Here is a 109460-nt window from a genome sequence, read left to right on the forward strand (position 1 = left end):
CTGAAACCATCTCAGCAGCAACATTTGAATAACATTCAAATTCTATCGATAGTTCTGGATTAATGGTAGAATTTGGATCATTTTGTTCTGAGATATCTGTCTGCACATCTGATTTACTAACAATATCCTGAATCTCATGGCTTTCTTTATCAGCAGATGAACTAAAGAGTTGCTGGGGTACAGGAGATCCTACAATGGCTTCTTCAACAGTTAAATTCTCCTCTGACTTTGTGGTCCCATCCTCATTTGTTGTATTTTCAGCTTCTCCATCTTTCTCTTCTTCAACCTCTTCGTCATTCACCATTCTCTTTCCTCTTTTCCGAGTTGACCCCATTTTTCTCTTCTGCATAGACCTTTTGGAGACTGGATGCATTTCAGCCATCTCTGTCGGCAGAACATCCTCAGATGACACATGAATTTGGGTTTCCTCCGCAAGGAGGGCATCAGACAAGAACAGATCAGAATGACTCCTACCGGCAAATCTGTCTATAACAAAATCTGCAGTTCTTTCTGGGACCTCTAATAAGTGTGAGCCAGTATCATCCTGTGATGGACCAGATTGTGTTTGAGATACATCTGATCTCTGCTCTAGTTTCAAATCATCACATAGTTCCTCCACTGTTTTTGTGGTCTTTCTCTCCTCATCTTTATTATCTCTTATATTCAGAAATTCTTGTGTCACATTGTGATCAACCACGTTATCCTGGTTTTGAATTTCTAAGTGTGTTTCTGTGTCTTCCTCTTCTGACAATGGTTCACTATTTCCATTCTTTTCCTCGGATTCTACTCTCACTTTTCTTTGTCCTTTGTTCCCTCTGAGAGGTCTACAAGTTGAGCCCATTTTTCGCTTCTGAACATTAAGATTCAATTTTGTGTGTACCTCCTCTCCGTGAGGAACTTCTGGAATGATGTTGGTGTCACTTTGTTTGGGAATTGTATCTGTTTTTCCTTCATTCTCAATTTCAGACATCAATGGTTCCGGTTTTGCATCAGTTGAAATGTCACTTTGAAGCAAATCTGACTTAATAGTCATATTACTCTCCATTGAAACTGTATCTCCAATAAACTCAATTTCTTTGACTACAACACTAGCTTCACAGATGATCTCTTCTGTTCCTTCTCCTTCAAATGTGGCTGAATTAAGAGTTGTCATTTCTGTTTGAACTGAGCGTGGCTCTGTGTCTCTCCCTACTAGTGCTCTTTCAACATCTTTATAATCTTCTTGGGACTCTGCATGAAATTTTGTGAGGGTTTGTGATTCTAAAATGTCACTCACTGCAGTATACATTGGTTGATCCTCCAAACTAATTGTTTCTTTCTCTACATTGAACATATGTTCACTGTCAGGTGTCTCATTTTCATCATGATGTTCTTTTTCGTTTCTTTGTCCATTTTTCCCTTTGAGAGGTCTGCGAGTTGAGCCCATTTTTCTCTTATGAATAACTGGACTTGATTTTGAGTGTGCCTCTTCTCTGTGAGAATCTTCAGGAATAATGCTGATGTTACTTTGTTTAAGAATTGTGTCTGTTTCTCCTAAAACCTCTTTCGCAGAATTTTGAGATACTTTCAATGCATCAGGAGAACTTTGAATAAAGACTGACTCAGTAGTGATATTACTCTCCACTGTAACTGTATCTCCAATAAACTCAACTTCTTTGACTAAAACACTAGCTTCACAGATGTTCTCTTCTGTTGCTTCTCCTCCAAATGCTGTTGAGTCAAATGTTTTGTTTTCTAAGTGTTGTTCTGTGTCTCCCTCTGCTGGCGCTATTTCAACATCTCCAGTATTTTTCTGGGACCCTGCATGAATTTTTGGGAAGGTTTGTGATTCTGAAATGTCACAGACATTCACTGCAGTGTGTCTGGATTCATCTGGACTGGGTTCATCCTCCAAACTGAAGATTTCTTTCTCATCATGATCTTTTCTTTTTCCTTTATTCCCTTTGAGAGGTCTACGAGTTGAGCCCATTTTTCTCTTATGAATAACTGGACTTGATTTTGAGTGTGCCTCTTCTCTGTGAGAATCTTCAGGAATGATGCTGATGTCACTTTGTTTAAGAATTGTGTCTGTTTCTCCTGAAACTTCTTTCACAGAATTTTGAGATACTTTCAATGAATCAGGAGAACTTTGAAGAAAGTCTGACTCAGTAGTGATATTACTCTCCACTGTAACTGTGTCTCCAATAAACTCAACTTCTTTGACTAAAGCACTAGCTTCACAGATGTTCTCTTCTGTTGCTTCTGCTTCACTGGTTGAGTCAGATGTTTTGACTTGTGCTTTAATTTCTACATGTAGGTCTGTTTCTCCCCCCACTGCCACTCTTTCAGCATATCCATCATTGTCCTGGGACTCTTCATTCAGTTTCATGAGGGTTTGTGATTCTGTGATGTGACAGATACTTATTACAGTGGATTCCTCAGATGTTAAATCTGAACTACACAATGACTGCAGGTCAGTGGACTTAGAACCTTCAACAGGACCAACATCATTCTTCTCGCATATTTCCATCTCCTGTTCTTTAACTCCATCTTTTAAACTTTGTAATGTAGATTCATCTAGACTGGGTTCATCCTCCAAACTAATTGTTTCTTTCTCTACATTGATGCTACCTTCACTGTCAGGTGTCTCATTTTCATCAAGATGTTCATTTTCTTTTCTTTGTGCATTTTTCCCTCTGAGAGGTCTACGAGTTGAGCCCATTTTTCTCTTGTGAATAACTGTGAATTCTGAGTGTGCCTCCTCTCTCTGAATATCTTCAGGAATGATGGTGGTGTCACTTTGCTTGGGAACTGCGTCTGTTTCTTCCTGAACTTCACGCTCAGCATTGTCAGATACTTTTAATGCTTCCAGTTTTGCATCAGAGGAAGTGTCATTTTGAATCAAATCTGACTCAGTAGTCATATTACTGTCCACTGTAACTGTATCTCCAATAAACTCAACTTCTTTGACTAAAACACTAGCTTCACAGATGTTCTCTTCTGTTGCTTCTCCTCCAAATGTTGTTGAGTCAAATGTTTTGTTTTCTAAGTGTCGTTCTGTGTCTCCGTCTGCTGGCACTATTTCAACATCTCCAGTATTTTCCTGGGACCCTGCATGAACTTTTGGGAAGGTTTGTGATTCTGAAATGTCACAGACATTCACTGCAGTATTTCTGGATTCATCTGGACTGGGTTCATCCTCCAAACTGAAGATTTCTTTCTCATCATGTTCTTGTCTTTGTCCTTTATTACCTCTGAGAGGTCTACGAGTTGAGCCCATTTTTCTCTTGTGAATAACTGTGAATTCTGAGTGTGCCTCCTCTCTCTGAGTTTCTTCAGGAATGATGGTGGTGTCACTTTGCTTGGGAACTGCGTCTGTTTCTTCCTGAACTTCACACTCAGCATTGTCAGATACTTTTAATGCTTCCAGTTTTGCATCAGAGGAAGTGTAATTTTGAATAAAATCTGACTCAGTAGTCATATTACTGTCCACTGTAACTGTATCTCCAATAATTTCAATTTTTCTCACTAAAACACTAGCATCATGTGTGTTCTATTCTGTTGCTTCTGCTTCACTGGTTGAGTCAGATGTTTGGATTTGTGCTTTAATTTCTAAATGTAGGTCTGTTTCTCCCCCCACCGCCACTCTTTCAGCATCTCCAGCATTGTCCTGGGACTCTTCATTCAGTTTCATGAGGGTTTGTGATTCTGTGATGTGACAGATACTTATTACAGTGGATTCCTCAGATGTTAAATCTGAACTACACAATGACTGCAGGTCAGTGGACTTAGAACCTTCAACAGGACCAACATCATTCTTCTCGCATATTTCTATCTCCTGTTCTTTAACTCCATCTTTTAAACTTTGTAATGTAGATTCATCTAGACTGGGTTCATCCTCCAAACTAATTGTTTCTTTCACTACATTTATGCTACCTTCACTGTCAGGTGTCTCATTTTCATCCAGATGTTCTTTTTCTTTTCTTTGTGCATTTTTCCCTCTGAGAGGTCTACGAGTTGAGCCCATTTTTCTCTTGTGAATAACTGTGAATTCTGAGTGTGCCTCCTCTCTCTGAATATCTTCAGGAATGATGGTGGTGTCACTTTGCTTGGGAACTGTGTCTGTTTCTTCCTGAACTTCACACTCAGCATTGTCAGATACTTTTAATGCTTCCAGTTTTGCATCAGAGGAAGTGTCATTTTGAATCAAATCTGACTCAGTAGTCATATTACTGTCCACTGTAACTGTATCTCCAATAAACTTAACTTCTTTGACTAAAACACTAGCTTCACAGATGTTCTCTTCTGTTGCTTCTCCTCCAAATGCTGTTGAGTCAAATGTTTTGTTTTCTAAGTGTCGTTCTGTGTCTCCGTCTGCTGACACTATTTCAACATCTCCAGTATTTTCCTGAGACCCTACATGAATTTTTGGGAGGATTTGTGATTCTGAAATGTCACAGACATTCACTGCAGAATATCTGGATTCATTTGGACTGGGTTCATCCTCCAGTCTTTGTCCTTTATTCCCTTTGAGAGGTCTACGAGTTGAGCCCATTTTTCTCTTATGAATAACTGGACTTGATTTTGAGTGTGCCTCTTCTCTGTGAGAATCTTGAGGAAAGATGCTGATGTCACTTTGTTTAAGAATTGTGTCTGTTCCTCTTGAAACTTCTTTCTCAGCATTTTCAGATATTTTCAATGCTTCGATGTGTGCATCAGGGGAAGTTTGAAGAAAATCGGACTCCGTGGTCATATTACTCTCCACTGTTCCTGTATCTCCAATAACTTCAACTTCTCTGAGTAATGTCACACTAACATCACTGATGTTCTCTTCTGTTCCTTCAGCTTCACTAGTTGTTGAGTCAAACATTTTGTTCTGTGATTCAGTTTTTAATTGTAAGTCTTTGTCTTCCTCTGCTGCCAATTTTTCAGCAACTCCAGCATTTTCCTGGGACTCTTCATTCAGATTCACGAGGGTTTGCAATTCTGTGACATGACAGATACTTACTGCAGTGGATTCCTCAGACAGTAAATCTGAACTACATGATGACTGCAGGAGAGCAGATTCAGACCCTTCAACAGGACCAACATCATTCTTCTCGCATATTTCTATCTCCTGTTCTTTAAGTCCAACTTTTAAACTTTGTAATGTAGATTCATCTAGACTGGGTTCATTCTCCAAACGAATTGTTTCTTCCTCTACATTGATGATACCTTCACTGTCAGGTTTCTCATTTTCATCAAGATGTTCTTTTTCTTTTCTTTGTGCATTTTTCCCTCTGAGAGGTCTACGAGTTGAGCCCATTTTTCTCTTGTGAATAACTGTGAATTCTGAGTGTGCCTCCTCTCTCTGAATATCTTCAGGAATGATGGTGGTGTCACTTTGCTTGGGAACTGCGTCTGTTTCTTTCTGAACTTCACACTCAGCATTGTCAGATACTTTTAATGCTTCCAGTTTTGCATCAGAGGAAGTGTCATTTTGAATCAAATCTGACTCAGTAGTCATATTACTGTCCACTGTAACTGTATCTCCAATAAACTCAACTTCTTTAACTAAAACACTAGCTTCACAGATGTTCTCTTCTGTTGCTTCTCCTCCAAATGCTGTTGAGTCAAATGTTTTGTTTTCTAAGTGTCGTTCTGTGTCTCCGTCTGCTGACACTATTTCAACATCTCCAGTATTTTCCTGGGACCCTGCATGAATTTTTGGGAAGGTTTGTGATTCTGAAATGTCACAGACATTCACTGCAGTGTGTCTGGATTCATCTGGACTGGATTCATCCTCCAAACTGAAGATTTCTTTCTCATCATGTTCTGGCCTTTGTTCTTTATTCCCTTTGAGAGGTCTACGAGTTGAGCCCATTTTTCTCTTATGAATAACTGGACTTGATTTTGAGTGTGCATCTTCTCTATGAGAATCTTCAGGAATGATGCTGATGTCATTTTGTTGAAGAATTGTGTCTGTTCCTCTTGAAACTTCTTTCTCAGCATTTTCAGATATTTTCAATGCTTCGATGTGTGCATCAGGAGAAGTTTGAAGAAAATCGGACTCCGTGGTCATATTGCTCTCCACTGTTCCTGTATCTCGATTAACTTCAACTTCTCTGAGTAATGTCACACTAACATCACTGATGTTCTTTTCTGTTCCTTCAGCTTCACTAGTTGTTGAGTCAAACATTTTGTTCTGTGATTCAGTTTTTAATTGTAAGTCTTTGTCGTCCTCTGCTGCCAATTTTTCAGCATCTCCAGCATTTTTCTGGGACTCTTCATTCAGATTCACGAGGGTTTGCAATTCTGTGATATGACAGATACTTACTGCAGTGGATTCCTCAGACAGTAAATCTGAACTAAATGATGACTGCAGGAGAGCAGATTCAGACCCTTCAACAGGACCAACATCATTCTCCTCACATAATTCCATCTCCTGTTCTTTAAATACATCTTTTGAGGTTCTTAATGTAGATGCATTTGTACTGGGTTCATTCTTCAAACTAATTGTTTCTTCCTCTACATTGATGATACCTTCACTGTCAGGTGTCTCATTTTCATCAAGATGTTCTTTTTCTTTTCTTTGTGCATTTTTCCCTCTGAGAGGTCTACGAGTTGAGCCCATTTTTCTCTTGTGAATAACTGTGAATTCTGAGTGTGCCTCCTCTCTCTGAGTATCTTCAGGAATGATGGTGGTGTCACTTTGCTTGGGAACTGCGTCTGTTTCTTCCTGAACTTCACACTCAGCATTGTCAGATACTTTTAATGCTTCCAATTTTGCATCAGAGGAAGTGTCATTTTGAATCAGATCTGACTCAGTAGTCATATTACTGTCCACTGTAACTGTATCTCCAATAAACTCAACTTCTTTGACTAAAACACTAGCTTCACAGATGTTCTCTTCTGTTGCTTCTCCTCCAAATGTTGTTGAGTCAAATGTTTTGTTTTCTAAGTGTCGTTCTGTGTCTCCGTCTGCTGACACTATTTCAACATCTCCAGTATTTTCCTGGGACCCTGCATGAATTTTTGGGAGGGTTTGTAATTCTGAAATGTCACAGACATTCACTGCAGTATTTCTGGATTCATGTGGACTGGGTTCATCCTCCAAACTGAAGATTTCTTTCTCATCATGTTCTGGCCTTTGTCCTTTATTCCCTTTGAGAGGTCTACGAGTTGAGCCCATTTTTCTCTTATGAATAACTGGACTTGATTTTGAGTGTGCCTCTTCTCTGTGAGAATCGTCAGGAATGATGCTGATGTCACTTTGTTGAAGAATTGTGTCTGTTTCTCCTGAAACTTCTTTCTCAGCATTTTCAGATATTTTCAATGCTTCGATGTGTGCATCAGGAGAAGTTTGAAGAAAATTGGACTCCGTGGTCATATTACTCTCCAGTGTTCCTGTATCTCGATTAACTTCAACTTCTCTGAGTAATGTCACACTAACATCACTGATGTTCTCTTCTGTTCCTTCAGCTTCACTAGTTGTTGAGTCAAATATTTTGTTCTGTGATTCAGTTTTTAATTTTAAGTCTTTTTCTTCCTCTGCTGCCAATTTTTCAGCATCTCCAGCATTTTCCTGGGACTCTTCATTCAGTTTCATGAGGGTTTGCGATTCTGTGACATGACAGATACTTACTGCAGTGGATTCCTCAGACAGTAAATCTGAACTACATGATGACTGCAGGAAAGCAGATTCAGACCCTTCAACAGGACCAACATCATTCTCCTCACATAATTCCATCTCCTGTTCTTTAACTCCATTTTTTGAGGTTCTTAATGGAGATGCATTTGTACTGGGTTCATTCTCCAAACTAATTGTTTCTTCCTCTACATTGATGATACCTCACTGTCAGGTGTCTCATTTTCATCAAGATGTTCTTTTTCTTTCTTTGTGCATTTTTCCCTCTGAGAGGTCTACGAGTTGAGCCCATTTTTCTCTTGTGAATAACTGTGAATTCTGAGTGTGACTCCTCTCTCTGAATATCTTCAGGAATGATGGTGGTGTCACTTTGCTTGGGAACTGCGTCTGTTTCTTCCTGAACTTCACACTCAGCATTGTCAGATACTTTTAATGCTTCCGGTTTTGCATCAGAGGAAGTGTCATTTTGAATCAAATCTGACTCAGTAGTCATATTACTGTCCACTGTAACTGTATCTCCAATAAACTCAACTTCTTTGACTAAAACACTAGCTTCACAGATGTTCTCTTCTGTTGCTTCTTCTCTAAATGCTGTTGAGTCAAATGTTTTGTTTTCTAAGTGTAGTTCTGTGTCTCCGTCTGCTGACACTATTTCAACATCTCCAGTATTTTCCTGGGACCCTGCATGAATTTTTGAGAAGGTTTGTGATTCTGAAATGTCACAGACATTCACTGCAGTGTGTCTGGATTCATCTGGACTGGGTTCATCCTCCAAACTGAAGATTTCTTTCTCGTCATGTTCTTCTCTTTGTCCTTTATTCCCTTTGAGAGGTCTACGAGTTGAGCCCATTTTTCTCTTATGAATAACTGGACTTGATTTTGAGTGTGCCTCTTCTCTGTGAGAATCTTGAGGAATGATGCTGATGTGTCACTTTGTTTAAGAATTGTGTCTGTTTCTCCTGGAACTTTCTTCAGCAATTTCAGATATTTTCAATGCTTCGATGTGTGCATCAGGAGAAGTTTGAAGAAAATCGGACTCCGTGGTCATATTACTCTCCACTGTTCCTTTATCTCGATTAACTTCAACTTCTCTGAGTAATGTCACACTAACATCACTGATGTTCTCTTCTTTTCCTTCAGCTTCACTAGTTGTTGAGTCAAACATTTTGTTCTGTGATTCATTTTTTTAATTGTAAGTCTTTGTCTTCCTCTGTTGCCAATTTTTCAGCATCTCCAGCATTTTCCTGGGACTCTTCATTCAGTTTCATGAGGGTTTGCAACTCTGTGACATGACAGATACTTACTGTAGTTGAATCCTCAGACAGTAAATCTGAACTACATGATGACTGAAGGAGAGCAGATTCAGACCCTTCAACAGGACCAACATCATTCTCCTCACATAATTCCATCTCCTGTTGTTTAACTCCATCTTTTGTGGTTCTTAATGGAGATGCATTTGTACTGGATTCATCCTCCAAACTGAATGTTTTTCTTCTCTACACTGATTATACCTTCACACTCAAGTGACTCATTTTCATCATGATGTTCTTTTTCTTTTCTTTGTCCTTTATTCCCTTTGAGAGGTCTACGAGTTGAGCCCATCTTTCTCTTATGAATAACTGGACTTGATTTTGAGTGTGCCTCTTCTCTGTGAGAATCTTCAGGAATGATGTTGATGTGACTTTGCTTGAGAATTGTGTCTGTTTCTCCTGAAACTTCTTTCACAGAATTTTGAGATACTTTCAATGAATCAGGAGAACTTTGAAGAAAGTCTGACTCAGTAGTGATATTACTCTCCACTGTAACTGTGTCTCCAATAAACTCAACTTCTTTGAATAAAACGCTAGCTTCACAGATGTTCTCTTCTGATGCTTCTGCTTCACTGGTTGAGTCAGATGTTTTGATTTGTGCTTTAATTTCTAAATGTAGGTCTGTTTCTCCCCCCACTGCCACTCTTTCAGCATCTCCAGCATTTTCCTGGGACCCTTCATTCAGTTTCATGAGGGTTTGTGGTTCTTTGATGTGACAGATACTTATTGCAGTGGATTCCTCAGATGTTAAATCTGAACTACACAATGACTGCAGGTCAGTGGACTTAGAACCTACAACAGGACCAACATCATTCTTCTCGCATATTTCCATCTCTTGTTCTTTAACTCCATCTTTTATACTTTGTAATGTAGATTCATCTAGACTGGGTTCATTCTCCAAACAAATAGTTTCTTTGTCTACATTGATGATACCTTCACTGTCAGGGGTCTCATTTTCATCAAGATGTTCTTTTTCTTTTCTTTGTGCTTTTTTCCCTCTGAGAGGTCTACGAGTTGAGCCCATTTTTCTCTTGTGAATGACTGTGAATTCTGAGTGTGCCTCCTCTCTCTGAGTATCTTCAGGAATGATGGTGGTGTCACTTTGCTTTGGAACTGCGTCTGTTTCTTCCTGAACTTCACACTTAGCATTGTCAGATGCTTTTAATGGTTTCAGTTTTGCATCAGAGGAAGTGTCATTTTGAATCAAATCTGACTCAGTAGTCATATTACTGTCCACTGTAACTGTATCTCCAATAAACTCAACTTCTTTGACTAAAACACTAGCTTCACAGATGTTCTCTTCTGTTGCTTCTCCTCCAAATGCTTTTGAGTCAAATGTTTTGTTTTCTAAGTGTCGTTCTGTGTCTCCGTCTGCTGACACTATTTCAACATCTCCCGTATTTTCCTGGGACCCTGCATGAATTTTTGGGAAGGTTTGTGATTCTGAAATGTCACAGACATTCACTGCAGTGTGTCTGGATTCATCTGGACTGGATTCATCCTCCAAACTGAAGATTTCTTTCTCGTCATGTTCTGGCTTTTGTCCTTTATTCCCTTTGAGAGGTCTACGAGTTGACCCCATTTTTCTCTTATGAATAACTGGACTTGATTTTGAGTGTGCATCTTCTCTGTGAGAATCGTCAGGAATGATGCTGATGTCACTTTGTTTAAGAATTGTGTCTGTTTCTCCTGGAACTTCTTTCTCAGCATTTTCAGATATTTTCAATGCTTCGATGTGTGCATCTGGAGAAGTTTGAAGAAAATCGGACTCCGTGGTCATATTACTCTCCACTGTTCCTGTATCTCGATTAACTTCAACTTCTCTGAGTAATGTCACACTAACATCACTGATGTTCTCTTCTGTTCCTTCAGCTTCACTAGTTGTTGAGTCAAACATTTTGTTCTGTGATTCAGTTTTTAATTGTAAGTCTTTGTCTTCCTCTGCTGCCAATTTTTCAGCAACTCCAGCATTTTCCCGGGACACTTCATTCGGTTTCATGAGGGTTTGCGATTCTGTGACATGACAGATACTTACTGCAATGGATTCCTCAGACAGTAAATCTGAACTACATGATGACTGCAGGAGAGCAGATTCAGACCCTTCAACAGGACCAACATCATTCTTCTCGCATATTTCTATCTCCTGTTCTTTAACTCCAACTTTTAAACTTTGTAATGTAGATTCATCTAGAATGGGTTCATTCTCCAAACGAATTGTTTCTTCCTCTACATTGATGATACCTTCACTGTCAGGTGTCTCATTTTCATCCAGATGTTCTTTTTCTTTTCTTTGTGCATTTTTCCCTCTGAGAGGTCTACGAGTTGAGCCCATTTTTCTCTTGTGAATAACTGTGAATTCTGAGTGTGCCTCCTCTCTCTGAGTATCTTCAGGAATGATGGTGGTGTCACTTTGCTTGGGAACTTCGTCTGTTTCTTTCTGAACTTCACGCTCAGCATTGTCAGATACTTTTAATGCTTCTAGTTTTGCATCAGAGGAAGTGTCATTTTGAATCAAATCTGACTCAGTAGTCATATTACTGTCCACTGTAACTGTATCTCCAATAAACTCAACTTCTTTAACTAAAACACTAGCTTCACAGATGTTCTCTTCTGTTGCTTCTCCTCCAAATGCTGTTGACTCAAATGTTTTGTTTTCTAAGTGTCGTTCTGTGTCTCCGTCTGCTGGCACTATTTCAACATCTCCAGTATTTTCCTGGGACCCTGCATGAATTTTTGAGAAGGTTTGTGATTCTGAAATGTCACAGACATTCACTGCAGTGTGTCTGGATTCATCTGGACTGGGTTCATCCTCCAAACTGAAGATTTCTTTCTCGTCATGTTCTTCTCTTTGTCCTTTATTCCCTTTGAGAGGTCTACGAGTTGAGCCCATTTTTCTCTTATGAATAACTGGACTTGATTTTGAGTGTGCCTCTTCTCTGTGAGAATCTTGAGGAATGATGCTGATGTCACTTTGTTTAAGAATTGTGTCTGTTTCTCCTGGAACTTTTTCAGCAATTTCAGATATTTTCAATGCTTCGATGTGTGCATCAGGAGAAGTTTGAAGAAAATCGGACTCCGTGGTCATATTACTCTCCACTGTTCCTGTATCTCGATTAACTTCAACTTCTCTGAGTAATGTCACACTAACGTCATTGATGTTCTCCTCTGTTCCTTCAGCTTCATAGGTTGTTGTGTCAGATATTTTGTTCTGTGATTCAGTTTCTAATTGTAGGTCTTTGTTTTCCTCTGCTGCCACTTTTTCAGCATCTCCAGCATTTTCCTGGGACTCTTCATTCAGTTTCATGAGGGTTTGCGATTCTGTGACATGACAGATACTTACTGCAGTGGATTCCTCAGACAGTAAATCTGAACTACATGATGACTGCAGGAGAGCAGATTCAGACCCTTCAACAGGACCAACATCATTCTCCTCACATAATTCCATCTCCTGTTCTTTAAATCCATCTTTTGAGGTTCTTAATGTAGATGCATTTGTACTGGGTTCATTCTCCAAACTAATTGTTTCTTCCTCTACATTGATGATACCTTCACTGTCAGGTGTCTCATTTTCATCAAGATGTTCTTTTTCTTTTCTTTGTGCATTTTTCCCTCTGAGAGGTCTACGAGTTGAGCCCATTTTTCTCTTGTGAATAACTGTGAATTCTGAGTGTGCCTCCTCTCTCTGAGTTTCTTCAGGAATGATGTTGGTGTATCTTTGCTTGGGAACTGCGTCTGTTTCTTCCTGAACTTCACACTCAGCATTGTCAGATACTTTTAATGCTTCCAGTTTTGCATCAGAGGAAGTGTCATTTTGAATCATATCTGACTCAGTAGTCATATTACTGTCCACTGTAACTGTATCTCCAATAAACTCAACTTCTTTGACTAAAACACTAGCTTCACAGATGTTCTCTTCTGTTGCTTCTCCTCCAAATGCTTTTGAGTCAAATGTTTTGTTTTCTAAGTGTCGTTCTGTGTCTCCGTCTGCTGACACTATTTCAACATCTCCCGTATTTTCCTGGGACCCTGCATGAATTTTTGGGAAGGTTTGTGATTCTGAAATGTCACAGACATTCACTGCAGTGTGTCTGGATTCATCTGGACTGGATTCATCCTCCAAACTGAAGATTTCTTTCTCGTCATGTTCTGGCTTTTGTCCTTTATTCCCTTTGAGAGGTCTACGAGTTGAGCCCATTTTTCTCTTATGAATAACTGGACTTGATTTTGAGTGTGCATCTTCTCTGTGAGAATCGTCAGGAATGATGCTGATGTCACTTTGTTTAAGAATTGTGTCTGTTTCTCCTGGAACTTCTTTCTCAGCATTTTCAGATATTTTCAATGCTTCGATGTGTGCATCTGGAGAAGTTTGAAGAAAATCGGACTCCGTGGTCATATTACTCTCCACTGTTCCTGTATCTCGATTAACTTCAACTTCTCTGAGTAATGTCACACTAACATCACTGATGTTCTCTTCTGTTCCTTCAGCTTCACTAGTTGTTGAGTCAAACATTTTGTTCTGTGATTCAGTTTTTAATTGTAAGTCTTTGTCTTCCTCTGCTGCCAATTTTTCAGCAACTCCAGCATTTTCCCGGGACACTTCATTCGGTTTCATGAGGGTTTGCGATTCTGTGACATGACAGATACTTACTGCAATGGATTCCTCAGACAGTAAATCTGAACTACATGATGACTGCAGGAGAGCAGATTCAGACCCTTCAACAGGACCAACATCATTCTTCTCGCATATTTCTATCTCCTGTTCTTTAACTCCAACTTTTAAACTTTGTAATGTAGATTCATCTAGACTGGGTTCATTCTCCAAACGAATTGTTTCTTCCTCTACATTGATGATACCTTCACTGTCAGGTGTCTCATTTTCATCCAGATGTTCTTTTTCTTTTCTTTGTGCATTTTTTCCCTCTGAGAGGTCTGAGTTGAGCCCCATTTTTCTCTTGTGAATAACTGTGAATTCTGAGTGTGCCTCCGCTTTTTGAGAATCTTGAGGAATGATGGTGGTGTCACTTTGCTTGGGAACTTCGTCTGTTTCTTTCTGAACTTCACGCTCAGCATTGTCAGATACTTTTAATGCTTCTAGTTTTGCATCAGAGGAAGTGTCATTTTGAATCAAATCTGACTCAGTAGTCATATTACTGTCCACTGTAACTGTATCTCCAATAAACTCAACTTCTTTAACTAAAACACTAGCTTCACAGATGTTCTCTTCTGTTGCTTTCTCCTCCAAATGCTGTTGACTCAAATGTTTTGTTTTCTAAGTGTCGTTCTGTGTCTCCGTCTGCTGGCACTATTTCAACATCTCCAGTATTTTCCTGGGACCCTGCATGAATTTTTGGGAAGGTTTGTGATTCTGAAATGTCACAGACATTCACTGCAGTGTGTCTGGATTCATCTGGACTGGGTTCATCCTCCAAACTGAAGATTTCTTTCTCGTCATGTTCTTCTCTTTGTCCTTTATTCCCTTTGAGAGGTCTACGAGTTGAGCCCATTTTTCTCTTATGAATAACTGGACTTGATTTTGAGTGTGCCTCTTCTCTGTGAGAATCTTGAGGAATGATGCTGATGTCACTTTGTTTAAGAATTGTGTCTGTTTCTCCTGGAACTTTTTCAGCAATTTCAGATATTTTCAATGCTTCGATGTGTGCATCAGGAGAAGTTTGAAGAAAATCGGACTCCGTGGTTTATTACTCTCCACTGTTCCTGTATCTCGATTAACTTCAACTTCTCTGAGTAATGTCACACTAACATCACTGATGTTCTCTTCTTTTCCTTCAGCTTCACTAGTTGTTGAGTCAAACATTTTGTTCTGTGATTCATTTTTTAATTGTAAGTCTTTGTCTTCCTCTGTTGCCAATTTTTCAGCATCTCCAGCATTTTCCTGGGACTCTTCATTCAGTTTCATGAGGGTTTGCAACTCTGTGACATGACAGATACTTACTGTAGTTGAATCCTCAGACAGTAAATCTGAACTACATGATGACTGCAGGAGAGCAGATTCAGACCCTTCAACAGGACCAACATCATTCTCCTCACATAATTCCATCTCCTGTTGTTTAACTCCATCTTTTGTGGTTCTTAATGGAGATGCATTTGTACTGGATTCATCCTCCAAACTGAATGTTTTCTTCTCTACACTGATTATACCTTCACACTCAAGTGACTCATTTTCATCATGATGTTCTTTTTCTTTTCTTTGTCCTTTATTCCCTTTGAGAGGTCTACGAGTTGAGCCCATCTTTCTCTTATGAATAACTGGACTTGATTTTGAGTGTGCCTCTTCTCTGTGAGAATCTTCAGGAATGATGTTGATGTGACTTTGCTTGAGAATTGTGTCTGTTTCTCCTGAAACTTCTTTCACAGAATTTTGAGATACTTTCAATGAATCAGGAGAACTTTGAAGAAAGTCTGACTCAGTAGTGATATTACTCTCCACTGTAACTGTGTCTCCAATAAACTCAACTTCTTTGAATAAAACGCTAGCTTCACAGATGTTCTCTTCTGATGCTTCTGCTTCACTGGTTGAGTCAGATGTTTTGATTTGTGCTTTAATTTCTAAATGTAGGTCTGTTTCTCCCCCCACTGCCACTCTTTCAGCATCTCCAGCATTTTCCTGGGACCCTTCATTCAGTTTCATGAGGGTTTGTGGTTCTTTGATGTGACAGATACTTATTGCAGTGGATTCCTCAGATGTTAAATCTGAACTACACAATGACTGCAGGTCAGTGGACTTAGAACCTACAACAGGACCAACATCATTCTTCTCGCATATTTCCATCTCTTGTTCTTTAACTCCATCTTTTATACTTTGTAATGTAGATTCATCTAGACTGGGTTCATTCTCCAAACTAATCGTTTCTTTGTCTACATTGATGATACCTTCACTGTCAGGGGTCTCATTTTCATCAAGATGTTCTTTTTCTTTTCTTTGTGCATTTTTCCCTCTGAGAGGTCTACGAGTTGAGCCCATTTTTCTCTTGTGAATGACTGTGAATTCTGAGTGTGCCTCCTCTCTCTGAGTATCTTCAGGAATGATGGTGGTGTCACTTTGCTTGGGAACTGCGTCTGTTTCTTCCTGAACTTCACACTCAGCATTGTCAGATGCTTTTAATGCTTCCAGTTTTGCATCAGAGGAAGTGTCATTTTGAATCAAATCTGACTCAGTAGTCATATTACTGTCCACTGTAACTGTATCTCCAATAAACTCAACTTCTTTGACTAAAACACTAGCTTCACAGATGTTCTCTTCTGTTGCTTCTCCTCCAAATGCTTTTGAGTCAAATGTTTTGTTTTCTAAGTGTCGTTCTGTGTCTCCGTCTGCTGACACTATTTCAACATCTCCCGTATTTTCCTGGGACCCTGCATGAATTTTGGGAAGGTTTGTGATTCTGAAATGTCACAGACATTCACTGCAGTGTGTCTGGATTCATCTGGACTGGATTCATCCTCCAAACTGAAGATTTCTTTCTCGTCATGTTCTGGCTTTTGTCCTTTATTCCCTTTGAGAGGTCTACGAGTTGAGCCCATTTTTCTCTTATGAATAACTGGACTTGATTTTGAGTGTGCATCTTCTCTGTGAGAATCGTCAGGAATGATGCTGATGTCACTTTGTTTAAGAATTGTGTCTGTTTCTCCTGGAACTTCTTTCTCAGCATTTTCAGATATTTTCAATGCTTCGATGTGTGCATCTGGAGAAGTTTGAAGAAAATCGGACTCCGTGGTCATATTACTCTCCACTGTTCCTGTATCTCGATTAACTTCAACTTCTCTGAGTAATGTCACACTAACATCACTGATGTTCTTTTCTGTTCCTTCAGCTTCACTAGTTGTTGAGTCAAACATTTTGTTCTGTGATTCAGTTTTTAATTGTAAGTCTTTGTCGTCCTCTGCTGCCAATTTTTCAGCAACTCCAGCATTTTCCCGGGACACTTCATTCGGTTTCATGAGGGTTTGCGATTCTGTGACATGACAGATACTTACTGCAATGGATTCCTCAGAAAGTAAATCTGAACTACATGATGACTGCAGGAGAGCAGATTCAGACCCTTTAACAGGACCAACATCATTCTTCTCGCATATTTCTATCTCCTGTTCTTTAACTCCAACTTTTTAAACTTTGTAATGTAGATTCATCTAGACTGGGTTCATTCTCCAAACGAATTGTTTCTTCCTCTACATTGATGATACCTTCACTGTCAGGTGTCTCATTTTCATCCAGATGTTCTTTTTCTTTTCTTTGTGCATTTTCCTCTGAGAGGTCTACGAGTTGAGCCCATTTTTCTCTTGTGAATAACTGTGAATTCTGAGTGTGCCTCCTCTCTCTGAGTATCTTCAGGAATGATGGTGGTGTCACTTTGCTTGGGAACTTCGTCTGTTTCTTTCTGAACTTCACGCTCAGCATTGTCAGATACTTTTAATGCTTCTAGTTTTGCATCAGAGGAAGTGTCATTTTGAATCAAATCTGACTCAGTAGTCATATTACTGTCCACTGTAACTGTATCTCCAATAAACTCAACTTCTTTAACTAAAACACTAGCTTCACAGATGTTCTCTTCTGTTGCTTCTCCTCCAAATGCTGTTGACTCAAATGTTTTGTTTTCTAAGTGTCGTTCTGTGTCTCCGTCTGCTGGCACTATTTCAACATCTCCAGTATTTTCCTGGGACCCTGCATGAATTTTTGAGAAGGTTTGTGATTCTGAAATGTCACAGACATTCACTGCAGTGTGTCTGGATTCATCTGGACTGGGTTCATCCTCCAAACTGAAGATTTCTTTCTCGTCATGTTCTTCTCTTTGTCCTTTATTCCCTTTGAGAGGTCTACGAGTTGAGCCCATTTTTCTCTTATGAATAACTGGACTTGATTTTGAGTGTGCCTCTTCTCTGTGAGAATCTTGAGGAATGATGCTGATGTCACTTTGTTTAAGAATTGTGTCTGTTTCTCCTGGAACTTTTTCAGCAATTTCAGATATTTTCAATGCTTCGATGTGTGCATCAGGAGAAGTTTGAAGAAAATCGGACTCCGTGGTCATATTACTCTCCACTGTTCCTGTATCTCGATTAACTTCAACTTCTCTGAGTAATGTCACACTAACATCACTGATGTTCTCTTCTGTTCCTTCAGCTTCACTAGTTGTTGAGTCAAACATTTTGTTCTGTGATTCATTTTTTAATTGTAAGTCTTTGTCTTCCTCTGTTGCCAATTTTTCAGCATCTCCAGCATTTTCCTGGGACTCTTCATTCAGTTTCATGAGGGTTTGCAACTCTGTGACATGACAGATACTTACTGTAGTTGAATCCTCAGACAGTAAATCTGAACTACATGATGACTGCAGGAGAGCAGATTCAGACCCTTCAACAGGACCAACATCATTCTCCTCACATAATTCCATCTCCTGTTGTTTAACTCCATCTTTTGTGGTTCTTAATGGAGATGCATTTGTACTGGATTCATCCTCCAAACTGAATGTTTTCTTCTCTACACTGATTATACCTTCACACTCAAGTGACTCATTTTCATCATGATGTTCTTTTTCTTTTCTTTGTCCTTTATTCCCTTTGAGAGGTCTACGAGTTGAGCCCATCTTTCTCTTATGAATAACTGGACTTGATTTTGAGTGTGCCTCTTCTCTGTGAGAATCTTCAGGAATGATGTTGATGTGACTTTGCTTGAGAATTGTGTCTGTTTCTCCTGAAACTTCTTTCACAGAATTTTGAGATACTTTCAATGAATCAGGAGAACTTTGAAGAAAGTCTGACTCAGTAGTGATATTACTCTCCACTGTAACTGTGTCTCCAATAAACTCAACTTCTTTGAATAAAACGCTAGCTTCACATATGTTCTCTTCTGATGCTTCTGCTTCACTGGTTGAGTCAGATGTTTTGATTTGTGCTTTAATTTCTAAATGTAGGTCTGTTTCTCCCCCCACTGCCACTCTTTCAGCATCTCCAGCATTTTCCTGGGACCCTTCATTCAGTTTCATGAGGGTTTGTGGTTCTTTGATGTGACAGATACTTATTGCAGTGGATTCCTCAGATGTTAAATCTGAACTACACAATGACTGCAGGTCAGTGGACTTAGAACCTACAACAGGACCAACATCATTCTTCTCGCATATTTCCATCTCTTGTTCTTTAACTCCATCTTTTATACTTTGTAATGTAGATTCATCTAGACTGGGTTCATTCTCCAAACTAATAGTTTCTTTGTCTACATTGATGATACCTTCACTGTCAGGGGTCTCATTTTCATCAAGATGTTCTTTTTCTTTTCTTTGTGCATTTTTCCCTCTGAGAGGTCTACGAGTTGAGCCCATTTTTCTCTTGTGAATGACTGTGAATTCTGAGTGTGCCTCCTCTCTCTGAGTATCTTCAGGAATGATGGTGGTGTCACTTTGCTTGGGAACTGCGTCTGTTTCTTCCTGAACTTCACACTCAGCATTGTCAGATGCTTTTAATGCTTCCAGTTTTGCATCAGAGGAAGTGTCATTTTGAATCAAATCTGACTCAGTAGTCATATTACTGTCCACTGTAACTGTATCTCCAATAAACTCAACTTCTTTGACTAAAACACTAGCTTCACAGATGTTCTCTTCTGTTGCTTCTCCTCCAAATGCTGTTGAGTCAAATGTTTTGTTTTCTAAGTGTAGTTCTGTGTCTCTACTCACTGCAGTATATCTAGATTCATCTGGATTGGGTTCATCCACCAAAATGAAAATTTCATTTTCATCATGATTTTTTCTTTGTCCTTTATTACCTTTGAAAGGTCTACGAGTTGAACCCATTTTTCTCTTATGAATAACAGGACTTGATTTTGAGTGTGCCTCTTCAGGAATGATGTTGATGTCACTTTGCAAGAGAATTGTGTCTGTTTCTCCTGAATCTTCTTTCTCAGCATTTGTAGATACTTTCAGTGCCTCCATTTGTATATCAGAAGTATGAAGAAAATCTGACCCAGTAGTCACATTACTCTCCACTGTACCTGTATCTCCAATAACTTCAACATCTCTCATTAAAACACTAGGATAATGGATGTTCTCTTTTGTTCCTTCTGTTTCACTGGTTGTTGAGTTAAATGTTTTGTTCTGGGCTTCAATTTCTAAATGTAGGTCTGTGTCTCCCCCTACTGCTGCTCTTTCAGAATCTGCAGTATTGTCTTGGGACTCTGGATAAAATGTTGTGAGGTTGTTAGAATCTTGAGAATCTTCAGGAATGAAAGAGCTGATATCACTTTCCTCAGGAACTGCCTCTCTCTCTCCTGGGCTTATGACAACATCGTGCAAAAGAAGACCAGAATCAATCAGAGAAGATACATTATCCAATACCTGTAATATTTGCAGGTTTGTATCAGAGGATGTATCAGTTTGTTCCCCTGTTAATTCTCTGTTTGACTTATTTTTTGATTCACTATCATTATACACAGTGTCCACATTTGATATCACGACAGGTTCTGCATCCATATCCTTAATTCCTTCTGTCCCTTCACTTTTCCCCTCGCCTCTATCAAAAGCTGCATTCTCAGATTCTACACTGAAAAGTATGCCTTCCTTTTCACTCTTCTCATTCACATTTTCATGTGAGTCATAGCCGTCTTTATCAGGAGATTGCATGAACAGGTGTTGATGTGCGTGAGATCCTGTATCTGTAGCTGAGACTTTAAAACTAAATATTTCCTCTGACCTTGTGGTCACATCATTACCTGCAGCATTCTCACTATCTTTTTTGCCTTTTCTAACCTCATCAGTTTCTAGCATCTTGCCAGCATCATCTTGTAGTGGACTGTGTGTTTGAGATATATTTGATGAATATTGCTCTTGTTCTCTAATTAGCCCCTCTTTTTCAGATGGAACTTCACAAGGTTTCTGGTGTGAAATCCAAATGGTCTCTGTGCTTGTTTCTCCATCTTTTTCATTATCTCTTACATCCATTATTATTTGTGTTACATTGTGATCTCTTACATCACCCTGGTCTGAAATTTCAAATGCATTGTCGGTTTCAGATCCTCTTTGATCGCTCGTATTCTCATTTTCCCTTGCAGCAAAAATTTGGGGATCCTCATTTTCTTCCATAATACATTCTAAATCAGTCAGAGTATCACATGTTATCGAAGCAACATCACAAACATTACTTTCTTGTTTAATTTCCATATGAATCTCTTGCATTTCTTCAGCAGCATCACTCATCTCATGTGGTAAATTGATTGCTGTGGGTTCTGCATGGCTAATATTAGACACAGGCACACCAAAACTTCTACTTCCTCCTACTATAAGTTGAGCCATAGAACAGTCGCAGTTATTATCTAGAGTAGCTATGTCATGTTGGCTTAAAGAATATTCTTGATCGTTTAACGCAAGTTCCTCTAATTGTGCATCTTGTTTTGGTAATAAATTACTCAAATGATCATTTATAGAAAGTTCCTCTTTCTGTTTTAGAACCTCCTCCTTGACTTCTTTGTTTACATCTCTAAAGTTGTGAGATGTGTTTGTATCTTTTCTTGTATCAGGCACCCATTGGCTGTTATCACTTAAATTACTTTCTGCTTCTTTCCAAACTTTGTTTACAAAATCCTCAGTGTGTGAACCAAAATTAAAATCCAATCCTTTGTTAAGTAAAGGAGTCCCATGGTGGCTAGATGTTTCGGGTAGGGGCTTTTCTGAATCAACAAGGGGAAAAGCAACTGATTGGATCATAGTTTCAGTTCCTGCCGAAACATCAGGCTCTTTCAGCTCAGCTCTCTCAGCCAAAAGAGACTGATTTAAAACCAAAGCTGATTCTGTGTGGGACGTTGAAACATCTCTTGCCACATCATCCCATGTTTGTGTCATCTCTACTGACATGGTGAACTTTGCTTCGTCTATAACTTCTGCTTTACTTTCATCCTCTATCATGTTTCTTGAATTTTCTTGCACACCTACATTTTCACAGTTTTTCCCTCTGAGAGGCCTGCGGGTTGAGCCCATCCTTCTTTTTTGTCCAGAGGTACTGGCTATTGGGATTTCTTGGAGACTAGGTTCATCAAACATGACTGAATCCTTCTGCAACAAATCACTTTCAGCTACTGTGACAGCAATAGAATGGACAGATGGCACCATTGCCTCAGCTATAGGCATATCACTTACAACCTCATGTGAATGAGAGGTTATTTCTTGATAGTGAATTGCATCTTTTTCTTCATTTTCTAAAACCGCAAACATAAGAGTTGTTCCAGGCTCCTTTCCCAATTCAGAACTTTTTGTCTGAAGGGACAAATCGGAAGGAAAACTCATTGACTTTGATTGTTCTTCTGTTAGAGAAGCATGTTGTGCCTCAGTGGTTGATGTGTTTGGTTGAGTTAAATATTCTTCATCTAACTCTTCAGTGGTCCTCATTTCATCAAGTTTTCGTTCTACTTTAATCCTACCAGTAGTCTTGCGAGTTGATCCCATTTTTCTTTTCCGTTCTGGCAGTTCATTCTCCATGAGTGAATCCTTGTGACCCCTTGCATGTGGAGGACATTCTAATGCAGATGTTTGCTGATCAATGCTTGAACTTGGTGGATGATCAAACTGGGTTGAATGGTAATCAGTGGAGGTGTGAAATACATTTCGCCCATCCTCAGACTCTGCAATCTGCTGAAACTCATCTTCATCTTTCTCAATATTGCTGTTAAGACCTTTAGGACCTCGTCGAGATGAACCAAGTCTCTGGTTCTTCTTGGATCTTCTGCCTGACATGACTGTTCATGTGTTCATATGATAAGACAAACAATGGAGATGAGTCATTTCTAAACATCTTTGAAAATTAAGAACATGATTAAAAAGGAAACCAGAGAGCATTAGTGATGCGACACATGTATATGACTCATACCAACCGTCACGCATGTGCTCTCAAATCATTGATTCCACTGAAGACTTTTGCTTGTGATGAATGACAGTGAAAATCAGACCACCCTAACAAGCTGTTTTATATAATAATATACTAGATATATATATGATCAAGAGTTATATTCCATACTTGGCTGTATGTCACATCACTTACAGCGCTCTCACCACCCTCAATACCATGACTTAGGTGCCCTTGAGCAAGGCACTGAACCCCCAACTGCTCCCCGGGCGCCGCAGCATAAAATGGCTGCCCACTGCTCCGGGTGTGTGTTCACAGTGTGTGTGTGTGTTCACTGCTCTGTGTGTGTGCACTTTGGATGGGTTAAATGCAGAGCACAAATTCTGAGTATGGGTCACCATACTTGGCTGTATGTCACATCACTTTCACTTTTTATATTTTCAATATATAACAAACGTGTTTATCAAAAAAATAAAAAACATGACACTTGCCATCACGCATTTCATTCGTCCCGTATGGACGAGTAATGAGTCTTCTTACATTCATTCTAACATGTGCTGATTGTTTATTCAAATGAATTAAAAAAATATATATATATATATATAAAACACGTTGGATAGATGAAGGTTGTGTCATGTCTTTACTCAGATGTACGCAATGTGAAAACAAGACATTCCGCTCAACTAAATGCTATAACTATATAATAATCCAACGTTAATATGAATAATCTGAGAATAAAACCCATATAATTTGCATGTAATATTTTGCATTTACAAATGCAAAATGACAGAGCGTAAATATTAGACATGCCCCCTACAACTTGTGACACTACGAAAGTACCATGATAAACTAATGTTACCTTCTGATGCCCCTTTCAGGGATCCATTCACTTTGCAGTCCTGGGTATTTTAGGAGCGCAGTTTTAGTTGTCTGTGTTTCTCTTTTGAAGGAGGCTCGGTTCATGCAGCTTCCTTTTTGCTGCTACCCTCAACTTCCTGTGTTATTGACACAAATTGCATTATAAGTGTGAACTTGAAGTATATATTTCATGAAGAAAGTTTCCGATCTTTATTACTGTGAACGGCGAAAACAATTTTGTTCTCTTCCTACTTTTTGATAGCACATGCTAAGTCCATGTTTGACTTTTTTTTCCCTCTCTCTCTCTTTTTGAGTTGACGATATTCTAATTTCTAAAAATTTTTGCAAGCATGCCCAAAGTAAACATCAAAGCCCTTTGCTGGCTCTTTAGTGGACAATTTAAGGCTTAGAAAAGCAACCCAATAGCCTATGATACAATTCAAAACACAAAATACATACTATATAATACAGTCAAATGAACCAAAATAGGTCATAGTTAACGATTGTTGCCGCATTATAGGTTAGTTAATTCATAAATCTATTGTTCATTATTAATACATGTTTGTTAACAATACATTGTTTATTCAACTTGAAATAATGCATTAGTACATGGAGAAAATGATCATAACCTATATCATAATTGCTAGTTGCTTGACATGATACCTAATATCAATACATGTGATAGTGAATTGAACCATATAGCAAAAGGGTTACCAAACTCTTTACTGCAAATAACATCTAAAACAGCTTATCAGTGTGAACTGTAGAGAAAACTCATTCAGTGAATTCATAAGGAACTTATTTTAATGGAAGTACAAACAAAAAAATAATACAAAACTGGTTTCAAATTACCATCTAAGTCAGACATGAGTTATTCCATTCAGAATTTTTCACTGCCCAAAGAGCATAAAATTACATTCAGGCATTTAGGCAGGATGAAACCATTGCTACCCATTAAGCACAGATATCTTAAATAAAAAAGGATAGTCAGAACACTATGGGGAAGATATATTTTATAAAAGACTGGGGGCAAAAAAAAAAAATAATAAAAAAAAAAATATCCATCACTGTTTTCATTCATCCTAGTCTGTTGAGGAGGTGCGCACAGACATGCTTTCTCTGATGAGGCTGGCCTTGGACATTTCTCACTTCCGACCATTGGAACGTGAACGACTGAAAAGAAAAACAAATTATGTCAGCATGACTGTAAATACTCTAGCTGTGCCATTACACAACTACTCACAAGTGTAAACCTACCTGCGTGATCTTGAGAAAGACCTTGACGGTTTATAGTTTCTATCGCGGGACAAAGACCTCTCTCTTCTCCTCTCTCTGGAAAGGGACCTAGTAAACACACAAGAATATGTTATAGTTACCTCATTACTAAGGAGCTGTAAGATGAGATGCAAAGTTACAGTTTATATCCATAAGATTAGCTTAATAATTAAAATGGATATGTGGTTATGGTGTTGACAGTTGCAGAAGGGTTATAAAAAAATTTAAGCAACTCACCTGCTCCGACTACGACTAAAGCTCCGCCTCCTAGGAGACCTATATGCAGATGCAAGAAATACTGACAAGTCAGGGGTCAATATGGCCAAAAAATATTCATGATGCATGAAGCATCTTGCAATAGTTTTTGGAGTTGATACCAATTGGCCTTCAATTAAGTTTTTATGAAGCCCAATAAGGGCCAAACATTTTTCAAAACAACGATCAGAAGCGCCTGTTCCAGATTCATTTGCCAAACCTTTGTGCCTTGATCAAAAAGGTTTCAGTATGAAAACTACTGAAACACAGAGGGATGGAAATGTATTGGTTTAAATTTTTTTTTTTTTCCAAGTCACTATTTGAATATCATATTATACATATTAACATCAGGAAAAAAGTTTTACCTCAAAACCACCAAATAAACAAATTTCAATGTCATTAAGCAGGAGGAAAAGGCATTAACTTACTATTTTGTTTTCAACAAGCTAGTTATGATGCAGTGAAGCTGAGTGCTGGTCAGGAGGGCGTAATTTGCGGGGAGATTTTGCCAGATGGTTGCTAGATGTTAACAGCTATACAGTAGGTGGCTGAAGATCTCAGCTAGATGAGGACTGCTGAGGATATGTTGTCATGTAGACATTTGGGGAGGGGCATAAGACCCGTTGATTGGTTGTAAGTGTGGCGTGGTTGGTTTTGCCGATCAGGTTAATGTTGGAGGAGGTGAAGGAGCCTGAGAGAGGCATGCTCAGGAACCAATGGGCTGGTGGCCATGCTTGGATCATGTGAGCTGATTGGTGTACGCTGGTCACATGATGCTGAAAGAGGGCTAGTTGACTGACTCAGAGGAAGATGAGTAGAGGCTTGGTGATGTCTCTGAAAGGGGGGGTGGGGTGGTCAGCTTCATTAATATAAATAGAAAAATGACATAAAACCCAAACAATGAGAAGATTCTTTGGAAATCTGTTACTACAATTCAATTTAATGAATATTCCTGACAAAAAAATGCACTCATTTAGAATAGAGAACATCGGTAGAGGGGAATGAAGCATTGGCTAACCAATCCAAAAGATGAAAACTGATCAGTGCAAGGACAGCTTGGGGAAGGTTTTCGAACAGCTTGCCCGAATTTATGAAAAGATGATGGTTTTGTCAGTCTCCACAACTAGGCTCATCATTCTGCCCATAACAAAGCTTGAGGTGAAAGGGATTTTAAGACATCTATCCTTGTTTGAGAGCAGAAAAAGAAACCATACCGGCGTCTAGGGGGTGGGCTGCGGCGTCTAGAATCATCACGAGGGCGACGATTCCAAGAAGGGGGTGGTCCTCGATACCTTGTCCGTTTTTCACCACTGGACATTTCAACTCTCACTCGACAACCACAAAGTGTTCTGAAGCAGACAAATAAAAATATTTTACAGAAAGAGCATGTCACATTTTTACATCATACATACACTGAGTGTACATACACTGAGTTAAAGTAACAAATAGATGCATTATACTGGTGACTCTTTTTTTTTTAATAGCATCGACAATGGCTGCGTTTACACATCAGGACTTAAGTAAGTAATAATATAAGCACTAATATAAGTAATAAATAAGGTAATATATTAATCTAATATGGTAATTTATTTTATTGGCATATATAAGTTCTCAGTATAAATTATAAAACACTATGACAAGGTAAATGTAACATTTTTTATATTATATATATTTATTACATTTTATATTATCATCTCACACATAGATCGGCATTTTCTATAATGTGTAAATTCAAAATCAAAATTCATATCTGATATGACTTGATATATAATTAGCGTCAAACAAACAATATAATTCATTTTCTCAAGGATTAAAGATTAAATGCAAAAAAAAAAAAGATTGCACAACCATCAATTATATGCAAAATATGCTCTAAGCGTGTAAACAACCATTGAACAAAATAAAAATAAACAGCATGGCAGACTTTTTCTTATCGTCTGTTTCCATAGTGACTCGTCGATTCGTTGCTCTGTTGAGAATGTCTTGAGTCTAAACTAGGAACATACTCTGAAAGAACTTACTCCTGGACGCATTTTTGGGATCACATACAACCGAAAGTTCAGGGTGTAGCTGATGGTAAGTTAACCGTTCTTTCTGGAATACACCACAGGGGTGTATCCCAAAAAGCAGGTTATGTGACATACCCAGGTATGTTTGAGGATAGGCGAGCGAATAACCTCAGCTTTCGGGTCCAAAATCAGAGGTTACTTTCAGGGTATGTATTAACCATAGTAACTTGCTCTCTGAAGATAACCTGCTCCGGAGCAGGTTATGATCCAGGGTTAGTTCACTTCAGTACACATGAGATCTACTGACGAGCCTTCAGCAGGCGTGACAGATAGCGCACAACATTACATAATATTACAATATGTAATAAATAAATAAATAAATAAATAAATAAATAAATATGTATATATGTATATGTATATATGTATATGTATATATGTATGTATTTGTATGTTATGTTAATGATGAAACGCTAAATAACTAATAAATAAGGTAACATTATTCTAATATGGTTATTATATTTATTTTATTGGCATACATAAGTTATTTGTATAAATTATAAAACACTATGACAAAGTAATGTTTAATTTATTATATTATATATAATTATTACATTTTATATTATCATCTCACACATGGATTGGCATTTTCTATAACGTCTAAATTCTAAATCAAAATACATATCTGATATTAGCATCAAACAATATAATTCATATTCTCAAGGATTAAAGATTAGAGTAATTAAAAAAAATGATTGCACAGCCATCAATTAGGTGGCGATATGCACTAAGCATAATTAATATAAATAACACTAATATTATCATTGCTCTGTATTAAATGTTTTATCTCTTCTAGGACACTAAAATGGATCAAATGTTTCCTGGCAACTAGCTAAAATAATGTTATTTTGTATTTTGATTAATTTTTAATATTTTATATTCATATTATTGTGGGGCAGTCATGGCCTAATGGTTAGAGCATCGGACTTGTGTCCCAAAGGTCGCGGGTTCAAGTCTCGGGATTGTAGGTTGGGGGAGTGAATGATGAGCGCTCTCTTCCACATTCATACGATGACTGAGGTAAGACCCCTGAGCAAGGCACTGAACCCCCAACTGCTCCCCAGGCACAGCAGCAAAAAATAGCTGCCCACTGCTCCGTGTGTGTGTGTTCACTTGGATGGGTAAAATGTAGAGCACAAATTCTGGGATATCATATTTGGCTACTTCACTTTTTTCACGTCACTGATATCTCAAGTAATGAAAATGATTTTTATGGTCTTAGCTTACAATAATAACCCCTGGAACAACTGCATTTGGTTAGTTTCCTTCAAACACACAAGATTCAATTGTGAAATCCTTTGCTTAATCAGAATAATCTAATCTGCAGGACAATGGCTGTTTGAGAGGACTAAATTTAAATAGATGTTCTTACCTTCCGTCAAGCTCCCTCACAGCATCAGTTGCATCTCTGGGGTCCTCGAACTCCACAAAAGCAAAGCCGGGAGGATTTCTTGCCACCCACACGCTCCTCAGGGGACCATAATAGCCAAATGCTCTCTCCAACTCAGTTTTGTTACCACTGTTGCCCAAATTGCCAACATAGACCTTACAATCCAGTGGGCAGTCCCGGCTTAGGGAAGGGTCTGTAGGGGGGAAAAAAAAAGTTTAGTTTAAAGTATTATCATCACTCTGTATTTTTAGGTGCCATATGTCTATCCCACCTCTTCAAGCACACTAAAACGGATCATAGCTGGAGTGCAGGTTAGAAGAACGTAATAAAGATTTACCTCCCATATCTTCACCAAACCCAGACTCAACTGCACACCTAAAATGCTGCAAGAAATTACACATATGCACAGAGACTATGAATATGAAAATAAACTTGATGATAGAAGCCTAACGTGTTACGTTTAAACGATGCAATATGTAACGATCAAAATTGTCACTAAAGAGGTTGAAAACTGACTTTGAAAACTATGAAAACACCAGCATGTAACACTGGATTACTCAAAGGATTTATAAAACGAATTACAAGCGTCTTTATAGATAAAATACAAACATACAGGCGACAGTAAAATTATTTATAGTACAACAATGTTTTATTATCAAAGTCTAATTAAACATAATACGAACAGGCTAATACTAACATAATACTAACAGGCTAAGTTAGCTTGAGCGTTCACAGGCCTGCACACTTCAACAGAGCAAGAACAGGCATATCAAAGTGATTTAAATGGGAAAATTCGACTACATTATAATTTACGTGCGCCTTATACAGTTATTAAATAATGGAGGTTTATTTTTTCTTACCGGTGTTCTGAAATATTCGGTGTCTGAGATTTTCGGTGACGCTGGGCGGAGCTTACATGAATATTCATGTGTTTCTGTTTCGCGTTAAAGCGACTCTGATAATATTAGTACGTTTTCACCGGATCACAAAAAACTGTTCAACAAGGTAGGTTAATTACGTTTCAGCTTCTAACGAAGATAAGCAAATGTTGAATATAATTGTTCGTTTGTGCACAAAATGTTATTGTTTGCTGTTTTAAATGTTTACTCAACAATAACAGCCACTGATTTGCCAGAAGCAGCCTATCGTTAGAATACGCTACAAGTAAATGGGCCAGTAGCTGTTAAATATTTTCTCATATTCCTCTGTTTTGCTATTAAAAGTATGTAATTTGAAGTTGTGTAGCATATGGTGGCACAAACTTGCTCACTGTATTGTAAGACTGTAAGGTGAGAAATGAAGAACGATATAAAGACTCTTATGTAGTAACAACTATTTAACTTTTTTTTTCTCCTTAAAAAAGGTGTCACATGGAAGTGCATGACAGCCTACAGTTCATGTGGAGAAGCTGTTTGTTTGCAATTAATATATCTGTTACAAATCAGCAGAGTTTGATACTTCTACCTGTTATTTTTTTCCTATAGCTTACAGAAGCTCTTCTAATGGGGGAGACTTATATTTTTGTCAAGTTATATATGAGGCCACTATTGCACACATACATGAAGACATGCGTAAACGTTCTCAGAATTAACTTTTGCTTTTTTATCTGATGCAGGGGATGGTGGATGTGTACTTTATCAGTGTAATAGTTAAACAAATCATATGCAAAATAAAAAAACTTGTATAGCCTACTATTTGATACAAATGATGTATTATTTAACCAGTTTTAAAGTTTTACTACATTTTGTTCCTGAAATCCACACTTTTGGAATCAAGATAATCAAAGGTAATCAAACCAAGCACAACCTAATAAAACATGTTTCATGGATAAAGGGGTTTTGTAAAAAAGATCATGTTGGTGGATATTCCACTAATATTAAAAACATGTGGGTCATTCTTGAATGGCTTATTCTGCAGTGGTATAAACAATATGATCCCATTGATTTGGAAGCATGTTTCTTCTCCCAACATTTAGACTGATTTCATTGAGTTTGTTCATGGTGCATAAATTTCTGTTTGCCATTTCTTGTTCATATAGGAATTTACTTTAATAATGTATTTAATAATTTACTTACAACAGAAATCATATAACATGTGCTTGCTTATGTTGATCAGTAGGCCTATCCCTGAACACATATACAAGTTGTTACATCCTCTGTAGCTTTCACCGGGTTTTTTTTTTTTTTTTTAAACATGACCACGTATTTTATATTTATACAGGTGTGTAGTAAATGTCATTTATGTAATGCCTTCACCACATCGGTTAATAAAACTTTTAACACCGAATCAGTTGAAGTCTTTATTCAGCAAAAGCAATCTACTTTTATCTTTGAAATGAAAATATACAAATTACTGTTTTGATATAGCCACTTTCTATTAAACTACAAAACATTTTAATTGTTATAAGTTTGTAGAAAATAAGCAAAAAATTGTTAAAGTACTGCAAGGTTGTGGATTTCAAAACTTGACCAATACACATTTGAGTCAAAATGATTTTCAAGTGCACCACAATGTGTATATGATTAAATACAATAATAAAGTGTATAAAGACATTTGTACATTTTTGTTTAACTATATAGTGCATATATAGTGCATTTTATCTACTAAATGTATATTTTTTTAGACAAATAAATAAATAAATACAGAGATTAAGAATGTTTATATTCCAGTTCATGTGTGCATTAAAAAAAAAAATTATCTTTTGCTTTGTTATTAAAAACATTTTTTTGAATGATTGAGCAAACGATTAAGAATGACACAGAATAATCATCATACATTTTATTATGGCACAACAGATACATTTTGGAACAGTTATTACACGACACATTTTAAGGACTCTTAATATTATAAAAATGCTTAATTGTTGTAGGCTCATTTGGAGCATAGCCTACCTCAGGTAAATCATTACGACAATCACAATCTTTAAATTATTTTGCATATTAACAATAGTAATAAAAACAACAATACACTAAGCATAATGTCATTCTACGCTAAAACATACCTTTTTGAAAATCGTTTATGTTTCAGTGACAACGTACTAATATTTTCAGAGACGCTTTAACGCGAAACAGGAAACTCATGAATATTCATGTAAGCTCCGCCCAGCGTCACCGAAAATCTCAGACACCGAATATTTCAGAACAACGGTAAATCTGTTTTGTGTGCTTCAGCGAAATCGAAAACGCTCCACTGCAGCTGAACACTGTGATGCTAGCGCGCTAATAGTGTCATGTAAAGCACTTCCGGTTATCGTCAAGAACGCGGACGTCGAAAGAAAAGCTCTAGGCCTAAAAAAAGTGCTACATTTCTGCTCATAAACAGCCATCACACACCTAAGACAGCGATATTTGAAGGCTGCAATGTTTTAATAGTTCAAATCACAGTGACTAAAGGATGAATTTTGACGAATAGGTCCAGCATTATAAATAACAGAAGCTTACCTTTTCGTTCCTTGTACGTTATAGTGAATGAAGCTATCGCAGAACGACTTCGGAGAACACTCAACATTGTTTTCATTGGTTGTTAACATCAACAAATTAATTATATATTTGTATTCATATGTTCAATACTTGTTTTAGCATATATAGGTATGTATACCTACTTATTTTTTATATTTCTCTGTTATATTTTATATGTAGGCTACAATGTATTTGATTAAAATCATTACATATTGTTTTGGGGAGAAAAGAAAGAATGAAATACAAATATATATATTTAAAAAAAACAACTAAATTATTATTATTATTTTTGTTACTTTTGGTGATATGAGAAGTAATATTATAACCCCTTTGATTAGCAAAATAATGTGTCATAGAGATCCGGGTGTTAGACCATCAACAACTCATTTAGCCTAAATCTTGGGGGCAAAAGTTCAGCCCTTGTTTTGGATTAAGCAAAAACCAGGGGAGTTATGTAACATAATTAAAGAGCATTTCACTGACTGGCTTTATTTTGACTGGCTTTTTTGCCTCACTGGGCAGATCACTAAGTATGCATGTTTACATCTACCTCACCCAACCTTATCATTCCTCAACTCTTCTGGTGTTTTGTCATTTATATTCATTGCTGTTTTTTTATGTAATATCTAAACAAAAAGCATCCCTTTGAGAAACCAATATATATTTTCCTCATTCTTATGTTCCATGTGTAGGCTATTTGTATGCAAGACAATTTGAATTTATGTTACCACACACGGCACAGAATGTGTTTTTCCTCCCAGATTAGTACTGCACATTCTGTTCTGTTTTGCTTCCTGATGACTGGTTAGCCTCTCATGAACCCGCCCTCTCACTCTCCATAAAAGCAAGATATACTTACGCACACACTTTTTGTGGTTTGTGTGGCTTTATCTAACTCTTGATAAGTTACTTAGACTCACACACAATAAATGACATGGAATTAATGGAAAGTATTTTTTTAATACATTTAATGTAAAGTTCATACATCTTACAATCAGTGGATATTTCTATACATTTTATTGGCACTCAACAAAGACCTAAGACATAATCATAAGAACTTTACATTCTAATAAATGTTATCTTGGACTAATTTGAAATGAAAACATGCATTGTATGTAGCAAATCAGGTTAGCTTTCATAAATGTTTGTGAGAACACTTTAACAAATATAAGATTGCATTTCAAAAATCTCACATTGACTTACATGGATTTTTCTCTTCTGATTTGCTTACACTGTGCTAACTTGTTTGGTCTTGGAAGTATTTTTCCCCCTTAAGAGATTGTTTAGCATGTTGCAAATGTCCCTACTACCGGACAGATTACTGAAAAAGGTGTCCTGAGATGTCCTTTGTAAAAAAAAAAAAAAAAAAAAAAAAGATGACCGTCTGAAGCTATTGCTTAGTTAGATGACTTTGAGGTGCTTTCTGCCAAACAGTTATTTGTTTTTGGGTTTTCTGACATCTTTGGACGATAGGTTTTTTAAATGGAGGATGCAATCTTTGGAATAGCATACAACATTTTGAAATAAATATATATATATATTTTTCCATTGTTTTTAAAATAAGTCTCTCATGCTCACCAAGGCTGTGTTTATGTAAAACACTAATATTGTAAAATGTAATGAAAATGTATTTTTTCTATTTAATTTTATTTTGATCAATTATTTTACAATGTAATTTATTCCTGTTATTCCAAAGCTGATTTTTTAAATAGTAATATTTCACAATCTTACTGTTTGTACTGTATTTATAGCAAATAAATGCAGCTTTGGTATGCATAAGAGACTTCTTTCAAAAGCTTTTTAAAAAAAATAATTATTCCAAACTTTTATCTAGTAGTAATCATTCTATTTCTGTGTATAATTTGCAGAATAGCACTTTTGCATTCATGGAATACCCAGATGACATACTACATTTACCAAAATATGAAATAAAGCACATTGTGCAGAATACTGTTTCCTTCAAAGCAATGCTTGCACTTGGCCTTCCATTTCCTATGTGATAAATGAACCAGAAGCAATATCAGCTGTAATAAGACTGAACATGGCACAATTTAAAGAAAATTTTAAAAGCACAAAAACAACTGTTTTTTATTTTAAAGGTCTGGACATCACTTACACTCATCATAACATCTGTTTTGCATTATTATAATTTTTTTTAAATAGAAGGCAGTCTGAATAGTTTGAGAGTTTGCAATGCTAAATGGAAGTTGAGCTCTTTTGTCACTAATTACATGTATATTTCAATGGTAACAACAAACTCTGATTGGTGGATTGCTTTTCTGGATTATGGGTAGTACAGTCCTTTACTGGGAATTCGGCAATTATATATATATATCTTCGTAGGCGGATGCTACGAAAGACCGTACCTTGGTCTTGCAGCAACCAAGATACGACCCCGGGCTGGATGCCGCTTCGTCCACGGTGAAAGCCGATTCAGCAATCCACAGTGCAAAGTTGATGTATTTCCTCAGCGACCAGCACGGATCATCTCCAGGCATGACGAAGCAGAAATCGTCCTCTTTCGGAAGGCCAAACAAAGTAGTTTCGCTTTCACAGTAAAACACACAGCATCTATACGACATGGCGGCGGCAACAACAATATTACAACAAGAATAAAAGGTACGTCTTCTTTCTTTGCGTGAAACTCTGGGCGGCGTTATGCAAATCTTCCCACATACTGACGTAGATATGTGGGGCCGTGTTAGAACGAGATGTTTCAGGGGGGCGTGGACGAGTCTCAACTTTTATAAAGAATATCTCTTTGGATTTGAGACTTTAGTCTTTGCAACTTCACAGATCTTCTTTATTCACCAAGAGCTTGTAACACTCCAAAGAGAAAGGAAAATTTGAAATCGCATCCTATGACCCCTTTAAATAATAATAAATCACATTTGTGCCTTCAACGGAAAGATATATAGCGCTTAACAATCTCCCAGCTTATGGTAGGTCTATTAATATGGTTTAAATAAAAGGCTGTTAATTAATGGAGAAAATTAAATGGATTTTTACTTCCTGATTCCTTCTATTAGGCTGCAAAGCCACCTATGACTAAGAAGACAAGTTGTCATGACAGTGTCAAAAGATGCATAATTTAATTAACATAGAATCAAAGAAAAAAATAAGCTTACATAAAATGTTAATCCTTTTACAGCTTGAAACTACTTCCTTTAGGACATGCAAATAGTATAGTTTTTTTCTTCTTTTTTTCAGTTCTTTGTTACCCACGATCTTAATGAAACACGTAATATTTCTAAGTTATAGCCTCCAGTTTCCTGTTATTGGCGCTATAAATGTGGTTTTATGTACCTGCTGGTACAGACCACCATTACCTCTCACTCTTTCCAATGCCAAAAAGCCGGTCCGTGCATTCAGGCGAATAAAGACACTTATTAAACATGCCATGTTAATTCCACTCTCCAGACGTTTGTATTAAATGTACTTAAGCTGCAGGCTAAAAACAGACGACGCGTGTGCGCACGATCAGGTTTGTCAAGTTCAGTACCACTTCTTACCTCCGTCGTGCCGATGAGTCAGTCAACAGAGTCTCTACCACACGTGCCACTGTGAACTAGAACATTTAGTTCTTGACGCGCGGACCTACTGATCTGAGAAACCAGTGGAAAAACAAGCAGGATTATTCTCTTGACTGTAACCCCCCCAAAAAATCGACATTATTTGGCGACAAGGTGATACTCCTATAATCACTACTTATTGCATGCTATTCTTTTCAGTCGTTTCCATTCACAATCCTCATGTCCTATCTGAAAATATGTAACCTTTGGATACCATTGGATAGGTTGTGGTACCATAAAATTTTAAATGTTTATTGTTTCTACTGCTGGACGATGAAAATATTTGTAGATTATATGACAAAATAGGAATTATGTGAAGAAAAAAAAAAACATTGCAGCAATTGAGTGTTTTGCATTACAAAACAGATTATTCATATCCTCTATATGCTTCTGTTAATGGTTGGTGAATCACTGTGTTGTGAGAAATAATCTAGTAATTAGACCTAATCTAAATAATCTACTATGACATATAAATTTAGCTTGGGGCATGATGTAAGGCGCTAGAACATACAGGATGTTTACTGAACTGAAACCAGTATCTTAAAACCTGTTATTGACATAACTGAAATATTTCTTTTAAAACTGTGGATGTTGATGTTATACGTGCATATACCTATATAGACTATGTAGAAACTGTATACATATTTTGGACATTCTACCACATTATTAAATTGTGGAGGTTTCTGATATTACAGCATACTATTTTCCATGTATTATTTCATATTTCACCTATATGCTAAAAATTTAAATCTGAATACTGCAAAGAAACTAGGAATTGAGTGATAGGTTTTGGTGATACATTAATTCATTAATTGCTCTGTAAATGCATTTTTTTTTAATTGTTTCAAAGTCAAACTTTAATAAACCACAAACCACAGATGGTGATCTTAAAAGATCTAAACCATAACTTAAAAATATTACTTTAGTACATTAATGAGGTACATTTCAAGTACTTTAGAACCCTGTTGTCAGTAAAGCTATAACTGTTAATGAATAATTTGTTAGTTTTGTTAGTAACCCTATACTGGAGTGAATTGTTCTGAAATAACAGTTTTAGGTGTGTTGAGGCAAGTTGGAGCTAAACTCTGCAGGACACCCGGCCTCCAGGACCGAGTTTGGAGACCCCTGACCTAGATTAATGGGCTGTTCATCTTTTGATAGAATAAAACCATCATATTCTGAAAGTCATCACCACAAATCCCTCAGTAAAAAATTATGTCTATGTAATAATTTGTTTAACAGCAGATGTCTGTAAATTAAAAACATAACCACAAGTGTTTTTATTTTTCTACATATCATTTTCATGTCAGAATCATAAGAATAAAACTAAATATTGCTTAAGAATAAAAATAAACAGAGTGATTTTTATGTGATAGATTAAATGATCAGACAACACAAACAAGAAAAAGGTCAAACAAGTTTACTCGGAATGTCCCCACTTGCTGGCAGTGACATTTTGGTCTGAATCCTTATCTTTGAATGCCCCCGACTTGTTTGCTTGTGCCATCCACACTGAGCAGTTTCACATGATATGCTCTGGTGCAGATTCCTGCTGCTAAGATACCAAAATGAGGCAGCATTTTGTTCTACTTTCTTCCCTGCTTGAGTACTTCATTGTCTAGGTAATCCTGGAAAAGCTGCAGGCATATTGCCACATTAGAGATCTATGATTTCAGTTCATTACATGTTGGGAACTGAACATTTGAAAATGTTTGTATCAATCAAAATGATCAAATAAATGAACTAAACAACATTTATCTATCTCTGATATTGTATCTGCACAAAATCTTTAATAACTTGAACCTCTTAAACAGAGCTTATCTTTCAATCACATCATGTTCCTGGTTTAACTATCCATCTGAAATTATTTAAAAATATGGCTTGAAAAGGGAAATCAATCCCTTTAAATTCAGACAGTCATGCATGGCACCTATTGTGTTCCTGCTGACACCTTTTGTTACTCTATGAGCCAGGAACATTTTGTAACAGTTCCAGTCTATAGAGGCCTTTGAAGCAGATAACATGTTGCCATTGCTGATGTTATTCAGTATTTGTCATGCTAGCTTGAAAGGCTGGATTTGATTTCAAGATATCATCATGACATGGAATTATTCTGTGTAGAAATTAAATATAAACAATCAAATAAGATAATAAAACACTAATTTATTGAAGATGCTGTACAGCCTTAAATTTCTAACAGAATAGACAATGCTTGATCTTAAACAGAAAACATTTCTTTACAGAATAATTTGTTTTGGTTTTAACTGAAAAAGGAAATAAAAACTGTACAGTAAAACCTGTTAACTGTAAGTTACCTTACAATAATAATAAAAAAAAACAGATTTAACAGACAATAAATGCAATGTTACTGTAAAATACTATATAAAATGTATGGAAGCAAAAACTATTCAACAAAACAATCCATGTGACTCACAAAACAATAACATTTATAGTAATTTAAAGTTTTATTAAAATTACAGTAAAATAACTTTCGGTCCCAGCATGAGACTTCACATTTGTTAATATTCTATTGATAAACTAACTAATAAAAACAAACTATTAATAAAGTTTATATATATATAATATATATATATATATATATATATATATATATATATATATATATATATATATATATATATATATTTATATATATATATATATATATATATATATATGCATGATATCATTGTAATGAACATAATTCATCATGTGGCTTTCTGTTTCATCACCTGTGCGTTATTATATTGGTCATACCATCCAGACGTCTACCGTAAGTTTCTTTCAGCTGTCAATTTAACCACAACAATATTTTTTTTTCAGTGCATTCTATCATTTTAAACTTCCACGTTTTTAAACGTAATTTAGTCGTGTTCCGCATGTCGCTGTGCTCTGACTGTGTGGTTGCACACGCTGTTCCTAACTTGAGCTGTTCAGTCAGCACACAACGGGTTACGGGTCAGGGTGTCTACTAGGACACTGTGTTCTCATCAGCGCGAGCTACAGTACAGCTGGAACATTGTGTTACTTTGTGGACGGTTTCCAAGGCCTGCCCTTAATTTTTTACATTACACTGCCCTCCCCCCGCGTTAACTCCTCCCTCTTTAGTCTCATTTCATTTTCCCCTACTAGATGTCTCGCAGAGGCGTATCGTGCTGACGATTATTAGTGTGAGGAAGTGTAACATACTGCCGGTAGAACATCTAGTACTCGCGCGCTGAGAGGGCGGGCTCATTCCCCTTTAAGCTGCTTGGCATTCGCCGGTAAGACAAACTGAAGTTGCATATGGACGGATATATGGTCAAAGACACGAGAGGAACGAGTAACAAAAGGGAAATATTGTAAGTCTTTATTTCATGCTTGTTTTTATTCTTTATCATCACATAACCTACCTTTTATATTTAAAACTGCTTTCTAAATATAGTCACTACTAGCCTACTCTAGAAGAAAGCACGTTTTCTCATGGTGCTATGCTTCATGTCTAAAATTAAGTAAAAAAGCGCACTCAAATTATAGCTAATTACACACGTAATTTAACAATAATTTTTGCTTATTCCACTTGTCTAAAACGTGGCCTTATATTTTAATTAAAATGAAAGGATGAATATTAATGTTGGAAAGAAAACTGTAGCTGTAATGTTATTTGCATATTGCTGTGTGTTTCATAGCCTGTTGTTGCGTCTGAGATGTACACTGTACGGAGGATTGTACGAAACTGAGAGGACGTGATGCACCCATTTTTAATTCTGATGCTAGAAAACTCCTTGAATTTATTTTCATTTAATTTGACTTTTTATATTAAAGTCAACTTAACACTTCTTATATTTCAAAGACTCTCTTTCTCATTAATCCATTAAGGACAGATGTTTTTGTTGTTTATGGTGTAGAAATTAGAAATATGTTTATGGACTGAAAATGTTTTTTTTTGCCTTTGGCTTTTTTATTTTTATTTTGAGACGTGCTGAGAATTCAGGTTTTCCTAGATTTGTAAATTATGTCATTTCATGTCCCCGACTAACCATTATACAGATGCGGCTCTGAACTTGGTTAAGCAGACTTGCTTCCTCAAGCATATTTTCATAAAATCTGTTTAGATTATAATTCATATTTTAATGTAAATCACAAGTGGATCATTGTGTCTTTTACAGAAAATACCTAATAGTTAGTATGCAACCACATATTCAGGTCAGGGAGGATCTAATATGATCATTTAAGAATCCACCATTGAAATTATTTTCCCTTATCTGAATATTAGGGTCAGATGCATCCTCTTCACTATTTATGTGAATCACCTTGATTTCTGTGTAAGAGATGTTTTCAAGAGTTGCAAAACCATCATTGTCTACAGATAATTTAATTTCGATGTTTAGGACAGCTTGAATGTCATTAATACAGAAAGAGACTGGGTGTCTGACAAGGTGATTAAATAGGAATCTGTGTGCGTACATGTTGTGTTTAACTGCGAACGGTACGTTCAGAAATGGAATGAGTCAACTGTCCCTGAACGCTCTTCTTTGTAACAGGAATGCCTGTTGCAATCTCACCACATTGCGGACATCTGAGACGAAGCTCCAATAATGGCTTAGAAAAGTCACACCACCTTTAAATGAGTCGATCACTGGAGAGAAAGATTTAGGGACAGTTGGCTGGAAAAGCATGAATTAGGGTAGGGCGATATGCAAGCCTTTATGGGGCCCTAAGCAGAATTTTATTTGGGGGCCCCTCGGTGATGGTAATGCTTCATTATTAGTACACTATAAATCTCACAGTTGTATTTGTTGTAGCTGTTTTGCTTACATCATACCAATGATTTACCCTTCTATGATTTTTAATTGTAACAGTAGCAAACCCACAGGAGTGGTCAGGTGTTAATTTGCACTTTAACATTCAAAGTCTTACAGGACTAAGTGGCATACTTAATGTGGTGTACTGAAAAGTAGCTAAATAAACCAGCCTGGTGGCCATGGGGGCCCTAAGCAGCCGATCTTGATTCTTATGAAATCAGCTGTATTAAAGTTCTGTATTAAAGAGCAGTGAGTGATTTTTCTCTTTGTGTTTTGTTGTTTTATTAACATTAAAGGGGTATTATTACAACTTAGTCCAGTAATCAGGTGCTGTTAGAGTGCACGTACAACAGGTGTAGCCTACGCACTCAGAAAAAGCGCACGTGAAAACACCACGCTAATGAAAATTTTAACACCGGCAAGGCTTTAAAGCACATGCAAATAGTGTACTTTTGTGATTGAGAATAAGTGCAGTGTCCCGTAAGTGTAACTCTACCGCTGAGTTAACATTTGATGTGAATGTATGTCGTGATGTACAAAACCTGAACTGCAACTTATTGAATGTGCACTTTAGCACGATACTATGATATTTCTTCAAAAGTAGATAGTGGAGACATGGAGACAAAACCAGAGGAGTTTTAGGCTACTTCTTGTACAGTAAGATGTTTAACATGAAATTTGTATGTTATTTATGCATCCATTACAGTGATAAGGCTTTCTGGTATTGCAATTGTACCTTTGACTCTTTTTGACTTACATCCACCTCCTTCATCTTGGGTTTTCAGGTCATGCTCAAAGAATGATACGCTTCCACAGCAATGAGGTTAGAGCCAGGATAGTAGCAGACTATTTTTGTAGATGCGTCTTCTGCAAGTCAAATAGTCTGGACTGTTAATTGTCACTTTACCATATTCCCATTCCAAGACATAATCCCTAAATTGATATGCAGTGAGGTTAATGTTTGTAATAATGAATATATATTATACTTTCAGTGCTAAAATGTTAGTTTTACATTGATCAGTTTGGCACAGAGCAGTTCCAGAAAAAAATAGACATAGACTTTTTTGTTGTTGTCTTTATTTAGATATCTGCTGCTAAATCTGCTCTTATGCATTCATTGAATTTTCCTTGAAATTTATTTGCTTCCTGTAACCTTCAGTGTGTGTGTGTGTGTGTGTGTGTGTGTGTAGATAAAAATGAAGGTCTTTTATTGGGAGCCTTGAGTCATTGTAGTATCTCGTCGCCTAAAGTAAAGTGGACTGGACTGAATGTTCCCTTCTCTGTTCTGTTTTGTTCCTGTGTCTTTTTACTAGGTTTACTGACATAAATCTCTCAAGACATCCTTCTCTAGAATCTGAATTTATGCCAGGAACTCTGAATAAAAGGAACATAGTGTTCCGCCACACACGTTCACAAGCTTTGGTGAACATTTAAATAAAAATACCCCCAAACTCTACATGCATTTGCTTATAAACACACACACACACGCACACAGACAGGTAAAAACTGAAACTTTTTTTATAAAAAAAACCCAAAACAAAACAATTAAGACAATCTTTTGAAAAATGACACAAACACACAAAGATACGAGCAAATGCGTACCCTCACATTATTACTTCTTATGCATATTTGAGTGCATCCTTTTCAAAAGTAGATTTCATAACTTTCAAGGTTTGAAATGAATGAAAAAACAAGCCAGCATCACAAAAGAAGGAATACAACGTATTTTTCTATTAAAAAAAATGCCATCCAAGCATATGTGAAATTTGATTGTGAACATTTGCATTTGTCTAAAGACAGCAGCGCCTTATTATAATCGGCTAAAATTATATTTGGCTCAAATTAACAAATATTGTATGTTTGTTTTTCAGGGGAACACGGGTATGTATGAGTGGCGAGATGTCATCTTTAGAGGACATCTTTTCAACTAACCAGTGCCCAACTGCTGTCTTTACCTCCCAAGGCACTGATGTCACTCCAAACGGTGACCGTGGAGTATGTAAGGTAATCCTATCATTAGTTACTCTATATCACAGCTGTAAGTTTACTATTTCTGTTTTTTTTCCTGTAGATGTGAATGATACATTGGTTCCAAAAGTTTGCAATCACTAGTGAAAGTTCTCCCATTTTATACTCTTTTCTAATTGAATATAAACTTCTCTTTAAAAAAAGAAAAATCACATTTTATATTATAAGTTTAACTGAAAAAAATTCACAATGTCTTTGGAATGTTCCAAAGAACATAGTGTCACTTAAAAAAAGGGACTTTAGACTACCACTGTAATTTGAGTCTGCTAAAGTGATACTATTTTCATATAAATTTCAGACGTTTCCATACATAACTGATGCATTTTACATCCACTCGCTTGTGCTGTTGATTCAAGGAGCATGCTTTATTGAAGTGGACTTGTGAGAGTTAGTGAAAACTTAACTTAAATTAGTGGATTTTGTTTTACATTCAGAATGATCTGGTGTTAATTTAAAATAATAATGAGGTTGTGTAAGGATGGATATTTAATTTTTTCTTCCATGTGTCTCTAAAGATTGTGAAACAGCATGGTGTGGAGGGGGAAAAGCCGATGATTGGGGACAGGGTGCATGTCCACTACACTGGCAGACTCCTAAATGGCAAGAAGTTTGACTCCAGTCTAGACCGTAAAGAGACTTTTGTTTTCAATGTGGGAAAAGGTAATTGATTTCATAGATTTATTTTTCAGATTTAATTTAATAATTTTACAAATTTAAAGTGTTGTTATTGAAATGTTAAAAGAGGGCCAGTTGTTATTTTATGAAAGAAATTCAGTATGACAAATGGATAACTAGATAGATAATTTTATGTGGTATGCTATCTATACATCTTTTTCACATTCATGAATCATAATATGGCCCACTATGCAGTGTGTAATTATTTGGCTCAACTTAAATCAGGTGTGGACAGTGGTTCCATGGATTGGATTTTTGATGGATTTGCTTAACATTAAATTAAACTGCCTACTCTACTCAAATAACTTGTGTAGTAGAAAACTGAAATGAACTGAGTAAACACTAATAAAATCAGGCATTAGTCACATGAACTCTCTTGTGGTTAACTGTAATCGCTTTTTCAGTGAAGCAACTTCATCATACTGTTCATGTACCATCCACATGCTAAGCAGAACTCCAATCTTCCCCACATAACAGAAACTCTTCTAATATCAACATAAAAGGACATTAAACATTTTTCAAAATTTCAAAAACACTTCATTTTAACAATTACCCATCCAGTCCCATGCAAGGCATGCTTGGAACTAGAATCCTCTGTGCAGTTTCAGCTACGAATCTTTAAAATAAAAATAATAAACTTTACAAATAATGTTTGAAATAAATGATTTATATAGTCCCACCACAATTAAGCTTTTATTTTGCACCTTAAATGAACTACAAATTACATTACTAGTTCATTTTGATTAAGTTGAAAAAGCGCAAATCAAATATAATTTGAAAGTTTTGTCTCATAAGATTATTTTAAAAGAATAAAAAACTTTTTTTTCCTTTGAAGATTAAATTAAATAGTTTATTTTACACTGACATGTCTATAATTTTTAGGATCTACTCTATCAAAAGTGTCTGTTAAATGGAATAATTATGCAACCTGCCAATTTCATTTCTCACTTAAGAGCAAGGCTGAAATTCCTGTTTAATGACATTTGCGTTTGACAGTTGCTTTTAAAAAGGGGTGTAATTGCTGGAATTGTATAGACATGTGGTGCTTCCCTTGTTATCTGCTGTTTCATTCTCAAAGAAACAATTTGTATTTAATCTTAAAGGGTATTAACAGAAATTATTAATATGAATTCTTTTTTGTTTAGTATGTAAACTATAAATGTTTTTATTAATAAGAATATTCATTAAATAAGTAATATATTTGTATATACATGAGCAATATAACAAGTATTTTTATATTTTGATTTACTTATAAGGTCTTTTCTTATAATGACAAAGGCATTGAATTCATGAAGTGCTATCTGGATAAATTCACACAGGTCAGGTCATCAAGGCATGGGACATTGTTGTGTGTTCCATGCAGAAAGGAGAGGTGTGTGTGATGCTCTGTAAGCCTGAATATGCATACGGTTCTGCTGGCAGCCCCCCAAAGGTTCCTCCCAATGCCACACTTGTGTTTGAGGTAGGAACATCTAGCAATTATATAAGCTACAAATTCATGGATGAAAAATGAAAATATCTTTTGTAAAGAATTTTTTAGAGAGTACATTAGTGTTTCTTCAACCACGGACAATTTCTGTGGACATTTTGTTTTAATGTGACTTTAATATGACAAATAGAAAGAAAAAAAATCATCCACTGAGTCATAAAAGTGTCAGAAACATTGTTATATTTGTCTCTCTGTGGTGTATACAATGCTAGACCATGAACACAAAAACCTCTTTTGGAATAAACATGTTCTATTTAAAAGTACAAATGGTTCTGCTTCCCACAATCAGATTGAGCTGCTGAGCTTCAGAGGGGAGGAGCTTTTAGAAGACGGTGGGATCGTGAGGAGAATAAAGGTCAAAGGCGAAGGCTATAACAATCCTAATGAAGGGTCCACAGTAAATGGTACGTCTTGAGAATTTAGAATGTTCGGAATGTGGTTGTTCCTCATAGATAATGCATTCACATGATCTCTGTCCTTTTGGATACACTATTAATGCTGTCTGGTCTCTGTTCCTCAGTACACTTGAAGGGGGGTGGGTGTGGAGGAGGTCCCCCTCTTTGTTGAATAATATTTGATTCTCGAGATGTCACCTTTGTGGTGGGTGAATCAGAGGACGTGGGTGTTCCTTTAGGAGTGGACAGGGCCATGGAGAAAATCCAAAAGGGGGAATGCTGTTTATTATACCTAAAGCCCAAGTAAGATTTGCTTTTAATAGAAACTGTATTTACTATATATTGTTTGGTAAGGATTAAAGGAGTCATATGACGTTACTAAAAAAGAACATTATTTTGTGTATTTGGTGTAATGAAATGTGTTTATGCGGTTTAAGGTTCAAAAAACAAATTACTTTCCACATAATGTACATAATTGTTTTTCCTCTATGCCCCCCCTTTCTGAATATAATATAATATTAAGCTGACAACCAAGATTCAGCCATATGTAAACTAATATAAAATATTTCCATGCCCATTATCTGAATAGGGGAGAGCGGGGCACACTTTTTGACTTACTCAGTTTGTATACATCCACATGAGGTTCAGAATATAATTTATTTTATCCGCAGTAATTTTACACTTGTCTAGTATAAATATGTTGCTTTATTTCATAATTACAGTGTATACTTTTTTCTTTATTTAACCTCTAAAAATGGAAGTGAAATGTGACAACATGCCCCATAGGTGGGGTACATTGTAAAATCCGAGGGGCACGTTGTAACATGACCATATGACAGCTTAAAATATTATCTGATGTAATGAAAAAAATATACACAACAAACTAAACTATTTTGTTAATAAAATAAAATAATTATTTTTTTCCAAATAAAATAATGGCGTTTTTTAAGAATTAAAAATAATCTGATTTTAGAGTTTGACAATGAACACATTGCAACCAATGTTTGGGACGACCCACATAAATGAGCAAAAATGCTTTACATGTCTTGAAATAATAATTTCTAAACATTAAACTGTCAGTCTTTATTCACCTGTTTCTCATTGTTTCTCATTAACATTCATTAAAGTAAATAGTGTAAATTACATCGCTAATGTCATAGAATTGCACATTGTAACGCAGTGTTACAAACTGCCCCATCTGCGCAACTGGAATTTAAAACTGGTTAGTGTCTTCTGCTAGTTATCAAAGCATTAAAAAATGATCTGAACTGATAAATAACAGATTGGAGATTAAAATAATAGCAGATTTTTTAATTTTGGTGCACTTTTTTTAATATATAATGCTGATATGGTAACTAATAAATACTGTACTATATACTAAATACTATAATTTTGTTATGCTAGCATGTGTGGAAATATTCAAACCACTTGTGTTACAACTAACCCCGCGTTACTTTGTGCCCCGCGCTCCCCATAACAAAGCCATTAACCAATCATAATGCTGCTCATATCTGACATACTCATATTATATATAGTAAGATCTCTATCTTACTCATTCTATTTTATGCTTTCAGGTATGGTTTTGGCAAAGAGGGTAAAAAAGAATACGACATTGGATCAAATGCAGAACTACTATATGAAGTTACACTGAAAAACTTTGAAAAGGTGAGATAATTACAATTTTCTACCCAAAGTATTTAGTCCAAAAGCTTTCTGTTTCAGTATGATCTTAGAACTGTGGAACCCACTGTATGTGTGTGTGTGAGATATAGATATATATATATATATAATATATATATATATATATATATATACTATATATATATATATATATATATATGCTTTGAATGATTTATTTATTGTTTTATTACATTAATAATGAATTTAATAGACAGGGTTAAAATAGCCAGATTTCCCTCCCAAACAAATATGTCCTTAAAAAGGAGTTGAAAATCCTATAATACAGTTAAAGTGCGCCACCTAATGGTCATAGACAGGATCGGCAGAAAATCTGGAAAGCCTAATCATTTCTCATATTGTTTTCCTAGGCCAAAGAATTCTGGGAAATGGACTTAAAAGAGAAACTGGAACGTGCTGATTTAGTCAAACAAAAAGGGACGCAGTATTTCAAGGTTTGTTTCCTTTTTTGTCTTAGGTATAGTGTCACTACTAAGCTTGCCTACTGAGTTGTTTTTTTATTTTATTGTAGACAAGCATTCTGCATTTTGTTTTTGTAATAGTGAATATATAAAAATAAAGTTAATTTTAATATTATATATATATATATATATATATATATATATATATATATATATATATATATATATATATATATATAGACTTAATTTTATTAATTCAATTCAATTCAAGTTTATTTGTATAGCGCTTATTACGATACAAATCATTGCAAAGCAACTTTACAGAAAATTAAGTTGTGCATACCGCAGAAATGTTCAGAAAAATCAATAAAAGACATTATTACAAATAAACTATTTATCTTAAAATGTTACTAATTTTATTATTTTGGATATTTCCAAAGCTTCTTACGATCATCTTTTGACAGTCTTGTTTTTGAAGCGGTCAGGTAATTGACAGCCTTCTTTATACTTTGCATTTAGGCTGGACGGTACAGCTATGCTGTAATTCAGTACCAGCAGATTGTAAACTGGTTAGAGATGGAGTGTGGTACCGGAAAAGAGCAGCTACAAGCCATCCAGGCCCTCCTATTAGTGGCCCATCTGAATCTTGCCCTGTGTTTTCTGCGATTGCGTGAATACTCTCAAACAGTGGAGAACTGCAACAAGGTATATTCAGATAGCAAACAAAATATAATCTGTGTATCCAAAAATTTTTTCTTACCGTGTTTTACTGGTTGTCATTACTAGGTTATCGACCTGGACCCAGAAAATGAGAAAGCTCTATATCGACGAGGTGAAGCACGTCTGTTGCGTAACGAGTTCAGCATGGCTCTGGTGGACTTCAAGCAAGTTTTGCAAGTTAACTCATTCAACCACGCTGCCCGCAGCCAGATAGCCGTCTGTCGGCGCAAGATTCGTGAGCACAATGAGCGTGACAAGAAGATCTATGCAAACATGTTCCAGAGGTTTGCTGAACACGATGCTAAGGTATACCAACTAACACACTGGCCAGATAGAAATGCTTATTTTTGACAAATTCACTCTTTGCAGTTTCAGGAAGTGAAAGTTTCAGTTTCATTAGGAAGTGCTTAATTTTTTAATTAAATAAACAATGCCCTTGGTTGTACTCAACAAATCTAAAAAAAAAAAAAAAAAAAAAAAAAAACCTGAACACAGCCAAGGCTGAGACATAATCTAGTAATAGCAAAAACTATAGAATACCCAAGATGTGTCACTCGTATAGTTTTGAATGGGGAAAAATGCAATGCTTAATATGGCCACCCTATCAAACGAAACCCCGCCTCTTGAGTTAAAAAGCCAATCGATAATCAGTAAAGCCAGTGCGTCAATGCAGCTGCTGTTAGAAGCCCCAGTTGCTATAGAAACAGTCAGCATTCAGAGACGTGCGCTCGGAACTGCGCATGCGCACTGGCTGGTCTAGCCTGATGATTTCATTGGTGATTTCAAATATGAAATTTAATCTTAAGCTTGGCGAACAGTTTAGGAGAATTTGATGTTTCCCCATTCAAAGAGATAGGAGCTGCACTTGCATGCCCGAGAGGCATTTCAAAGATGGCCGCCGAGTGACATGACTTGCCATGACTTTGGTATTAGTCAGGTTAACAAATAAAATCAAACATGGGCGGCGATAGGGAGGGGCTAGCAGGGTCTTCAGCACCCCCAAGAAAGAACAAAGCACCAAGCGGCAACCTTCCGGTCTCTGTCGTGAAACCAACATGGAAGTGACTAAAACTGCAATCATCATCGACTGGCCGCTAGAGGCTGGCACCAAAAGGGAGTCAGTCCCATAGACTCCCCATGTTAAAATGCCCAACTTTACAGCAGAAAAAATATGTTTACAGCCTGGTACAAAAAGTGCTTTTGGTTTATATGGCTAATTTTACTGTGGGGGGTGGGGTGAATTCCCCTTTTGCTTTAGGTCTTCCAATATGCAAATTTAAAATATGAATATATTAACATATATGTTACCTATAAGGTTATATATAATTATATACAAGATTATAACATATTTAAAATCTTCAGTTTAAAAGTTGAATGTGTACATGTTAATATGTTAAAATGCATATGAGTTTTTATATAGCCACCACACACACACACACACACACACACACACACAATTGATAATATATAACAATATATATTAGTCAACAATAACTATTTTAGTTATATATGCAACAAAAAAAGTTGTTTTTGTAATTTTTTTAAATACACGTTTAACTTTTAAATTGACTTATGTAATATCAACATGCATTGACAGGTTTTAGGATGGATATACATGTACATGTCAGATATGTCCATGTATGTATTACACATTCATATTTGTTTGGGCTAGATATACAGTACAGACCAAAAGTTTGGAAACATTACTATTTTTAATGTTTTTGAAAGAAGTTTCTTCTGCTCATCAAGCCTGCATTTATTTGATCAAAAATACAGAAAAAACAGTAATATTGTGAAATATTTATTACAACTTAAAATAATAGTTTTCTATTTGAATATACTTAAAAAAAATAATTTATTCCTGTGATGCAAAGCTGAATTTTCAGCATCATTACTCCAGCCTTCAGTGTCACATGTAACATCCAGTCTATCACATGATCATTTAGAAATCATTCTAATATTCTGATTTATTATGAGTGTTGGAAACAGTTTCTGCTGTCTAATATATTTGATGAATAAAAGGTTAAAAAGAACTGCATTTATTAAAAAAAAAAAAAAAAAAAATTCTAATATTATATTTATTCTAATAATATATTTTCTTTACTATCACTTTTTATCAATTTAACACAGCCTTGCTGAATAAAAGTATTGATTTTATTTTAAAAAAAGAATGAAAAAAAATTAACTGACCCCAAATTACTGACCAGTAGTGTATATTGTTATTACAAAATATTTATATTTTAAAACACTAGCTTCTTTTTTTTTTTTTTTACTTTTTATTCATCAAAGTATCCTAAAAAAGTATAACATGTTCTGAAAAAATAATAAGCAGCAGAACTGTTTCCAACTTTGATAATGAATCATCATATTAGAATGATTTCTAAAGGATCATGTGATAATGATCCTAAAAATTCAGCTTTGCATCACAGAAATAAATGATAATTTAAAGTATAATACATTTAAAAGCAATTATTTTAAATTGTAATAATATATCACAATATTAAAAAAAAATTTCTGTAGTTTTGATCAAATAAATGCAGGCTTGATGAGCAGAAGAAACTTCTTTCAAAAACATTAAAAATAGTAATGTTTCCAAACTTTTGGTCTGTACTGTATATGAAATCGTTACAGTTTCTAATGTTTTATTTACTGTGTTTTTGATTCATATGACTATATTTCAAAAATGGAAAATTAATATATGTACATATATTACATTTCCATATGGGTTTAATGCAAATGTAACATATGTATATAATATATACATAGATAAGAACAATGCTGAATACATTAAATGAACTACAGTTTATTTTGTGATTCCAGAAGTTCTGTATTCCAGAACTGTATGTTCTTCTTCTTAAAAAAAAAAAAAAAAAAAGGTTCTTGATGGAAGAAAAAAAAAAACAGATTAAAGGTTAAATCTATGTTTGATTATTTTAATATTTTCGTTTTTGGGCAAACTATCATTTAAATAATTGATATATTTATTGTTTTAGGGACTTTGAAAATACTATTAGTTATATGTTGTTTCTGTTTGTAGGTGGGACGATTAAAAAGGAAAAAAGAAGACAGTGGAATTTCAGATCAGAATAAGCAGGGACAAAAGAGACCTCGTCTCAGTCAGGATGGCTCCTAAAACTCGAGATGTATTCAGGACACCCAAAGCAAGGATGTCAGGCTGTGGAGATGGCTGGTCCATCCTCATGAGAGAGGCCATGGGTAGAGGTGTGGATGAGCCCTCTATACACCTTGACCTCAGACCTCATTATTTCTCAGACTGAATGCAAATGCTGGTAAGGATTTGCATAGAGGTTTATGGACACTGAGGAGCTTCAGACTTTAATGACATTCCTACAATGACAAAAACAAACAACAACAACAGAAACCAAAGCGCACATCTATGATCACCAGTAAACCTGTATGGTGCATGCCTTGACTATCAGAAAGGCATTCATCCGCTGCATTAATGCAAAAGCATTACAGACTTGAATATAAACTAGCACCTTACACATGTACTGTACAGTATTCAGTGTAATTGCATTGACTTTGTGCATAATCAGATTAGTTTAAGTTTGCAGTGGTGGGATGTGGACTGGGGGCTTGATGCTTTTTGTATTATATTTGTATAAGTGTGTGTGATATTTAGATTCAAGTGACCACAGTGGGTAGCTGGACCTAAAAGTGCAATCCTCCCATTGGGGAAAACCTATTTTGCGACTCTGCCAGCTGTATTCTTTGAGAAATCGCGGCAAGCCCACATTCACAAACACACTTTTGATACTTTTGAGAGACTTGTGCATGCTTCTTTACTGCATCCTGGGAACGTCCTCGATTTGGGACTGTATCTGCAGGTACGTTTCAACCTGAAACCCAGTAGATATACTTGACTGAAATTCAATAGCTATATTTTTGAGCTGCATTTCAGTTAAAAGCTCAAATGCTTTTTAGACAAATCTTTTGACAAGATAGGAATATTTCAAAGAATTTTTTCTTAAAACCCACTTGTTTATTTGATCAAATACTAACTAGTGTGGTTTGCATGCCTTTCAGTATGTTCGCCATATTTCAGACAATTTTAAAAATGTTAAAAATAATAAACGGTTTGTTAACGTTTTTCCGTTTACAGTTTGATGCATTACAGCAGGCCTGTCAATAAATATTCAAAGAAAACTGTAGTTGTTTGCAGTCAATGCCTGACTTTAGATGTTTACAAACTCTGAAATTGTTGTAGAAGTGGCAAGTCTACAGGAACATGCTTTTTTTTTTTTAAATAAATATTGTATGTCCAGAACTGTCAGTAAGATTTTAATTTCAAATACAGTAATTGCTGTTCTTTTGAACTTTATCAATCTTGAAAAAAAGCATCATGGTTTTTACAAAACTATTAAGCATCTCAACAACGATAATAATAAGAAATGCTTCTTGAGCACCAAATCAGCATATTAGAATGATTTCTGAAGGATCATGCGACACTGAAGACTGGAGTAATAACTGCTAAAAACTCAGCTTGCCATCACAGAGATAAATTTATATTGTAAAACATTTAAGTAGAAAACAGTTATCTGTAATTTTTGTAATATTACAACAGTTGTAATATTTTATATTACTTAATGTACTTTGGTCAAATAAATGCACCCTCGGTGGTCATAACAGACTTCTTTCAAAAACATTGAAGAAAGTCTTACCAAGCCCAAACTAAGAGTAGTGTAATTGTCTGTCTGTCTATCTATCTAGTGTGTATATATATATATATATATATATATATATATATATATATATATATATATATATATATATATATATATATATATATATATATATATATATATATATATATATATATATATATATATTAATACTGTAGAAAATGTCCCAAAATGCATGACGAATTATTGAAGACGAAACTATCTTTATGGCAATGGTAAGGGAAGTTTGTTTAAATTAAAAATCATATTACATAAAGCAGCTAGAGGGACCTTTTACCGCAAATCCACAATCTGGGACAAAAGGCCTATAGGGGCATATAATTTAGGGGCATTTGTCATTATATGCAAACACTTTGAAATATAAAATTATTTTGTATGATTTAAGTACTTACTTCAAAATAACCCCTTGGGCAAATAGTGTAGACATTTTCTGTTTATTTAATCACTTTGGCATTTTATTACTCATAAAATTTACTGCTTTAAGAAACCAAACTGTGAACAAAATTTGTACATGCATAATTCACAAATGAATCTACATTGTAATCGGCACTTTACAAATTAAAATCACAAGACAACCATTCCCCTCCATTCCCCAGAATACAGTGTTTAGCATTGCAAACTTTCCGCTATTTCATCCTCTGCCAGTGTTTGGGTGGCCTTTTTGGCCAGAGTGTGTATGAAGGCCTACAGCCTTTAACCCAGTTGTAGACTAAAGAAGAGCACCATCACTGGCTTTTCATTTTTGAGAATGATAAACAGTTTCAAACTTACTTTAAAAACTCTACCAGACAAAACAATCATGATTTAATCCCAGATTTAGTTTTTTTTCCCACTTAACATGGCTGCATATAACTTTAATCTCCTATGGTCATGCAAATTAGGTGGCAGTTCAAATGTAGAATTTTCATTGACTGTTAATGTATCAACTACACTGTTAATTATTTACATTAATAAATCACATTAAGATACCTCAGTTAAACAGCAGTACAGTATATAACTGACAGTCTGTCATGCCTGACCGCAATCATGTCTAACGTCATTCTCTAACAATTTTAATCCAAGAATTCAAAATTCAACCTGCTTTCATCTTTCACCTAGCTGTTTAATATTTGCCTGGATGCTTCAGAAAAATCTTTAAAGTAAAAACAAGCTGCTGTCACCAACCCATTTCAACCAGCAATCATTTTCAATAATTTGACTCTTGATTTGAATAGAGCATTTATTAAAACATTAACCACTGGCCTTTCTAGTGCATCAGTTCTAAAAATGTACATAAGCTTGAATGACCTATCGATATTACCTTAAATTAAGCATTTTACTAAAAATATAGATTGTAGAATATAGAATATAGACTGAACATCTAAGCAGATTTAAGTAGCAAAATATGAATTTTCTTGGCGAATCTATTTTCTTGAATCTATTACAAATGTTGTAATATTTGTAATACAAAACCCCCAACATAATTTACTTTCTGTAACACTTTCTCAAAAAATCAGCACTCGACTACAGGCACAAAACAGCAAAGTGTTACATGACTGACCCACAGAAACCTAAAAAAAGTGTTGCTATTATAAAATACTGTTACACCCTAACATTTGATTGAAATGAACCAAACGTCCCTTGTACTTCTTTTACAAGGCACAAAGTCTGTCATAGCGAGCTGCTCTGGTTAGTCTCTCTTACTGAAAATAACACATTATCCAACATTTTCTAATCATATACCAACTGTAATGAACATTGGTCCATCCAAAATGGGGTTGGTCCACTGCCTCATGATAATATATATATATATATATATATATATATATATATATATATATATATATATTTTTTTTTTTTTGCTATTTGTCACAGGGTTTCTTTTTGTCTCTCTGATGTCAAAGGTAGATCACTTGCTGGAGTGCAAAGGATACGCAGTCTCTAAAAAAGGTTAAAGCATATAGTTGCAAGTTCAGTGCTTTGAACATGGCTTCTTTTTACATTTACATGTAATTAAGTGTTCTTTACGGTTAAATCATGCATGGAATTACCTGTTTCAATGTACCAGGAGTGATTAGGACAACATAGATCATCCATATTGGAACCATCAATGTTGAGGAGAGGGTGAACCAGCAGCCAACCGCATAACCCCACCACGGGTATTCAGATGTGTTGTTAAACTTTAGAGGAGTGAATTTGACCAAAGAGAAGGCGAATGTGCCCTAAAGAAGCAAAGACGTGTATTCAATTATTGTTGAATGCATAATAAAGAGCTCTGATGTTCTTCCATAAAATTATTACTTTGGTGGAAACTGCAATTTTCTGCCTAATATGAAAATACCACCATGAATCAGAGTAAATCACATACTTACTATACACACAATTGGAGTGACGTATTTCCAACAGTATTTCATTAATGTCAAAGGACGATAACCGATCATGTCAACAATATTTTCATACAGACGATCAGCACCTGAAAACCCAGAGAGATTGGAATCAGAGGTCTTAAAGGAGGTTATACACAAAACAATAAGGAGGAAGTGACCAAGGAAATTACCTGCACATTAAAAGACGCCTCACCAGTTGTGTGCTCTTTTCTTATTGTTTATGACACATGACATGACCAAACTTTACTATAAACACAATGCTGAAATATGGTGGTGGCTTTGCTTGAAAATCATAGCTAACAACACAAAAACTGCAGGTTTTAAATAAAGGTGACTGTAGCACCACTAGTGTCCTTGAAGAAGGCACTTAATGCTCCAATTACCCTAGTAAAGTTGTTCCTGAATAGTATAACTGTATAGTATGGTGGCTGAATAGCATATCAGAAAAGTTATGCTATCTTTGATGATGATCAAATACTGGAGTAGAACATTATAATATTAGTTGTGCAAGGCAGACAAGTTTATACATCATGTTTTTAAGTGTCGATTCAGTATTATCACTCACCATAAAACCAGCCAATACATACTGACTGTGCAATGGCAAAAAGGAGGAGGGTCATTCCACTGCAGGAATAGTAATCAAATAACTGGAAGATATACAGGCCACCCTATTGAACCGATGCAAAAAAAGATCACACTGATCAGTGCTCAAATCTCATATTTTTACATTGGTCATTAGGTGATCTAACTTAGACCATTAAGAACAAAATAAACCCACGGTAATGACTAAATAATGAATATAATCACCTCTGTTACCATCAGGAGGCCAACGAGGAAGCAGCACACACAAATGAGGAGGAGGAAGAGTTTACGACGGTGTCCTTGAAGGAAGAAACTGGAGTTCATGTCTGTTATGGCTGTCATGAGAGACTCCAAAGCCACAAACTGAAAAAGATAAAGAGGTGTAGTTACAGTGTTTTAATGTAGTACTACCCTGAAAAAATGACATAACATATTTACTGTTAGTATACTGCATGCACAAAAGTCATGAACCAAGGGTACTTTTTAACACGATACTGTGTGTAATTAAGTTTTCTGTAGTATATGAAATATCTGCTATGTTAAACGACTTCATCTGGGCAGTAGTTAATAAAAACCTAACGGAAAATTTTCACACAGTCAAACACATTATTTACTTGATAGATGATGTGCCCTCACCTCACTGTCAAGCCCCAGCAGAATAATCATGAGGAAGAAACATATGGACCACAGCTGAGACAGAGGCATCATAGATACAGCTCGAGGATATGCAATGAAGGCCAAACCAGGACCTGGCAAAACAAGTGATTTGAGACTTAATGTGTAGGAAATGACAAAGGACATGACTCAAAGGAGCTGCTGTTGTTACCTGACTCTGCTACCGTTGAGATATCAACCCCCTGTTCAAAGGCCATGAAGCCCAAAACTGAAAAGATGGCAAAGCCACTTACAAAGCTGGTTCCACTGTTCAGCAGGCACAGGTAAACACAATCTCTATAAGCCGAAAGACAAAGCATGCTGTCAAAACCCATCATAGTAAATGCATAATGTACTTGTGATATTGAATCCTGCATATACTGTATACAGGTAAGAACATCTGTTGCCTCCACACACGTTTCTAAACATACATTTATGGATTTCAATGTAAATTTAATTGAATATGGTTTCTCGTGACATAGGTTCGCTCACTTGTAGCAGTTGTTGTTGTATTTATTGTAGCTTCCCAAAGCTGTAAGGCACCCAATGCAGAGAGCGTAAGAGTAAAATATTTGTGTTCCAGCATCCATCCACACCTAAAGGTGAGAGAAAGCAAACAACTACTGTTGTTCACAACTACTGACCAATCCATTATGTATTTAGCAATACATGACACATGAAGGATCTGGTCTGGTTCCACTCAGAAACATCCATGTTTTCGATCCAACTGGATGCATCATCATATTAAAGAAATAGACTATTCACCAGTAAACCTGTTATTAATTTATTCCTAAACTGAAAATGAAAAAGTTGCAAAATAAGCAAGTTAACTGAGTAACATTAGACTGGTCGTGTGATCTCAACATTGCCACAACTGTGAAAGGGAAAATAGTTTTTCCAGGTTACTGATTTGACTGGTCTGATGGTCATGTGAGTGTACATCACTGTAAACAAAAGTTATGACCAAAGTACTATTCATTTCTTTTCCAAGTGAAAAAATGCTTAATCATCTTCTACCATCACCACTTATACAGATGTGAGATTTGTTTACCTGTGGGTCTGCAAGGCGTGCTGGGTTTGGGTAGAGGTAGAAGTTGATGCCATCGATGGCTCCAGGCAACGTAATACCTCGAATCAGAAGCACCAGCAGCATAACATATGGAAATGTAGCAGTGAAATATACAACCTGAAAAATAAAGACAAGGACACTCCCGTTTTGAGATCCAGCATTCCTGATTTACAGTAAATCTATATAAACACTATCAACAGGACTGTGTCAATATCCATGACAAACAGCCCATGTGAGAACTGAGGTAACGTGCAGTCATATGTCATCTGTATTAGATATACAACTTCACTGAGCTTATATATATATATATATATATATATATATATATATATATATATATATATATATATATATATATATATATATATATATATATAAAAATTATATCTGATAAAATTCTTTTTAAAATTGCCTTTTCAATTGGTTCTCACCTTGCCTGTGGACTTCACTCCCTTCCACACACAGAAGTAGCAAATGATCCAGGCCAGTAGAAGACACAGAGCCAGCTCCCATCTCAAACTGCCCAGCTCATTCACACTTCCAGTTATATTCAATACTCGCCTCCTACAAAATACATTCTCTGTAATTCTCATAATTTTATTTACAAATTCATGTATCAACAATAATGACACTTGAAAGTTATGCTTGCATTATGGCATTTCAACAGATTATACTTGCACTTTAAATTATTATAAATCAGATTTTAATATGGCCCCCTCAAGAAGGACATTTTGCGCACCATAGTAAAAAATTAAAGCAGAGCATAACTGGAAAGTTTTATATTCACTACTTAAAAGGACTTCTCTATGACCTTTAAGGTTTAAATAATTTAGTTATTACTTGCTTAAAATTTGTTAAGTTAATAATTATATAAATGTTTAATTAATTAATTAATTAATTAATAATTATAAACAGCAAAATAAATAAAAATAATAACAATAATACGAAAAAGTAACTAATTATGTTATTTTGTGAGTAATTACACACACACATATATATATATGTATATATATATATATATATATATATATATATATATATATATATGTATATATATATATATATACACACACACACACACACACACACACACACACACACACACACACACACACACACACACACACACACACACACACAAACACACACACACACACACACACACACACATATATATATACATATAACCAAATCTTCAATTCTGATAATAATAATAATAAACTTTTGGGTATTTTATAAACTTACTCCCAAAATTCTTTAACAGGTGATGATGCATTCTCCATAAAGCTCAGGTTTCTTGTCCCTCGCATTTGGTCAAACTCAACACAGTTCTCTGTAAGGTTGAAAGAAAAAATAGTTTCTACAAAACATGATCTACTGAAAATGAAAAAGACTATTTTTCAAAATAACTAGTTTTATAACATACCTGAATTCCACCAGTTCCTGCAGCTAGCCCATGGTAGTTCACCACTAAAAGAAGAGAAGAGATAGAAGAAAGCCCAGGCCAAAATGATGATGTAGTAGGCACTGGAATAGAAGACGACCACTTGACTCCCATAACCCAGACCTAAAAAAAAAAAAAAAATAAGCCAAAACAATTCACCCCTTTTTGGATGTTTCTTTTGCTGATAGAAACAGATCAGCCTTTTAATACCAGTTTGTGTTTGATGTTTAGCTTAAATGTGTTGGAGAGTTTCATATTACATACTGTTATACAAGTTAAATAATTATTTATTTAATAATAATGAATTTTTATGAATTATCTTTGAATTTACACATATAAAGTGGGGAAGTCATGGCCTAATGTTTAAAGAGTTTGACTCCTAACCCTAAGGTTGTGGGTTCGAGTCTCGGGCCGGCAACACCACGACTGAGGTGCCTTGAGCAAGGCACCGAACCCCCAACTGCTCCCCGCCGCAGCATAAATGGCTGCCCACTGCTCTGGGTGTGTGTGTGTTCACTGCTGTGTGTGTGCACTTTGAATGTGTTAAATGCAGAGCACAAATTCTGAGTATGGGTCACCATACTTGGCTGTATGTCATGTCACTTTATATAATATATTTGAATATGAAACACTAACCAATTTCTAACTATTGCTCGACATTACGAATCACAAACTTATTAAACAATTATTTATGGGGGATTTATTTTAGTATTTGGGAATAAGATAGGAAGGTGAAAGGCAGGTGTGGAGGCTGAGAGCAAAGAGCTTTTCAACCTCATTTGAATAAACAGTAAAAGCATGTTTTTACATATTTTTGAAGCTTAACTTTTTCAGCCTCCTTTGAATGAACAGTAGAAACGTGCTTTTTACATATTTTTTATGGAAATATGGATCCAAGTAGTAAAATAGTATACAATAGTATTATATTTTTGATACCTAAAAACCCAAAGGCTCTGGAAAACTACTAAAAACTGGGAAATTCAATAAGAAGCAGCAACCTTAATATTTCAAATTCTGCACATAAACAGGAAGCGTCTCACATTTCTGACCACTATTGGCCACTACTTCTGTTTACTAGACCACTACAACTATCTAATTTTAACATACTATGGTTGACACAAAAGCATTTACTCCATTGTACATTAACAATGACATTAAAGGTGAATAATGAAATCTCACCTTCAAATAGTGGGCAGATCTTCCTCCAACAGGTAACAGTCCCTTGGCTGGTGTACTGACCCAAAGCAGTCTCCATAAGAAAAAGAGGAATGCCGCAGGCAAACAGAAAGACCACATATGGAATGAAAAACACTCCTAAAAAAGTGGTGAAAATGAAATTAAAATGATAAAATGAATTGGTAAAATGAAAAATGAAATGGTAAAAATGAATTTTGAATAGAGCTCACACACAGTAACACTGTACAAATATATACAAACCTCCTCCATTCTTGTAACACAGATATGGAAATCTCCACACATTTCCCAAACCAATGATTTGGCCAGCAACAGCTAAGATAAACTCCACTTTACTGGACCACTGGCCTCTTGCTGGGGTTTTAATGCCTGTGTCAATTCTTTCTGAATCTGAATAAGCCAGTTTAAACTGCAAATCTGGATCATGCTGCATTTCCATGTCACTACAAATAAAGCAAACATCTGTCAAAACATTGATGGCAGAGAAGCACAAACAAAATTTAGAACAGACGAGTGATTAAAACATGTAAAGGTCAAAAACAGCAATGAGTCTTTGTTCAGTACCAACCATCTGGTTGTTCCACAGGGTTCCCACACTTTCATGAACACCAGATGCAAGGACATTTTAAAGCACCATTTATTTTATATCAAGCACCTATCAAATTCACACCCCATCATATGTAGCATCATGAAAGACCTCTTGCCAGTTACATTTACATTAAAAAAAATTCAGAGTAATGATGTTTTGAATGTGTAGTTGAATGTGTGTTTTGAGCATTCATGTTCATAGGAATTTAATGAAAAAAATTAAACAAATAAAGTCATTACTGGTAATGTTCAAATACAATTTCTCAATTATTGATAAAAAATATATTTTCTTGCATCAAACTGGTTTTTGCTGTAGTTCTTGTACAATATTTAAATTTGAAAGAATTTCTCAATTTTTTAATTAGTAAAAAGTGGTTAAATGTTGCAATAATATGATAAAATCTGTTAACATTAAAAATATGCACATTCACTCAATAGAGATATACTCATTAATAAATCAACTGAAGTCAGTTGTTTTGCAAATTACTTTTTATTTATATTGACCTCACCTAGAGGAATGCAGCTGCTCAAAACTTCAATATTTTTTTTAATTATTTCTTGAACATTTTAAACCGTGTGTGAAAATCTGCAAAAAAAAAAAAAAATAATAATAATAAATAAATAAAAAAATAAAATAAAAAAATAGGACTTTCCATTTGCTTTTCACTAAGATGTTTTTCCCAAACTTAACCATAGCTTTCAATAACTGCCCAAAACCATCCCAAATATCAAAACTCAAAATAGGATATTTCCATACCTAAAATACATATTTTACAGCCACTGTTATATACACTGATCATAAAAACAGCTCAAAGGTTTTCTCCCAGTGGCCCTTCTTCACAAAACTTCACATCTAGCACAGTTTTATCATAAGTAGAATGCTAAATTTTTCAATACAAGCATTTCAGTCAAAAGTAATTTATGCAGTATTTCAAACCTTTCACCCAGGGGGGAAATAAACCCACAGCAACAGTTTTAAAAGCAGCCCAATTCTTTGGAAAAAAACAAGGACTTGACAACCCTGCATCCAACACAAGCTGCAGGAGTCAGATTTGACTGGGTTGAGAGAGATGACTGACAATGCTGGAGGATTTGCTGCTCAACAGATCCTGAGCTCATTGACAAATATCTGATCTTGTAAGATGTGCTCCCTTTACACAGAATGCGACTGGTCACGAAATCGTGAAAGTGAACAGCGAGCGCTCATTCAAATGCGTTTTTTAACACCTCACATATTAATAGAGGCTCCCTGATGTGCGAAAATTATATACAATATTACAATGTTTACTGGAGCGGGCGATAGTGGTCAGAAATTCAGCGGGAGCGGGGTTAAGAAAACAGTCCTGCGCAGGGCTCTAGGCTACCCTTTTTCACGCTACCCTATCTTCATCCACAGTCATTAGCGCTGTTTCATTCTGTCTTTGACTGCAGGACAATTTTTGAAATATAGCACCATAAACAAAATTAATTTCTAATTTAATTCAAGCACTTTCAAGGACCTGTTTGTTTTCAAGTACTTTCCAGGCCTTGAATCCATATGTCTGAAATTCAAGTACTTTCAAGAAGCATGGGAACCCTGAGTTATTATTGCTTTCAAATAATGACATTCAAATTTAAACTCAAATTCAAAATGTAAAGTTTCCAGTTATTCAAAGCAGCGTGATAGACATGAACCACACTTTTGTGGTTGATCTTTATTTTTTTGTTTCTCCCTTTTATAATTCACACCTGTATTTAAATGCATTTGTTACTATTTGACTATGTAAAAACAGATTCTTCAGTTACTTTCAAAGACTGTATCATCCTTATTTAATAGAAACTTAATGTTGGTCCAGACATAAACAGATCCTGTACATATATCAAATCTAAAAATATTTTTTATTGTTTTGAAGTCTTGAGTGGTAATGTTCTCAATAATAATTTGTTGGTATAATTAAAAAAAAAAACTAATTCATTTATTTATTTTTTTTATTAAATGTAGATGGCAATGAGTACATGTTATTTACGCAACTCCTCACAGCTGAAATAATCTTGTGTCCCCAAAACAGGAGGCACTGCAGGGTGCTCACATTCCCTTCTCCTGCCCTCATTTTTTGTACTGTGACCCTTATAATATGTGAAAAAAATTAAACTGGCCGCTACATTTTCTTAATGACCCCATTGACACCTGGGGGCCAGTAAAGATACTCCAGGGGGTCCTTGGAGAAGTTATATTAAACAAAAAGAACATTTTCAAGAAATTCTCAAGACATTTCTCACTGTTAACTAACTTTTGAAATAAACAACTGTTAAGCTAATATAATGTCGCATTAGTAGTTAATGATCTTCAAGTTATGATAAAGTAATGCTTTCTTTATACTGCCAAATTTTCATGCAGATGAAATGTTAATGGTGAAAAATGGTGGAAAAAGACAAGAAGAGTCCTGACAGCCAGTAATAAACACATATGGCATAATATCATTGCGTTTGCAACTTCTCTACCTAAATCCAAAAATACATTAAAGATGCAATTTAAACAAACAAACAACAACAACAAAAAACCTTCTATGAACAGTCTTTTGTCTTTTTTATATATTTTTAGGTAGTGTAACTGTCTGGACATTGTAAAAAAAAAAAAGTCTCAAAAGGTTGTTATGTTGGTAGTTGGCTTATTATTTCTTTAAGAAAATAAACAACAAAATTTTGTTTTAAAATATTACTTTAAAAAAGTCTGCCAAGTTAAAGTCAGAAACACCATTTTTTTGTCATGTGACAAAAGAGGATCCCTTCAGACTCTCAGGACTGTGTGTCAAGGTAATTTATTATTATTATTATTATTATTATTATTACACCGTGTCTACACAGGACGCAACAGTTGTCCTGTCGCACTGCGGACGCGACAAAGCGATCGTCATAAATAGAACGCAGCAGCAATTTGCTGTCGGGAATTTGTCACGCCGCGCCGCATCCAGTGTAGACAACATAGGTTCTATTGTATATTGTCGCGTCGAGCGCGTCCGGTGAAGAAACGGTGTTAGATAACGTTAGGTCAAATGGAACAACATTAAGAAAATATCTTCTTGTGCGTGACTAAAATTTTAAAATAAATATAAAAAAATCATGATATTTATAAAACATATTTTTTCCTTTTAAATATATTTTGATAATTCGAATAAAACATGATAGGAACGGGAAACGGGAAACATGATAGGTAAAAATTGATAGCCTGAATGCACTGTAAGTCGCTTTGGATAAAAGCGTCTGCTAAATGCATACATTTAATTTAATTTAATAAAAAAAAAAAAAAAAAACTCAAATATTTCAGAATTTTTGAGAAAATTTTTAGAAAATGATAAACTGTTTTTTTTTAGAAAATTTATGAAACCAACATGAATACAAATATTACATTGCTGTGAGCTTGGCACTTGTGTGTTAAACTACATTTTAAAACGATATCTCCTTTTCATCTTGAAAATTCTTATTAACCATTGACTCATACAATATTTTAATTTTATTTTATTGTGACAGGTGGCATGTTAACTAGAGTGAGGCAGGTAAAAATAATAATAATAATAATAATAATAATAATAATAATAATAATAAAAAAAGTCATACTTTTTTTTTTTATTAAATAACCTGCCTGTACATGCTTAATTATAACCACAAACAGCACTTGATGCAACCCTGACGCACGCACTATTTACCGTCAAGGAGCAGAGACAGTATTGTCCCTGATGATCTGAATATAGAGAAGGAGGATACTCACTCAGTTATTACTGCGCTTGTGTTCATGCCCTTTGGCCTACATTCAGCAGCCGAACACTGGTGCAGTTTAAGCCCACGCTGAGGAGGAGACGCCGGGTGCAAAGTGAAACACTTCTAAAAACAAAACCCAAACAGAAAACAGTTCAACTACGCAGGTAACCTCAGTGCTCAATTGAATCTATTCAATAAATAAGAAAGTACTGAAAACAATGCAGACCGATAACTAAAAGCTATAGAGCTGTTACCTGATGCAGACGACGATCGGTCAAAAGTTCAGGAAGTCTGCCGCATTTACCTTGACCATGAAGTTAGGCTTAATTCAGTGTGATTCGGTTGTTATAATACAGCCGCTGAAGCCCACCCCTCTCATACTCTCCACCTCTCGTAAGGGCAAACGAGTCCATACAGACAGAGAGCGTAGAAGCACATGTGTGTGTTTGTATTTGAGCGTGTGTGTCTTAACTCAAGGCGGGGCTTATAGCTCAACAGCACGTTTCTAAATATGTCCATCTTGTCATTTTAATTGCCAAATTGCTAAATATATGTTACTCACCTTAAAACAAAATGTTTACTCCTCTCTTAACACGAGTAAACAACCCTGTTTTATTATCTGTTATAATTTTTATTAATGCAGATAGGCCTACAGTATTCAGTCAGCAATAATTACGCAATATCATACAAGCACGACTGTGTTTCATATATACATTTTTATTACTTTAACGGATATAGTTGCAAAAGAAGCAAAGCATCAAAGTTTTGGTCACCAAGCAACGCCGACCTTCATCCGGTGTGGAGCAGGGTGTGTGAATGGAACGGAGCGAATGATTTCCCCTCCCCTCTCCAAACGTTATCAGTCGGCTGTAGTTCCACTCCGGGTTTTTCATTTTTCATCACTACAGGAACCTGCTCCTACAAGTGTCGACTCGTGCCTAGTTAGTAAACTTGGTTCCGCGCTGATAGTGGTAGTACAGATAGATGCCTTGCCTACTATAATCAATCATACACACAAGCAATACATCTGTAATACAATCATACAAATATTCTATACATCTCTGAAAGCAATGCATGTCTCTTGCTTGCAACTCGTCATTGTTCTTTCCTTCTTCCAGAGATAAAACCTCTCCCCCTTACTTTTGTGTGTCATCCTCATACTTTTAAAGATATGCATGCATACAGTTTTTTTTTCAAGCTTTCACAACCCATCAAGCCAGCAGTTAGCGACAAACAGAACTTTTAATGTGTTTTACAGTAGCAAATACGCATGCGCGGATGTAACAGTATGAGGGTTTCCATCTAGACACGAATAAATGTAATGGGTTTTTAGAAACATGTTGGCTGCGTTTGAATCTTGTAATTTAATTAATTTAATTACAATTTAAATGAGTAAGTATTCCTTTTCATGCATGAGTTCTTCTTTAAACTAGAGACAACGTGAGTCAATGTATGTTTGAAAACAAAGAGCAAATAAGAGAAGTCAAACACATTTACAGTCGAATTTCGAGTTGGGAAAACGCAATTCTCATAGTCTACCACAAGAGGGTACTGTTGATTTAGTAAATGGCGTTTCCTTCAACAAACCGCAATGTTTTGAAAGTACTGCGTGAAAAAAAAGCCAGTTCTTTTTTTTTTTAAACCAACAACAATTTTACTTCTCCTTATATCTTTCCTTAAACATTGTCTTAAAATGGAACTGATTGTGATCAGTATTTCAGCATCAGTACTCCACCTAGATTTATGTAGGCCTAATTTGTTTCATTTAGCTGAGTTCTACAAGCACTCACTTAAATGAGTAGTTCTGGAGGATTATGATGTGAGAATGTCATATGGACTGTGCAGCAATTACACATTGCTTGGTGAAGCACAAACAGAACACATTCGAATCAGGTATTTCAGCATTCTTTCCTTCCTGAAGGCATCTGACAATGCAAATGGCATGGTGTCCAGTTACTCAATGTCCAACTTTAGAGAGAACTGTACTGAACTTACTGCAAAATTGTCGGACAGTCTCAAAGATGGAGAAAGATCAAGAAATATCCAAAGAGAGTAGGGTGAGAGAAAGAAACCCATTGGTTGTCAGTTGCCCCACTGATAAGACTTTTCTGTTTTATCTCTGAAAAAACATGCTATAAACAGAGGGATGCACAAAACCCAATCAAAACTTCTGATCATGGCATGGTTTGTTTCCAACCTTTATAAAGCGGAGAATAATAAACACTGGTCTCAGACCAGCAGTCCTTGTTCAGGAGCTCTTGAATCCGGTTTGGCCACTCCTCAGGCATTCTCTTTGAGGACATTATTTTGAACATCTAACCTAGATACAGGCACTGCATGAAAGAGACCTACGAGACGGATTCTTCAAAATCAAAGGTATATTTTGATTACTCTTTTGTCACATTACATAACACTTTCTTGTATTGAAACAGCAGACATAGGCCTACTGTAGTTTTCAAAAAATAAAATATTGAAAAATGAAATAAATAAATAAATCAAAAACAAGCATGGTTTCAGCTGTACATTTAAAGTAAATCCATGCCCTCAACAGGTAAGCACTTTACTTATGAATTTTTAAACATATGCATCAGATGTCATCAACTGTAAGTCAATTGTAAGTTTGAGCTGACTTTATAATATACATACACTATATTGAGTGTTTTTTTTTTTTTAAAGATAAGAATGACATGTACACGTTCAGGCTTTTAATGATCTGATTGTTGTGACAAGTGTATAGCATACTCATTTAACTTTAATAACTGACCTAAATGAATGAACTGCAATTACAGTAGAAATGTAGAGGTGCAAAGGCCAATTTTTTTTTTTATTTTACTTCAGTATCATGCGCAGCTGTTTGCAGAGTTCATTGATATTATCATTTTCTCCAGATTAGCTCATGGGGCCCACACCCACCCCAAACATACATGGGCCCTGTTCTTCATTATGCCTTAAATGTATGTTACACGACAACTATATTTGTGTATATAATATATGTTTATCAACAACCCATTATTAGCATCATGGAACATAGCTCAAGGCCAGGGGTGAAGTTAAACCTCATGAATGGTGCCCTAGTACAGGACAGACCTAAACCCCAGGTAAGAGAGCAGTGGGCTAGTAAGCTGGAGTTTCTCTTGGCGGTGGCAGGGCACATCATTGGCCTGGGAAATGTGTGGAGGTTTCCTTACTTGTGCTACAAGAATGGAGGGGGTGAGTGCAAATTATATTCAATTTTGTTTTATGATGTTTAAGTTCCTGAGTTACCATATGTTCTTAATAAACTAATATTTTATCTTAAAAAATTTCCAACAACTCAGATACACAGAAAATAAAATATACTGCTTTTTAGATATTATAAGAGGGGCTTTTCTGTGGTAGTTTGTTATCATTTATATATTTTGGGATATAAGTTTCAGTGTAAGGACTTAAGATCAGTGGCAAACGTTCTGTGTTTTTGGTAAGGACCTCAGTGGTATGAATACATAAAAAGAGAGAATGACATGATACACACACACACACACACACACATATACATATATATACATATATATATATACACACACACACACACACACACACACACACAATGTGAATGGGATGCATTTTAATCTGGCCTAAAATATGTTGTAGAGTAATTTATTAATGTATACTACTGTTCTGAAAGTTTGGGGTCAATTTTTTTAAATTTTTTTTTTATGAATACTTTTATTCAGCAAGGACAGGTTAATCTGATACACTTTTACATAATTACAAAATTTTTCTGTTTGAAAAATCTATTTTAAAATAATTCTATTCAACAAATATTATTTTATAATATGCGTAATGTTTTTGTGGAAACCGTTTCCAAGCGTTTTGAGCACTAAATCAGCAGAAGACTGGAGACTTTGTCATCAGTGGAATAGATTACATTTTAAAATATATATAAATTAATATTTTAAACTATTATTTAAAATAAGGTTTTAATGTTTTACTTTTAATATGACTGTTTTTACTGGATTTTTTATCAAATAAAAAATAAATGAAATCATAGTGACCCCAAACCTTCGAACAGTAGTGTATGTATGTACATTGTTGTCATGCTTACATTCCTAAATGAAAATAAAAATGTAATTATTGAAAATAAATTATTAAAATAATAATTATTTACAGTCATACTTAAATATACTTGCTTTAGAATTGGTTGATATGGTATAATATGGTACTTTTGTTTAACACATGTTGCCATTTGGTCATGTAAATTACTTTGAATTCAAACAATAATTTGCCAACCCTGTTTTGGATCATTCCTTTTTTTAGACCTTTTTTATTTTCTTTATAAGGGTGATTTAATACTTACTAAATAAAATCTTCACAGTGTTTTGGTGTGTATTGCTGGAGTTTTGATGCAAATTTAGTTTTTTGTATATTGCATATTGTATTTTGATTTGTATATTTGCTGTGTATTGATAAATCATTCTGTCATTTAGGGGCATTTTTTGTTTCTCTTCACCTGTGGGATTCCACTTTTCTTTTTGGAGACCTCACTGGGTCAGTTCACCAGTCAGGGTGGAATAACGTGCTGGAGGAAAATCTGTCCACTATTTGAAGGTGAACAATGATCTCATATACATTGACTTTTAAATATCAATATATTACTGTTTTTTACATCACTACTTTGCTACTTTTCATTTTTTCATAGGTCTCGGTTATGGTAGCCAAGTCGTTGTCCTCTATACCGGAGTCTATTACATTATAATTCTTGCTTGGGCTTTTCTTTACCTCTTTTCATCCTTCAGCTCAGAGCTGCCATGGGCGAGCTGCAACAACTACTGGAACACAGGTATCTCACGCATAACAGTGTGAATTATCATAATGTCATACTGTATAAATAACCACTGCTTTCTTTATTTAGAGAACTGCAAAGAGTTAAGAAAAAGCAACATTACTGAATATTCTCCAGAGAAAAGCACATCTCCTGTTATTGAGTTTTGGGAGTAAGTTGTTCAAAATAGCACCCCATTAAACCGGATATGTTTATTAGAATTACACAATTAAGGCAACACAGGATAACAAAACTCATCCAGCTAATTCAAATGATTCTCAATAAAGGTTGCAAAACAGAATGTGATTCCATTTTTTGCCTACAGGAGAAGAATTTTGGGCTTGTCTGAGGGAATAGAACAGATTGGTAATGTTAGATGGGACTTGGCCCTCTGCCTTCTGCTGGCCTGGATCATCTGCTACTTCTGTGTGTGGAAGGGAGTGAAGTCCACAGGCAAGGTGAGAAATCTGTGAATCTTTTTAACAATGTGTATCATAGGAACTTGGAACAGGAACATGGTGAACGGTCTTCCTCTTATTTTCAGGTGGTCTACTTCACTGCTACTTTTCCCTATTTAATGTTGGTAGTGTTGCTGGTCCGTGGACTTACTCTTCCTGGAGCAAAGAATGGCATCATATTCTACCTCTACCCTGATCCAACACGCCTCACAGACCCACAGGCAATGAACTGCTCTCTTTTGCCCTTTGTTCCATTTTGTGACGTCGAATTGTGAATTATTACATTTTGAAATAATAAAAACAATAATTGATGTTTAGGTGTGGATGGATGCAGGTAGTCAGATATTTTACTCCTATGGTGTTTGTACAGGAGTACTGACTGCTTTGGGAAGCTACAACAAATATGACAACAACTGCTATAGGTACTTCATATGATCTTAAATCGCACTCTCTAGACCAGAAGTATATTCATTGCAGATTGCACTAAAAAAAACAACAAACAAACCTTTTTGTATTTTGCTATTTGTCTTTCAGAGACTGTGTATACTTGTGTCTGCTCAACAGCTTAACTAGCTTTGTGGCTGGTTTTGCTATATTTTCGGTCCTGGGCTTCATGGCAGATGAACAGGGAATGGATATTTCAATGGTTGCAGAGTCAGGTAAAAATAAGGCTTGAGGTCTCTTAAAGCAAGTGAAGGTCAATATAGCATAAAAATAAGCATACAGAAACATACAAATCAGAGCTCTGGAAATAGTAACTGCAAAATGAAGCAATGCTTTTGGTTACACAATTGCTGAAAATTGAGCACAAATATAATGTTTTTATTTTTTTATTTTTTTTATTATTAAGCACTCCCATTCACATTAGATGCAGTGATTAGGTTGTGTCAAAAAAAGGGGGTGGGGAGGGGTTCGTTTAATGAATTTTGTTTGTGGCAGGGCCTGGTTTGGCATTCATTGCTTACCCCCGTGCTGTAGCTTTGATGCCCCTGCCTCAGTTATGGGCAATCTTCTTCTTTATCATGATCATATTCCTGGGACTGGATAGTGAGGTAAATACAGGAAGCAATACAAAGGATTTTCTTATATTTAATTCCTTATATCCTAGTATGGATACCCTAAAGCTTTTTCTATTAATCTATCAGTTTGTGTATCATGAAGCCCTGGTAACGGCTATCTCGGATATGTATCCCTCCTTCTTCCAAATTGGACATCGGCGTAAATTTCTTCTCCTCTTCATAAGTGCTGCCAGCTTCCTTGTTGGTCTGCTAATGGTAACAGAGGTGAGAGTCACAAATGAGATTGCAAAGATGGTTGATTGAAAAAAAAAAAAACATAAATACAAACACCACATCTGCAGTACCTGTAATTTCTGTCAGCAATTTTTTGTTTTTCTGTTTCACTCTCAGGGTGGCCTGTATGTCTTCCAGCTTTTTGACTATTACGCCTGTAGTGGAATGACTCTTCTTACTTTTGCTATCCTTCAGTCCATCTGTGTTGGATGGGTATATGGTAAACCATTTGTTTGACTCTGTAAAGAAAAACTCTGTAAAGAAATCTACACAAATGGTACATGTTTGCATTTGCAATTCTGGTTGAAATATTTAAATATTTATATCTGCTCAGATGTGTAATTAATTCAACAGTTTACTCAATTCCTAGCACATTAAAAGCAAATTGAACACAAAGTAATGTGAAAAAATGATTTACAATGTACTTTTGAGTTTTAAAAGCTTTTGAGTTTTATATCAGGTGCAGATCGCCTCTATGATAGCATTGAGGATATGATTGGATATCGGCCCTGGCCCTTCATGAAGTGCTGCTGGAAATATCTAACACCAGCAATATGCACAGTGAGTATCATTTAAATCCCTTGAAATCTTTTTCTGGGGCTTTTTAAAACTCAGAACAAATGTTTCATTCTTTATTTTCATATTGTAACCACAAACTATCCTCAGACCAGTATGTAGAGGTAGGAAGTGATTTGTCTGCCACCTGCAAGTCTGTGTCTGACACCTGTCATTAGTGTCTGTCTTTAAACTGATAGCGCTTCAAAACAGAATAAAGCCCTTCTCCTATTTTGTGACTCTGTGCACTGACTCAATGTGACAAAGCATACCAAACTAACTGACGGCCATCCCCATTGCTCATCATTCTCTTTCCTTTCTATTTAGGGAACATTTATCTTCTCCTTGGTTAAATACACTCCTCTGAAGTTCAACAATGTGTATGAGTATCCCTGGTGGGGTTATGCGATTGGTGGCTTCTTTACCTTTTCCTCCACCCTACTAGTTCCACTGTGGATGATTTATTTGGTTGGCACCACACCAGGGTCTATGCGACAGGTATGCCCATAAGAATCTCTTTTTTTTTTTGACAGTTTAAACAATTTCACAGAAATTTATTTCACATATTTTCTCATATATTTTGAGGTTAAAAAATTATATATATATATATATATATATATATATATATATATATATATATATATATATATATATATATATATATTATATATTATTTATATATATATATATATATATATTATTTTCGATGTATCCATTTATTTATTTAAAACATACATTTTATGAAATTTCTGATTTGTATAATTTATTTTCAAAATAATTAACCCTGTGCATGATTTTTAAAATCATTTTTCATATCAGAGAGTAAGAGTCTTGTGTACTCCTGCTGAAGACCTGCCTGATCCTAAACGCCCAAAACAGACGCTAAACACTGTTTCTTTTGAGACCTTCACAGACCTATTGACTTTAAGAACTGTTCATACACCCAACTCACTACCTCACAGAGATAATGTCTGATTGTCCACAATTTTAGCCTTGTATTTGGCTTTCTGATTTGTGACAAACATTGTTAACCCAGTGTCATTTGACTGGCTTTGTAATGAACCAGTGCAGTAACCACCATAGACAGGGAGGGGGAAAAGTCCACCCCAATAATTAGAAATGGCCACATTGTCCCCTCCCCAGAAGTAGAAATTCTTGCACTGCTCTGCTGTACTCCATTACACAGTACTCTATTTGTTGTTTGGATGACAAAAAGGTGTTTTTTTAAAAGTTACAATTAAGGCTTGTCTGCCTCAGCGTTCAACAGCACTTGTCATTGTCAAAATGAGATGGCCAATCAAATTTAAGTAGGAGAGGTTTACTGTTCACAGAAATAGAGGGCAAATTCCAGCATGAAGTGCCAGTTTTAATGTTGAAAGAGAGTGAGGTGAGATGACAGCAGCAATACATGTAATATTTGACAACTGTTTTATGATAGAAATGTTTTTTTTTTTTTTTTTCAAAAAAAGACAGTAACGTGATACAAACTACTAAAAAAAATTTCTCAAATTTTGTTAGTTTGAATGGAAAATTTGGTATCATTTACATGATTTGTGCAATTCCTAACAGAATGTAATGAGACAATAAATATTTAGCATTTTCAACATATTAGCCATACAAATAAGAGAGAGTATGTGCATATTTTAAAATATACAACTAGAATTACTAGAATTTCATTTTCTTTATATTAAAAAATATATTAATAAAAAACAAATTGGTCCCTCCTAATGTTCAAGACATGGTTAAGGCTCTGTTATGAAGATCATATGATGGTTAATTATTGAAATGTTTATCAGAGAAACAATTTTTTAATTGATCATACAGTTACATGATAAAGTTCATATGGAGAATAAATTTGTACAGTATATATGTGTATTTCAAATGAATTAACAGGACAAGGCTGGTTTGCTCTTTATAAATGCATTTAAGTCTTACCGCCAAAAAGGGCCTTGAAGGTCACCTATTACACTTTTCAGCTTTCCCTTTGAAAGCGAAGTGTTTGTCAAACACACTCCAGAAAAGTGTATAAATGTGAAAATTTATGAGAGTTGTTAGTATACAAATGTACAAAAGTGAAGTAGAACTATTGTTATTTGTTTTCACATGTTTTTTAAAATATTTTTTTTAACAATTGTATTATTTTTAGATTTATGTAATTTCTTCTGTTATGGTTTTGTTAGGTTTAGACAAATTAATAACAAACTATTTTGATACACTTTCCTAGACTAACATGCAAGATTGCCATCTGCTGGGTAACTAATGACATTACAACAATGACATTGACTTCTCAATGAACCTATGTAAACATTTAAACATAAAGATTTAGGCTCACACAGTAAGGATCAGAATCAGACTGCAAATGGACAATTAAGAACCTTGACATGCCCAGAACACAGACTGCATGAAACTGTTTTTTCTTTTGATGGACTGGAAAGAAGACTTAGCTTGTCCAAAGGTGAATGAAGGCATGGACATAAGAAGTGCATATCTGTCTACTGTACATGCAAGTGCATTGCTATCCTTTTACTATGCAGAGATTGTTGGATAGCTCCATCTACTGGACAATTTTTAGACTCGGGGCCGTAACCAATACAGACACCAATATTCAGATTAGGTGTGTCTGTTAAAATGTGCTAAATTTTTTTTTTTTTTTTTTTTTTTATTTATCTCCATCTACTGGAGAATTTTTTTGATACAGGGCCATAACCAATACAGACACCAATATGCAGATTAGGTGTGTCTGTAAAAATGTGCTAAAATTTTTAATTTTTAATTTTATTTTTTATTTATCTCCATCTACTGGACAATTTTTTCACGCAGGGCCATAACCAATACAGACACCAATATTCAGATAAGGTGTGTCTGCTAAAATGTGCTAAATGTGTGTGTGTGTGTGTGTGTGTGTGTGTGTGTGTGTGTGTGTGTGTGTTTTTTTAAAAAAAAGAAATGAATACTTGAATTCAGCAAGGATTCATTCAATTGATCAAAAATGACAAATAAATGCTGTTCTTTTCAACTTTCTGTTTATCAGAGTTATTTAAAAAAAATGTGTCATGGCTTGCACAAAAATATTAAGCACCACACTATTACTGTTTTTATTTTTAATTTTTGATCATAAATGCAGCCTTTAGTCAAACAATTTAGGTAACAATTTATTCAATAGTCTACTTTAGACATTCTGCTTACTATAACTTGTCAACTATCAACTACGTCAACTACCAGTCATTAGAGGTTTACACATTATTTATTGTATACAGTATACAGTTTATACATTTTGGGGTCAGCCCCATAATGAGATCATGGAAAGCTTGTCCAGCTTCTAAGTGAAGGTGACTAAACAGGAAGATTAGATGGCCCCAAACCAATCTGAGATTAAATGACTTTTTCTCAATCCTCCACAAATTGCTTCCAGCTTTCCTCATCTGACACACATGACATTTTTAAAAATAAAAAGTGTTAATATTTGAGTTCATAGTTTTGTGCAAAATATAGATACACAGACACAGTGACCCAAAAAGTAGCTGGACACTAAAGCCATACTTAAAAATGTCTGAATGTCATTGCAGTAGATAACAAAGGGTCAAACCAAGTGGCATCGAAATACATTTTGAACAGTATGATTTATCATTTCAAACCTATTGAACTCCTTTTTATGATTTGTCTTTAAAATAAATGCCACCTTCTTTGATATTTTGTCAAATGTTATGACATTCATATACTGATGCATGTGTGATTTAAATGTGCAATTACTTCATGGGGCTACTTTAAATAATATGGGTAGATAGTAAGGTTTGTTATGTTTGATGTATTGATATTTTTTTCAGTGTATGTTTGTTTATATAATGTAGCACTATGACAAAATAAATTGTAACACGTTAGTATCTTTGCAAGACTGTTAAAAGGATAGTTCAGCAAAAGCCTGTATGACGTTCCTTCTTCTGTGGAACAAAAAAGAAAGTCATACAGGTTTTGAACAACATGATGGTGAATAAATAATAAAAGAAAGAAGGAATTTTCATTTTGTATGAACTATCCCTGTAATATAAAATGTGTATATGTGTCAGTTTACAGTTACATCGTCAAACAGGCACATGATGTAAAGTCTGCACATTAAACTGGGCCATTAGGGTAATTGCATATAGACTGGATTCTGACCTGGTTTTAGACTAGCGGCTGACTAAACTTCCTGCTCATGATGGTGGCTTCCTTGCACAGTCTGATCTTGATAAGCCCTTGAGCGCTAAGACGCCAAACACAAGAAGCCTCTAAACACTAATCCCTATTTAAGCGATGTGTGACTTTTAACATTCTCTTCACACCTTTAGCCTCCCACGCCGATTTTTCTTCTCACCTACACCTAACTATCCTTTTCTACAGTTTTGCTAACTTCATTCTCAATCTCATTTGTAACAAAATGAAAAAGCTTTCAAAGCACCAAATGTCTCAAATACAATGTGAATCATTCACTATCATCCAATAGTTTAGGGTCAGTAAGATTTTGTATTTGAAAAGATCATTGCAATCACGATTAAGTATAGGCTGGCATCCAGGTTTCAAAAAAATAAAACTGCCTTTGTCTTACATGTCACCACTAGTGCCTATATTTGTCCAGAAAAATATAGATCATTCAGTTTTTATCTACTGTAATTGAAATCTGAGAATAGTGGTTTCAGACATTAGCACATAGTTTTGCATTTTGTCCTCAGTAATCAGTTTTGACCATGCACATTGCACTTTTTGATAGTTTCCGACTACCCAAAATAAGTTATAGTGAAAAATTATATTGAGTGAATAAGTATGTAACACTATTGTGGCTGGTGTGTGTTCTAGAAGACATTACTTCAGTCAAGGGGAACATATGCCATGTGCATGCTTTGGTTTGGCTCTGGTCCTTCAGCATGAGAAAGGCTTTGGTATTGCGTAGAAGGTGTGAATCCAATCAGGCAGGATTGAGGCATTTAAAGAGGAAGCAAACAGCAATGGTGTTAACAGCTTGTCAGGGTCTTTTTGTGCCTGTAATGGGATAATCACAAGCTACTTGTGGCTGGAAATCCTCCTTGAAGGTGTTGACATCTCAGAGATGTTAATCTGACAGATGGGACAGGCTCTTTCCTGTTTGTCCACACTTATGTCCTTCTTTAGCCGTGACCTTTAAAAGTAATTTTAAAGGTCATATACTATATAATTTTGATGTATGTCAACACAGTCAAGACTGTGGAATCCTCAATTTGTAGAATAATATGATATAATATTTAAAGACCATCGCCCTCACTCTTTTGGTTTCTGCTTCACCATAGCAATTACAAATGCATTTTTGAAGCCACAAGCAAGAGCTTGGGTGTGTTTATTTGATTTTATGTAGATCTTGCAGGTACAAAACCTGATCATTACAAATGTTTTCAAAACAAAGCATACATCAGAGTTTTAGTGTTTAAAAGTTTTTAAGAGTTATAGTTTTAAATTATTTTCAAATCCTTGGTTCAACATTTATCAGCATGACAGCCATCTTTACTAATTGTTTAATTCAGTAATATACTTTACCAATTAGGGAGGCATTTTGCCAAGTAAAGTTATGGATGTCTTGGCACTTACAAAAGAGTCTCTGTAATTCCTCTATGACATCATTCCATCATTTAATTGTTGTATTAATTCTTCTACTAATCTCACAGTCACTTTTACACAGGCTTTCTAGTGGCTTTTAAGAAATATTTTTCATTACTGATAATCTTTTTGCAAGTGTGTACTTCAGGAGCAAATTACCTGGAAGAAGAGCATGATTCTTGTACACTGTAAAAAACAAACAAACAAACAAACAAAAAACTCTGCATTTTCCATAAATACTATTAAATAATAATAATCAAAAAGCAAATTAGCACTGATTTGCAATTTATCATGATAAATAAATGCTAAAGATGCTGGGTCAAGGTCAACTAATCCTTTTAGGGTTGAAGCCACCTCATTGGACGTGACTCAAATTAAAGTGTGCCAGCACTTATTTAAAGGTGGAGTAGTGCACCTAAATCTGTTAAAACTTTGCTTGAAGCAGTGATCCACACCAAAACAGATGACATTCACATTTAAGTAAATTGCTGACATATTCTTTGGCAAAAACAATTAACATGATCATCAAATCAATTAAATTATCCTTTCTAGTAAACCAAAGTTGATCCATAATGCCTTATTTAATATGAACAGTGCTATTTATTCATCAGTATTTAATGTGCAATCAGATATCATATAATGAGACATTTGAGAGTAAAGGGACTTTCCAGGTCCCTGTGATGGACTGGCAATCTGTCCAGGGTGTTTCTCATGCTTTCGGCCCAAGATGCTTGGATAAACTCCAGCATCCACATGACCCTACAGAGGATAAGTGGTTTGGAGAATGAATGGTAGATTGATGGATGGATGGATTGAATTTTTCCAGGTGATTTTACAACTACAAAACTAATGATCAAGTATGTAGGATAGGATCATCATCAAGATTATTTTTTCCATAAGCGTCACTTCCACTATTGAATTTAATATATATATATATATATTATATATATATATATATATATATATATATATATATATATATATATATATATATATATATATATGTATATATATATATATATGAAGGAGGCTGTATAATCTTAAATAAACCATATTAAAATAATATGAAACTTATCTAATTTTAGTGAAGTACAATAAAGTCACACAACACCTGCATAAACAGAAATAACAGATATCTTTGCTGATTGCAGGTGAATCTTCACCTTCAGTTGAAGATGCTACACTGTTAAAAATCGCTGTAAAAAAACGGCCAAATTTTGACAGTAACATTCAGTTTTCCATTAAAATTCTGGGTAATATTTGTCATTTTCGAGAAAGTAGCCTGCTGCTATATATCGTGAATTAACAACGTTCAAAGTCGACACTCAGAGGCTGTGTTTTCAAATCACACCCTACACCCTCATTCACTATTCCCTACATGAGTTTACTAATATAATCCACCTGACAGAGAGAATGAAAACTAATGAGTGAATGCAGACACTGATGAACAGCTGCTGTTAACGAGCAAAACCACTGAAGAAAAGAGAAACAAGACAAACACATGAACTACAACTGACTTCAGCCGCAGCCTTAGATGAAATCAACTGATTTAAAGATTTAAACAATCAACAAACAGCTTTACCAGCTTCACTCATTACTAACCAGACTGACTTTATTTCTGTCAGACATCTACAGAAGATCTTATTGAGAATAAACAACAGTTTAAATGATGCTGTTTTATTGCTTTGTTTGACGTTACCATTGTGGAGATGAGTGTTTGCTTTAGTTGTGCTCCTGACCCTTGACTTTTGAACATTAACATTTGTTTAATTGCTATAACTGTTTTGTTAAGATACAATTGTTATAGCAAAATGTTTAGGGGTGGTCAAGTGATGTTGTGGTTTTGTAATAGCCATAATCTGTAATATGCCTTTAAAGTTTTGATGAATTATATGATTGAATTGCTTGAGTGTTAAATATATATTTGTGATTTGCTTGAGCAGTGCTCTAATACATAAAATTAAGAATTTATAACATTTCATGTTTAAATTATTTTTGAACTACCATCTCATTAACACCCAGAGAGACATCAAGAATCAGCATATGAATCTCAACAATGGTGACAATCAAAAGCTTCATTATGCAATGCATGCTGGGTACCACCCATTACTCCCAGCATGCATTGCAGCATGAATAAATTATACTGCTCAATTGTCCACTTGTTTCCTTGGATTCTTACTATGTTTTTATTTTTGCTTTTGTGTTGAGCTTTAGTAGCATGTTTTGTGATGTTCAGAACTGATCTGTTTATATATTTTTTAGATTGTCACCATTGTTGAGATTAATACGCTGATTATTGACGTGTCAGTCTAAATTACAATAAACCTTTCAATAGTTTTCAAATGAGTGTTGAGTTTTTACAGTCTTTCATAACTGAGTGCTTGATAGTGCTTTTTCTGTTTTAGTAACAATGTTCAGTATGAGAAGAGACACCAGATAAAATCAGTGAATCTGAAGCAAGAGGACAATGCTATGAAACAACAATGGCAGATTTTTTTTTTTTTTTTAGGATGGCAGGTTGTGCCATAACAAACATGTTCCAGAAACACATTGCTACAGCAGCAAAAGTTAATATTAAAAAGTCAAGGTTCAAGAGCCCAACTAAAGTGAACACTGATCTCAATCATGGTAGTGAACAAAAAAAGAAGAAGAACATCTAAACCTTTGTAACTCTCAGTAAGATCTTCTGTAGATGTTTCACAGGAATAAAGTCACTCTGGTAATAATTGAGGCTGGTGAAGCTGTTTTAGCAGTTGTTTAATCAGATCTTGAGAGATTTAATGTCTTTCATTTCAGTTGATTTCATCTAATGCTGTGTATGAAAATTGTATTTCTTTTGTTTCTCTTTCATTCACTGATTCCGTTTGTTAATAGCAGGTGTTCATCACTAATGCTCAATTATCACTTAATTAATCACAGAATTGCCTCATTAACTTCACTGATTCAGTGTTACTCTAACACTCTGTAGTGTGCACACAATATAAGTGTTCATTTAAAACTAAGGATTTTGTTGTGGGGTTTAAAGAGTTAAAGATATAAAATGATGAAAAAACAGTAATTTAACAGCAATAAACTGTAATTAATTTACGGCAACGAACTGTAGAAAAACAATAACATGCTGGCAACCAGAGCTGCCAGTAGATTACCGTTAATTCAAGGGAAAAACAGCAATATACTGTAAAATGTAACAGTCAGGTTTACCAAGCAAAACAAGTTAATTTAACTAAAATATTAGTAAATGTTTATAGAAAAAAATGTTATGCAAAGTCATACACTGATGATGAGAGTAAATACTGAACTCAGCTGTATTAATGTGTGTTTGCACAAGAGAGATCTGCTAGTTTAATGTAGTTTTGTGGTTCACCATTGTGCTGGAGAGTAGAGTCTGTGCTTCAGTCAATGATGAGCCACAAACGCTAATCTTCTGCTGCTTTATATAAAGACAGTAAATGTGGAGTTGCTGATTCAGTGACAATCTCTTTACTAAGCATTTTAGTACATAAGTGTGTACTTTTGCTGGTTAATGACGTTCTACAAAGATTTGAGTAAAATTCGTGCTTTGTTTGATTGCACTTTCAATGTTTGCAGTTTTACATTATTATGTTTTTATTTTTATTTGTTTTTAGTGGAATAAGTTGAATTAAATTAAATGATTTAAAAAGTTGTTTTTGTTGTTTTTTTTTGTGTTTTTAACTTGAATGGTTTGAAGCAATCGGTTTCGCAAATGAAAACGAGTTACCACATGGAATAATAACGGTAACATACTGTAAAAATGAAGAGCTGTAAATTAACTGTAGAGAGCTGTAAACTAACAGTACAATGCTGGCAACCACAGCTGCCAGTAGATTACCGTTATTTTACAGCGCAATTTTTTACAGTGTATTTGAGGAGCAAATGTAATTTGTAATGTCATTAGCCCTTTGTAACGGGATGTAACATGTTGAATTGGATTAAAACACATCCAAGACCTAGACCAGGGAAAGGGCCAAAGGTATATGGAGGTCCTGCCAACATGGACTAGGCTGCTACTGACTATAATCTGCAAATCAATGATCATTAATACACAACCACACATCGGCATTAAATAAGACGTTACATATTTTGCTCAGTATCAATCTCTTCTCTGAGAAATTGGTGACTTAAGTCAACAGACAATGTAATATTCAGCTTTTGTTTCTTTTTTTCTTTTTCAATTTTACTGAAAGAAAGTGATATGATTTAACAAATTAAAGTGTAACATCAGCAAATAAGAGAAGCAATGTAATTAGTGTTTTTTTTTTGGCAGAAATGTGCATTAAAGAAGAAGCATTAATTTGGATAAGGAAGCTTAGTAGGGTAAAACAACAAACTTTTTACTTATTGAGCACCAACTGGAGAATTATATCTTGCCAATTGCTAATTTACCTCAGAGACACTGCATACTATTTAGTCAAACAATATGTGATTGGCTAAAACGAGAGAGCAAAATTGGTGGGTCAGAAAATTAACTGGAATTGGATAATTAGATCTATTACCTCTGCTTGGGAGTTGTACTTTAGCCAGAAGTCATTGGTTAAGTATATTATCTCAGCCACCACAAAGTCTAATTTCACTGCTGCAGATCTCTGATTTTTTTAAAGCAACTTTTACTTATTCTAAGGTAAGCTGAGGGATCAATTCATATGCAGTCAATACAAATAAATTAATCTGCATCAACATCTGTATAATAATGAAATGTCAATATAGAAAATATAATTATATAATTAGTAGGAGTAGACCAGAAAGTAAAAGTCTTTGGTGGCACTCATCTCAATGACCTGACCTCATAATTATGGGAAATCTTGGGTTGTAAAGAGCATCTTTCAAATCACCCCCCCCCTCCCCTAAATAGTCTTCCACACTGTGTTAGCCAAACACTGATAAAAAATAAATAAATAAATAAATAAAAACCTCACAAACTCTCAACGGCACCTCAAGTACACCCTTTGTATTTATCTATGATTGATTTTCTAAGCATACCTTATGAGTAATTTTGGCAATGATTTAGGGAAGGAAGGTAAGTGTGTTAAAACAATTCACTCTCAATAACGTAAAGTAGATAATTAGATCTAAGCTATTATTCTTGTCACAGATTGCACTTTGGCCAGAAGTCTTGAGGTAAGAGAATAAGCACCAGTATACTGCTATGGCCTGAGGAGACAGCTGTAGCCTTTATATATAAAAAAAACCTTATGGCACTGAAAAGGGAAGTGAATAACATTGATTATATTGTTACAATGGCGACTGTCAAGGGGTGAGATATATTAGACAGCAAGTAAACAGTCAGTCCTTGAATTTCATGTGTTAAAAGCAGGAAAAATGTTTCAGTGTTTTGCAGGGAAACCTTATGCCCTGGCATTCATGAGGTTGTTACTTTGACACATGCTACCTACTAAAGACTGTTGTAGACCACATGCACTCCTTCATAGCAATGGTGTTCCCTGATGGCAGTGGCCTCTTTCAGCAGGATAATGGTGCCAAATACCACAGGACACCTTCAGAGGTCTTGTGAAGTCCATGCCTCCATGCATCAGAGCTGTTTTTGCAGCATTAATATTATGTGTTATTACGTGTTAGATAGGAGTGTGCACTGGTGTGTACTGTTTCTTTACACAATGATATCACCAACTACTGGTCTGGCATGAATAATACAGCATTTAAAAAAATAAAAATTGTGGATCCATGTGGACAGGGATTGTTTTGACAATGTTGTCATCTGTATGTTAAACTTTTTAAAAATGTGAAAGAAAAACGTCTGTTTTTATTACATTGTTGACATGGAAACGCACCCTTGGGTAGGTGATTTTAATGTTGTGGCTGATCAGTGTATAAAGATGTATGCATATTTCTAATTCAAAACTACTCAAGTTTTTACCTTTATACGTTTTTCAGAAGCTTTTATTCAAAACAACATCTATTGTATTTTAAGGTACACACTTTTATCATTTTACACATTCCCCGGGAATCAAACCAGGGGAAAAGGGAATGCTCCTTTTAGCTAAACAAACAATTAAAAAAATTATTTGAAGAAATCTTAAGTGTATTTTAATTTCATCCACTGGAAATTTATTTACCACTAATTTTAAACATAAACCTCACTAAATGTCTTTTTTTGGAGTCTGACAAGTCACCACTTCATGACTGCTTGTTCTAACAGCTGCTGAAAACAACTTGAAACCTCCTAGAGAATATAAACAATGAAAAGATAAAGTGAATCACTGTAGCCCACACATTATATTAACACTTGTAATGATGTGCATATTTTGTCTAACTTTTTACATTTGATTTGAATATTATAATATTCAAATATTAATACTTATATAGCATTATTGGATGAATAAGATTTGAAGAATATGGACATTACAATTAGCAATTTTCAGTGGGAGTATATGAGATTTTTGGCAATGTTGCTAGTCAGCTATTGGAAAACTGTATGATCAGTTGGAAAACACAACAGACTGAAGATGTGTGGTATTTGGTAGATGCCTTAAAGACAGTCAGATAGATGCTGCACTGCCGGGAAGTTCTGTACACCCTGGTGTGCTTTGATTCAACTATACTGCCAACAGAGTTTTAACCAGGAAGCTTAAGCTTAGTACCACCTGGCTTGAAACCAGTGTTGGGGAAGCTACTACCAAAGCTACTCTTTTGAGGAAGTGAAAACTGTTTACATCAGAAAAGTCCAGAATAGCATTTTCCAAAAGTTGCTTGTCCACTCTTCAATGTCAGAAAACGGGCCCCAGCTCAAAGTTAGCTCATCATTTTGAGTTGACTGGATCACAAAAAGAAGTTTATTCAAGTGTGCTATTAGTATACGTATTTTAAACTAAAAATAGGAAAGTATACTTTTAGTTTACTTTTTATGTATGTGGTGGGGGAGGCGTGGTTCAGCGAGGTCTGCGACGGGAGAGCAAGTGAGGAGACGAGCGGTGGTAAGTGGGGCAAGTGAAAAACGATTAACACCTGGATCTCGTTGCAGTGATTGGCATGGGGAACCGGTATTTAAGCCGGCTGAGGACTGGCGAGAAGAGAGAGAGGGCTGGGGACTCGTGGGAGTGAGAAGCTGTGGTGCTACAAACCCCAAAGATAGGAAGACTACAGTAGTGCGAAGTAGAGAACTACTGTGAACTGCATGCGCATGTGGCGCGATTGTTTATTTGTTTTTATTGTTTTGTGTCAAATAAAGTATCCCATGAGCCTCAGCACGCCGACCCCGGTCTCCTTCCTCTTTACTTGAACGAACTTTGTTACACTGGTGCCGAAACCCGGGAGGAAGGAGAACGATTCCGCCATGCAAACTCCGTCAGGACCATCGGGATCGCCATTTGCGGAGATCATAACATTGCTCGCGGGCCTGCATCAGGAACACCACCAAGCCCTGCTGGACTTACGGGCCGACCACGAACACCGGTTCCAGGCAATGATGCAGGTCCAGCAGCAGGACCGCGAGCTGTTCCGGAGCTTGCTGGACTGGGAGGGTCGGACGAGGTCGGCCTTCCCCAGTGCCAGCCCAGCCTCTCACATGCCTCTCACGAAGATGGGGCCAACAGATGACCCAGAGGTGTTCTTCGATCTTTTTGAGAAGACGGCTGAGGCATGTGGGTGGTCGACAGACAGCTGGCCGGTCCGGGTCATCCCGTTGCTGTCGGGGGAGGCCCAGAAGGCTGCCCAACAACTGCCCGTCCCGAACCTCCTGGTGTATGCCGATTTAAAAAGAGCCATTCTCCAGAGGGTCGGCCTCAGCCCCGAGCAACACCGTCAGCGCTTCCGGTCGCTGGAACTGACCGAAGCGGGCCAACCCTTTGTCTTGGCACGGCAGCTCCGCGGTCGTTCCAGGTAGTTGCTGTTGTCGTGAGGAAGATGGGTGTTTGCCGTAGTAAGCAAGGTGGTACTGGAGCAGTTCATCTCCCGTCTCCCAAAGAGGACTGCCCAGTGGGTCCAGTGCCACCGCCCGGCGTCGCTGGATCTGGCCATTCAACTGGCGGAGGATCAGCTGGCGGCGTGCTCCGGGGTCGGAGAGGCCCTTCCATCTATCTCTTTCTCTCTCTCTTCCCCTGTCTCTCCCTCCTCCCCTGCCCCAAAACCTGTCCCTCTCCCTAGGTCCCGATGGGCTGGGCCACCAAGGGCCGCCCCCCCGCTGGAGGACGGGGGATGGATCCAGCAGCTGGGGCACGAGGCCCGACCTGGGGAATGGGATCACAGCGCCGGGAGGGGTCCGAGGAGCCTTCTGCTGCTTCCCCACGCCAATCACCTGACCCACGTCCTGCCACTAGGGCGGCGGGGAGGCCTGGGCCGTGGATCGGTGCCCGGTCATGGAGGTGGGGACGTTGGTCTGGATCCCGGACAACCCGTAGGCTGCCCCCGATCAAGCCGGGTTGTACCAAATACCCGTGAGTATTAAGGGGGGTACCTATCGGGCCTTGGTGGATTCAGGTTGTAACCAGACATCCATCCATCAAAGCCTGATACAAGCTGGGGCATTGGATATGGGCCGCATGGTTAAGGTGAGGTGTGTGCACGGGGATATAGTGGAATACCCCCTAAAAGCCATAGCCATCCAATTTAGGGGCCAAAAGCATAATGTGGAGGTGGCCGTTAGTCCGCGCCTCCGGCATCCGCTAAACTTGGGAACCAATTGGCCAGCGTTTGAGCAGTTATTGGGGTGTTTAACAGTGGATGCCTCAGGGGAAAAGGGACGGCAAGGGGGGGGGGGGGGGGTGAGCACGCAGGTGGGAGAATCTGTGCCGGGACCTAGTGGTTAAGCGAATTGTACTAATTGTTGGGCATTAAAGCGGTACGTACCAGCGTCTATCACCCACAAACGGACGGACTGGTCGAATGGTTCAATCGAACGTTGAAAACAATGGTTCGTAAATTCGTACAAGAAGACGCGAAAAATTGGGACAGATGGCTAGGTCCCCTCTTATTTGCCGTGCGTGAGGTCCACTGGGTTTTCCCCCTTCAAGCTTCTTTATGGGCGCCAGCCCCGAGGGGTGTTAGACGTCCTAAAAGAAACTTGGGAGGACTTACGTTCGGATAGTAAGAACGAAATTCAATATGTCCTGGACCTGAGAGCAAAACTCCATACACTGGGGCGGCTCTCTATGGAGAATTTGCTTCAGGCCCAGGACAGGCAAAGCCAGCTGTATAACCGGGGGGACTAAGTTACGAGAATTTGCACCGGGAGATAAAGTGCTCGTATTACTCCCAACCTCTAGCTCCAAATTATTAGCAAAGTGGCAAGGACCCTTTGAGGTCACACGGCGGATAGGAGATCTCAATTATGAAGTAGTTCGGACAGATAGAGGCGACTCACGGCAAATCTACCACCTCAACCTCCTTAAAAAATGGAGCGCGGAGGGGTCAGTGTTGCTAGCAACGGCAGTAAGTGAAAAAGAAGGATCTCGGGCCAGAAGCGATCATTAAAGAGAAATCCCTCGCCCCGGCCCCGGGAGGGGATCACCTCTCGCCCTCGCAGCTCACTGACATTGGGCGTTTACAGGTAGAGTTTGCAGACGTGTTTTCGCCCCTACCTGGTCGTACTGATCTGATTCAGCACCATATTGAGACAGAGCCGGGCGTGGTGGTTCGCAGCCGGCCATATAGATTACCTGAACACAAGAAAAAAGTGGTTCAGACCGAATTAGAGGCAATGCTGAGGATGGGAGTAATCAAGGAGTCCCACAGTGATTGGGCGAGCCCGATAGTTTTGGTGCCTAAAACGGATGGCTCGGTGCGGTTTTGTGTGGACTATCGCAGGGTGAACGCAGTATCAAAATTTGATGCTTATCCAATGCCGCGGATTGACAAGTTGCTCGATCGGTTAGGCACGGCTCGCTTTTACTCGGCACTGGACTTAACAAAGGGATATTGGCAGATCCCCTTATCTCCCATGTCCAAAGAAAAAACAGCCTTCACCACGCCGTTTGGATTACACCAATTTGTGACGCTTCCTTTCGGTTTGTTCGGGGCCCCAGCTACGTTTCAGCGCCTCATGGATCGAGTGCTGCGACCCCATGCTGCATATGCCGCTGCCTACTTGGATGATATCATCATCTACAGTGGGGACTGGCAGCGGCATATAGAGCATGTGAGGGCTGTCCTCGGGGCGCTGAGACGGGCAGGGCTAATGGCCAACCCGAAGAAGTGCGCAGTTGGGCGGGTGGAGGTAAGGTATCTGGGCTTCCACTTGGGCCATGGGCAGGTGCGTCCCCAAATTGATAAGACGGCAGCCATTGCGACCTGCCCCAGGCCCAAGACCAAAAAGGAGGTGAGGCAGTTCCTGGGGCTGGCGGGATATTATAGGAGGTTTATTCCTCGTTATTCGGACCTCACCAGCCCGCTGACTGACCTCACTAAAACGGAGGTACCAGATATGGTCCAGTGGATGGAGCAGTGCCAACAGGCCTTTACCCGGGTTAAGGCTGCCCTGTGTGGCGGACCGCTCCTGCACTCTCCTAACTTTTCTCTCCCCTTTCTGTTGCAGACCGACGCGTTGGACAGGGGGCTGGGCGCGGTCCTGTCCCAGGAGGTGGAGGGGGAGGACCTTCCGGTGCTGTACATTAGTCAGAAGCTCTCGAAGAGAGAGACTAAGTACAGCACCATAGAGAAGGAGTGTTTGGCCATCAGGTGGGTGGTCCTCACCCTTCGCTATTACCTCCTGGGGCAGGAGTTCACCCTCTGTTCGGACCATGTGCCCCTACAGCATGAAGGACACCATGCGCAAATCACCTGTTGGTATCTCGCTTTACAGCCTTTCAAGTTCAAGGTGATTCACAGGCCGGGGGCGACTTCCTCTCCAGGAAAGGGGGGGGGGGGGTGGGCTGCAGGCCGGGTGGCTCCCCGGCCTGAGTCGGGCGGTGGGGGTATGTGGTGGGGGAGGCGTGGTTCAGCGAGGTCTGCGACGGGAGAGCAAGTGAGGAGATGAGCGGTGGTAAGTGGGGCAAGTGAAAAACGATTAACACCTGGATCTCGTTGCAGTGATTGGCATGGGGAACCGGTATTTAAGCCGGCTGAGGACCGGCGAGAAGAGAGAGAGGGCTGGGGACTCGTGGGAGTGAGAAGCTGTGGTGCTACAAACCCCAAAGATAGGAAGACTACAGTAGTGCGAAGTAGAGAAATACTGTGAACTGCATGCGCATGTGGCGCGATTGTTTATTTGTTTTTATTGTTTTGTGTCAAATAAAGTATCCCACGAGCCTCAGCACGCCGACCCCGGTCTCCTTCCTCTTTACTTGAACGAACTTTGTTACAATGTACTTTTCAGAAATGGGCTTTATGTACTTCTAAAATATTTACTTATAATGACAATTAAGTATACTTGACTTATACTTACAAAAACTCAAAATATACTTGAACTTTACTTAAGTATACTTAATAAAATAAACTTGAAGTATACTACTTTTTGGTAAGGGATGATTAACCGAACATGAAGTGCTTTTTTTCACAATTCACACAACAATGTGAAATTATGTTTTTAAATGTATCCACATGGGAGAGTGATTTCAAAAATCTCAATTTTGGCTGGACAAAAATGTTTAGTGTGGGCGGAAGATTTTCAAATTTAATGTGGACGTAGCCAGCCTATCGGCAAGTAGCCTAACTACTGTAGGTTATTGGACTAGAGCTTGTATTCACACTGCATGGTTAGCACAGGTCGCTAATCTTTGTTTATCCCTAATGAGCAGAATCCCTAACAAGACACTAAACCCATTACATGATTTCCAGCATTTGTTAGCATTTGCAACTTGCAGGCTAAACAAACATTCAAACATCCCCTAAATGCAATCAAACCTTCTATCATCCTTATTTTAAGTTGCCTAATTAGTAAAATACACTCATAAACCAACAAATAAAAATAAAGCAATTCAATAAAGCAAAGTAGGCTAAACAAGATGGTGCCGTCGATGCCTGCCTCGGTTTGTAGTTCTTTGATACTTTTACTATTCTTGGCTCTTTGTCTTTTTTAAGTAACATTTTTTCCAATCAGCTTTACTAGGTGCAAACTCCTAGATATCAGAAATAGCACACCAAATAACTGCCGACTTTTGAGCATTCAGAGTGGTGTAGCAAGTCAGCCCGGGGACTATATGCAAAAACATTTTGGGTTGAAAGGATCACATGACTGTTATATAACTAGTAGTCCAGTTTCCCCAGACCACACTACAATGCAAAAACTGTGTTTTTAGATTTATCCACTTGGGAGAGCGAAATTAATCAAAATTGTGTGTAGATTAAAAGCCATATTTCTTTAAACAGCTGAATAAATAAAACCTAAAGCCATAGTCTTCTACAGGGAAAAATATATAAGGAAGCAGATGAGTGTTGTCATGCTTGACTCTTCTGGTTCAAATTCGAACTTTTCTGCATCGCTTTCATGCAGTTAATGACCTGTATCTGTTCAGTGCCCCCATTTTTGGGCTGGTCCAGGTAAGTCGGTCATGCTAATTAGACACTTTGAATCAGTGAAAGAGAGAAGCTCAAATAATCAAATAGCTCAAATAGTCATTTAAAATTCTTCATCTTCATGGTTTTTGGCAAAACAGATGTGTGCTCAGTATTTCTTTTTGTAGAACTATATGTCAACTGTGTTTTCTCGATTTTTTTTTTATGCTTTTCAGTCCACTGTCTTAAACAGGCATATGTTCACATGGATCAAACTCTGTAAACTCCATAATTATTGGCCATATACCTCTTCTCTCCCTGCCTTGGAATTTTTTAAGACCTGATCTGATCCTTTTCCTTAATGCAGATAGGTTAAGATTTTTTAAGACCTGACCTGATCTTTTTCTGTTAATGCAGATAGGTACACATCACATCTGGGTTCTATACTCTTTACATAAATAGAGCCTGGATAGATTAGTTTGCGCAATGCTCAACACATGGTTTATCTCATGTCTCTCCACCAATGCTTCAAAACAAGGTAGCGCACCACTTAACCTAAACATAAGCCTCTTTTCTTGACATCATCACATGCAAAGGTTATGACCAGAACTGCTTAAACCCACCCAAAGGTTCAGTGAGAAACATAAGACACATAATGACCATTTCAAGTCAGACATCATGCCTGATTGTATTAATATCATTATATTAAGCTGTTTTGTCAGCTTTTCTGTATATATTTGACAAAACTTTTAATCATGACATTTAATTCTAGCATGCCACTTGAATGTGATACTTGCAATTTTTTTATATTGTTTTATATACAGATTTTTTATAAAGTAATAAGAATTTAAAACATTTCCTAAATTATGAGACTACAAAATGCAAGATTTATTATAAGCTATATCCTTGAAGTTATGTGCATTCAGGTAAAAGTGTAATTTAATAAATATAGAAAAAAATAATACAATAAATATGAAATAAAATTAAATTGGTGAATAAATCAATACAAACATATATACATAAATATAGTACTACATTCACCATTGTTTGTAAACCCCATCATCTTATTTGAAATAACCTTTTCTAATATTTCTTAATAATCCTTAACATTTTTCTTCACTGGAAATATTTGTACTTTTGATTTTGAGTTATTCTCATATAATTCTCATATAATCATCTTCCAACATTTTGAGAAAAATTACAATTGGGAAATAAATAAATAAATAAATAAATAAAAATAAAAAAACAACTAATACATCTTATTAGAGTGATTTCTAATTGCAATTAATCTAATTAATTTTCTAATAATCTTCCATCAACTTTGTAATACAAAATGCCAAAAGAGTGTGTTTAACAACTATTAGACCAAAATTATAACCTCCACAGCCAACATAAAATTATGGGACAAGAGTTTACAAGTCTAAATCTGATAGGGAATCCCCCTTTAGTGTTCTTGTCATTACAAACAGAAACAAGTATTTAGCAGTGAAAGTACATCAGACAACAATCTCTTTTTTTTTAATGACATACAGTGCTGTGCATACTTACTCTGAACTAACAAGTGATAGTTCCTTAATATAAGAATTTCAAATGTCAAGAGAGTGTCAAGATCCAAAGCTTCACATGTGATTAACTCAACACTGATTATGTCTGCCTTTATCATTCAAATCCCACATTGCAACACCCTCCCCACCTTATGCTCCTGGATTTATCCCTTATAAGGAACCTCAGACAGATATATAACACCACCTTTGCAAATAAAGAGCAGGTCCACCACAGCAGATTGCATCCTCTCCCTGTTCGAGATCACTAGTGGGCAAAGATGAACGGCACTGAGGGAAACAACTTCTACATCCCCTTGTCCAACAGGACAGGTCTAGTGAGGAGTCCTTTTGAGTATCCTCAGTATTATCTAGCCGAACCATGGCAGTTTAAAGTGCTTGCTATCTACATATTCTTCCTCATCTGTTTGGGTCTACCAATCAATGGCCTTACATTGATGGTTACAGCTCAACACAAAAAGCTCAGACAACCTCTCAACTTCATTTTGGTTAACCTGGCTGTGGCTGGTGCCATTATGGTTTGTTTTGGATTCACGGTCACTTTCTACACAGCAATTAATGGCTACTTTGCTCTAGGACCAACTGGCTGCGCAATCGAGGGCTTCATGGCCACACTTGGAGGTGAGGAAAATTATTGCATTTTAATGTTTTAATCACGTATAGTGAGATGAACTGTAATTTGGGTGCAGCTGATCTCACTATTTTATTTGCTTCACAGGGCAAATTGCCCTTTGGTCACTTGTGGTGCTGGCCATTGAGAGATACATTGTGGTCTGCAAGCCAATGGGTAGTTTCAAATTCTCAACCAAACACGCTTTGGCAGGAATTGCATTTACATGGATAATGGCCTTTTCATGTGCAGCTCCACCTTTGGTTGGCTGGTCCAGGTCGGTCTTATAAGATCTCATTAATTAGCCTTTCATTGCAGTATAGATGAGTGCAGATTGTAGTTAGTATAACAAACAACTCAATTAAATATGAGGCATTTTCTTTTCTTTTCTTTTTATTTGTTCAATATTTTAAAATGTTAGCTTACTTTCAGTTTATGGCAGTAAAAGGAAACTTTTCACAGATTAACAGAACTTTTGTACCTTTTATTGCTCTCTCATTCTTAGTAATTTTGCTAGATTTTAAATGAAAACATTTAAAATTGTCCGAAAGTACAAAATTTTCTAAATGCAATTGTTTTTATTGCAGTTATTTTACATTTCCTAACATCAGGTGCATTTCTTTAACAGATATATTCCTGAAGGAATGCAGTGCTCATGTGGACCAGACTACTACACCCTGAATCCTGAATACAACAATGAATCATATGTCATCTACATGTTCGTCTGCCATTTTATATTGCCAGTCACCATAATCTTCTTCACCTATGGACGGCTTGTTTGCACAGTCAAGGCGGTATGAAATGTCAATTTAAACATTCCTGTAAATCACCAGTTATTGGAATACCATGTTAAAGTGACATCATCCTTGGTCATTTTACTCTCAGGCTGCAGCTCAACAGCAGGACTCAGCATCTACCCAGAAGGCTGAAAGGGAAGTGACAAAAATGGTCATCCTGATGGTTTTGGGTTTCCTAGTGGCTTGGACCCCTTATGCCACTGTTGCTGCCTGGATCTTCTTTAATAGGGGAGCAGCTTTCAGTGCCCAGTTCATGGCTATTCCAGCCTTTTTCTCAAAGAGCTCATCCATATTTAACCCTATCATTTATGTGCTGCTAAACAAGCAGGTAATCATATATCAGAATTGCCGGAACGTAAACTCATATCCTGCACATCCCATTTCCTCTACTCTCTCAATTATAAAAAAATGGCAAGTCCTCAAAAATGTACTAAGTGAAACATTGTTCTTTACAGTTCCGGAGCTGCATGCTGACCACACTTTTCTGTGGAAAGAACCCTCTTGGCGATGAGGAGTCCTCAACTGTGTCCACCAGCAAGACGGAGGTGTCCTCTGTATCTCCAGCATAGACTGAACTTCTTTCACTATTATGTTCTTTTCGCCAATGACCAATTTCGGCATCTTAAAAAAAGGAAAGAAGAATAGTTGATGCATCTCATTTGGCTTTGTTCACTATTATTACCATTAAACTGGTGAGCTCACAAATATTTGTTAAATAAGTAAAACGCTTTTTGGCTGTAATGGGTTATCAGTGTACTTTTTTATCAACTGGGAGGCTAGCATCTTTGGCCTAAAATGTGTATATATTTTGTACAAAATGAACAAATGGATAGAAATAAATATAGGCATTAAAAATGTCTTTGTTTTCATTATAAAATTAGTCAAACTACTGAACTTAATTTACCATTAGCAGATTGAGCACACTCTATTTTTAAATCAAGGTACAATCCATGCATTAGAATGCAAACAAATTCATCTGTAACATTTCTCTCAGTAAGGCTGGACATTGCAACAAGGAAAACTGCTGTCTGCTATATTGTGGACAATGAGATTTACATATTCCATTTAAGGCTAATGCAACAACAACCATTCATTGTCTAATTAAGGTTTATTTATCTTTGATTTTGATACAGTTTACAAACTTTGGAGTGTAGAATATATAAACATTTCCTCAAGTGTATTGTGTTTTGAATAGCAAACCAAGTATGTAACAATAATAGCTGCTTTTGTGTACATTTTGCCATCATAAAGTTAGAACAGGTTTTGGTTGCTGCAATATCTAATGTCATCATTTCAGAATATACTGTTTTTGAGGACTGAACATGAAATTAACTGGGTTAAATTATTTGTGTGGTTATCAACTTTATGCCACGATGCTATTGGTTAAACTTGACTTGTATTGAATCAGAACATTCAAGTTTGGAGTAGTGTGATTTATTTTAATAAGAGCTGACCAGGCTAACATCAGCATTTGTCTTATCATTCTGACTCCTCCTAAATGTCTTAATGTGACCTTTATGTTGCTCAGACAAAGCACTACTGGCAAGAAACAGAAGCAGAGAGGACAAAACAGATGTAACTCCAGGAATGCTCTCTCCAAGACAGAGCAAACACAGGTGACAGGTCAACAGCACCTTGGCAAATGGTCCAATAATGTTACTGTCAGTCAAATTACCTTGTTGAATCCGAGAAGGGTAGTAATTAAGTAAATAAGTTTACCCATAACAATGTTCTTGACTTGAGGATGTAATTTGTACAATCTCTCATGTAGCAACTTCACAAGATCAAGGTCCATATATGTCCATGATCATTGTCACCTTTAACAATTTTGAACAATTTACTGTTTGACTTAGGAACAGGTCCTATAGGCTAAAACTTTAAAGGCTTTAGTTTGGATGTGAGTCTTTTAGCTTGGATGACAAACCACAGCTCAACAATTTAAACACATAAGCTCATTTACCTAATGGCTTGGACAGCTAGGCTATTCACTGGAACAGCACCATTATTACACACACACACACACACACAAAAGCGGAAAAAGCAATGAGAAACACTGAAATTTATTCAGTATTTCAGGGGTTTGCGTGTTTAAATTGACGTTAAACATGAACACCGATTTCGGACAGTAGGACCGCTTCACATGAATTCACAAATCATGAAGAGTGACATGTGATATCATTTGTATGTCTACAACACCGCACTGCTGAGCCAAACTAAATCTGAATATCGAACCGCAAACTATCTTCACTCCGTTCACCTGACGCCTGCCTGCCGATGTTTGCAGCGCACTTGCTTTGGACGGTGCGGCTGGATCTTTGACGGGTGGATTTCGTGGTGGTTGTCAACGTCGTCCTGTGTTCCCGTTTGCTGTTTGAGGTCCTGCTCGTCTTGGATTTGTGGAATGGGAGACAGGGGTTGACAAGGATCCCCTCACTTTACAACGGATTACACTGTTTATCTCACGGCTAATTTCGCTTGGACTTTGGGTCTGACATATGTTTCTCCTTATTCTCACTCCGAACTATGCGCTTAACTCAGAATGACGTTCATTCATTCCTAACTTAACTCCATATAGCCTACATAATACTGCCATCTGCTATTTCAGTTTTGCACTCTCTCTCATAAAATGAAAATAAACAAATAGGCATGTAACGTGTCCCACAATGAGAACTTAAAAAGAGTTGGTTGGGAAAACGTTCAGTGTGCAGAGATAACAAAGAAGTAGAGTAGCCTAAAAGTGTTATTTCGCAATATTTTTGGTAAATAGGCCTAATTCCTATACAGTTGTGTTATTTTATAATTTTGAAAACTTTACTATTATTTTAAAATGTTCAGAAATCCCAGAATAAAGAATAAGGTCAATAATAAAATGCATTACACCCTGATAAAACAGCTGCGCTGACATAGAGCCAATATTGCATTTATAGGCGCATGTTCGATTGTTTACAAAAGTGAATCAAAGTCTAGTTCATTAACTCTATATGAATTTATTTAACGTCATTTTGCTAACAATGGGCCAACACTTCTTTTCATGAACGATATAGGGACAACATTGCCGCCTCCAGCTCACTACTGTATAGCATAACCTAAAAACAACAACAACAAAAAAACTAAACAAATCTTATAATACCACATTTGCCATATAATTTCAACAATTTCCATGACTTTTACAACGAGTTACGTTTATTGGATAAAGAGTTTTATAAATCATTTTATAGAGATTGCATCAAATTCTGTCATTATTTTACTTACCCTTTTGTCTTTTAAAGCCGGTATAGTCCACGGTGCTAATTTCCATAATCCATGAAATGTAGACATATTATAAGGAGTGCCCGATAGCCTCATGGTCATCGCTCCGTCGCGCAGTGCAATTGTGTTTCCGAGTTCGGAGTGATCAGAGTTCAAAGCCTTGTGGTGCACTTTCTCTCTCGTGTTTCTCCCTTCGTCTCCTGTTCTGTTCATTATCCACTATACTATCTAACAAAGACAGAAACTATTAAACAATTAAAAATAAATAAATACAAATATAGGCTAATAAAAATAAACAATTATATATATCGTGTATTAGCCTATATTCTAACTCTTCTGAAGTCATATTATAACTTGTGTGAAGAGCAGACCGACAATAAATTCGTTATTCACCATGGTGATGTATTCCTTTTTTTTTAAAGAAATTTAAATCGCATAAACAATTTTATTCGCTAGTTTTTATTGCAAATGATAGGCAAAGTGAAAATTTAAAACATTATAGAATTCTGTGCAGGTGGAGGTGCACTGAAATAAAATGCATATGAGTGGTGACTTTTTGTGTTATTTTAATATAATCATTAATGGACTAGATCGGACAATGATCACATTTCAATTACATTTTATCCTTGAAATAAATGCAGCTTTGTTTATACTCACTTTGTACTGACAACCAATATTGTGGCCTAATTTTATGATCCTAAAAAGTCAAAAGAACTTCCGAAGATCCAAAGCTTTACTGGGTGATTAGCCCAACAGTGATTATGTCTGCTCTTATCATTTAAATCCTACATTATAACACCCTCCCTATCTTACACTCCTGGATTTATCCCTTATAAGGAACCTCAGAGGGATATATAAACTCTCCTGATGCATCTTTGCAAATAAAGAGCAGGTGAAGAGCAGCCACTCGCAGCAGCAGTACCACAACAGCAGATTACACCCTTTATCCCTCTAGATCACTAGCGGGCAAAGATGAACGGCACTGAGGGAAACAACTTCTATGTCCCCTTGTCCAACAGGACAGGTCTAGTGAGGAGTCCTTTTGAATATCCTCAGTATTATCTAGCTGAACCATGGAAGTTTAAAGTGCTTGCTGTCTACATATTCTTCCTCATCTGTTTGGGTCTACCAATCAATGGCCTTACATTGGTGGTTACAGCTCAACACAAAAAGCTCAGACAACCTCTCAACTTCATTTTGGTTAACCTGGCTGTGGCTGGTTCCATCATGGTTTGTTTTGGATTCACGGTCACTTTCTACACAGCAATTAATGGCTACTTTGTTCTGGGACCAATTGGCTGCGCGATCGAGGGCTTCATGGCCACACTTGGAGGTGAGAAAACTTGTGATGTTTTTTTAATTTTTTTTTATTTTGACTGCTGTGAGGAATTCTTGAGGTGAATGTCGAAGTACAGTGGACTGCAATTTGGGAAAACTTACCTTGTACGGTGTTAATGGATTTTGTAATTTATTTGCTACACAGGTGAAGTTGCCCTTTGGTCACTTGTGGTGCTGGCTATCGAAAGATACATTGTGGTCTGCAAACCAATGGGTAGTTTCAAATTCTCTTCCACCCATGCTTCTGCAGGAATTGCATTTACATGGGTAATGGCCATGGCATGTGCGGCTCCACCTTTGGTTGGCTGGTCCAGGTTGGTCTAATAAGACATTATGCAATCAGTTTGCTGTCAACATGTTAGATTTATTAATATAAAATTTAAAGACTTTTCCCAGTGTAACGATCACACTGAATTTTTATGCTATTTTTTTGTATTAAAAGTAGTAGTAAATTTTACATGCCTAAGTGCAACAGAGTTGTAGCAAGTTTTATGATTACTCTGAAATTTTCTAACATCAGGTGCATTTCTTTAACAGATATATTCCTGAAGGAATGCAGTGCTCATGTGGACCAGACTACTACACCCTGAATCCTGAATACAACAATGAATCATATGTCATCTACATGTTCGTCTGCCATTTTATATTGCCAGTCACCATAATATTCTTCACCTATGGACGGCTTGTTTGCACAGTCAAGGCGGTATGAAATGTCAATTTAAACATTCCTGTAAATCACCAGTTATTGGAATACCATGTTAAAGTGACATCATCCTTGGACATTTTATTCTCTTAGGCTGCAGCTCAACAGCAGGACTCAGCATCTACCCAGAAGGCTGAAAGGGAAGTGACAAAAATGGTCATCCTGATGGTTTTGGGTTTCCTAGTGGCTTGGACCCCTTATGCCACTGTTGCTGCCTGGATCTTCTTTAACAAGGGATCAGCTTTCAGTGCCCAGTTCATGGCTATTCCAGCCTTTTTCTCAAAGACCTCAGCCTTATATAACCCTGTCATCTATGTGCTGCTAAACAAACAGGTTAAACATTTATACGATTTGTCCTACATATCTCAGACATCCCTTTCTATTTCTACTTTATCTTCTCTCTCTATTGTCTCTATAAAAAATGAAACATTGTTCTTTACAGTTCCGGAGCTGCATGCTGACCACCCTTTTCTGTGGGAAGAACCCTCTTGGTGATGAGGAGTCCTCAACTGTGTCCACCAGCAAGACGGAGGTGTCCTCTGTATCTCCAGCATAAACTTTTGGACCTCTCACAGATTATATTCTTTTAGTGACTGAACAATGTGGGCATCTGAAAAAAAGGGGGGGGGGGGGCAGTTGAATTAGTTTTTGGTTGTGTTCACTATCACCATTAACTGTGAAAGCAGAAGACACAGATCTTTGATGTATGCAAACTTTAAAAGTATTTATTTGATGATCAGTGAACATTGAAATGTTTTTTTTTTTTAATGCACGGGGGGTGATGGGGAGGGGGCTAGCATTTGTATCTTTTGCCTAAAATGTGTATATATTTTGTAAATAATGATAAAGAAATACATAGAAATAAATACTGGCATTAAATACTGTTTTTGTTTCCATTTTTTATGAAATGACAGATTATTCTAATTGCTCCCACATACTGTATAAAAGATACTGAAAGTGATATTTTAACTGTATACAAGCACTAATATAGTGCACACCATATTTTTTAAATCGAGAGATAGACTATACATGTAGTACAAGAATACTATTTGGACTTTAATGTGCTGTAGACAATGTTTGCAAATGTAGAAAACCTTTGGAATGCACAAAAAAATTAACAAATTTACAGTCCATCAATCACAGCTTGTTTTATATGACAGACCCAGTATAAAAGCCCCAAGAAAACCTTAGTGAATATGTAAATTCCACTATTCTTAAATTAGAATTGTTCTAGATTGTGGACTGAAGCAGGGTGATCTATTTTAATGAGATAAACAGGGTGAACATCAGCACCAATTTCTCCTACGATTCTGATCCTGCCAAAAGATCCTGATGCGACCTCCATGATGCTAACACACAATGCTATTGAGCAGACATTAACTGCTGCAATTCCAGAAATGTGTTTTCTCAAATATAAACAAGAATCATCAACACCTTAGGTCCATGTCAAAAATTACCCTTTTGGAATCCACAAAAGAATATTAATAATATATTTTTCAAGTCTATAGAACATTCCATACAAATAGTAGATAGTAGTTGTTTGTTTGTTCAGTTTAGTATGCTAATTAGAATGTTTTCAAACAGTCTGTAATTTTGACTCCACATGATTGGAGAAAATGGAAAATCCATGGTTACAATCAGGCAGTTTGAAAGATTTTTTTAAGCATTCAAACTAGGAAAAATATACAGCAAGCCTTCAAGTGGATTAATGATACTATAATTTTTAATATTAAACAAACTTTAATTTCCTGTAATGGAATTTCTAAATAGAGAATTTTAAATAATAATTGTCTTATATTTTCAGTGATGTCTGTTCTCCTATACTTTTTCTCCAGAAAATGATATCAGTAATCATGGCAGTAAGCCACTAATCCTGATTCTGAGAAAGGATGTTCAGTGGCAAGGCTATGATGTTCATGAGAGCATAACAGCATGTGTTGCTTCAAGCTTGACAGGGCAGCAAACTACTATGTCATTAAGGTTACATTTGCAGTATATAAATGCTACTCTAACAGCAGGACTGTTTTGAAATGAGGAAGACAAAATACCTTTAGTCTCTTCAGTCAACTTCTGCCTTTGTTAAAATGACAACTGGCCTGCAACATTAAGAAAAAATTCACTCTCAGAGTACAGTGTTCTCACTATTATTTTCATTTTATTTTCATTACATTTAACCTTATGATCCATGTGCTGCTAAAAAACAGTATGTACTGGATTAAATGCTTATTTCTAATATTTGGCTCACTAAGTGTCATTTGTAAAAATGTATGAAGTCATTTACTTCTCAAAACTCTTTGCTTTATTGTAGCATTCTAGTCTTATTTATCGGACTGAATGCACCAAGAATCCTCTTGGAAATAATAAATCCTCAACTGTCAACAAGCAAAAAACAGGAATTTGTCTATATGTTCTATCACATAGCTAATCTCGCTTTACAGTAAAATTTTCCACTTATTGCTATATGTTTGTGTTGATAATATTAATGCATTTTTTTGCTTCCACTGTCTGTTTCTATCTCTCCAGAACCTGTCCTCATTGAACCTTGGTGTCCTCACTGCACATTGCAGTCATATCGTCCAAGTGTCACTCATCGAGTCCTGACACAACTGACTCTAAAAGGATTATGAGATCAGGCTCTGGTAGAAGGAATGGCATTGACTTCTCAGTGGGCACGACTCAACAAGATAAAGATAAGACAAAGATCTGCTTAAGCCAATTTGCAAGGTGCTCACCCAACTGTGGTACACTAACCTGGCTGCTCTGGCTGAAGGAATTATGGGTTTAAACTACAGTAATTGGTTTCTCCCTCATGGTGAGAAGCATGCAGTACATTTACAAGCAGTCCTGTCCAAGTTATAGGCTAAGTACTGTATATATTTTGTACGTAGTTAAACATGCTAGATAAACAATCATTATGCAGCCATAGAGAGGACAATTTGCTAAAATATGCTTGGCCTAAAATTCTTAAATGTTATTTGAAAATGCCATTTGTAAATCTCAAGTTTTCTTCCATAGTTCCTTCAATTGCTGGGGGTTCAGATCTGTATATATTATCTATTCCCAACATCATAACTCCACTGCCCTTCTCAAATCACACACACACACACACACACACACACACACACACACACACACACACACACACACACACACACACACACACACACACACACACACACACACACACACACACACACACACACACACACAGGAATCTTTGCAGCTAATATAAAACAATTCTCGAGTGATCTGGTATGGTGGAAACAAAGTAATTACCTGAAATTAATGAAATGACTGTAATTATGGTGATGTTGTTGGTTTTATGTGCACTAATGGTCAGGGATGCAGCTGGAAAACCTGTCCTATGTTAGGATTGACAAGAATTACACTAATACCATGCTCTTCAATAAACATTTGCCATGTGTTAGTATTGAGGGGAGCTAGAACATATGAGGCTGAACATTGCCAAGAAACAACTTTGTTATCTCCAATTTTAAATGCATATCTGCACACACCATTAGTCATTTACTAATAAAGCAGCCATACTAACATGCCTTTTTAAAATCAGTTTGATCCTTCACTGCCTACAATATCCCACAATCTTGTTCATGCATTTTGGCAGCTGGTTGAAAAGTATAAAATAGCATCTGATAGAGCTAGAGGACTGAAAGATACGTGCGTTCAAAAATGGCACCGCATTAGAATTATTTAAAGTTTATGTCTAAAGATTGAATTTGTTCTATTCTACATTATTAGACATAATGTAATTGGGCTTTGAAATGCAGTCTGATACTAGCCTTCAGATATTCACATTAGTAGCATTCCTTTGGCGACACCCCTAGGTGACAGTTGGAAATGGCAGCGGATTCAATATAATTAACTATACAAAATATACTATATAACATATAATATATAGCGGTGTTCTTTTCCATTTTTTTTTCACACAGACAAAAAGCATCCAAACCACTTTCTATGAACAAAACCTTTAGAAGTCTAAAACACAAACCTGACCCTTGGAGAGGAGGAAAGATAGTCACAGAGGCCATAGAGAAGGCATGGAGGTGAGTATTGCAGATAAACAGTTTTAAGCTCAGCATTCAAAGTTTGACACTGCTTAGAGAAGAATTAAGATTTAAGTCTTGTCAGCAGCAACTAAACAGTAAAACACAAAGATGCAAAAGGTATGGGATGCATATGAACCCTGTTAAAGGATTTGTGTAAAGGACAAGAAACATGGTGACAGCAAGAAGGACAAGAAACATGGTAGAGCAGCAGGAACTGGAAAGTGAAAAAAGCTTTTATCATTTCTTATCCCCTTCTGTGAAAGATGCACATTTATGCCAGCATCCTGTTATGCTATGCACAGTATTTGCCCCATTGTGTAGGTGATTGTGCGTGCATGTATTTGATAGTTTCTTGTTTTACATGCATTTATAATTTTTTTTTTGTAAAAATTAGTATTTGTATTTGATTTGGCTGCTAAGGGAAAATGTCACAACTGAATATGAAATATGAATATAAATAAAATATAGATGAGTTGATATTGAGGCTGTAAAAATCCTGAGTCACAATTTAAATAAAATAAAAAAAATTATATCACTCTCCTGATATGATATCACTTTTTTCTCCTTAGAAAATTATTTACAGAAATTCATATTTTTAAACCTATTTCAAAGTACTATTATGTAATGTTTAGATATTGCTTTGAAGTTAAATGCATACAGTTCTGTAGTCTATGGATTTTAAATTCTACTCTGTGTACTATGGTATTTACTGGAATAATTACTTCTGTTATTTGTGGTAATAGATGGTGGTAACTGCAATTAAACTCATGTACTGTATGTAGCTGTACTGTATGTTTTATCTTTAAGCCTATGACCATGAGCCTGTCTAAGAGCCAGAAGTGACAGATGGATGAACAGAATGACAAAAACTGGACTGCAGTACAGGAACATTGAGGATCAGTCCAGCCTCCTCTTCATGTACACTTGTACCTCCTAATATCAAACAACATGACATCTTTTTATTTGCTCAGCTGAGTTTATATGATTAGCTTAGACTGCGTCCCCTAGAGTAAAACATAATTGCCACTGCGACATCACCATGTAAGTTGGGATGTTAATTCTGCCATTATGTAATTACCTGACTAAGTAAGTGCTTTTTAAAAGGAATAGTTCACCTAAAACAAACAAAAAAACAAACAAACAAACAAACAAAAACCCTCACCCTTAGGCCATCCAAGATGTAGATGACTTCTGTCTTCTGTCTCTTCATCAAAAACGATTTGAAATCACTTGCTCACCAATGGATCCTCTGCAGTGAATGGGTGCCGTCAGTTAGTATTTACAATTTAAGAAATAGTTACATATTGTAAAATAATAAATAAATAAATACCAGCAATATTTACAACATACATCGTGTTTGAAACCTGTTAATCAAAAGTATATGAATTACTGCCTTTCCATAGTCATTTCTTTCTGTTTTCTACCATGCTCTTTAAATCACGCTCATTGCACTCTTTTAGTCCAAGGCCTGTAATTGAACAGCTGTAGAGATTCTCAGTGGTAACCTTTAATTTGACACAAGCAACATGCCAGTGGCTAAAATCTCATGATCACCTAAAAGCTGCAATTTGGATCCTAGGCAGCTGCAAGCGGTTAGCTTCACTGCAGTGCTGGATATACTCTGCAGATATAGAGATGTTAACCACATGGTTCTGTTAGGGCTCTGACATGCCAAAAGATCCTAATTGCTCCCTTACACCCCTTCATTAAAAGGCTTAAACAAGTAGCTTCAGCCATCGAGGTTGTCTCTTTTGTAAAAGACACTGCAAACAAAGAAAGTGCACAAGCACTAACAGAATAAAAGATAATACACTATAAATCCCCAAATGGGACTGTTTCTGTGTTTCTAGTTGTAATTTTCACTAAGATTGTTCATTTAACATTCATTGTTTTTTCAGGAAATCTGAATTGGTAATGGTAGCATTCATCATGATGAAATACATAAAACAGCCATTTAGAGGAATAAGAATATTTATTACTTAATTTTATGACGCAGTCAGTATAACATAGTAACATTTGTACAGTTTTAAATGCTACAATAAACTGGAACAACAGACAGACTTTATTGCGTTGGATTTTATCTCATCTTTTTGCATGCATTTCACTGAAAACTGTGTATGGTTAGACAAAATGATTCATTAAAAAGATCTCCGACTGGACATTATTCTCTGCCCACAGGGTTCCATGGCAGTCTTAAGGCAGACTCAAGCCATTTGCTTTTCCTAGGCATCTACTGGTAATTTATCATTATTCATAGCAGAATATATACAAAAAACACTAGAAAACACAACAAAAAGGACACCATATCTTGTCTGAGACCTTGCTACTAATGTGAGACCTTGCAAAGATATCATGATACCATGTTATTCTTTAAAATACCTTGGGAAAGCTAAAAAATAAATGGCATTTTAAAATATAGGCAATATCAAAGTACCATAGTATTGCCATCCAATGTGTTTACCATGGTACTGCCATTGCACTTTTTGTGCAGGAAATATTTAAACACAAAGCATAGACTATTAGACTGTGCTAAATGCTATGCATATACTATGCTAAATTCCATTTAAATACTTCAGAAATATCACAAATTATCAACAGCCATATCTGACAAAGTAAATTGATTTGTTCATATGTATATGTCTATATATATATGTGTGTATATATTTACTAAATATACTATATCAGGGTAGAGCTTTCAGTTTAATGGCACTTAATTATACAGTAAACAAATAAATAACAGTATGCAGACTGATACCTACAAAAATTTTACAATTTCTACATCACGTGATAGAAATATCAAATTCACAACAACAAATTATCTGTCTTATGACTGAGAAAACAACAGTGTTTCTCTTCTCTTTTCTTTTTCTGCTCCACACTCACACTCTCTCTCACATCTCATTAACAAAAATGAGAGGACCTCTGGATGTGGGACTCCCCACCTGCTGGTACAGTATCGCCTGTCCTAGATTGGTTTGGGGTAGGCTGAATCCTCCGCTTGATAAGTCAAAACTCCCCTGGTTGTAGAGCCTCTGGCCAAAACCAGCTCCGGATTGATCAAAACTGGTTTGACTGTATTGCCTGAAGCTGCCGCGTTTCTCAGAGGGAGTTCTGGAGGGATAGCGCTTAATGGACTTATGCAAACCTGTCTCTTTGTAGGCAAACCAAATATTACCAGCCCAAAGGAAGAAGTTCAAAAAACCAAAGGCCTGTAAGCAGACAAGGATGAATTATGAAATGTAATAATTTCTAGTTGTAAATTAGTCATTTTTATAGCAAAAGAAATTTGTCAAGACATACTTCTACTGGCTTGACTAAGCCTTGCCTGAAAGTTTAAAACATTTTTAAAACCATTAAAAAGTCTGAAAGCAGTTGCTAGGCTGTTCTGGATTGTTTCTATGTTGTTGATAGGATGGTGTTGGGTGGTTTGAAGGGGGTTCTAGGGTGGTTGCTAGGCTTTTGTGGCATTCTTGTTGGTGCCAAATTATGTGAAGCATAATTATGCATATAAAAATGTTTGGGGTTAAAAAAAAAATTTTTTTTTTTTTGAAAAAAAGTGTTTTTGAAAATTATTATGTTGTTCAGTGGTTATTGATTTGTTGTAAAAATACATTCATTTGCAAAAATCCAGTTAAATCAATAATACTGTAAAACGTTAATACAATTTAAAATAACTGTTTGCTATTTTAATATAATGTCAAATGTAATGTATTCCTGCGACAGCTAAGCTGAATTTTCAGCAGTCTTAAGTGTCATGAGTCTTCAGAAATCATTTTAATATGTTGATTTGGTGAAAATTAAAACATTTCTTATTATAATCAATGATAAAAACTGCTAATTATTTATTTTAATATTTCTATCATTTTTATGTTTGTGCAAACCGTGACACTTTTTTTTTCCAGGAATCTTAGATACAGAGTTTTTAAGAACAGCATTGCAAACTAATGCATCATTTCTGCATTATTTCACAAAAATGCATCTTTGCAAAACAAAAGTATTACTGACCCCATACTTTTAAATGGTAGCTTATGTCAATTGCTAATCAATTGCTATGATTTTTTCTTTACCATAACAAAACTGTGGACAAATAATCTACTCACCACAGACATGTTGAGATTTGTCCAGATGGGCTCCTGCAAGACCTCACATAAGTTTTCCTGGGCTCTGCAAGCAGACAGTAACAGCAGGATTTGATGCACATCAGTGACTGTCTTCACCCCAGACAGAGTTTTAGCCCAGGAAATTGAGCTCACCAGCCACAGGCTAGAGAACACTAAAGTCACCAAGAAATCCTATAGGGGGTTTAAAATAAAAAGAGTATAAACAGAAAGCGAGTCTTGACAATTCAATTGAGTTATATTGAGCTTTTCAGCACAGTGTGTGCTCTCAGAATTTTCTTTTTACAGCGGACATTTCTTACAGAAATTCTGAAATACACTCACAACTACGGGACCTCTGTTCTTTTCCCTGTATTTGTTCTGGTAGAAGAAGTAAACAATTGTGGCCAAAAGGGAATAGAGAAAAGCCAGGACCGACACAGTGACGAAGAACTGTGCAGATGAAGCATAATCCCCTTCCAGAAAGAGAGTCTCTTTCCTGGGTCCTTCACATAGAAGAGCACTGAAGTGTACCTCTTGCAGTCTGGAAAGAGACAACATAGGACGTTGCTCCTTTAACCTGTTTAAAGCATATCTTCTTTTCATTTAAAGCACAGTTTTTTTTTTTTTTTTTTGTAATCTTCAAAAGAAGACACTGTGACAACGGCTGATGCCACTAATATGTCAAATATCTTCTTAAAATAGTTCCTTCAGCTGCAGTTATTGATGGCATTATACGGATTTGGTAGTTAGCTATGATTTATTTATTCTACAAGTAAAAGCAGTCAATAATTGGGTGTTACTGGGGGTAAGGTAATAGTATTTGGTAAAAGCTCTGGTGCTGTTACTGTTGACTAAAACTAAAATGACTAAAAATTACAAAAATTAGAAATGTTGCCTGGGAAATAATATAAGTTGCATTACTAAAACTAAAACTAGAAATAAACAACAAAAAACATACATAAATAAAAGGACAAAAAGACAAAACTAAAACTAAAACAAACTAAAATTAAAATGAAAAGTGAAAATATAAAAACTAATTCAAAATATTAATAAATACTACAATAGCATATAAATAATACTAAAATAATACAGACCAAGTCTAATTTAAACCACTTTTATTAGAACAATTTATTTATTTATGTCTAAAAAAATATAATAATAATAATGAGTAAAGAAATTACTGAGCGCACCATTAAATAATACTTTCATTGTGTAGGTTAAATTAGTCTTATGATTTTGTAACCATTTCTTTGACTTAATAAAAACCAAATCAATCCAAAAATATTAAATCAAGTCTTTTTAAGTAAACTGATAATACATATTTACAGTACAACATGCAAAATAATACTTAAATTGTGTTTGTGGTAATTTACCTGAATGGGTAGTTGAAACTGATGCTGATGTTGTTTTGGGTTTTGTCAAAACATTCTACTTTAACCATTATCTGGCCAGAATATCCCCCACATGTTGCAAATGCTAAAACAGCAAAAAGCTGTGGGAGAAAAAGTGAAATATTAATGAAAAGCCCTGATGATATTAGCCTACTGTATATGGGAAGGGGACAAAGATCAGCTCTCTTGACTCTCGATCAGCAGCTTAACTTCATCACACAAAGTCAAGACAAATTAACCTCTCAGAACATTAAAACATTCTGTTTTAATTATCCTCGTTTTCTGATTTAAGGTAAATTTAAATGACCTCTCATCCAACTGCTGCACAATTATTCATGCAAAATTAGACTCAGTGCACTAACTCTTGCAGTTACTGTAGACCTGGATGCCAGGCACTAACATGTTTGTCTGACACGATTTGAATATTTTTCACTGGTTCAGTATTGCATTTGGCACAATGGATGACAGGGCTGGAGGTTTACTGGACAAGTGCCAGGGCTTTATTCTCTGTGGACACAGGTGTTTGATAAGAAATGTGTCCAACTCTCCTGCTAATCTCTCCCCAAATCCCTTCCTCACTTTCTGTTCCTGATAATATGATACAGCAGGTATTTCAATTAAGATTTAATGCCTTCACTGTGTATATTAAATAAATACAGTCTGAAATACTTATGCTATGAGTGTGTGGGTATGTGTGTGTCAAAGGAAGACACAGAAGAATGGAGAGTTTTTAAACATGTATTATGTTATTTCATTCTCCGGACTATATGAAAATTGCTTTGGAAATGTGTGAATATTTAATCAATATCACATGTATAGACATCCCATATAACATATAATATTGGCTGTAGACTATGCAAACACAGAACAGATAAGGCAAAGAAGAAAATAGGTTTCTTCTTTGATGAGTCTCTGATGAGACCCAGTGAATTATGCAAAGGTTACCCAGGGGTTGCCAGCACACCCAGAAACACACACACAAACATATATACACAGACTAATTACCTCAAATTTACATAAATATGCACGCATATATAGTACATGCAATTATAAATATGCAATCATGCTGCATTTGGCTCAGCTCAGATTCATCATTAAAGTCTGTAAAAGAGCTGGATAGCATCGATCTTTTGCACATTTCAACAAGAGCAGATGAATTATTCAAGCAAGAGAGACTACAAACAGGGAGCCGACGCTGTGACCCCAAAGAGCAGCTAATTATTAAGCCTGATTCCTGATAGTCATATTTGCATGCATTTAAACACTATTTTGAGAATGCAACCAGGAGAAATTGCACAAATTACTGTCCAAACTTCACTTTCATTAGACACTTTATCTTGTGACTGTCAAATTATGAGCAAAACCGATTACCTACTGACACACTTTCAAATCATATTATATTTCTATTTGGTTAGTATTGAATAGAAAAAAAAGAAATAAAAAAATAAATAAATAAAAATAAACAATAAATATTTTATTTAATCTAAGTAAGCTAAGCAATGTTTTAAATAAGTGGTATAACTGTGCCAACAATTCTTAGTGAAATACAATTCCTAATACTTTAAAACGAAGGTTTTAGAAAAAGAGAGGTCTTACCGGAGCGAATATGACCATACACATTGATGAAAGAGATTAAGCATCAGTCTGTGTGTCTGTCTATGAAGGAGTGTTGAGCTCCTCTTCCAGCCAAACTCAGAGATACTGAGTGAGTGAACACCATAGAGATGCTTCTACAAGGGAAACTGGCAATGTGTGTGTCTGCTTTGTGTGTCACACATGTACATACACTCACTCACTCAATCTCACACACACACACACACACACACACACACACACACACACACACACACACACACACACACACACACACACACACACACACACACACACACACACATACACACACACACACACACAGATGCACATAATAAGGTGCACACATGATAATACACGGAGACCCCTGGCAGATCATATAAATGCAGACCTATTGCACATGTATGCAACTATGCACATATTCTGTACATACACTCAGACTCACAGTCACTGAAAAATATACAATTAAGAATGTAATAATCTACGTAGATCACCTTCACATTACGTAATCCTTAACAGATGTATTGGGCACATTACAGTCATTACCTCAGTTTTTTACATGCGGGACATAAACAATTATGATTGTAAACAATAAATTTGCCACAGTAATGGCCCTCTATTTCTATTTTCATTAATTATTGCAAATGATTACAGTGGTATCTAGACTTTTGGTAAATTAATTTTTCCCTGCATATTTTGACAGCTTGATGCCTAAATATCTGGTCTGTGAATGTGAATATTTCAGGAGAATTCTAACAGTCAAATAAGCTATTTAATTACGCTGGCAAGATTGTTGATC

At 36.2% G+C, this 109460-nt stretch overlaps 8 protein-coding genes across 11 annotated transcripts in view; 4 read left to right on the forward strand and 4 right to left on the reverse strand.

The window, feature by feature from the left end:
* LOC109091313 overlaps positions 1–3460 on the reverse strand; it is a 7388-nt gene extending 3928 nt beyond the window's left edge. Inside the window, exon 1 of the mRNA XM_042758665.1 lies at positions 1–3460. This exon is cut by the window's left edge and continues 1778 nt beyond it. Within this exon, the coding sequence (XP_042614599.1) occupies positions 1–3460 (3460 nt within the window).
* A 20930-nt stretch (positions 3461–24390) lies between these two features.
* Positions 24391–34468, reverse strand: LOC109091324 (serine/arginine-rich splicing factor 3-like). Of its 4 annotated transcripts, none has more exons than XM_019105089.2 (7): positions 34415–34468; positions 28928–28973; positions 28573–28783; positions 26349–26483; positions 25117–25155; positions 24862–24948; positions 24391–24777 (listed from the first exon to the last, which is right to left on the reverse strand). In XM_019105089.2, the coding sequence occupies exons 2-7, from the start codon at positions 28932–28934 to the stop codon at positions 24750–24752; spliced, it is 507 nt and encodes a 168-aa protein (XP_018960634.1). In that variant the 5' UTR covers positions 28935–28973; positions 34415–34468; the 3' UTR covers positions 24391–24749. The 4 variants fall into 4 exon arrangements, with proteins under 4 accessions (XP_018960634.1, XP_018960635.1, XP_018960632.1 ...); XM_019105090.2 differs by lacking the exon at positions 34415–34468 and adding an exon at positions 32031–33685; XM_019105087.2 differs by lacking the exon at positions 34415–34468 and adding an exon at positions 31735–32024.
* A 4271-nt stretch (positions 34469–38739) lies between these two features.
* On the forward strand, positions 38740–51977 carry LOC109091013 (peptidyl-prolyl cis-trans isomerase FKBP5-like). Its single transcript, XM_042758669.1, is given in 11 exon segments — positions 38740–38961; positions 42276–42408; positions 42948–43092; positions 44427–44569; positions 44886–45000; positions 45117–45294; positions 46566–46656; positions 47040–47123; positions 47610–47795; positions 47877–48116; positions 50848–51977. Coding segments are annotated over 11 exon segments (1467 nt in total). The 5' UTR covers positions 38740–38905; the 3' UTR covers positions 50944–51977.
* A 951-nt stretch (positions 51978–52928) lies between these two features.
* On the reverse strand, positions 52929–64567 carry LOC109091319 (sodium- and chloride-dependent GABA transporter 2-like). Its single transcript, XM_042758668.1, has 16 exons — positions 64400–64567; positions 64156–64268; positions 60066–60265; positions 59808–59942; positions 58611–58751; positions 58430–58517; positions 57616–57748; positions 57167–57301; positions 56608–56711; positions 56288–56412; positions 56098–56210; positions 55687–55824; positions 55445–55547; positions 54865–54965; positions 54544–54714; positions 52929–54433 (listed from the first exon to the last, which is right to left on the reverse strand). Exons 2-16 carry the CDS (start codon positions 64179–64181, stop codon positions 54362–54364), a joined length of 1785 nt encoding a protein of 594 aa, XP_042614602.1. The 5' UTR covers positions 64182–64268; positions 64400–64567; the 3' UTR covers positions 52929–54361.
* A 142-nt stretch (positions 64568–64709) lies between these two features.
* Positions 64710–74163, forward strand: LOC109091014 (sodium- and chloride-dependent GABA transporter 2-like). The gene is made up of 14 exons (XM_042758670.1): positions 64710–67390; positions 68612–68732; positions 68824–68964; positions 69037–69118; positions 69272–69404; positions 69491–69625; positions 69723–69826; positions 69939–70063; positions 70344–70456; positions 70550–70687; positions 70814–70916; positions 71157–71257; positions 71579–71749; positions 72071–74163. Exons 1-14 carry the CDS (start codon positions 67070–67072, stop codon positions 72224–72226), a joined length of 1944 nt encoding a protein of 647 aa, XP_042614604.1. The 5' UTR covers positions 64710–67069; the 3' UTR covers positions 72227–74163.
* Positions 74164–90995: 16832 nt separating this feature from the next.
* On the forward strand, positions 90996–93671 carry LOC109091333 (green-sensitive opsin-2). Its single transcript, XM_019105092.2, has 5 exons — positions 90996–91437; positions 91535–91703; positions 92055–92220; positions 92312–92551; positions 92679–93671. Exons 1-5 carry the CDS (start codon positions 91077–91079, stop codon positions 92790–92792), a joined length of 1050 nt encoding a protein of 349 aa, XP_018960637.1. The 5' UTR covers positions 90996–91076; the 3' UTR covers positions 92793–93671.
* Positions 93672–96335: 2664 nt separating this feature from the next.
* Positions 96336–98392, forward strand: LOC109091334 (green-sensitive opsin-2). The gene is made up of 5 exons (XM_042758671.1): positions 96336–96805; positions 96956–97124; positions 97348–97513; positions 97607–97846; positions 97956–98392. Exons 1-5 carry the CDS (start codon positions 96445–96447, stop codon positions 98067–98069), a joined length of 1050 nt encoding a protein of 349 aa, XP_042614605.1. The 5' UTR covers positions 96336–96444; the 3' UTR covers positions 98070–98392.
* Positions 98393–103530: 5138 nt separating this feature from the next.
* LOC109091845 (synaptoporin-like) lies at positions 103531–108860 on the reverse strand. The gene is made up of 5 exons (XM_042758672.1): positions 108665–108860; positions 107051–107169; positions 106020–106218; positions 105678–105869; positions 103531–104786 (listed from the first exon to the last, which is right to left on the reverse strand). Exons 1-5 carry the CDS (start codon positions 108686–108688, stop codon positions 104469–104471), a joined length of 852 nt encoding a protein of 283 aa, XP_042614606.1. The 5' UTR covers positions 108689–108860; the 3' UTR covers positions 103531–104468.
* Positions 108861–109460: the final 600 nt, after the last annotated feature.

Source organism: Cyprinus carpio, chromosome A6, assembly GCF_018340385.1.
Source record: "Cyprinus carpio isolate SPL01 chromosome A6, ASM1834038v1, whole genome shotgun sequence".
Taxonomy (NCBI): domain Eukaryota; kingdom Metazoa; phylum Chordata; class Actinopteri; order Cypriniformes; family Cyprinidae; genus Cyprinus; species Cyprinus carpio.

What these genes read in the sequence shown, in the direction of transcription:
- LOC109091324 (XM_042758666.1), bottom strand. Translation starts at nt 28,991, where the DNA reads ATGTGTAATTTCTTGCAGCATTTTAGGTGTGCAGTTGAGTCTGGGTTT. An exon ending in AGCCCACCCCCTAGACGCCG is followed by an intron (nt 25,156 to 26,348) that starts GTATGGTTTCTT and finishes ATCTGCATATAG; the next exon opens with GTCTCCTAGGAGGCGGAGCT. An exon ending in TTTAGTCGTAGTCGGAGCAG is followed by an intron (nt 24,949 to 25,116) that starts GTGAGTTGCTTA and finishes TGTGTTTACTAG; the next exon opens with GTCCCTTTCCAGAGAGAGGA.
- LOC109091319 (XM_042758668.1), bottom strand. Translation starts at nt 64,181, where the DNA reads ATGAACACAAGCGCAGTAATAACTGA. An exon ending in GAGTGAAGTCCACAGGCAAG is followed by an intron (nt 57,302 to 57,615) that starts GTGAGAACCAAT and finishes TTTATTTTTCAG; the next exon opens with GTTGTATATTTCACTGCTAC. An exon ending in TACAACAACAACTGCTACAA is followed by an intron (nt 56,413 to 56,607) that starts GTGAGCGAACCT and finishes TTCGGCTTATAG; the next exon opens with AGATTGTGTTTACCTGTGCC.
- LOC109091014 (XM_042758670.1), top strand. Translation starts at nt 67,070, where the DNA reads ATGGGCCCTGTTCTTCATTATGCCTTAAATGTATGTTACACGACAACT. An exon ending in GAGTGAAGTCCACAGGCAAG is followed by an intron (nt 69,405 to 69,490) that starts GTGAGAAATCTG and finishes TCTTATTTTCAG; the next exon opens with GTGGTCTACTTCACTGCTAC. An exon ending in TATGACAACAACTGCTATAG is followed by an intron (nt 69,827 to 69,938) that starts GTACTTCATATG and finishes TTTGTCTTTCAG; the next exon opens with AGACTGTGTATACTTGTGTC.
- LOC109091333 (XM_019105092.2), top strand. Translation starts at nt 91,077, where the DNA reads ATGAACGGCACTGAGGGAAACAACTTCTACATCCCCTTGTCCAACAGG. An exon ending in CTTCATGGCCACACTTGGAG is followed by an intron (nt 91,438 to 91,534) that starts GTGAGGAAAATT and finishes TTTGCTTCACAG; the next exon opens with GGCAAATTGCCCTTTGGTCA. An exon ending in ATGTGCTGCTAAACAAGCAG is followed by an intron (nt 92,552 to 92,678) that starts GTAATCATATAT and finishes TGTTCTTTACAG; the next exon opens with TTCCGGAGCTGCATGCTGAC.
- LOC109091334 (XM_042758671.1), top strand. Translation starts at nt 96,445, where the DNA reads ATGAACGGCACTGAGGGAAACAACTTCTATGTCCCCTTGTCCAACAGG. An exon ending in CTTCATGGCCACACTTGGAG is followed by an intron (nt 96,806 to 96,955) that starts GTGAGAAAACTT and finishes TTTGCTACACAG; the next exon opens with GTGAAGTTGCCCTTTGGTCA. An exon ending in TTGTTTGCACAGTCAAGGCG is followed by an intron (nt 97,514 to 97,606) that starts GTATGAAATGTC and finishes TTATTCTCTTAG; the next exon opens with GCTGCAGCTCAACAGCAGGA.
- LOC109091845 (XM_042758672.1), bottom strand. Translation starts at nt 108,688, where the DNA reads ATGTGTATGGTCATATTCGCTCCG. An exon ending in AGAACAGAGGTCCCGTAGTT is followed by an intron (nt 105,870 to 106,019) that starts GTGAGTGTATTT and finishes AACCCCCTATAG; the next exon opens with GATTTCTTGGTGACTTTAGT. An exon ending in CAAATCTCAACATGTCTGTG is followed by an intron (nt 104,787 to 105,677) that starts GTGAGTAGATTA and finishes GTCTGCTTACAG; the next exon opens with GCCTTTGGTTTTTTGAACTT.